Below are 144179 nucleotides of genomic sequence, written 5' to 3'. Positions count from 1 at the left end.
CAACGACGAACCCCATGAAGGAGGTGTGCAGTTTGAATATGATATATAAATCAATAGTTCTCTAATTTGTCTTCTTGTTTTGTATTGGTACCGACCGAGACTAGACATGCACGAAAACTTCGACTTTTTTATTTTTCTCTCTTTTTTCTTTTTGTTTGTTTTCAATTTTGTTTTTCCCACATCCACGGAATCTCAAATGATTTTAAAGCATATCCGTTTTTTATTCTTTATCAAGAAGTTTGTTGGATCTTGTATCTTATTATGTTAAAAAAAGATAAAACATACGTACTAGATATATGACAAAATTGTGATTTTGTGATATTTAAAAACTGTCATAATTAAAATTTATGACATTTTTGGTTATTGTATTGCACGTTTAAGGTATTGATCTCAATGATACTTTCAAAAAAAATGTCATAATACCCTTTTAATCATAAAAACTAATTTTCAACAATAAAATATTACTATCAATTACAAATTGTTGTTGTCATGTTTGCTATGATAAGTTATCATTTTCATTAATTGACTCAAACTCAACTTATTTTCGTAGCATTTATAGGTATTGATAATAGTGAAAAAATGTAAAAAAAAAAGAAAGAATATATAGTGGTTTTTTTCATTGTCATAAAAAAGATAATAATGTCACTTTTATTATCAAGAATATCTAAACAATAACAAAATATTTTATGTTAACAAATGTCATATGACAACACTTTTTTATTGTCACAAAAGTTCATATTATGACACTTTTAATTTATATTGTTAATAAAATTGATCTCATGATAATTTGTTAAATGTCACATAAAGAAAGTTATTTCTTTGAACCCTATCATTATCCATGTAATTTACCTCATCAACTAATCCTTACTTTGAACAGAAAATACACAAACATACAAAACTTTCATATATTATGATAAAGTTGATAATGGTTTTACTAGGAAAAAAAAAAAAAAAACAAGCACAAAGAGACTAATAACCATAATTGATAAACCTTTTACAAAGAATCTAAATAGGATCACTATTGCTAAAAGTAAGAATATTGCAATGAATATTTCATATTGCAATGAATATTTGTGACTAACCCTAAAAAAAATCTCATGTACCAATAAATACGTTTTAAGTGTTTCCAAATTCTAGATCTATTAAAAATAAAAGGTTAAAATATTATTTTTGAATAAATCTTAAATTTAATCTTATGGCTTAATTATTATAATTATATTTAAAAAAAACTTTATATTATATATTAACATTTTCAATATAAAATGAAGAAAGATATTCATATATTTTATTTTTTTTTATCATAATATCAAGAGCTGATGAGGAAAATGATGAGATGTTAAGATTGTGCCAACCTAGTAGAGATAATCTGGTGCATCTATTAACCCACAACCCATATATTTTTCAAAAAAGAAAAAAAAAAGTTGTTATCAAATATAGGAAAATGAATCAAAATATTTACAAATATAACAAAATTGCACTATCTATTTGCAATAGGTCGTGATAGATCGAATAGACTACTATCTCTGTCTATCATGTTTGTGCCATGATAGACACAAGATAGTGTAGTCTATTGTGGTTTATTATGGTTTATCGTAGATAGATTGTGATGAATACTATTATTTGTAAATATTTTTAGTAGTTTTGTCATTTAAAATAATTTTTCTAATAATTATTATTATTTAATCAATTTCAATAAAAATTATCTTTGAGGGGTTAAATCTAAGTGTATTGAGAATACAAAGATTAAAATTTTACACTTAAAATTATAAAACTAAAAATGTAAATTATATAATATTCTACAATAATGATTATAAAAAATATATATGGAATATAAAATATTTACTGAAATAATTTGGATTCAACCAAGGTTCGAAATATCGATATCGATGGAAATATCGAGGTTCCGATTTTATGAAAATATCGATGGAAATTTTCGAAAACTTTATGGAAATTGATGAAAATTGTTATAATTAGTTAATGAAACTTTGATTATGACCTAATTAGATTATATTTGACCATTTTTAATCATCATTTCTATAAAGTAAAACAATAATTAGAGGTATAGTATAAATATATGTGTAAATGCCGATGCAAGACCAGAAATTTAAAAAAGAAATGAAAAATAATTACAAAATAATACCAAATATTGACAAATAATTTCAAAATTAAAGGACATAAAATATTTGCATACAAAATAATTGTAAATTATTTATTATAAAACCTACATTTCTAATACCAAATAGATGACCTTAAAGCATCTAATTCAAAATCTTGATAATTCAGGTAGAAACTATAATATTGGTCCCAGGTCATTCTATATGGAAAATGTTGAAGATGGTCACTTAAATGAAAATGTTAGGACTCGTATGGCCAAACTATAAACTCCATTAGTGGATTGTCACACCCCTTCTCAGATTACCTTCTTAACCTAGGAAGGGATGTGAATACAACGAATGCCAACCCTCTTATGACATCCACTACCTACCTGTAACCTGCTCAACTTGTTCACCTGCTTTGCTTGATAATTAATTGAATATATACCACATACACAATTTCATAACTTAGCCTTTTAAGGCAACAGTAACACCATTCATTACATACTTGTATCCATCATACAGAAATATGTACAACATGTACATACTCAGAAATCTTTCTAAACTTCCATAAGTATGTTTATAAAACATTAGGATAAACAAAACACAAAATCAGGACCTAAAAAAGACTCTGATCTATCTACAATTTGGGATAGTAGCAAACTGACTGCAGAAAGCTAGATGCCAGGAACTCGATTGCTACCTGGAAAGCGAAAACATTTGAAAATCTTGCCCGATTAAAAGAAAGGGTTTGTGTTGCCCGCTCTAAAGGCTCTCCAAGTACTTTCTTGGGTGGGAAATTCTACACTAGAGCTGATGACTCGTGAAGAAATAAATCGCCAGAATCAGGCAAGAAAAAGTCCCTCTATTTGTAAGTAGAGCACTAAAAACACCAGAGCTAGCCTATCTAATAAACGTGCAAGTGGAGAGAATTCCATACTTGAGATAAACTATGTCAGGAAATGAGATTCCTTCTAGGTGGCTGACTTTCATCTAAGCAACTATTGAACTCTGAGCTGGGAAGCCTAGTGAGGGACTAGTTAAATACAAAGATGTTTGGAAGAAATAATTAAAACTAGAGTTAAAATATGCTTTAAATCTTAAATGTATAAAACATTCAGGAGAGCATGTTTATGACATTCAGTCAGAGGTATTAAGGAAGATTGAAATCTGAAAACATGCTTAAATCTCATAAATAGTGAAGAAAATCATACATGAGGATTTCCATGAGCAGCGAAAGGATCGTTCCAAATTCTATTCGAAATTGAACATAAACAATTACAGTCACAAAACGGAAATTAACAAGTCATGCATAAAACGAAATTACAGCATGCTTTCAAGAATGTAAAGGGATAGAATATGCATACCTTTGAAGAAACATTCTTCAAACTTCTTTGATCAATCTCCAATCGTCCACGAACAACAACTCAGCCCTCGAACGCAACGATCGGAACAACAACACGATTAACAACACAGACGCAGTGATCATGAACCCAACGAACAACCAATGGCTCCTCCAAAACTAATTGAGTTGAGTAAAGACACCACCACAATGGTTACCTTGATATTCTCGGTGTAAGAATTCAGGAGTTGTGGGCTCTATATGATCTTGGTTAGAGGAAGAGACTAGAGGACAACAATCGTGTAGACGATCGAGCAAGTGGGAGATAGGAAGCTGTCTATCATATAAACAATATGCTCGATTGTGTAGTAAATAGCAGCCTATCATATAGACAATGTCATGCGATTGTTTAGCTACGATCAGCTGAATGAACTATCGTATAGTCAAACTCCACGATCGTTTAATTTCTCTATGAGCTATCGCTTAGTGAAACACTTTCATTTGATATCCTTTTTCGTGAGTTCTTTCCGAATTGAGTAACTCTCTAAATTTAGGAAAACATTTATCCTTTTATCTCACGGTTACCATAAAACCACCAATAATCTCCCACTCAATTGGTTATTAGAGAAAAAGATTTAATTATCAAATAATTAATATTATTATAAACAAATATGATAACCAACTTACCATATTATATTTATAACCTACATATAAACTATACTTCTTTTTCTATTTTATGGTACTTAATGTAAATCATATTGACATTAATCCTCCACTTGATGTATCGCATACAACATACTAATTATATCATATATAATTGAATTTCCCTTTGTCAATTTGAACACTTCAAACTAACACTAAGAATTGATTCTCAACTTGAATCCATTTAGCTACCAAGGGGACTTTATGGACCTATAGTTTGATACGTGAATAACTAACTAAACTCTTTAGTCACGGGATCCACTATCCATTAACTGTCGGACATTCCACTAAAGATCGACAGCTGCACTCTCCTCACTATAGATATATATTTTTGTGTCCATATCAACAATCAACAGTGCGATAACCCTTCACAGATTACTCGTAAGTACAACTAGACTAATTTACTATTTTGTCCCTGTAGTTACATCTAACTCCTTAAGTACCACTGATTCCTCTAATGAACATAAGTCATAGTCCTATTATGATTGAGTTCTCTCTTCCAAAGAGAGGCTGTGGCCACTATGTTCAAGACCCAAAATAAGCCCTTAAGAGAACAATCTATCTACTTATCCCTGCTTTGGGGAAGGAGTGAATTTCGTCTTGTGTAACTGAGTTCTCAACTCCCCAATCAGAAAAATCCCCAAAAAAGTAGACTTGTTGAGTTGGCAACCTGGTCACTCTCACCCATACTAATCAAAGGACCTCCCTCAAAGACAGGAGTTACCAAAACACTCAGGATTAAGGTCATGTCACCCATGGTCATTTAAGGTGAGATGTAAGTCTCAAGTATCAACGACGTTATATAAATAAAGGAATCATCTCGTGGTCTGGTCTTATACAAACTATTTGTATAAGACACCCCCGCTCGTATGTCTCCACATGAATGGTCAGAATCAGACCATATGTAATAGTTCACAATACTTGTAAACCTCTACAAAGCAGGCCATATCTGTAGTGTTACTAGGATAAGGTATCCCTCCTTAATCCATATACTACAGACCTTTTAGGTATTACTTAAGGCATGATTTACTTGTATATCTCATATACATGCTTAAGTTTACATACAATAACCACGGATCATTGTTTATTGGATATGAGTAAATGCAAAGTAAAATAACTCTTATTTTATTCATAATAATGTTTAAAATGTTTATAAACTACGAGACTCTGGGAGAATTAGGACACCAATCCCAACAAATAGTTCATAAACTTTGTACAAAAAATCTTAGTGGAAGTAGAGCAAGCTCAATACTCTTAACGTCATTAACCTTAGCTAATGTAAAGTAATCCCAATAAAATAAACGTCAATAACTCTTATACGTGCACTAGAAATATCTCGAAAAGGCTAAGCACCCTTGCAGGCGGCCGAAAGTCTATGTGTGTGCCAAGGTCGGCCCCAAAGACCTATAATATATCTATTCTCTAGACTTCCTAAATACCTTCATCTTCTTGAGTATCGAAAGGATTTAAATTAGCATACATTATTCAAGAGTTTATAAAACTATGCTTTAACATCCGAATACTGTAAACACATCAAAAGCATCAAAGCATGAATAACATCTAACTTTCCTTAAAAAAAATGCGTTCAAATCATGAAGTGCTAGTATCATAAACAAGGTTTAGACATGGCCACTGAAAGGTTTAGACATGGCCAATAAACCAAACCATTTTCATCGCAACTTTGAATAAGTACTTCATATCTAGAAACATCATGCTTTGAAACATACATAGAACTCATTTTGGAAAAAAATTTGTCACTCACTATTAATCGTTAGCTCCCAAGGATTTGTAGGCTCTTCCACTTTCTGTTTGGTCTGAAAAATTGAATTAATATCCCTTGGTTAACTTTCAGACTACTTTAAACATTTAACAATTTTTAAACATTCCAACCATTTTGATATACTCTCATAATTCCTAATTAATTCTTAAATTCCTATTTAAGTCCATACTTAGTCATCTTTATAGCTTAAAATCCATAGCACTTCCTAATGGACTAAAAAATTGCTTACCGACTCTAAACTTCCAAATTAGGGCAATGCCAAGCCCATGATAGCTAGGTAGACCCTAAAAAAAGTTATAATTCCTAGCTTAATTTAGGCTTGTTAATGGATTCTTAATGCTAATTATCCTATTTTTTATGTATTGAACACCGAGGAGGAAGAACTGAATAATTGGAGTCAAACGGGGTTAATTTGAAGAAATTTGGAGGTGATTTGAGCATCCAGGCTTTAAATGAAAGGAAATGACTAAAATACCCTTGATCGGAGTGACACAACTATCGCTCAACACTTTAGCACAATGCTATAAGGAAAAACCTGAAGATACAGGGCAGCGTCACAACGTTACCCTTAGCGTTGCAACGTTACGATGATCAACGAAAGCCAGCGCATTTGCGTGCACGCGCTCGCCGCAAGCAAGTGTTGCACGCAGCGTTATGCCTCTACTCCAATGCTCGAGGACTGCTGTCGACAAGAGCGTTGCAGCGCTGCACCTAAGGTATATATATTTTCTTTCCGAAATAGGTAAAGGGAGAGAGGCTGATTTCATGGAGGCCGAGGTGGAGTTTCAATTTCCTTCTTCTCCCTTTAGATTTTAGCATCTTAGTTTAGGATTTACTTTTTTTTTTAGGTTGTTAATGATGGATTGGATCTTTCCTCTTCCTCTTGTCTATGGGATGATGAGGTTACTTCTATTTAATTTTTGGAGCAAGAACCCTATATGTTTTTTTTTTATAATTTTATATATATATATATATATATATATTTATTCTTTGGAATTAATGCATACTGAATTTATGTTTTTTTTAATCTTGCTTGATTTTGATATATATTAGTGTGTTGGATTATTGCCCCTATCATGAATATATGTCTTAGCTAGTTGATTTTAGGCTTGCACGTTTCTCTAATGTTCGTCTATGCTTAAAATCAACCCAGTAGCAAATGGTTGAATGTGTTGTTGGGTTGTATGTCCTAAAACTCACAGTTTGTAAAGTTAAACATTTTCTATTATTAATAAAGATGTTATTCAATATTTCTTCAAAAAATTTCTTATTGAATTTGTAAATTGCACTTGAAAGACTAAGTCCAATAAACTAAGATCCATGACTATTATATGAATACTTGAACTTTATGTGAAGACATAAAGATGGATAAAGATGTTATTCATAAAGTTCGAGTAAAAATATCGGATGCGACTTACTCTGTAGTTGTTACAATCTATTGTAAGGTGCTACAAACGAAGTGATCCTGATTCATTCGTGTATTGACATGAGGAGTGAGGGTGTCTTATGTGATGAATTTTCATAAGATCAGACCAAGAAATAAGTCACTCTTACTTTATAACGTCGTTTACTGTTTAAGATTGACTATTTCACTTAGATGACCTAGGTAACTTGACTTTAATGTTGAGCTAACTATGAACTCCTGTTTATTTGGAATTATCCTTAGATTTGCATGGGTGAGGGTTGGTTCAACAGCGCCGGTTTAATAAGCCTCCCATTTTAGGGGTAAGACCGGGGAAGATAGCTGGAGACATAGGGTGCAAGATGGAATTCATACCTACCCGATTTAAGGATAAAAGGAAGATTGTTCTCTTAAATGTTGAATCCAGGTCTTGAATGAGGAGACCCATGTAACGCAGGCTTTGTACTAAGATGCAAGTCCATGCCATAAACTTGATTACATAGATTTTATGCGATGATATATGTTACTACTTCTAGATATGCGTTATTAACGAATGTTTCTGCAGTATGCTGTGCGTTGTCACAAGTTTCCTTGCGTTGAAGCCAAGTATAATTTCACCGCAAGTTTCTCGGTGTGATCCGAGGTCGAACACAGGGACTGTTTTAGGTTATTGCGTTATGCTTGTGATATATGCGACCAGGGATTTTTCAATTTATAAAAGAGTTTTATGTACAAGTAATTAAACATGCGATAAAGTAAAGTAAGTGGTAAAAATGCGATAATAACATAAATTGCGTTAAAATAAATTGCGATAAATTAAATCAAAGCTAAGATGATACAAGATACAAGTTTCATGATACAAGATACTGAGGTCAAGGCTGGCTGTGAAGATTATGCAAAGATCGTGTAATGCGGTGACAAGTCTTATGTGCGAAGCAGAAACAGAAAAGATAACTATTATAAACAGCGCAAGTTCCTTAATTGCGTTAAAGATATAAGTATTGTTCTGCTTTTCCCTTGGCGTACACCTCTCGATGATCGGCCACGTTCCCACATCTCTATATTGAAACAGGGATGAACGTAATGAATGCAAGGTTGCTTCCATCCCTGAAAGTACTACTCACTTTAGTTAACGCATTCTTCTAACCTTCTCTCGACAGATCAAAATGACATCTTCACTTCTGCTCTCACAGATGAAGATGTCGTCTAGCATGCCTTAGCTAAACGCATTTATCTCTTCAGCACAGATTAAATTACTCGTTTAATCCATATTAATTACCAAGGTATTAAGAAAACTTCATGGAGAAAACGATTAATGGAGGAATGAAAATAGATAGAGAAGTGGGAATGGAAATGACCGAGACATTCAATAAAACTATTTAGCGTCTAATACATGATTTGTGAATGAAGAGATTAAGAAGATGAAATACACTTGATGAAATAGAGTTAGAAACAAATACAAATAAGCGCCAACATCTTAGCGCCGATCTGAATGGAGATTTGCTTGCCGGTGTGGATGAAGTGAACGGATGGATGAGCTTCCCTCTCAGGTTTGCTCAACCGGTAGTAGGATCTAAGCACAGAGCTTCATGGCGGGGATCTGGCAGATTCGCACTGAGACTCACCTCTCGGCCTTGTCTTTTCTCTTTTCGGATTTCTTCTGATCATTACTCAGCTCAACCTTTCTCTCAATAATCTAGCATTAATTAGCCCTCATATCAATTATACCCGTATCAAGTATATCTTCTCTGAATTCTATGAGGATATTTATAGGTGAAAAGCTTTGACTCTTGGCTTGTGGACCCCACTTCTTGTTACGGAAATTTCGAAGATGGAGGAATAAATATTCTTTTTGTTATGCAACCAGACCGTCAAATTTGCACAATGGTTAGTTGTACACGTGTCACAATCCTCCGCGTTTGCGTTGCTCAGCTGCATCTTTCGATCGGTTGCTAGCATGCAGTGTTGTGTTGTTTTTATTACCACATGCGGTTGAAATTCAGCTCTGGATCAACTGTCGCATTGCGCCGTCATTGCGATAATCGTCTCTTCATTGTGGTTTGACGGGCACAATGTGACAGAGATGCATTGTTCAGTTTCTCATTAAGCCTTGATCGCAAGCGGTGACTTGGTTTACTGCAAAAAAGAGTGAAAATATCCTCTTCTACCATCTTGACGATGTTAGTTGGTGTAATTGCGATAATTCATAATTATTGTATTTCTGAGCTACTTTTCAAACAATCGACACATATTCCTTCTCTTTTGGCCGCAATATCTAGATAAGGCAACATAAATAACTTGTATTTTCATAAGTTATCACCCCATCCTCTCATTGGTGCAAGAGGGATTCCATTTAGTGATTGGATCACAAACCAATTGTTCATTAGAAGATCAGTGGAACTTAAGGAGCAAGATGTGATTTCGGGGTAAAACATCATTTGAACCAGCTGTTATTACTAACAATCTGTGAAGGATCGACTTATTGATTATGGTTAAATCAAGTGGACACAAATATATTTACAGTGAGGAGAGTATAGCTATCGAGCTATAGTGGTGTGACTCGATAGTTAACAAATATTGATTAATTTGGTGTAAAGGGTTTTAAACAATTAATCTCAAATCGTTGGAGCTCATGATCTATAGGTCTATAAGGTCCCTCTACTAGCTCGTAAAACATGAACGCCTTGAATTACTAAATTGAGTGAATTTGGAATGATATCAATTTAAAATGTTCAAATTGAATTTAGGGTTTGAATTTGAATAGTTCAAATTCAAATTAGTTTTGTATAATTATATTCGATATAATTAATTAACATTTAATTTATCGAAATTAAACAAAATTGGAGAGTTTATAATATTTAAATGTTGATTTAAATATTAACTACATGAACAAGATTCATGTTTAAAATTAGGTGTATGATTAATTTAATATTTGATATTAAATTGTTATTTAATTAATTAAATATGCTTAATTAATTAAAATCTAATTAATTTTCAATTTGATTCAATTTGAGAAATTGGATTTTGAAATTTTGAATTTAATTAATTTATTTAGATTTTAGTTAATTTTTGAATTAATTAAAAATAGAAATTAAAATTGGAAATTGAGTTGTTAGTGGAAACATCCAAACTTCTCTTAGTAGGAGGTGGATTCTTCCAATTCACACACATTGCCCATTAATTCCATAAATTTGAAGTGACATTAGCTAGTTTCTTGAGTGTCTGCATGAAAGAGAATGATAAAAACTCTTCAATTTTGAGATTGAAAGACAGAGAAGGTTGCTGAAAACTAGTTTATGCAAAAACTGTTTTCCCTCTCTTCAAATCCACACCAAAACCTTGACAAATTCAGCCCAAATGTGAGTTCCATCACTCAAATTCAAGGCTGAGAATAGTAGAAAAGATCTCTTGGTGGTCCACGACTTCAATTGGAGAAGCTTGCAGCTCAAATTCATATTTGAAAAGGATCTTCAAAGGCATGTGTTCAAACCCTCTTAATACCCCATGAACATGCTTATCAAAATTGAGGAATTAGAATGCTTAATGATCATGTTTTCTTCCACTACATGTTTTTATAATCCAACATGTGTATGTTAGGATTTATAATCTAATCTTGGGTCTTAGGATGCATACTTGATCTAGGTTCAAGAATAAATCAGTTGATTGAGTTAGGGCTCTCCCATTAATTAATCAACATAATGGAAACCTAAAGTTTAATGTGCATGTGCTTAGTCTTAATTGATTACTATCAAATCCAGTTAGGATTTAATGCATGTAGTTTAACTAGGAAGATTTCTTGGTTCGGTCCTAGCTAGTTGTCCGCCTTTGTAGAGGATAGCTTGGTTGTGTGAAACGAGCATTGTGTACACATAAATCAATTGCACGTCCAATCAATGGATTTGGATGATTGAAATTACATAAGATCTCTCTTGATCTCAAAACTAGATAATTCCTATCCTTAGTTTACATTTATCCGCTTTTATTTTAATTTCTTGCACGTTTATCTCTTTCACACCGAAACCTCTCATGTACCGCTCTAGTTAGGAAATTGGCTTAACGAAACAAATCGCGCTTTCCTACAGATCAACCTATACTTACCACTGTTGCTACATCTTTGAAACACTAGGCTCACGGCCAAGTCAGATGTGGACATTGTTGGGTTGTATGTCCTAAAACTCGCAGTTTGTAGAGCTAAACATTTTCTATTATCAACAAAGATGTTATTTAACATTTCTTCAATAAAGTTTAATTGCACTTGTAAAGACTAAACCCAATAAATTAAGATATATGGTTATTATATGAATACTTGAACTTTATGTGGAGATATAAAAGTGGACCAGGTTCGAGTAAATAGTCAAAATGATCTATAGTATACGAATAAGGTTGGGTGTCTTATCTTGGTAAAGCTGTCGGATGCAGCCCACTCTGTAGTTATTACAATTTGTTACAAGGTGCTACAAACGAAGTTATCTTGATTCTTTCATGTGTTGACATGACGAATGGGGGCATCCTATGCAATGAGCTTGCATAAGATCGGATAAAGAAATAAGTCACTCTTATTTTATAATGGTGTTTACTGTGTTTAATGCTGACTATTTCGCTTAGATGACCTAGGTAACTTGATCTTAATTCTGAGCTATCTATGAACTCCTATTTATTCGAGATTATCCTTAGATTTGCATAGGTGAGGGTTGGCTCAACATCATTGACTCAATAAACCTCCCATTTCAGGGGTAAGACCGGGTAGATAGCTGGGGACATAGGGTGCAAGACAGAATTCACGCCTACCCCAATTGAGGGATAGGAGAAAGATTGTTCTCTTAAGTGTTGGGGACATAGGGTGCAAGACGGAATTCACGCCTACCCCAATACTCGATGCAGGATGCCATACTCGATGAGCAACTCGATGGTATTTTGTGAAATACTCGATGCACGATGCCATACTCGATGGTACTCGATGATCATACTCGATGCTATTTTGTGAAATACTCGATGCATGATGCCATACTCGATGGTACTCGATGTCATACTCGATGGTATTTAGTGAAATATTCAATGCATTTTGGCATACTCGATGCTTGATGGTACTCGATGGTTTTTGCCCGGTTCATCCCAATTTTGAGCATTGAAGGTCTGGTTTGAGAGGTTCGGGTTTGGTTCAAGGCGGTTCGAGCAATCCATAAGTGTTTTAGAGCCGATTTTTGCTGATTTTTATAATAATTAGGCCTTTGTTTGCTTGAAAATGTCAAAACTAAAACAATATTAGTTTGTGTTTAATTATTTATGCATGTGATGTATGTTATAATTAAATAAATCCTGTATGTGCATAAAACATGCCATGTAAATTTAAAATCCCACTATAGGAAGCATGTTACATGCAGTGAAAGTATGTTATAAAATGTTATAATATATAGTATGCATGTAAGGGTTTCAAATGTTTTAATATAAATGTTATATTAAATGTTGAATGTCTTTGATGTATGTTATGGATGCTTAGCATGTCTAAAATTTTGTAAGTTGTTATAAAATTGGGTTAGACATTTAACATCCATAACAAAGATAAGTTGCATGCTCATGTAGGTTAACCATCTATTTTAATAGTTAAAATTGGTTGACATCTTGTAAAATATGGTTACAAACTCAACCAGTATATAATCATGTCTAAGGCTAGTGGTTCTTAAGTTAACGGCCTATGGAACACCTCCTACCTGGATACTATGGCCGAATAATTTAGCGTTGTTAACTAGTTTTATGAGCAATACATGAGCGATGTGAGGTTTTAAAATTGTTTTATCACTTAGACATCATAGGTTAAATGTTATACTTGGATAAACACCTAGACTTAGGTTGCTTAATTAGCCAGAAGAAACCTGAGCAAAGAATATACCTATACAAATGTTAGGACACTTTAGTGGGAGTTTAATAACATATATGATATGCTATTAGAACACTTCAGTGGGAGTTTATTAGAATGCTTCAGTGAGAGATTAATATCGTATACGATATGTTATTTTTAGCTCTCGTATCCTCAAGAGTTCACATTGAGAATCATGCTTCGCTTCGTGTCGATTATGAACCTCGACTACTCCATTCGAAAAGTGTTTACATGGGATCAAGATCAATGTGAATGAAGGGAAGTCGTTCAATGTAAAATCAAATATATGATATATTGATTTCAATTCTCACATCCGTAGAAAGTTCACATCATGAGATCCGTGTAACGCTTTGTGTCGATTATGAACCTTGACTACTCCATTTGGAAAGTGTTTGCATGGGGTCGAGATCATGGTGAATGGGGGAAGTAGTTCATAGTAAATGGGTGAAGGATATGTGTCAACACATCCTGCAGTATCTTCCATTTGTTTGGACCGTGAGATTCCTATGTTGCGTCTGCTTGTCCTCTTTAAGTCGACCTTGCAAGTTGTTTAACGACGACTATCCCTTCAGAGGGTTGTAACATGGGATTCGAAACAACTCAAATTCCAGAAATCGATAAGATTTCTTAGGTCGTTTTCCAATCTTGACTTTCCAATTCGGTAGCATCGTTGGGCCCGACCTCTGTGTCTGAAAATGGAGGGTTTCACTTATGGAATTACTAAAGTGTTAATAATTTCTGACAGAAAATAGTAGCTAAATGGCTATTGGAATATGAGTTATTCTGGAGATAGTATTTAATCAAGAATGTCTTGCTTTAAAGAATGAGTATTTGACTACCTCTCAGTAGCACTTATTCTAACTTGCTAAGTATCATTGCAGATAAATAATGATTATGGGTACGTTATTACTTTTTGCTAAAGCTTGATTTGGACTTAGTTGTAATTTACTAATAAGAATATGTTTAAATTTTCAGCAAGTCAAATTCTTCTAAAATACTCGCTTCCACTTTAATTAACGGTAATAACATTTCAAAATGCAAATTACTAGCAAATGATAATTCAAATTAAGTTTTAACAGAAGATTGTCCTCTATCTCCCAACGCATCTAAAGTTTTGGACAATATAGATGAGAATGAAAAATTTGAACAACAGAGTAAATGCGATTTACTAGTCATCCAAACAGGCTTAGTGGAAAATGATAAAAAGACCTAGATAATAGATTCAGGTGCCGCTAATAATATTTGTTCATGGAGACAACTTACAAAAGGCGAAGCAACCTTTAAGGTAGGGACTGTGGAGGTTGTTTCAGTTAAAGCAGTGGGAGATATGAAGTTATTTATAGGAGATAGGAACATTTTACTTCAAAATGTTTATTATATTCCTTCTATGAAAAGGAATTTAATATCCGTTTCATGTTTTCTGGAATGAAATTACAAAGTTTCTTTTGAAAACAATGAAGTGTTCATTACTTCGAAAGATATTAATATTTGTTCTGTAAAATTAGAAAATAACGTATACATGTTAAAACCGACTGAAGTAAAAGCCGTTTTGAACTAAAAATGTTTAAAACAACTGAGACTCAGTTCACTACCGCCATGTGAATCTTTTCTTGAGGGTCAAATGACTAAAAGATCTTTTTTTGGAAAAGGTCTTAGAGCCAAAGAACCCTTGGAGCAGGTATATTCAGACCTTTGTGGTCCGATGAATGTTAAAGCTAGAGGAGGGTATGAATATTTCATCTCGATGATTATTCAAGGTATGACTATATTTACCTAATGCATCATAAGTCCAAAACACTTGAAAGGTTCAAAGAATATAAGGCTGAGGTTGAGAACCAATAAGGTAAAAAGCTTAAAACATTTCTATCAGATCAAGGTGGTGAGTATATGGACTTAAAATTTCAGGACTATGAACATGGAATTCAGTCTCAACTCACAGCACCAGGTACACCTCAACAAAATGGTGTGGTAGAAAGGAGAAACAGAACCTTATTAGACATGATTCATTCCATGATGAGTTATGCTTAGTTACCAAATTCCTTGAGGTTATACAGTTCAGACTGTAGTATATATTTTGAACATGGTTCTCTCGAAAAATGTTTCTTAAACATCTTACGAGATCTGAAGAGGATGTAAAGGTAGTTTATATTACTTCAGGATCTGGAGATGCCCAACATATGTGTTGGTGCAAAATCCTAAAAAATTGGAACGCCGTTTAAAAGTATGCCTATTTATAGGCTATCCTAAAAGGACAAAAGGTGGTTATTTTTATGATCCTCAGGAAGATAAAGTATTTGTATCGATATTTGCAACTTTTCTAGAGGAAGACCACATCAAGAATCACCAACCTCGTAGTAGGCTAGTAATAGATGAAATGACCAAAGAAATGAAAAATACATCAACAAGAGTTGTAGAATGCGCAGGTCCATCAACAAGAGTTGTTGATGAAGCCGATACTTCACATCCTTTTCAAGAGTTGAGAGTACCTCGACGTAGTGGGAGGGTTGTGCAATAGCCTGACCGGTACATGGGTTTAAGTGAAACTCAAGTCATCATACCCGATGATGGCTTAGAGGATCCATTAACTTTCAAACAAGCAATAGAAGATGTGGATAAAGAACAATGGGTTAAAGCTATGGATCTTGAAATGGAGTCAATGTACTTCAATTTAGTCTGGGATCTTGTAGATCAACCAGAAGGAGTAAAGCCCATCGGTTGTAAGTGGATCTACAAAAGAAAACGAGACTAAGCTAGAAAGGTACAGACCTTCAAAGCTAGGCTTGTGGCAAAATAGTTTACCCAAAGAGAGGGGGTGGAATATGAAGAAACCTTCTCTCTAGTTGCCATGATAAAGTCTATTAGAATACTCATGTCCATAGTTGCATTTTATGATTACGAAATTTGGCAAATGGATGTCAAGACAACCTCCTTAAATGGCTATCTTGAGAAGACTATCTATATGTCTCAATCAGAGGGATTTATTGAACGGGGTCAAGAGCAAAAGGTTTGTAAGCTTAATCAATCCATTTATGGATTGAAACAAGCGTCTCATTCCTGGAATACAAGATTTGACACTGCAATTAGATCTTATGGCTTTGACCAGAATGTTTATGAACTTTGTGTCTACAAGAAAATCGTTAACAAAACTGTCACTTTTCTGGTTATATATGTTGATGATATTCTACTCATAGGATATGAAGTAGAATTTCTGGCCAACGCCGAGAGATGGCTTGCTACGCAATTCCAATTGAAAGATTTGGGTGAAGTGCAGTATGTTCTTGGAATCCAAATAGTTCAGAATCGAAAAAACAGAACTTTAGCATTATCTCAGACATCTTATATAGACAAGATGTTGTCTAAATATAAAATACAAAATTCCAAGAAAGAAATGTTGCCTTTCAGACATGGAATTTATCTGTCTAAGGAACAAGTCCTGAGACACCTCAAAATGTTGAGGTTATAAAACGAATTCCATATGCATCAGTAGTAGGAAGCTTAATGTATGCCATGTTGTATATCCTGAAACTTAAAGTTTGTAGAGTTAAATGTTTTCTATTATCAATAAAGATGTTATTTAATATTTCTTCAATAGAGTTGTTATTGAATTTATAAATTGCATTTGTAAAGACTAAATCCAATAAACTAAGATCAATGACTATTATATGAATACTTGAATTTTATGTGGAGACATAAAAGCGTATTAGGTTCGAGTAAATAGTAAAAATGATCTATAGTATACGAATAAGGTTGGGTGCCTTATTCTGGTAACACTATCGGATGTGGCCCACTCGGTAGTTGTTACAATTTATTGGAAGGAGCTACAAACAAAGTGATCCTGATTCATTCATATGTTGACATGAGGAGTGCGGCATCCTATGCAATGAGTTTGCGTAAGATCGGACCAAGAAATAAGTCACTCTTACTTTATAACGTTGTTTACTGTTTAAGACTGACTATTTCCCTTAGATGACCTAGGTAACTCGATCTTAGTCTTGAGCTAACTATGAACACCTATTTATTACGGATTATCCTTGGATTTGCATATGTGAGGGTTAGCTCAACAACGCCGACTCAATAAACCTCCTATTTCAGGGGTAAGACCGGGTAGATAGCTGGGGACATAGGGTACAAGACGGAATTCACGCCTACCAAATTGAGGGATAGGAGAAAGGTTGTTCTCTTAAGTGTTGAATCCATGTCTTAAACAAGGGACCCCATTCCTCTTGTCGCCCCGAGAGGAATCCGGTTTAGTGATTGGATCACAAACAAATTATTCATCAGAGGATAAGTAGAAATTAAGAAGAAAGACGTAATTTCGGGGGTAAAACAATATTTTGACCTAGCCATTATTACGAACAATCTGTGAAGGTTCGACTTACTGATTATGGTTAAATGAAGTGGACAACAATATATCTACAGTGAGGAGAGTGTAACTATCGAGCTATAGTAATGTGACTTAGTAGTTAACGAATATTGATTAATTCAGTCTAAAGAGTTTTACTCAATTAATTTGAATCGTTGGAGCTCATGATCTATAGGTCCATAAGGTTCCTCTACTAGCTCGTAAAACATGAACACTTTGAATTAGTAAAATTGAATGAATTTGGTACATTATCAATTTGAAGTGTTCAAATTCAAAAATTAGAGTTTGCATAATTATATTTGATATAATTTATTTAACATTTAATTTTATCAAAATTAAACGAAATTGGAGAGTTTCATAATATTTAAATATTACTTTAAATATTAATTACATGAATATGATTCATGTTTAAAATTAGGTGTGTGATTAATTTAATATTTGATATTAGATTGTTATTTAATTAATTAAATATGTTTAATTAATTAAAATCAAATTAATTTTTCAAATTTAATTCAATTTGAGAAATTAAATTCTAAAATTTTGATTTAAGTTAATTAATTGAAATTAAAATTCAATTTGTATTTGAAATTTGGTATTTCAATGGAAAATTCCACAGTTTCACCAACTAGTAGGTGGAACTTTACAATTCACACATCTATCCCACTCAATCTTCAAGTTTAAGGTGTCTTTGATTGAATTCACCGATGCCTGCATGTATTTGAAGAATAAAAACACTCAAATTTGTGAGAATTTGTAAAGAGGAGGATTGAAGAACTAGAGGAAAAAGTTCTTGTTGAATTCTTCTCCTTCACCTGAAAACTCATCTCTTTCCTTTCACAAATTCAGCTCAATTGTGAGTTTCACCAATCAAATTTAAGGCTGAGAATAGTAGAGAAGATCTCTTACTGGTTCACTGAAGATTTGGAGCTGAGAATTCGTAAGGAGCAGCTTGGACCGGAGAGGAATTCTTCTAAGGTATGTGTTTCTTGAAACCATCTTATTACCCTTTGAACATGCTTATTTTAATGTCAAAATTAAGGAATTAGAATGTTTAATGATCCTAGTTTCTTCTGCTGCTTGTTTTCTTATTCCAACAGACACTGAGACACGTACACAGGTACTTAGGTGCATGCACAGGGCATCAGAATGAATGATGAGGACAACAACACACATGTGCACGTGCTAGGTGTCGAGGGCACATGGACTAGGCTTCGAACGAGCGTGCATTTGGGCGTCGAGTGTGGCAAGTGAGCGCTGCCACTGTTGCATAGTCAGGTGTTGTTACACGCAGAGTTGGTGTGGTGTGCACGATTGGCATGCACGCGAGACACTCCACCAACGAGCCAACTCCTCATCTGGCTTCTTCAACCTTCAGCCAGTAGCCTCTCCTTCAAACATTTAATTTCTAGATTTCATTTTCAGTATTCAAAACATTGTTTCCAGCCAATTTAATTCAAATTTTCTTTCGATAAACCTCTTAAATAAAATTTTAAATTACTTACCTCCAAATTTGAGCTTTTAATTCCTCCCAAATAGCTCAAAATTCATCAAAATTCATGGCTTGCTCGGTTTTTCTCAAAACCCAAACCAACCTCGAGTTTTCTTCAATTTCTAGCAACTTTTCAGTCGAATTTCTCCACAGCAGACCTGAGATTCCTTCCTCACCACTTGGCCTTCTATTTGACTGTAAAAACACGCTCTTTGCACGAGTAAAATGGGCAAATCAGTCTCATTATTTGTCCCTTTATTTATACTTCCGATTGCATGTCTCATTTGCATAATAATTTGACAGCTCACCCCATTAAGCTTTTTCTTAAGCCTAATATTCAGCCACCTGATCCACTAATTAAAATTTAATCATTTTACCAATACTTATCCAAATTAATAGATAGTTTTGATGACTAACACCCTTTCCAGTCAACACAATCTCAACACTCCATCGCCTCATGGTCGACCGCCAGATTCGTCGTCGTTTGTGAACCCGCTTCTACGCAACTAAAGATTTGTATGCACCGAATTAACCCCTCATAATAATTAGTAGTATAAGTAGTAAGTTCGAGGTCGAACCACAGAGAGTCAAATATGGATTCCTCAAAGATTGGAACTTGTAGGAAGTAACCAAAAGGGAGGGGGGATTGTGAGAAATTATGAAATAAATTTGCTAGAGAACAAAAAGTGTGCAACGTAAAGGAATGTGAAAATTTAGTAATCAAACAAATACTTAGCTTGGGTAATTATAGTTAGTTCGTTCCTCATCAATTTTATCACAAATTAATCAAAAGATGCGTGAGAATATTCAAGTTAAAACTTAGCCTACTCAATTAGAATCCTAACCGGTGGTCCACAAAATCAAGTTAATTAACAGAAAGACAAGAGTCTCAACCAATCAATCAATCAACAAGCATTAAGATTCAAGGCAAAGCTAAGTCTATTAATTGATTTCCATTGTTTAACCAACTAATTGAGCGAGATTTATCTAAGTTAGAAAGTAAATACTTGCTAATTGGAATCCCAAATTAACACAACAAACTAACTTAACTCATGTTTCTAGGTGATGACTACCTAGTAATTACAAATTGGAGCCAATCAAAGCAATCAATTAAACATGCACAGCTAATTTGTCAGATTATCCCATACACGAAAATTGGAGAATATGCTCAAGATAAATTCTCATAACTTCATACTAAAAACTAACAGAATTACAATACGAGTCTCAAGAATTGAATTGGAACCAAACTAAACTAACAAACCCAAGTTAAGTTTTTACCCTTTAGCCTCGAATCATGCTCAAATTTAATACAATTGGCAAAGGGGAAGAATTTTTACAAAATTTTAGTGTGAAAAGGAAGCTAAAACTAGGCTGGACAGAGCGACGACATTCAAAAATCGGTGTACTCGAGGATGATGTAATCGGCTAACCCAAATTATTCTTTTATAAAACTGTTGCAGTGTCACAACGCTGCGACGCATAATGGTCAAGCCTTAGGCGAGATTACAGGGCTAGCCTGACGCTGAGTTGCACGCGCACTGGGACTATGCATCCGTCAAACCACGTAACGTTGCAATGCTCGACAGAAGCGCTGCCTATTCTGTCTTAGAGCGTTGGAGGACAGTGTTGACGAGCAGCGTAACTGTGGCGTTGGGCATCTTCAGGGTGTTGCAACGCTTGGGGCAACGTTGCAACGCTGTCCTGAATTCGAGCATTCTGCCTTCTAGCATTCAGCTAAAGTTGAAATTAGGCTTATTGGGAGCATTGCAATGCTCGACAAGGCAGCATTCTTCACTCCTTCATCATTTGATCAATTTAGCTCATAACCTCATCATTTTAGCGCCTTTATGTCCCGAACGCTTAATCCGACTGCTTGTACACTCGTATCCTACAAAATGATAAATTTAACCAAATTAAGTAGCTAAACAACCCTAAGTTAAGCGAAAGAAGATAGCACATTTCCAGTGCTATCAAACAACCCCAACTTAATTCTTGATCGTCCTCGAGCAAGTTAAAACAAGCAATCATGCAAGAATAATCAATTTGTCAAACTAGAATGTTCTTACTCAAGCCTCAATAGTCAATCTAGAATTAATTTCACAATCGATTAGGTAATAAAAAAACATTCCATCATTTCATGAATAGTTTGAAAATTCATCTTAATTTTTTTTAATGCATGTTCAAGCTCAAAGTTATTTATTTTGAACAAGAGCGAGCCCTGAATGGCCTTATAAATCTTCTATTTGTTTTTCCCTTACACTGCCTCGAAGGGTCCTGAATTAGCTTTCCTAAATTTAGAGTGGTCATGACATAAAATGGGATCGGTCAAAATCTAGTCATCCATTGCCTTACTACATGCTTTTCTTTCTCATTTATTGTTATTATCTTTTTTAAAGCTCAAAGGGGAAACTTAATCTAGGAAACCGACTTTCATTTTGGCTTACCCACACGGGTGTCATGCGAGTTATCTAACTACGAGCCAATTTCCCTTCAAAAGTCCATAAGCTTACTCATTCCTTTAGGATACTTTAGCTCAGAGGGAAACCACAGGTGTCATGACCGCCCCAAGTAAATCATACCCTTGAAGAAGAGGGGTAGACCCCTGAACATGCATAAATTAAAATTCTCTCTTTCTTTTTTTTTTTTTCTTGACGATGGTGATATCAATTGACTACATCTTAAACATGCATTATTGAATTAAACTGGGAAAAGACTAATATCTCTTACCAAGGCCTATTGGAGTGACAAGAAACTTATGGTCTCATAATTCAATTCTAAGCAAGCAAACAGGTCAAGATGAATATGTAAAGGGCTTGGAGTTGTAATAAAAAAAATAAGCATAATTTTTCAAAAACATCATGAAAATTATGAACCCTTTCATCCAACCTATTCTAATGCAAAAACAATTCATAGAGTGTGTCATAGACTAGTCATCGTAAGGAACAAAATAGCAAGACAAACTCAATGAAGCAAGCATTGTCCGAACATAGTGCTCTAGGACTCCAAATAATATCATAAAAAAATCAGCCCAAAAACAGCCCCAAAAATCTAAACATCCCACTCCCAACTTTTAAAACACACATTGTCCCCAATGTGATTAAAATAAAGTACGAGGGATCATAATACTTCCCTGAACAATGGAGTGAAAGAAGGATGCAAGACACTCAGGTCAGCTCATTTTCTCCAAAAATCCTAGTAAATAAGAATAATAGAAAAAATTAGGCTAAACAAAATAAATGAAAAATAAAAAGAGAAAATACTAAAATGAAATCTAATCCTAGAAAGCAAGTAAATTTAAATCCTAGCTGCCTCCAGGTAGCGCAAATATTTATGGTCGGTTGCTCGACCGTGATAGCTCAATTTCAAATGTAGACCAGCAAGCCCAACCAGTAGACGATGTCAAGGCAGTCCAACGACCCCCCATCATGAAAGATCTTTAACCTATGTCCATTGACCTTAATAGCCTTCCCTATCTCAAGATTAATAATGTCTACTGCACAAGGATAAACATGAGAAACACCAAATGGTTCAATCTACTTGGACCGAAGTTTACTAGGCATAAATTTCAATCGAGAGTTGTAAAGAAGTACCTTTTGCCCTATCTAAAACTCCTTGGGTGCAATCATTTTGTCATGAAGGTCCTTCTCTCTTTTCTTATAAATCAAAGAATTATCAAAAGCTCTTCTAGATCCTAAAGTTGTAGAAGTTTGGCCTCCCTGTTGGGTTTTTATGTCCTAAAACTCTTGATTTGTAAACAATAAAACTTATTCTGAAAATTCAATAAGTTGTTATTGAAACTATGTATTGGTTATTTCGTTTTAAAAATCAAATAACCTAAAAGACCCATGACTATTATATGAGTACTTGAACTATATGTGGAGACATAAAAGTGGATAGGTTCGAGTAAATAGTCAAAATGATCTATAGTATATGAATGAGGTTGGATGCCTTATTCTAGTAACACTACTGGATGCGGCCCACTTGTAGTTGTTACAAGGAGTTATAAAGTGCAAAAAATGGTGTGATCTTAATTCATACATGTTATGACATGAGAAATGGGAGCATCCTGTACAATGGGTTTGTACAAGATCGAACCACGAAATCAGTCACTCTTACTTTCTAACACTATTTACTATTTAAGACTGACTATTTCAAAGCGATGACCTAGGTAACTTAACCATATTTTTGAGCTAATTATGAACTTCTGTTTGTACGGGATTATCCTTAGGTTTGCATAGGTGAGGGTTTGCTCAACAGTGCCGACTCAATAAATCTCCATTTCAGGAATAAGACCGGGTAAATAATTGGATATAAGGTGCAAGATGGAATTCATTCCTACCCGCTTTCAGGGATAGTAGAGAGGTTGTTCTCTTAAGTGCTGACTTCGGGTCTTGAACAAAGGGGCCCACCCTCTCATTGGCCCGAGAGGGACTCGGTTTGTTGATTTGATCACAAAGTAATTGTTCATTAGAGGATCAGTGGGACTTAACGAACAAGAGGTAATCTCGGGGGTAAAACAGATTTGTGGCCTAGTTGTTATTACGAACAACCTGTGAATGGTTAACTTACTAATCATGGTTATATCGAGTAAACATAATATATCTACAGTGAGGGGAGTGCAATTATGTGCTTTAATGGAGTGACCCAGTAGTTAACGAATGGGGGTTAATTTGGTGTAAAGAGTTTAACCAATTGACCTCGTATCGTTGGAGCCCATGATCCGTAGGTCCACAAGGTCCCCCTACTAGCTCGTAAATGGATTAGCCTTAGAGTAGTGTGATAAGTTTATTTGAAACGTTCGAATTAAAATTAAGGAAATTAGTAATTATATGAGATATAACTACACATTTAATTTTGGAATTAAATGAAATTGGAGAATCGATTAATATTTAAATATGATTTAAATATTAAATTCATGAATAGGGATTCGTGATAGTGGAATAAGTGTTAAATTAATATTAAATTAATTGAATTAATTAAATTGTTTAATTAATTATTAATTATTAATTTTATTAGGAAAATTAATTTTAAATTATTTTTTTGTAAAATTAAATAAAATTTCAGTTTTAATTATTGAATTAAAAACTAAAATTATGTTTTAATTTGAGAAATTACATATTAAAAGAAAAAGGAAGAAAATTGGAAATGGAAAAGTTGGGATTTTCCCACTTCCATTTCCAACTAGCTTACACATTTTCCACTTCCAAATTCAGTCATTAATCCTAGCATGAGATGCAATTCGTGCAACAATGGTTCTTGCATGATTGTCATGCAATATATATTGAAAAATTTGAGTGGAAGCATGCAATATATATTGAAAAATTTGAGTGGAAGCATGCAATTGGGTGGATTAGGCTGAAGATCTTCAAAGGTTGAAGATAAGGTTTCAGCTGGAAAACTAGAAACATTTTCTCTCTTTTCCCTTGATTCCAATTTATTTTGAGTCTCACAACCCAATTCAAGGCACCAAGAGGATAGTAGGGAAGGCATATAGGTGGTTCACAAGTTGAATTCAAGATGATTGCAGCTGAGCTTCGTGATTCAAGGTGTTCTTCAAAGGTATGTCAAGAAACCCACTTTGTATTTTATGAGCATGCTTAAATTTGAGCCAAAATTAATGAATTAGAATGCTTAATGATCCATTTTTCTAACTCTAACAATTGGTATCAGAGCTTCATTTAAGCATTCAATTTGGTTTAATTTTAGTTTGGTGGGTGTTTTTTCATGATATGATATGAAAATGGTGAACTGATATGGTTTTTTAGTTTTGGCATTTAAATTCTCTTTGATTCCTTGATTAAGTTTGTAATTGGCTCTTATTAAATGAGCTTATATGTGTGCTCAAGATTCTGTAATTTATTTTGAGTCATTAGAGTTGAAATTAAGTTGTAATTGAAGAAAGAAGTGAAGAAGTCAAGTTGCTACAACGTGAAATCGAGCTTCTGTACAGGCAGCGTTGAACCACAAAGAGCCAAATATGGATAACTCAAAGATTGGAACTTGTGGGAGGTGGGGAGGGGATGCCTGTGAGAAATTATGAAATAAATTTGCTAGAGAACAAAAAGTGCGCAGCGTAAACGAATGTGAAAATTTATCAATCGAACAAATACTTAGCTTGGGTAATTATAGTTAGTTCGTTCCTCATCAAATCTATCATAGACTAATCAAAAGATGCATGAGAATATTCAAATTAAAACTTAGCCTACTCAATTAGAATCCTAACTGATAGTCCATAAAATCAAGTTAATTAACAGAAAGGCAAAAACCCTCAACCAATCACTCAATCAACAGATATTAAGATTCAAGGCAAAACTAAGCCAATTAATTGATTTTCATTGCCTAACCAATTAATTGAGCGAGATTTATCTAAATTAGAAAGTAAATGATTGCTAATTGGAATCCCAAAGTAACACAAAAAACTAACTGAACTCATGCTTTTAGGTGGCAACTACCTAATGATTACAAATTAGGATCAATCAAAGTAATAAATTAAACATGCATAACTAATTTTTCAGATTATCCCATACATGAAAATTGAAGAATATGCTCAAGATAAATTCTCATAAATTCATAATAAAAACTCACAGAATTACAATACAAGTCTCGAGAATTGAATTGGCACCAAACTAGACTAACAAACCCAAGCTAAGTTCTTACCCTTTAGCCTCGAATCATGCTCAAATTCAATACAATTGGCAAACGGGAGGAATTTTTACAGAATTTTGGTGTAAAAAGGAAGCTAAAACTAGGCTGGATAGAGCGCGGCGTTCAAGAATCGGTGTACTCGGGGAGATGATGTAATCGGCTGAACCAATTTATTTTTTTATCAAACTACCGCAGCGTCGCAATGTTAGGAAGAGCGTTGCAACGCTACGGTGCATAATGGCTGAGCGTTAGGCACGCGTTGCAATGCTAGCCTGACACTGCATTGCGCGCATGCTGGGGCTATGCATATGTTAAACCACGTAGCATTGCAATGCTCAGCAGGAGCGTTGCAATGCTGTCTATTCTGTCTTAGAGTGTTGGAGGGTGTAACGCATTTGGATGGATGATATAAATTGCTCACAATGATGCGATACTACGTCTAATTATGCATCAATTATGGATTTTCATGTAGTATGACATGCGTTGTCACAAGTTTTCTTACAATGGAACCAAGTGTAATTCCACCTCAAGTTTCTCAGTGTGATTCGAGGTCGAACACAGGGACTAGTTTAGGTTATTGCGGTATGTTCATGATACATGCGACCAGGTTTTCAATCTTTAAAAGTGTGTTTGTACAAGTATATAAATTGCAATAAAATAAAGGAAAACAGTAAAGATGCGATAAAAACATAAAAAGACAGTAAACCTAAACTAGATGATACAGGATATAGACTACATGTACAAGATGCTGGGATTAAGGCTGGTTGTGAAAGTTATGCAAAGACATGGGATGCGCCGACAAGTCTTATGAAGAGAATAGAAAGAGAAAGACAAATAATATAAACAACACAAGTTCTTAATTGGATTGAAGGTATAAATACTATTTCGCTCTTCTCTTGGCGTACACCTCTCAGTGATCGGCCGTGCTCCCACATGTCTATGGTGAAACAGAGACTAACATAATGAACGCAAGGTTGCTTTCATGTCTGGAAGTACTACTCGCTTTAGTTAACACATTCTCCTAACCTTCTCTCGATAGATCAGAATGACACCTTACTTCTGCTCTCACAGGTGAAGATGCCGTCTAGCATGCTTTAGCTAAACGTATTTTATATCTTTGATACAGATTAAGTTCTTAGTGATTCATATTGCTCATCAGAGGATTAAGAAGATATCATGGAGAAAGTGATTGGTGGGTGAACGAAAATAGATAGAAAATGGTAAATGGAATTTATCGAAACATTTAATATTTCTACTAAGCGTTTGATAGATGGCGCGTGAATGAAGAGATAAAGAAAACATGAATTACACAATGAAAGAGAGATAGAACAGATACAAATAGTGCCAATGTCTTGACACAGATTCGATGGAGATCTGCTTGCCAGACAGGATGGATTTAATGGTAGGAAGAGATTCCCTCTCAGGCTTGCTCTACCGGTAGCAGGGATCTTTGCATAGAGCTTCCGATCGGGTGTTTGGCAGGTTGGATCTGAGATTCACCTCTCGGCCTTATCTCGTCTTCTTCCCGGATTTATTCTCTTAAGTACTCAGCTCAACCTTCTTTCTACAATCTAGCAGCACTTAGCCCCGTATCAAGTACCATATTTTTCTCTGAAATCAATGGGGTATTTATAGGTGAGATCTTTGACTCCGGCCTTGTGATCCCCACTCATGGTCATGGTAATTCCGAAGATGGAAGGATATTATTCCTTTTGTAATGCAATCAGGCCGTCAATTCTGCATAACCGTTAGTTGTACACATGTCTCAATCCTCCGCTCTTGCGTTGCTCAGCTGCATCTTTCGATCATAGGTTCGCATGCGGTGTTTGTTTTTATTACCGTATGCGGTTCAAACACAGCTCTCAGATCGACTATCGCATTGCGTCGCCATTGCAATATTCGTCTCTTCCTTGTTGATTGACGGGCGCAATGTGACAAAGATGCGTTGATTAGTCTCTCGTGAGCCTTGAGCGCAAGTGGTGGCTTGGTCTCCTGCAAAACAGAGTAAAGTTCGGCTTGTTTTCCATTTTTTTGGTGTTAGTGGGTGTAATCGCAAACACTTATAATTATTGCAATAATAGGCTAATTTTCATACAATTGGCGCATAATTACTAAATTTTGGCGCAATATCTAGATAAGGTGGCATAAATAACTTGTATTTTTACAAGTTATCAGAGGGCAGCGTTGATGAGCGACGCGACGGTGGCATTGGGCATCTTTGGAGCATTGCAACGCTGAACTAGATTCAAGTATTCTGCCTTCTAGCGTTGAATATAGGCTTATTGGGAGCGTTGCAACGTTTAGCAGGGTAGAATTCTTCACTCCTTCGTCATTTGATCAATTTAGCTCATAACCTCGTCATTTTAGCGCATTTTGTCCTGAATGCTTAATCTGACTGCTCGTATACTCGAATCCTACAAAATGATCAATTTAACCAAATCAAGTATCTAAACAACCCTGAGTTAAGTGGAAGAAGACAACACATTTCCAGTGTTATCACCTCATGCCTATCCACTCTTCATCTCCTCTTCCTTCAACCACCTCACCTCATACTAGCCACACGAAAAACTTCCCAACGCCTCTTGTCATGGCCTAACTCACCTACCTCTTTTAAACTTAACCTCCCACCATAAGTTCTTATAGCCAACACCTAGTTTCTATATTTAGGCCACACCTTCCTTCATACTTCACTCACCACTGTATTCTTCACAAGCTCTATGCCAAACCTCCTTTTCCCCAATCATCCTTAAATTTTACTAAGTGCTTATGAATACTTGACTCTTAAAGCAACCATCATATAATTTTACTTAATCCTTTTTCAAGCTTAACACTTCGACAATTTCATTCTCACCTCGAGCCTAAACCAAAAAAATGTTAAACTCATGAAGGGTCATAAGGCATGCATGCATTAAAGTTAACTTCAACCAAAAGAAATTTAGAGAGAGAAAGTATAGGGCTTAAAATTACCTTCCCCTTAAAAGAATTTCATCCTCGAAATTCAGTCAAACATCCTCAAAAGAAAAAATGTGGATAACTGCTCCTCATCAAGTCTTGAGTCTCCCGTGGCCTCTTCCATTCCATGGTTCCTCCACAACACCTTCAGTAATGGAATGGTTTTGTTTCGTAACACATGTTCTTTCCTATCTAAGATCCATACTAGTTTCTCTTTGTAAGATAGATCCTCCTTTAACTATACTGGTTATGCTTCAAGAATAAGATATGGGTATGGAACATACTTCCTCAACATCAAAACGTGAAATACGTAATGTATTTTGGCCAACTCCATTGGAAAAGTCAACCTATAAGCCGCCGATTCGATTCATTCAATAGTCTCGTAGAGTCTAATGTATCTCAGACTTAGCTTCCTTTTTCTATCAAAACGTAACACACCCTTTCACGGGGATAACTTGAGAAAGACTTGGTCTCCAACTTTAAACTCCAGTTCCCTTTGTCCCTCGTCATCATAACTTTTTAATCTGTCTCAAGATGTCGTTAGATTTTCCTTGACCAACTTAACATTCTCTGAAGTTACTTGGACCAGCTCTAGTCCCAGCAACTTCCTTTCTCCCACTTCATTCCAAGACATAGGAGTTCCCACAGTCGGGATGTGAAGAAAAGCTAGGGATAGTAGAGAGGTTGTTCCTTTAAGTGCTGATTCTGGGTCTTGAACAAGGGGTCCCGCCCTCTCATTGGCCCGAGAGAGACTCGATTTTGTTGATTGGATCACAAAACAATTGTTCATTAGGGAATCAGTGGGGAATTAAGGAACAAGAGGTAATTTCAGGAGTAAAACAGAGATTTGACCCAGCCATTATTACGAATAACCTATGAATAGTTGACTTTAAAATCCAAAATTTATTTTGATTTTAAAATCATATTTTATTTCTAAAATAAAAATTTATTAATTTTAGGAATTAATTTCATAAATTAATTTTCTAATAAAATTAATAAATAATTATTTAAATAATTTAAATAATTTTAATTAATTTAATATCCAATATTAAATTAATTTTTACACAAATTCATCTTCATATATTTAAATCATATTTAAATATATATTCTTCAATTTCGTTTGATTCTAATTTCAACGTTTCGAATTAACTTATCACGCTACTCTAGAGCTAATCCATTTTCGAGCTAGTAGGTGGACCTTGTCGACCTACAGATCATGGGCTCCAACGATCCGAGATTAATCGGCTAAACTCATTAGATCAATCTAATCCCTATTCGTTAACTAATGGGTCACTCCACTAAAGCTCATAGTTGAACTCCCCTCACTGTAGATATATTATGTCACTCGATATAACTGATGTGTTGTAAATGTGATGCAATTATGATGTATATTTGCGGTGATGAGTTATGCATTGCACATGCAAGTTTTCCTAGTAAAATCCAAGTATAAATCTCAGTAGGTTTCCTAGTAAGTCCAGGGTCGAACACACGAACTACTGAGTTACTATGCGACAGTAAATTTGATTCCTTTGCGGTGGTAAAAACAAATAAGTTGGATGGTGTTTTGATTAAGTATATTTCCTATGCGACTGATTCGAGTAAAGAATTGATGAAATTGAGAATTACAATGAATATGCGATGAACGAGTTGAGAAGGGATTTAGCTTACACTTCCTAAGATTGTGTTCAAGTTATGCGATCATGCTACACACACACAACAGCAAGTCATCTCCCAATGCAAATGCCATAAGTCTTATTTCTAGGACGCATGTGATGTATACGATAATGTCGATAGGACTTATGTCTAAGCCTCTATTCTTGTCTATGCGATGATGAATGATGCACACATACACAAGATGATCGCATACTATCATATCCTATCTCTAGGGTGCATGCAATGTGTTAATAGAAAACAGAACGTATTCCTAAGTTTCTATCTCTTACTTATGCGGTTCTATTCTGGCTCTCGCAAGCCTGGATTCTATCTTTATACCTCTCTCCCAAGCATCTCTAAAGGATGAATGACACATACATAAGATAAGATGATCGCATAAAGTGAAGATCTCAGGTCATGCTAGCTAAGTACTTCTCAACCCATTCGGAAATTTAGCTACTAATGCGAAGTATGGAGAGATTGAACATAAGTTGAAATGAGATTTCCATTGTCTATAGATTAAATGCAGAATACAGAATAAAAATAGCATGTAGAGATTAGAAGCCCGGTAGCAATGTCTTACTTCCCGGGCCTTTTACACTGTCTTTTTACTCCAACTCTACCCAGAAAAATATCCTTTCTTTCGCAAATGTTGGCCCTTTCTCCTTTTGAAGTGCTTCCCGGCAGTCTTCCGAGCTGTCTAAGAATGATCTCTTGGCGTCTTTTTCTCTTCGCTCGTTTCCGTCTTCTAAGTATAAAAAATGACGATGGGCGCATGCGATCGCAATATTCTCAGTTTAACGATTTTGGACATGATTTTGTATACTTTTACCATCGCATTACCTCATTGTTTTACTTATTTGCACTGTAATAACGTGCATTTCTACCTGTTATCAATAACCATGATTAATAAGTTAACCCTTCATAGGTTTTTCGTAATAACGGTTGGGTCGAATGTCTGTTTTACCCCTGAAATTACCTCTTGTTCCTTAAGTCCCTCCTAATCTCCTAATGAACAATTGCTTTGTGATCCGATCACAAATCCAAGTACCTCTCAGGCTAATGAAAGGACGGGGCCCCTTGTTCAAGACCCAGAATCAGCACTTAAGGGAACAACCTCTCTACAATCCCTAAAGCGGGTAGAAGCGAATTCCATCTTGTACCCTATGTCCCCAGTTATCTATCCAGTCTTACCCCTGAAATGGGAGTCTTATTAAGCCTGCGCTGTTGAACTAACCCTCTCTTATGAAAATCTAAGGGTAATCTCGAATAAATAGGAGTTCATAGTTAGCTCAAGATTAAGGTCAAGTTACCTAGGTCATCGCTTTAAATAGTCAGTTTTAAACAATAAACAACGTTATAAAGTAAGAGTGACTCATTTCGTGGTCCGATCTTGTACAAACCCTTTTGCACAAGGACACCCCCACTCCTCATGTCCAACATGAACGACATAGGATCACTTCGTTTGTAGCACTTTACAAATCCTTGTAACAACTACAGAGCAAGTCGTATCCAATAGCATTACCAGAATAAGGTATCCAACCTTATTCATATACTATAGATCATTTTGATTATTTACTCGAACTTGATCCACCTTTATGTCTCCACATAAAGTTCAAATACTCATCCAATAGTCAAAGGACTTTCAGGTTTATTGGATTTCTATCAAGCAATAGATCTATTCAATAACACCTTTATTTAATTTTCAGAATAAGTTCCATTATTTACATATCACAAGTTTTAGGACATAATACCCAACAACTTCAACATGGCAACAGGTGAGAAAGTCTCCTCATAATCGACTCGTTCAACGTGGATATAACATTTTGCCACAATTCTAGTCTTAAAGGTTTGCATCTTTCCATCAGCACCCCGTTTTCTCTTGTTGATCCACTTGCAACCTGTAGATTTAACACCATCAGATTGATCTACAAGATCCCAAACAAAATTAAACTACATAGACTCCATTTCGAGATCCATAGCTTTGATCCATTCATCTTTGTCAACATCCTCCATTGTCTTCTTGTAAGACAATGTATACTCAACATCTTTGTCAGCTACAATAGCTAGAGTTTTTGTTAAACCCATATAACGAATAGGCGGGTTCGCAACCCTCCCACTACATCGAGGTGGATTTGACCGATAAGATGATCCAACTTTAATAAATTTTGTTGAGGTGTTAGGCTCTTCAACAACTCTTGTTGAAGATTCAGTAGTTTCATTGGAAAGTTCACTCAATACAATCTTAGTGTGAGACTTTTGCTCCTTTATGTGGTCCTCTTCTAAAAAGGTAGCGTTTGTTGACACAAACACCTTATTATCCTTAGGATCATAGAAGTACCACCTCTCGTTCCTTTTGGATAACCTACAAATAGGCACAATTTTCAACGAGGTTCCAATTTCTTAGGATTTGCCTCAAGCACATGTGTTGGACAACCACAGATCCTAAAATGGTGTAACCTACTTTTATAACCATTCCATAATTCCAAAGGTGTTCTAATAACACTTTTGGACGAAACGCAGTTCAAAATGTAAGTTGCAATCTGTCTGTATAACCCTAAAACGAGTCTAGTAGGGGAATATAACTCATCATAGATCGAACTATGTCCAACAGAGTTCGATTTCTCCTTTCTGATACCATTCTACTGAGGTGTACTAGATGCCAAGAGTTGGGATATAATTTCATGTTCTATCAAATAGTCTTGGAATTTTAGATCTGAATACTCTCTACCTCGATCAAATCGAAATGTTTTAATGGTTTTATTTAATGCGTTTTCAACTTCAACTTTATACTCCTTGAACTTTTCAAAGGCTTCAGACTTATGTTGCATTAAATAAATATACTCATACCTAGAATAATCATAAGTAAAAGTGATGAAATATTCAAACTTTCACCTTGCTTTAACATTCATCAGACCACATAGGTCTGAATATACACGTTATAAGGGTTCTTTGGCCCTGTGACCTTTTCCAATAAAAGATCTTTTGGTCATTTTGCCTTCAAGGCATGACTCAAACACAGGTAAAAAAATTTCTTCTAACTCACTTAGAAATCCAATCTTGACCAGTTTCTCAATTCTATTGAGATTTAGTGTTCTAATCTCAGGTACCAAATATGGACATTTTTCTTAGGAGAAATTTTAAGTCTTTTAAAAGATCATCATTCTATACTAAACAAGTCTCTAAATCAAGTAAATTATATTTACCTTGCTTGGCCTTCTTCTTTTCTACCAAGTATTTGCGACAATTCCTCTTCCAGTGTTCCTCATGGTTGCAAAGGAAACAGATTCCGTTTACAGCTTTGCCTTTCTTGCCCTTCTGGGCAGAAACTGTGGGTTAGCTTTCCCCTTTCCACCTTTCTTCTTCTTCCACTTTTTGATGCCGAAAGGAAAAGGCACGAACTTAGTTCCAGAGGATGATCTTCTGTAGAACCTTTTAGAGGATGAGACAACATTTACCTCACCCTTCTATTCCTTGGATTTCATCAAGGATTGGAATGTTGTAGCTCATCGAGCAAGGTGGTCAGGTTGTAGTCAATCCTATTCAAAACAGCATTGCTATGAAACTGCAAGAAACTTTCAAGTAAAGATTCTAGGATGAAGCTAACCTGACTAACTTCATCGATGTTAGCCCCGTTTATCTCTGCCACGTTGACGTGGACCATCATGTTGACAACGTGTTCTCTAATAGATACCCCCTCTTGCATACGGGCATTGAAGATGTTTTTCAGAGTTTCATGCCTGATTTGTGCGGATGGTTGTCCAAACATCCCCCGTAGGGACTCCAAGATCTCACGGCCAGTGATCATGGGCTCATGCTTCTTGGCCAAGACTTCAGAAAGACTTGGCAAGATATATGTTCGGACCTTCTCATTTTCCCGTATCCAATGGTCATATGCATCCTGAATATTTCAAGGAGCATTTTGAGCAGGAACAGGAGGACAATCCTTCATAAGGGAAAATCTCAAGTCATCGACAATTAATATTGTTCATTGTGTTTTTTCATGTTGTGTAATTTTTGCTGGTAAGTTTTGTAAGAGTATATCATCATGCAGCGGAAGTAACAAGGATCAATAACCACTCTAATTCATTAATTTTGGCAGAAACTAAAGCATGCTCATCTAATATAAGAGGGTTTAAAGTCATATCTTTGTAGAACTCTTCAAGATCTTGATTCTCAGCTGAAATCTTCTCCGAAATTTGCTGTGAAACTAAAGCATGCTCATCTAATATAAGAGGGTTTGAAGTCATATCTTTATAGAACTCTTCAAGATCTTGATTCTTAGCTGAAATCTTCTCCGAAATTTGCTGTGAACCACCTCAAGATCTTCCCCACTATACTCTTGGAGCTTTAGAATGAGTTGTGGGACTCAAGAACAACATGAACAACTGGAAACGAGGAGAGTGGCTCACTGCTATAACCCACTTTGAAGAACAATTCTTCAGCTCAAATTTTTCTAGAAAAACTCTTTGTATGCATGCCTCAAATCCACTCCAATCTTTTTTATTTATTGCAGGTTAACATGCAAAGAAGAAGGATGCATAAGATGCAGCTCGTCTTGGAATTAATGAAGCAAAGGTAAATGGGTTTTGTGTGAGCTAGTTTGAAGATGAATGGAAAAATCCATATTTCCATTTGTGTTAAATTTTTCCAATTTTTCAATTTTTCAAAAAACCAAATGATTTCAAAATCGAAAATATTTATTAATTTTGTAAAATTAATTTTTTAATAATAAAATTAAGAAATAATTATTTAAATAATTTAATTAATTTAATATCAAATATTAAATTAATTTTTACACAAATCCACCTTCATATATTTAAATCATATTTAAATATAAATTCTCCTATTTCGTTTAATTCTAATTTGAAAGTTTCAAATTAACTTATCATGCTACTCTAAATCTTATCCATTTACAAACTAGTAGGGGACCTCGCGAACTTACAGATCATGGGCTCCAATGATTCAAGATTAATTGACTAAGCTCATTATACCGAATTAACCCCCATTCGTTAACTAATGGGTCACTCCACTAAAGCCCATAATTGAACTCCTCTCACGGTAGATATATTATATCCACTTGATATAACCATGATCAGTAAGTCGATCCTTCACAGGTTGTTCGTAATCACAACTGGGTCAAGATTACCGTTTTACTCCTGTGAATACATCTTGTTCCTTAGGTTCCTACTGACCCTCTAATGAATAATTTTGATTCATAATACCTAGGAATCAAGTCCTTTCTCTATCATGAGAAGGCAGGGTCTTGATTGTTCAAGACCTGGAATCAACACTTAAGAGAACAACCTATTTGCTGACCCTAAATCGGGTATGAGTGAATTTCATCTTGCAGGGTTATGTCCCCAGCTATTCATCTGGTCTTATCCCCAAAATGGAAGGCTTATTGAGCAGTGTTGTTGGACTATTCTCACCCATGTAGATCAAAGAATAATCCCAACAAAACAGGAGTTCATAACCAACTCAGGATTAAGATCGAGTTAACCTAGGTTACTAAATAATGAAATTGTCAGTTTTAACAGTAAATGGTCATTATAAAGAAAAGTGACTATTTTTATGGTTCATTCTATATGCAAACTCATTGCATAGGATGTCTCCTCTCACATGTTTCTACATGAATGATCTATGGATCATATCATTTGTACTACCTACAAAATGGGCCGCATCCAATAGTGTTACCTGGATGAGATACCCAATTTCATCCATATACTTATTATACTATTTAGGCTATATACTATTAACTTGATCTTATTTATGTCACCACATAAAGTTAAAGTATTCAGACTATAGCCATGGATATGTTTATTAGATTTTCATAATAGAATGTAAAATCAACAACTTTATTGAATAAATTACTCAATAATTGATAAATAGAATGTTAACACGAAGTGGGAGTTCTAGGATATTCCCAACAAGTTTGTCGACAGTGAGTAAATTTAGTATTACAGAAGTCATAATGAAAAATTGCTTAAACATATAATTTATTAGTGTTCAAGCATTACCCATTTGGAAAACCCAATCAAATTTAGAAAAATAATTTAATGCACCCTATGTGACATCTATTTTGCAATGATGTTTCAGTGAGGCAGGGTAAAAGCTACCATAGAGTGATCAGGTACCCCTTCAATGAAATAAGACCATTGCAACCTGTTGGAAATAACAAACATACAGTGGAAGAATTCAAGATCACTAAGCACTCTAATTCATCAATTTTAACATCAAAGTAAGCATGCTCATCAAATGAAAATAGGGTTTCATAATAACTCACATTTGAAGACTTCAATCCACAAAATTTGCTACAATCTCCTCAGTTATAAGGTGTAGATCACCAATAGATCTTTCCTACTATTCTCTAGGACCTTAAATTGAGTTGTGGGACTTAAAATGAATTGAGATTAGGGAAGAATTCGAGAGGAGAAGGGGTTTTCTGCTGAAACTTGAAGAACCTCTTCTTCAATCTCAAAAACCAGAAATTTCAGTTTTTGCATGCCTAATTCTCAACTCAAACTTGTGTGTTGTATTCATCTTCAGCATGTTAAGAAAATCCATTTCTCTCGTTAAAAATAAAATTTATTTAAAAAATAAAATTAATTTTAGTTTTAATTCTTTTAATTAAACTAAAATTTTATTAATTTTACAAAATTAATTCAATAATTAATTTTATAATAAAATTAATAATTTTATTAATNTTAATTCTTTTAATTAAACTAAAATTTTATTAATTTTACAAAATTAATTCAATAATTAATTTTATAATAAAATTAATAATTTTATTAATTTAATATCAAATATTAAATTAACTAAACACTAATTTCACTACCACGAATCCCTATTCATGTAATTTGATATTTAAATCGAATTTAAATATCAACCAATTCTTCAATTTCATTTAATTTAGTAATTAAACGTGTAAATATATCGCATATAATTACTAATTCCCTTAATTTGAATTTTAACGTTTCAAATTCACTCATCACACTATTCTAAAGTTTATTCCATTTGTGAGCTAGTAGGGGGATCTAATAGACCTACAAATCATGGGCTCTAACGATCTGAGATTAACAAGTTAAACTTCTTAACCTAATTAACCAACATTCGTTAACTATCATGTCACTCCACTAAAGCCCAGTAGTTGCATTCCCCTCACTGTAGATATATTGAGTCTACTCGATATAACCATCATTAGTAAGTTAATCCTTCACAGGTTATTCGTAATAACGGTTGAGTCAATCGCAGTTTTATCCTCGAGATTACCTTTTGTTCCTTAAGCCCTACTGATCTTCTAATGAACAGTTGGTTTGAGATCCAATCATCAAACTAAGTCTCTTTCGAGTCAATGAGAGAGTGGGGCCTCTTGTAGAGTCAGCACTTAAGGGAACAACCTCTTTACTATCCCTAAAAGTGGGTAGGAATGAATTTCATCTTACACCTCATGTCCCCGACTATCTACCCAGTCTTACCCCTGAAATGGGAGGCATATTAAGTCGGTGCTATTGAGCCAACCCTCACCCATGCAAATCTAAGGATAATCCCAAATAAATAGGAGTTCATAGTTAGCTCAGGATTAAGGTTAAGTTACCTAGATCATTACTTTGAAATAGTCAGTCTTAAACAGTAAATAAAATTATAAAGTAAGAGTGACTTATTTCTTGGTCCAACCTTATGAAACTTTTTACATGGGATGCCCCCACTCCTCATGTCTCCACATGAACAAATCAAGATCACTTCGTTTATAGCACTTTACAATATTTGTAACACCTACAAAGTGGGTTATATCCAATAGTGTCCCCAGAATAAGGTACCCAGCCTTATCCGTATACTATAGACCATTTTGGCTACCTACTCGAACTTGATCCACTCTTATGTCTCTACATAAAATTCAAGTATTCATGTTTTAGCCATGGATCTTTAGTTTATTGGATTTATTTCTAAAACGAAATGAGCAATTCATATACTCAATAACTACTTTATTAAATCAAAGTTCAATAACATCTTTATTGATTAACTGAATAAGTTTATTGTTTACAAGCCACGAGTTTTAAGACATAAAACCCAACACAACAAACATACAAAACAACTCCTTGTTACTATAAATATCAGTCACCATTGTTCAGTCCAGAAATTGTTAACTTGCTTAACATTTTCTTGTAAATGTGACCTCTTATTTTAGATTCTAGAGTGCCGCACCAATGAGCCAACCGTAGGAAAAAATTGATTGGGGCAAAAACTAAAGCAAGCCTATCCATTTCTGGAGTTGGAGTAAAAAGTCATGCAAATACCATCCATAAGGGGACACAAGCAAAGGTGCCTAGAGGCTGAGTATGAAAATTTACTGCAAACTAATGAGAGAGACTGTTGACACACGTCTCACTTCCACTTACTATAAACACTCTCTTCATTCACCTTGTATTGACCTATACAAACACCACCCGTAAGGGAACACGAAAAAGATGCATCGAGACCGAGTATAGATCTCACGGTGTTAACATATAGGGAGAAACGTGAAAAGGAAAAATGAAGTATTATATACCCAATTTTCCTCTCACTAAGTGTTTTACCTATAATACAGCCACTTATTTTTACTACGTGATTGTTTAAATTTGCTCAAAAATAATACTTACTTTAGATAGTTAAACAACTTTCATTAATGTTCATTAAACACTATAATAAACTTTAATAAAAAAAAAATATGCTTGTAGCAAATCTATATAATTCACCTTTCCAGATCAGTTTCTAGGCAGGGGTGTTCCGTTTCCATCAGCTTAAATGTCCCAGCCTAGACAACCTTAGACAAAAGGTCACTTATAGATATATTTGCTACAAATTTAATATTTTAATTAGAACCAATTTAATCCTATTAAATTGATTAAAAGATTAAACTTATTTCTAATCTCATTAGAAATATGATCTTAGGTCTATGTGAATCATGTTTTAAAACTATTTTAAAAAATGATTTTAACCTAAGATTTGCATACAATTCTGAATTATTAATTTTAATTGCTAATTTCATTTAATTATAACTTTTATAAAAGAAATGAAATAAATTAAAAACAATCATTGCATGTGAAAGTATATTTAGGTAAATTATAAAAATTATAAAATAACCTAAAGTAGTGACATATTTCATGCAATTCCATTTCATTACTTAACATACATAATACTTATATACTAAAGTATGAAATAATTAATAACATACATTCGCCCATATATCCAAACTATATATTATAATACTTATAATATAAATGATACATGGATATGTTATTAATGCATGCAAACCTATATTAAAACATTTATATTATATGATGCATGAGCATGCTATAAAATTAAGTCATGTAACTATATATTATAACATTTATAATAGAAATGATGCATGAATAATGCATAACCTATGGTGGGATTACTATATGGCATACATTATAATATATAATTATATAAATTAAACCATACATCATATGCATAATTTAAACAATTATTGGACCGGGATTGAAATCCTAAGCAATTAGTTAAATTAATATAACACTTATGTTAATTTAATTAATTAAAAACAACTAACTATTAAAAAAATAATAACCAAACTGGTTCTAAACAGGTGAACTAGATCATGAATCGCACGAATCGAACAACCAAGCAACCAAATCGACCATGAATCACTCAAACAAAGTAGACCGAATGCAAACCAACTGGGCCACGAGCCGAACTACGTGCGAACCAGTTGATTCTTTCCGTCTCGAAGTGTTGCAACGCTGTGAACTAGCGTTGCAATGCTACGGAAAGAACATTCTGTTCTCCCTTCACAGCGTTGCAATGCTAAGACACAACGTTGCAATGCTACTGTACAGTAGCCACTATACAGTTGCGAATTTCGTCAAATCTTCTCCAATTTTGGCCTCGTTTTCTCCAAAAAAAAAACACTGGAACGATCATGAACAGCTAAAAAAATTTCAAATTACAGACTCTATTGCAATTTATGCCTAAAACAAAAGGCCCTTACAAACCAATTTGTAAAAAAAAAAACGATAAATCTAAAATCCAATCCGGTAGACATCCAAAAATTGCAAAGCAAAAAACATTTCATACATTCATCACATGAACAAAAAATACAGAATGCAAACCCACCATAAATTTGTAAATTCAATTCTAGAAAATTAAATAAAATTTGGACTAAAAACATTTTCTCTGGTACCAATTGAAGGAACGATGAAGTTCCATTACAGAAGCGGGATCGACCCAATTTTTAATTTTCCATTGCAGAAGCGGGATCGACCCAATTTTTAATTTTTACACATAATGAAAATTATATAACAGAATTATGTAATTAACAAATTAATTTTACAGCATGCTTGAAAAGAGGAAAAAAGGGTTAGAGTTTACTTACCCTTGAAGAACAATTTGTTCTTGTAAATCCTCCTTTCACCGATGATCACGATCAATCACGAACAGAGCAACACCAGTGAGGACACCATCACAAATAGTTACCTCTATATTCTCTTGGGATGGGAATTTCTCACGAGGTGTAGGCTCTAAGATTTTGGAAGCGAGGGAGAGATTTTTTTTAGAGAGAATGACTGAAACCCCTTTGTAACTCCTCAATGAAGAAGAAAATGGTAGGATTCAGTTTTTTCCACTTACCATGTAGGTCAAGAGAGAATTAAGGGGAGTGAAGTTATCTCCTTCCCCTTAATTTTAAAAGTAAAATTAAATTAAAAAATTAATTTTAACTTAAATAAATATTACTTTTATATATGTATGTATGTATGTATGTTATATCATATATAACACATAACCTATAGTTTTAATTCTCTTATTAATGCATGGTATTTAATATAAATCTCATTTATATTAAATTTAATTACATGAATCCAGTTCACATAATTAATATTTAAATCATATCCAAATATTTATTTCCTCTCAAATAAACTTTATTAAATACATTATAGTAATTATATCAAATATAATTAAGTTAATATAATTAATTTTTCTTAATTAATTTGAATAATTCAAATTAATCTAAAATTAATTCCAAATATTCCCTATTGAGCTATAGAGGGGACTTGTGGACTTATAATTAAAGCTCCAATGGTACTTGAATAATTATTTAAACTCCTTTAATTAAATAATCAACATCCATTAATTGTTGGTCGCTCCACTAAAGACCGACAGCTGCACACTTCACACTACAGATATATTTATGTGTCCATTGGATATAACCAGTCAATAGAGTGATAACCCTTCACAAATTGTTCGTAAGTACAGCTGGGCCAAAATTATCGTTTTGCCACAGTAGTTACATCTAACTTCTTAAGTACTACTGATATCTCTAATGAACAATAAGTCATAGTCCAACTATGACTAAGCCCCTCTCAGGCTAGGAGAGGGTGTGACGCCACATTGTTCAAGCCTCGAAATTAGCCCTTAAGGGAGCAATTTATCTACTTACCCAGACATTAGGGAAGGCGTGAATTCTGTCTTGTGTAGTTGTGTTCCCAACTCCCCAATTAGACGAATCCCTAAAATGGTAGGTTTATTGAGTCGGCGATCTGGCCACTCTCACCCATACAAATCAAAGGACCACCTTCATAGGTTGTTCACAACTCACTCAAAATTCAGGTCATGTGACCTATGGTCATCCTAGTGAAATACAAGTCTATTATCAACAGTGTCATATAATGAGACTAGTCATTTCGTGGTCCGGTCTTATACAAATTCCTTTGTATAGAATACCCCCGCTCATATGTCTCCACATGAATGATAAGGAACAAATCATTTGTGGCACTTTACAACAATTGTAACATCTACAAAGCGGGTTGTATTCGTAGTGTCACAAGGATAAGATACCCAACCATATCTATCTACTACAGACCATTTAGGTTATCACTTAAACATGATTCATCAGTATGTCTCTACATACATGTTTAAGCTACAGATGATAACCTTGGATGTTAGTTTATTGGTTTGTAGGTTAATACTATTAAATATCGAATAAAACATCTCATATTTTATTAAATAAATAAATTATTTGTACATTACAATTACAAACTATAGAACCCATGAGATTTAGGGTATCAACCCCAACAAGAAGACTGTTTTTCCAAATTTTCCTACACCGAAGAGAAATGTGAGTGCTTGTTGAGGCTCTGAAAGTGTTAAAAGGATTTATGAGCAAGTTTGAGGAGATCTAAGAAGTTTTCCAGCTGAATAAAAAAGGATTTGATGCTCAAATTCTAAGGAAAGTGAGCTATGAAGTTTTGAGCAAGTTTATCAAAGGAAATTTAGTTAATTCATAGCTGGAAATAGAATTATGAGGTTTAAAAGACTAAATCTGAATTACTGTTAGGGATGAATAAGCAGGCAACTACATACAAAGATTATGCAAGCAACTGGTTTGTTAAGGAGTGTGACAACACACAAAGGCATGAAGTAAGGCACGCGAGGGTTGGTTGTCGCATAGGCACAAAAGGGTGTCCTTGCGACCATAGAGCACCTAATAGAGAGGGAAGCCCGTCTCTGGATAGGAAAAAGGTAAAGTGGCTAAGTATAAAGGATGCGATGAACTCAATTATGATGCGATGATGATATGCAATAATGTTAAATTAAGTATTATGTTAGGCTCAAAAGGGAGCTAATGATACTAACCAAGTAACATCTTCTTATTATAGGGCAAATGCAAGTAGGAGAAGTTTATAGATGATAGAGTAAAGATGCATAAAACGAAAGCTAATAGAATCATTAAGCACTCTAATTACACTTAATTTGAAAACAAAACATCCTGAAAAACAAATTTTAACAAGAAGAAGGTTTCATTGTGTATATCTTTGTAGATTTGCACTTACTCATTGCTTAATCCAAGAAATTGACCTTCAATTTCTTCAGTAGACTACCAAGAGAATCTTCTCTACTATTCTCAGCCTTGGATTGAGTGGTGGAAACTTAGAAATGAGAGAGAACAAGATGGGTTTGAGAGTAAAAAAGAGTTTTGCATAAATTTTTACAAATTTCAGATTTCATAAACTAAATTATGAAAAAATGAAGTATTTATTCAATTAATCTATGCAAGCACTTAGTCTTTTAGCATTTTGACACTTCAAAATGCATTAATTAAGTGGCTTAGGTGTTGAATTGTGGAGAAATCAACTAAGAAATTGAAATGGGGTAAACCCACTTTCAAATATTAAAACTATTTTTAATTTCCATATTCTTATTAAATTTAGTTTTGTAATAAAATCAAATTTAAATAGAATTAAATTTCAATTCTGAAATTGAAATTTATAAATTAAAAAATGATTTGTTCAAATAATTTAATTAACTAAACATATTTAATTAATTAAATAATAATTTAATATCAAATATTAAATTAATAAAACACCTAATTTAAACATGAATCCTATTCATGTAAGTAATATTTAAATATTTTAAACTCTCTAATTACATTTAATTCTGATGAATTTAAATGTTAATTATGTCGAATATAATTATCCAAACCCTAAATTGAAATTGAACATTTCAAATTCAAACCCAAAATTGAAATTTAAACACTTTAATTTCACTCAATTTTCTAATCCAAAGTTTAATCTTTTACGAGTTAGTAAAGGGACCTTATAGACCTACAGATCATGAGCTCCAACCATCTGAGATTAATCCGTTAAACTCTTTAATCCGAATTAATCAATATTCATTAGCCACCAAGACATACCACTATGGTTCAATGGTTGCACTCTCCTCACTGTAGATATATTTCTATCCACTTGATTTAACCATAATCAGTAAATCGATCCTTCACAGGTCATTTGTATTTACAACTAGGTCAAAATTATCATTTTAGCCTTGTAAATAGTTCTTGCTTCTTAAGCTCCCACTGATCCTCTATTGAACAATTGGTTTATAGTCCAACTAATAAACCATGTTCCTCTCGACCATGAGAGGGTGTAGTTCCTTTGTTCAAGACTAGAAATCAGTACTTAAGAGAACAACTATCTGGTAACCCTAAATGAGTAGGAGTGAATTCCATCTTGCAGGACTATGTCCCCAACTATCTATCTGGTCTTATCCTAAAATGGGAGGCTTTTTTAGTAGTGCTGTTGAACTACTCTCACCTATGCAGATCAAAGAATTATCTTGAATAAACAGGAGTTCATAGTTAACTAAAGATTAATATAGAGTTACCCTAGGTCATCAAATTGAAATAGTTAGTTTTAACAGTAAACGGTCGTTATAAAGAAGAATGACTATTTTGTGGTCCGGTAAGCAAACATCTTTTCCATAGGATGTCCCCACTTGCATGTCTCCATATGAATGATTTCAGGATCACATCATTTGTATCAGTATACAAAGTAGGCGGCATCCATAGTGTCCCCAGAACGAGATACTCAATTCCATCCATATACTTATAAACCTTTTTGGCTATATACTATAACTTGATCCTCTTTTATGTCTCTACAAAAGATTAAAGTATTTATGTTATAGTCATGGATTCGTTTATTAGATTTTATAACATAATGCAATTTTAGTAACACTTTTATTGAATAAATTCTTCAACAATACTTTTATTGATAAATAGAATATGTTTCCAAAATTACGAACGGCGAGTTTTAGGACATTCCCAACAACAGACCCCTTGGATAAGTAGCTTAAGATAATGAGTGACAAGTTTTAATAAATGTTTTTCCAAAGATAGTTTTTATGAATGTTTTTATCGCATAGACAGTTTACATGAAGTTTTCATATCATGTTTTAATAGAAGCATACTTTTAATGAATGTTGATCGCATGATCCATGTTTTAAATGATGAAGTTATTTATGAATTGAGCATGCATTTTTCAGTAAGTCTATGTCATGTTTTATAGCATGATAAAGTTTTATCAAGAAATTTTATAAACATGCTTATTATTTTACAAGGCACCATGCGATGATAATGAAGTTCCTCCCTACTTTTTATTGTACTGTTCCAACGTGTTTGGGAGTTGCATGAAAAAAACACTACCAACGTGTAAACGTATATGGTGTATGGGATATACAATGAAATACGAGTTGGCAAAGTTGGGTAGATCGAGATCAAGCGCTTTGTGGCTTGTATTTATATATTTACCGTAGTGCTGTGTAATTTTTGTGTTTGTTTTATCTTGAGAGAGAGAGATGAAATGAGAATTTTTTTAAAAAAAAATAATAAAATTGATTTTTGAATAAACACAGTTGAAAAAATTAGACTCGTCTGGTAACTATTTCATTTTTTATTTTTTTTGTTTTTGAAAGTTAAATATATTTCCTCTTATTTTCTTACATTGGTTTGCATTTTTCTTAAATACAAAAGTTCAATTCTTATCTAAATTCTAAAAACAAAAACAAGTTTTTAAAAACTACACCCCCGTTTAGTAATCATTTGATTTTTGGTTTTTTGTTTTTGAAAATTAAGTCTATAGACACTATTTCACCTCTAAGTTTCTTTCTTTGTTATATACTTTTTACCAATGGTTTAAAAAAGTCAAACCAAAATTTGAAAACTAATAAAAGTAGTTTTTAAGAACTTATTTTTGTTTTTAGAATTTGATTAAAAATTCACCATTGTACTTAAGAAAGATGCAAGTCATCGTAAGAAATTGAAAGGAAATAGGTTTAATTTTCAAAAATAAAAAACAAAAAATGGAATGGTTACGAAACAGGACCTTCATTTTTGTTTTTGATTTTAGAAAATTAAACCTATTTCCTTTCAATTTCTTACGATGATTTGCATCTTTTGAATTATTAGCCAAATTCCAAAAACAAAAACAAGTTTTTAAAAGTTGTTTTTTTTATAATTTTAAAAATTTGCTTAGTTTTTTAACCATTGATAAAAAGTAGAGGTGAAAGCAGTATTTATAGGCTTAATTTCTAAAAAATCAAAAACTAAAAACGAGATGGTTACCGAATGGGGCCTACTTTTTTAAATTTTCAAAATTTGGCTTGGTTTTTGAAAAATATGGGTAAAAAATTAATAACATAACAAGAAATTTAGAGGGTAAAGAGATATTTTTAGGCTTAATTTTCAACAACCAGAAATGAACAATCAAATGATTATCAAACTGGTCTTAAGAATTTAAAGTGTGTTTGTTATATAGTTTAGATAATTTTAGATGATAAAAAATAGACACAAAGTATTAACAGAAAAGATTATATCAACAATATATTCTATCCTCGATTGCCACTAAGATAGTCTCGGATAGATTTGACTATATTTATAATATTTTAAAAAATTTTGTTACACACTATAATCATTAGCTCCATTACCCTAAAAGAATCTTAAACTTTGGAAGAAAGGACAATTAGAAAAAAAATTAAAAAAAAAAAAGAAAAAAAAACGACTTTGCTATACTCGATTAAGAAAAATAAAATAGAAGAGGGGGAAATGATAATCTCTCAAAACTCACTCATTCAAACCTGGAACAAAATTACATAAAATTAACTATATTGAAGATAACACCAAAATTACAAACTTGAACAAATGGTTGGAAACGACAAGACCCTCAGACGACGAACAGGACAGTAGCAAACAGTTAGATCAATGGCGGTCGAGCAAAAGAACAAAACCCGTACAGGAGAGCTTTCGATTGGAGAATGGAAGGAAGTGAAAAAATGAATGTCCACCAAACTCACATTTGTTAATCTCCTCATTCCCTCCAAAATATGGGCACCGTTGGGGTCCAAACCTCAAGCTCAAGGTTGGAGTACAAAAGGAGGCTTCCAAATCAAAATTTTTCAATATGGGATTCTCCAACCAAATGTTGGTTCCCTCTTATTTTTGAAAATTAAATTTTCACCCACCATAAATTTAACCATATAGTAAATTTTGTAACACTTATCTAAATTTAAGATAAATTAAATATTGTAACGTGTAGTTCAAATTGAAAGTTGGGTAAATTTTGATACGCATTGCGAAGATTATGGATACAAATGGATTTGTTTTTGAAATATAATACAAACCAACCAATAAAAGTAGACACAGCTACGAAACTAAAGCGATTGGCTCTTCAAATTTCGAGGAGCCAAGTTTCTCATTTCACTTGTTATGAATGATTGATGATTGGCTTTAATTGTCTTTAGGATTAAAATTTGAGTATTTGATTGAATATGACGTTAAACTCAGATTGCAGAATGGTTGTTTGTATTTGTATAATTCGTTTGTCCCACATCGGTGGAATTGTAAAGAAGAGAAGAGCACAGCAATTATAAAAGGAAATCAATGGGCTTCTTTGCAGCATACTTACCTGGGCGGGGCTTATGGGTGATCATAAAGGCCCATAGCCTAGGTTGGTGACCTTCATTGCACTTTGGAGGGGTGCCCGCCTAAGGTCTGCCCAAAGTGGCAGAGCCTACGTCATAATTTGTGGCAGTGGGGGCCTGCGTTCGCGCGGCCTCTTCCATCACTACTTTAATTTTTAAACAATTTTTGTACTTCCAATTAACGTGGCCCTTTCCATCACAGTTTAGTCTTTAAACTAATTATATGCTTTTTATTATAATGTTGTAGTTGTAGAGTTAATTGGTAGTTAATCCTAGTTAATTTTATCTTCGTTTCTTGTCATGAATTTTTTGGGAGAATAAATCTCTATTGTTCTTGTTCTAAGATTTTTTTTTTCGTTTTATGGTTTTTTTTTATAGGTTATATATATATATATATTTGGTGTATTGGAGTTTATTATCAGAGGTAGTTTTCGAATCCTCGAATTGGTCGAGCGAATGTGGTCGTCGAAGTTATCATCAAAGATGATTTTCACTAGAGATTATAGTCGAAGGTGACTGTCGAAACCCGAAGTTAGTCGCATGAAAGGTGGTATGAGAGTTGGTTGTCGGAGTTTTTTGTCGAAAGTGGTTCTTGAAGTTGGTCGTTGGAGTTGTTCACTCAAAAGGTGATCATCGAAGGTGATTTTCATTGAAATTTGTAGTCGAAGGTGATCGTCAGAGCCTAAGAAGGTGGTTGTCGGAGTTTGTTGTCAGAGCCAATTAGTCGTTGGAGTTGTTAGCGTGAAGGTGGTCATCAAAGTTGGTGCTGTCTCTTATACACATCTAGATGTGTATAAGAGACAGGTGTAATAGTGATCGATGGGTAGAACTATTGAAAACATCGGAATAAGGGAGAGTTAGGATGAGTTGGTAAAATATACCAACTCAAATCCATCACCATCTAAAGTTGGTGTGCCAAACAATGAGTTGGTATAATATACCAACTCAACTCAACGGATGTCGGTGAGCCAAACATCCCCTTAATGATTATAGTTGTTTCTGTTCAAATATTTATTTTAACTTTTTGGGAAAAATATCTATGGTGAAAATAATAGATTTAAAAGGTCATTCATAATAGTAATTAAAGAAAACAAATTTCTTTGTTGAAGCATTTTCCTTTGATTATTAACTCCCTAAATTTAGTGGGATCGGGCGAGGAATCTCCGGTTTGACCAAGTACGAGGATCAAATCGAAGATTTAAATCGGGTTCCCGATCGGGGACGGGGAGGGACGTCCCAATCCCGATTCTCGTCTCTAATTTTTTTAATTAAGTTTTTTTTTCTAATTTTAATTATTATATATAAACTACTAAAACAATACCTGAGAGATATTATTTCAGTTTTTTTTAAAATAATTTTCTAATATAATAAATTTAATTTCTATTAATTCATAATAAAAAATATAAAAATATTTTTTTAATTGTTAATCTAAACAAATATATTAACAATAATACTAATTTCTTATTAACAATAATACTAATTTCTTACATAAAAAGTACATTTTTAGTATAAATACTAAATTTAGTTAATTTTAAATAATAAAATAAAAAGTGTGGATTTTTGCCTACGAGGACTTGAATCCCCATACGGGGATTCTCCAACCTCGACCCCCAAAATGAAGATCGAGGAGGCTGGGTTAGGGAGAGGGTGGGGTTTCTTTAATTTAATTGCATTTTAATTATGTTATTTTATTTAAACTAATAAAAAAATATCTAACAAATAAAAGAAGAGGCATTTTAAATTTATTATTTAAAACTAGGAGATTATAATGGCCAAATAAACGTAAGAACCAAATGCACCTATTCCTTGAAATTCAATGTTAGAAATGTACTTTTCCCTAATTTTTTTTCTCGTCCTTGTTACTGTTTTCATTGTTTTTATACGAAGAAGTCACTTATGGCTTTATACTCTGAATTCAAAATATTGTTGTTCTATTTTAGATGCTCTACAAATTAATATAATTCAAAGCTCCCATCTCCTTCAATTTATTCTCTCATTATCATCAATAGCAACAACTCAAACGAGACTAAATTAGATGACTAACTTCTAATACTCCCCCTCAAGATGGAGTAAACATGTTTTTAACTCCCATCTTGCTAATTAAGGGAACTAGAGAAGCAACTGATAAGGGCTTAGTAAAAGCATCTGCCAACTGATTGGAAGAATGAACGAGCATAAGCTTGATTGTTTCATCTATGACATGATCAGTGACCCAGGGGGCGCTCGAGCCCCCCTTTACTTTATGCTATATATATATATTCGGTGGATAAGATTACAAACAAAATGGCAGTTAAGTTTGATGTGTTTTGTTCTTTCGTGGAAAAATAGATTACTTGCAAGGTGTACAGCTACTAGGTTGTCACAAAACAATAAGGTAGGAGTGGTTGATTGAATATGAAAATTAGTCAATAAGCTTCAAAGTCAACCGATCTCACAAGCTACAATTGAAGGTACTCGATATTATGCCTCTGCAGATAACCAAGAGACAGTATGTTGCTTCTTTGACTTTCACGAGACTAAAGAACTGCGGAGAGAGACACAAAATTCAGTGGTTGAATGATGAGTATCTATATAGGATCCCCAGTATGCATCAGCGAAAGTACTGATAGAAAATTTTATGTCTTTGGCAAGAGTGTGCCTTTACCAGGGGAAGACTTAATATACCAGAGTAAATGATGTGCAACAGCTACATGTGCTTTAGTAAACTTGGACATGTACTGACTTAACTTGTGAACAAAATCAGTAATATCTGGTTGATAAATAGTTAAGTATATCAGTCGTCCAATCAAACACCTATAGACGGAAGTATCTTGAAGAAGATTAACATATAAAGAAGGCAATTTCAATAAAGGATCAATAGGAACATTGGCTAGTTTAGTACCAAGCAGACCAGATTCTTCAAGCAATTGCAAGGAATAATGTCTTTAAGATAAAAATATGCCAGAGAAGAATCGTGCCAATTCTAGACCAAGGAAAAACTTTAAGGAACCAAGGTCTTTCAAATTAAGAAGTTTCTTGAGATGTTGAATATAAACATCACTTGCACCAGTGATGAGTATGTCATCTACATACACAAGTAAGGCAAGAAAAGTCTCATCTTTTCCTTGTTTTCTTGATGAAGAATTTGTTAAAGACTGATTATGTATGATTATTAGGAAATGGTACGTATTAGAGAAGAAGCTATCAAAGGATTACCTGAGGGGAGCAAAATCTTTGAGGACAAGATCCAAAAGTTCAGGACCCTCATGTTCTGGAGGTTCCCCTGTCGCCTAGAGATCCATCTGGGTCAGGGTGGCAGAGAACTCATACATGAAGTCGAGCATAAAACACGGTTGTGCCTTCATAGACACCGATACCCCCAGTCGTCCTGACGAAGTTTACTGATTTGGCAGCAACTGTAGGGGAAGCGGTCATGACAACGGTGTTGAATATGGTGAAGGACATGTTGGATAAGCGAATGACCCAGTTTACACTTGCGTGATTTCAAGAAATACGACCCTCGCACCTTCAACAGATCACTGAAGGACCCTACCAATGCAGAGTTATGACTATCAACTATCGAGACAATTTCCCATTACATGAAATGTCCGGAGGATCAGAAAGTATAGTGTATCGTCTTCATACTTACTGATAAAGCACAAATATGATGGCACTTGACAGAGAGGATGATAGGTGTAGGTGGTGATCTGATGACGTGGGAGCAGTTCAAGGAGCACTTCTACTCAAAGTACTTTTTTTCTAAAATAAATTTATAAAACTGAATATATACATAGGTGGTGTATCCTTCCTTAAAAAAGATGTACATACAAACTAAATGCTTAAAATATGTCTTTTGATTGTTATATGGATGTAATATCACCAAAAATCAGAAAATATAGAATCTAGTATACTAGAGAGAATCTGAACCCGAAAAATTCACCGTTGTCTCCTTAACACAATTTTACTTACTCTAGTGCCTAATTTTTATGAGTAATTGTCCCTCAGGATAGAACAGATTATCTTTTCTATGGAAGCAACACCTCATCCACAAGATCCAACGAACTATGTTTTGTAGAAATAAACCAAATTTTAAAAACTTGATAAAACGGGAGAAAATTTTATGGGAGAAAAGTGATTATGAAAAAGTTCTTAAATGCAATTTGAAGAAAAGACATATTTATTAGACTATTCGTGGACATTCAAATAGTCATATCTCTTTTTCAAGTTGGTTAATTCTCTCATTATCTATTCAGTTTGAATCTTATTCAAATTAAATAATTTATTTATTTATATGAATTTCATCCAAATAAATAAATTTTTTGAATCATATTCAAATAAATTAATTCTTCATATTATAAAAGTTATAATTTGAATCTCATTCAAATAAACTTTATAATAAATCTTGTATCCAATACAATTAATATTTTCCTCATAAATTTGAACATTTTAAATTTTCTTTCGACTTAGTTGATCCTTGTTGGGTCGTGGTGAGCTAACAAGAGGACCTTATGGACCTACAAATTATAAGCTCCAATTATCCAAGATTAATTAATTTAACGCTTTAATTAAATTAACTTCATTCATTAACTATAGGGCAAACCACTGCAAACCCATAGTTGAACTTTTATGTATTGTAAGATAAGTTGTGTCCATGGATATAATCCATATAAGCAAGTTGATCTTTCACGAGTTGTTCATAATTACAACTAGGTCAAATGTTCGTTTTATCCCTGTAATTACATCTTTTTCTTAAGTACCACCGATTACTCTAATGAACAATTTGTTTATGATTCAACCATAAATTAAATCCTTCTTAGACCAGTGAGAGGGTGGGGCCCTTTGCTCATCTACTTATCCTATGTGGAGATGAACAAATTTCATCTTGTGAAGTTATGTTTCCAATTCCTCATTCAGTCAAGTCCCCAAAATGGTAGGCTTATTGAGTCAACAACTTGGACCACTCTCACCCGTGAAAATCAAAGGATTGACCTCACAGACAAGAGTTCATAAATCACTTACGATTAAGATTAAGTTGCACATGATCATCCTATGAAATATTAATCTCATCAATTAACGGATTTACAAAAAGAGATTAATATTTCACAATTTGGTCTTATATAATCTCTTTGTATAACATACTCACACATCTCCACATAAATAGTTTGGATCAAACTATTTGTAACTATTACAAAGAGGGTCATATCCATAGCGTCACCAGGATAAGACACCCAACTTTATCCATATACCATAGACCTTTAGGTTATTTCTTGAGCATGATCTACCCATATGTCAGCTACATACATGTTCAAGACTTCAGCAGTAATCTTGAATTTTTCCCGTTAATAGATAAATTAGTATTAGTTAATTAACAATTAATAAACTAATTAATTACGAGATTTTAGAGCACAAATCCTAACACCTACCTATGAAAAACCCTATGGTACTATCATGAAAAATCTGGAAGTTTCAGAATCCCATGCAATAGTGTCAGTTTGGATGTCCTTTAAATGGATAAACGAGGCTTAGAGAAGAGTATATATGAGAAGGTGAAAGTTTCACCCATGATTTACTATCACTTACCATGCAACAATGGAAGGGATTTTCCAATCTATTCGTCAGTGTTGCCACAATGGAACAAATTCTCCTCACGGTGGGTAAAGAAATTTTGTGGTGTGGCACCTGAGCAGAGAGGTTTTATAGTTGGTCGCTCGAACAGAAAGTGATTTTGTTCTTCACGCTTTCGGTGTGTCTTGATTTCGGCTAAAAAAAGTCAAAAATCCCTAATTTCTTTTGTTGGTGGGATAAGAGTTCTTTGTGTTTTTTAGATTTTTTTTGTATTTTGAATGCACGCCTTGGTTTCTGTAAAAATCATATCAGGTAGGTGTAGATTTGAAGTTTGGTAGGCTACATCGTTTACCGTGGGAATTGTTTTAGTTATAGTATATTGTTGTTTTTTGAATGGTTTAGAAACTTTCAAACTCAATATATGAACGTTGGGTCTTTTTTTAAGTAAGGGTAGTTTTGACAATTTTGCATTTATTTTTTATTATTTAGTTCAATTTTTTCATTTTCACAATTTTAAAAATATTATTATTTTTCCAAATGAAACTTTAAATTTTACCATTTGTCTAGTCAACCCATTTATTTTTACTATTACAAGCTCAGTCCCAAATGATGAGTAAGCTTAAGTCTATTTTGGTTTATATAATTGAATTACACAAATTTAGTTTCAAAATAAATATTTACTAAGTGCTATTAATATTTTTTTTTAATTTATAATTAACCTAACACTATAACTAGTTTTTTTGTCCATTGCTTTTTAATGATAATTAATTGAAATCATACATTAACGACACTAAAAAACAATTATAAGAAACTACAAATCCAAAATTCTCATGTTTTTCACCAAAACAATTCTATTTTCTTTTAATTTAATGATTTTAAAGAACTATCAGTCTTTGTTAATGGTTAAATCTGGTTTTAAATTGGTGACACAAATAAAACTGTCATAATAGTCAAAAGATCCAAAAAAATTTGTCTCTTCCCATCACAATCGTGCGTTTTTGTTTTCCTACATTTAATGATTATTACTTTCATTCATAAATTAATGATATGAAAAAACTATCATAAAAATCCGAAAAACTCCATTCTTTCCCACAAAAAAACGTATGATTTTGACTTTAATGACTGTTTTATCTCTCTCCTACCTATTTTTGTTATTGTTTATATGTCATTAAAAGTTCATTTTGTTGTAGTATTGGAAGGAAAGCAAGGAAGGAATTAACCAAAAAGTAGATTCCTCTTTCTTGTAAACATCTTTTGGGACTCGATTCAAGCGCCATTCACAAGAATATATTTAGGAATATATAAATATTTAGGTGTTGCCTGAGTTATGATAGAAGGTGTTCTTGTGTACAAGTGATATTAATGTGGAGTTCACTAGTATTTATGAAGATAAATTTATGGTGTTAACAAATGGGTGTTTAGTACAAGGGGCGTAGTTGTGAAATCTGGAGAGTTGTGAATTCACAAAATACATAGTGTAATGAGTTAATTATATAAAATACCACTAACTACTTGAATTAAACGAGTAGAATTCAAAAACTCTTACTTCCAACTCCTTGATAATTTTCCATTCGTGCACGACTATGAAAAGAGAAACTACACCTGTTTGCAAGTTAAGACGGCTAAAGAAAAGGTCTGTTATTTCCCTTTCTTGATTGCATTTTATCTCTCACAAACTAAATTAGCAACAAACATAACCATTCATTTATATGACTCGTGGAGTTGAACAACCAAAAAATGGAACAAATTCTTCATTCTAGAAACTTAGAATTTAATGAATGAACTGTTCATTTTGCTAATAACTTTGACGTTGTTACATACATGATGCATCTGGAAACTCTGTTGAAGTCAATTTTTAAGTTTGTAGAATTTGGTTCTAATTTTTTAATGATGTTTTCCAGTTCAAAAACACTCAAACAATTTTATTATTGTTGCGTAAACAACTGTAGGAAATTAATAGAAAGTACTAATTAATATTTTAGATTGTTTAATTTATTGCAAATATTTTGAAACAAATAGTCAAAATCAAACATTTGACCTGGAGACCTTGATTCTCTTCCATTTTAACGGTTAGTTTTATTTATTTACTTTTTTTACTATTTTTCATTATAAATACATGTCTCTGTCACATGTTGGTTTGCACTATATTGGTCTAAAACACAAAGTAGGCCATGTTCAGTAGAAAATTTAATTACTTTTATAATAAATAACACATTCATTTTTTAAAAAAATTAAAGGTATCATTATTTTAGCTTATATAGGAAGTAAATTGTATTATTAGAAAAAAGAATCATGTAACGATATTAAATTAAAATATTGATGACATTTGAAGGCTCTAATTTTGTAATTAATGAATTTGTTTGACCCAAAAGTAATGACCTTATCTAACTATGACTCTCTTCTAGTCTATATTCATATGTTTTGTTTAAAGAATTTAATTTTATATACAAATTGTATCAAATAAATGTGTTTTATTTTAATTTTATTTCATATTAATTAATCTAAATAGTTGAAAATTTTAGTGATTGGCCATCAATATTCTTAAGAGATATTTGACTCAGTTTTAATAACAAGTCTATTGCAGAAAAGCTTGTGTTTGTGTAGTCCATTCGTATGCATAAGAATAAGTTTTTTTTCAAAAAAAGAAAAAAAGAAAAAAAAAAAACCTAAATGGATTTGTTATTTATTGAAGTAATTAAAATTTCTGCTGAACATGGTTGCTTTGACCTAATATTCGAACTTTCTTTTCGTTTTTCATTTTTTTTTCTTGAGAGACCTAATATTCTAACTTAGTAATATTATAGGCGTTTAATCCATATTTTCTAGAAATAAAAATATTAAAAGTTTTTAACGAGTCTAATGGCTGTTTTAAATAAAAATTAAAAAATATGATGGGTCTGATTTATCTCTGTTCTATATAATGGTCACTTAAACTTTCTGCCAACTCCCACTCAATCCCAGTCTCAACTCAAATTTCCCGATACTAAATTTCCTCAGCTTATCCGTTTGTATCTAAATTCCATTTCCCACAAAACAAAAATTTCAGCAATTCAACTTGTTCCTGTTCTTCAATTGGGTTATTTCGATACTCGAATCTCCCATTACAATGGCCGGCCAGTGTTTCAGATACGGATCGATCATGGATTCGTGGTACCGTTCCTGTTTTTCCAGAGTGGGTCTTAAATCTGCCACCACAGATCTCGGCAACGGCACCGTCATGCACTGCTGGATTCCCAAAAACCCCAAACAAACGAAGCCCAATTTGGTTCTAATCCATGGCATGGGAGCAAACGCAATGTGGCAATGGAATCAATTCGCCCGCCCACTCATCGCCCATTTCAACATCTATGTCCCCGATTTGGTCTTCTTTGGTGAATCCTACACCACTCTCTCCGATCGTTCCGAGGCGTTTCAGGCTCGCTCCGTCATGGCGGTTTTGGATGCCCACGGTGTACGGACTACAAACGCCGTAGGGATAAGCTATGGTGGATTTGTGGCTTATAGCATGGCCGCACAGTTTCCTGATAGAATGGAGAAATTGGTGCTTTGTTGTACTGGGGTTTGCTTGGAAGATCAAGATATGGAAGATGGGATGTTCCAAGTGAAGTCTGTGGATGAAGCAGTGAGCGTTTTGCTTCCTCAATCGCCTGAGAAATTGAAGGAAATGATACAAATTGCGTTTTTTAAGCCTATTAGAATTGGACCCTCTTGCTTGGTTAATGACCTTATCGATGTAAGTAATGATTCACTTCATTTTCTTCCGTTTATTCGTCGTTTTTTTTTTTTTTTTTTTTTTTTGCCTTGACATGTTGAACGATGGAACGATGGAACGATGGGGACTATCATTTGTATCTTGTAAATGGGTTTCTATTAAATTTATGTCTTTCTTTGTTATCTGTTTGTGAGTTGTTGTGACAAGCAGTGATCTGAAACGAGTTTACACAACAGTGAGTAAACAGCTTAGTTTAAAATGTCATTTGATTTTACTGCAGGAATTGTGTACTGAGTACCGTGAACAAAAGAAGGAGCTGATTCAAGCATTACACAAGGAAAGGAAATTGTCTAATCTTCCCAAGATTACTCAGGTAATTTCTCTCATTATAGAAGGTTTCAGAGTTTTGATTTCCTTTTAAATTTTGTTCCCCTGTTCTGATGAGATGATTAACATTTGACACAGCCTACACTTATAATATGGGGAGAGAAAGACTTGGTATTCCCTATGGAATTGGCACACAGATTAAAAAGGTGAATCTAATGAACATAATTTGTTTACTTATATAAGATTCCTCATAGTTCTGTTATCATTATCTCTCTCTATACTGGAAATTTAGTTGGTCTTCCTTTCCACTTCTGTGGGTTTTGTGGATAATCTCTTGAATTTTGGTATTGATTTGTACAGGCACATAGGTGATAGTGCAGAACTAGTGGTTATAAAGAAAGCAGGGCATGCTTTAAATATAGAGAAGCCAAAGGAGATGAACAAGCTTATTCAGTGTTTCCTTGTTGATTCTATCCCTTCAACCAAGGCCAAAATTCACCACCAAAGTGACCTTAAATCTGAGTGAGAGTTAATACAGAAATTGAAAATGGATCTTCCCCGGAGTTTTCAATTTCTCTGCTGCTGCTGCTGCTGCTTTTATGTTTATAAAATTAGTGTGTATTTATTATCAACTTATAATTAATTTAATGTAATGAAGTTTTATCGTAGTGAAAATTTGAGTTGTGTCAAGATTCCTGGGAAACAACGACAGTACAACTGTTCACGTGTGTTGTTGACGGAAATATTAATACTTTTCAGGCGTTAAGTGGTCTTAAAGAAATGAAGAAATATTAGAAAGTATTTTGGATATGACGCTTTATTTGATTATCATTATCTTGTTTCTTAGAATTTTAAATAGAAATATTAAATGAAGAGGACTTTAGACTATTGCAAGCGTTGCCCCGACGCTAACTCGTAATCGTTCATAATTTATTTAACAGTGAGAGACTCCTGCATCGAGTCAATGAAAAAGAAAACACTATCATCAACAAAGGAGATGAGAAAAAATAAGATAATTTTTATTTAATTGAATACCAAAGATGATAGAGTTAATAACTTCTCTATCTAGACGTACTGAGAACCCCTTGGCACACAAAAGAAATAGGTACGGTGAGAGAGGATCTCCTTGCCGCAGCCCTCTGAAATCCAAAATCTCCCTCTAGGGATTCCATTGACACATCTCATGACAAGAGAAATCCAACCATGATTGAAACCAAAGACTTCATAACCTCCCTAAGATATCTCCATTCAAATTTGTCATACGCTTTTGCTAATGCCAGCTTTCAAGACAATCCAACCTTGTTTCTCTCTTCTCCTGGCTCTAATGGCATGAAAATACTCAAAGTCAAGTAGCATGGAACAAATCATCTTTCATTGCCAACAGAAATGTCAGTCATAATAGACTTCAGGAAATTAGCAATTGTTTGGTAATTAATCATGTAGAATCTAGAGGGTGGACTCTGTTCGGACTTGGTATGAGACAGACGAAGGAGGAAACACCGATCGTGTACACCATTGGGCAAGTGGGAGATGGTGGAGACCTATCGTATAGGTCGATGCCCAATCGTTTAGATAAATCTAAGTGACCGTCTAGCAAAAGCTATGGGATCGTTTAGCTCATTGTTTAGCTCGGTCTGTCGCCTACAGACACTACTTGATCATTTATTTTGGGCAAGCGATCGTCTAGTAAAACTATGCGATCGTTTAGTAAATATTGTGCGATCGTTTAGCTCCCCACTGCATGATCGTTTAGCTCGCCCTAGCCGTCATTTAGTAAATCCGTATTTACTTAACGACTACATGAGTTTCTTTTGCCCGAGAGAGAAAACTCAAAAAACTTTTTACGAAAACTTTTCAACAGTTTGTAAATCATTCTAAAATTAGGAAAACCATTTTTCTTTTAAACTCACAGTTACCATGAATCCAATAACCACCCATTCATTTGGTTATTAAAGAAAAATAATTAATTATCCAATAATTAATATTATTATAAATATAAATGATAACCAACTTATCATACTATATTTATAACCTATAGTTTTAATATTTCATNTTGGGGTTCATGGTACGAATTGATGGGTGGAATTAGGCCTTAGTGTGAATTAAATCTTAGGTTTATGTTGTAGGTTTAATTTGTGTTTCATTATCGAGTAGTTGCTTGGAAGTAAATATTTAGACTTACGATTTGTGGTAAGTAATCTTACTACTGGAACTGCCCACGGGCCAGACACTAGATATATGCTAGCATGATAGATGAATATTATGACAAAACGATAGCATGATAGACGAATAGTATAGTATGACCAATATATGTTCTTGTATGAAAATCCGAAAGATTTATTTATACACGTAGATACTTGCATGCTAATATGAGATGATACTTGATTCACTGATGTTGTATTTGATATGGGCTATTGAGGCATATATGCATGTTGTAGAGCCATGATGTTGAGGTATATATGTATGTTGTAGAACCATGTTGTGATACTTGTGATGTTGAGACTGTGATAGTGTCTTTACTGATTAGTTAAATGTCCATTAGATGTTGTATTTCCTTCGAGATTCACCAGAGATTGTGTTTCCTTCGGGATTCACCCAGAGGGGTTGTGTTTCCTTTAGGATTCACCAAGGGTTGTGTTTCCTTCAAGATTCACTAGGGGTTGTGTTTCCTTTGAGACTCACCAGGGGTTGTGTTTCCTTCGGGACTCACCAAGGTTTGTGTTTCCTTCGAGACTCACTAGGGGTTGTGTTTCCTTCGGGACTCACCAGGGGTTGTGTTTCCTTTGGGATTCACCAGAGGTTGTAGGTCCTACGAGACTTACTAGAGGTAGTGGGCATACTTAACTACAGTAGGATAGAAATAAGCTTTTCATGTATGTATGTGTCCCATGAGGACTAGAGCAGTTTATATGTTCCACCAAAGGTAGGTATCTAGAGGACATAGATGCGTAGCTTGATCCTAGCAGTGAGGTTACTTACTAAGTATTTTATACTCATCCCTTCTTATGTTGTTGTTTCAGGTAAAGGTAGAGATGCACCGGTGATTGACAAGCGGAGTTCTTGATCGAGCCACTCGGACCAGTTTTATGCTTCCGCTCATGAGAAATCTAACTTTCAGTTTTGATGTTTGAAACTTACTATTAAGAATTTTTTTTAGACTTATTTATTATCATTTATGATTTATGGGTACCCTATTGTTTGTTTTTAATATTTGAATTTAATGAAGGACTTTTGAACTTATCTTATTTATTTAGCATTTATTTCACCATAAAAGGGTGTCGTTTTAAGTTTCATGCATGCATGTATTTAGTAATGGCCTAACTTGAGTCCTAGAGGGTCAGGTCGTTACAAGGACACCTCAAAAAGCAATAGTCAAGTGGGATAGATGTTTAATTTAGGATTAACACACACAAATTTAAAATTGGAAAATTCCACTATCTTGGAATTTTCCAATTTCTAAATTTAAAAAAAAAAAAAAAAAAACTTTTTCATTTTCAATTTTCGTTAAATTTTCACCAAAATCAAATTTAGTTAAAAATTCAAATCTAAATTTTAATTTTACAAAATTGAAAATGTTTTATTTAAATAATAATTTAATATCAAATATTAAATTAATTAAACACCTATTTGATACATGGATCCTATTCATGTTAATATTTTAATCTCTCTGAATATGTTTAATTTTGATAAATATAAACGTTTAATTATATCAAATAAAATTAACCAAACCCTAAATTGAATTTGAACACTTCAAATTCAAAACCCTAATTTTGATTTTGAACGTTTCAAAACACTCAATTCACTAATCCAAGGAGTAATTTTACGAGCTAGTAAAGGGACCTTATGGACCTACAATCATGAACTCCAACGATTTGAGATTAATTGACTAAACTCTTTAAACCGAATTAATCAATATTCGTTAACTACCAAGACACACCACTATAGCTCGACAGTTGCATTCTCCTCACTATAGATATATTTTTGTCCACTTTAACCATAATCAGTAAGTCGACCTTTCACAGATTGTTCGTATTTACAGCTAGGTCAAAATTACATTTTACCCCTGTAAATACATTTTGCTCCTTAAGCTTCCACTAATCCTCTATTGAACAATTGGTTTATAGTCCAACTAATAAACCATATCTCTCTCGACCATGAGAGGGTGGGACCTATTTATTCAAAACCAGGAGTCAGTACTTAAGGGAATAACATATCTACTAACCCTAAATTGGATAGGAGTAGATTCCATCTTGTAGGACTATATCTCTAGTTATCTATCCGGTCTTATCCCCAAAATGGGAGGCTTATTGAGCAGTATTGTTGAACTACTCTTACCTATGCAGATCAAAGGATAATCTTGAATAAACAAGAGTTCATAGTTAGCTCAAAATTAAGATCGAGTTACCCCAGGTCATTGAATTTGAAATAGTTAGTTTTAATAGTAAACGATCATTATAAAGAAAAGTGACTATTTTGTGGTCCGGTCTAATGCAAACATCCTTTGCATAGGATGCCTCCGCTCACATGTCTCCACATGAATGATTTTGGGATCACATCATTTGTATCAGTATACAGAGTGGATCACACCAATAGTGTCACCAGGATGGCTATATACCAAATCTCGTCCATATACTTATAGACCATTTTGGCTATATACTAAAACTTGATCCACTTTTTGAAGAAAATCAGATTCTAAGATTTCCTTGAGCAGCGGAACAAGACTATTCCAAATTACAATCATAAATGAACAATACATTTACAGTCGACTTCAAACAAATGTTTATACAATTCATACAGAAATTACAGCATGAAAAATGCAAAGGAACAGAGAGTAAAACTCTACGCACATAGGCAGAAGCATCTCCACACTCCGTTGTGCGACCACTCGAACAATAGTGACCACGAACACTCGATCTACATGATCGCAACACTGCACGAACACAACACGAAAACTTCGTGCTCGTCCTCAACGATCTCCTCGGTCACGAACTCTTCTCACTCGTCCTCAACGATCGCCTCGGCCACGAACTTCTCAACAAGACGAACGACCTCCACAACACCACGAACGGCCTCCAGAAAACCTCGACGGTGTCGAGTTGAGTCTGACACCACCAACAAGGAGACTTTGGTATTCTCAGTGTGAGAATCCAGAGGGTGGGCTCTGTTCAGACTTGGTATGAGGCAGACGAAGGAGGAAACAACGATCGTGTACATGACCAAGCAAGTGGGAGATGGCAGAGACCTATCGTATAGGTCAATGCCCAATCGTTTAGATAAAGCTAAGCGATCGTTTAGCAAAAGCTATGCAATCTTTTAGTCTATTGTTTAGCTCGGTTTATCGTCTACAGACACTACACGATCGTTTACCTTGGGCCAACGATCGTCTAACAAAACTATGCGATCATTTAGTAAATACTGCACGATCGTTTAGCTCGTCACTGCACGATCGTTTAGCTCGCCCAGCCGTCGTTTAGTAAATCCAAATTTACTTGATGACTTCGTGAGTTTCTTTTGCGCGAAGAGAAAACACAAAAACCATTTCAATCGTTTTGTAAAAACCTCTTTTCAAAATAGGAAAACCATTTTCCTTTTAAATTCATGGTTACCATGATTCAATAACCACCTACTACTTTGGTATTTAAAAGAAAAAGAATTAATTATCCAATAATTAATATTATTATAAACATAAATAATAACCAACTTATCATACTATATTTATAACCTATAGTTTTAATATTTCATCTCATGAAACATATAAATCATAGTTCTTTTTCTATTCCATGGTACTTAATGTAAATCTCATTTACATCAATCCTCCACTAGATGTATACATCATACCGATTATATCATATATAATCAAAATAACTCTTGTCAATTTGAATATTTCAAATCAACACCAAGAACTGATCCTTAATTGAATCCATTGAGCTACCAAGGGGACCTTATGAACCTGTAGCTCCAAGCTCCAACGGTACGTGAATAACTGATTAAACTCTTTAGTCACGGGATCCACCATCCATTAACTGCCAGGCACTCCACTAAAGACTGACAGCTGCACTCTCTTTACTACAGATATATTATGTGTCCATTTTAACCAATCAGTAGTGCGACAACCCTTCATAGATCGCTCGTAAGTACAGTTAGGCCAATAACTATTATGCCCCTATAGTTATATTTGTCTCCTTAAGTACCACTGATTCCTCTAATGAATATAAGTCATAGTCCTACTATGACTGAGTCTTCTCTTCTAAAGAGAAGTTGTGGCCACTATGTTCAAGCCCCAGAATCAGTCTTTAAGGGAGCAATCTCTCTACTTATTCCTGCTTCGGAAAATGAGTAAATTCCATCTTGTAGATTGAGTTTCCAGCTCCCAGATCAGACAAGTCCCCAAAAAGGTAGGCATGTTGAGTTGGCAATCTGGCCACTCTCACCCATACTAATCAGAATTGAGGTCGTGTCACCTATGGTCGTTTAGGTGAGATGCAAGTCTCTAGTATCAACGGCGTTATATACAGAATCTAGTCATCTTGTGGTCCAAATCTTATACAAACTCTTTGTATAGGACACCCCCGCTCGTACGTCTCCACATGAATGGTCAAGATCTACCAACACTTGTAAACCTCTACAAAGAGGGCCGTATCCGTAGTGTCACCAGGATCAGGTATCCCACCTTAATCTTTGTACTACAGACCTATTTAGGTTATCACTTAAGGCATGATTTACTTGTATATCACATATACATGCTTAAGTTCACATAAGATAACCAAGGAGCTTTGTTTATTGGATATAAGTAAATGCCAAAATTAAATAACAATTATTTTATTCATTAAACAATGTGTATCTTTACAAAACAACGAGACTCCGGGAGAATTAGGACACCAATCCCAACACACTGGCCCCAACAATTGTAAAGACACCTCACTTAGGCATGTGGAATGACTTAAGGGACACACGTACTCCACATAAAGGGAGCATTCTCACAAGACAACAACTCATTCTTGCAAGTTGCTTCCCAAGCACTTGGCTCTGCCAGCCATGATGTTCGTCCATACAGATTCTTGATACACAAATGCACTTGATCGATGCATTTCTCTCTAACCCTCAGTTCTTCTTCTTGTAACCAATAGCACTATCCCTCTGGTGGTAATGGTTTTTTCAAAGGCATCCTACCTAGTACACCTTTTGTGCTTCTTCTTACGGAATACCCAAACTCTTGGCAAATGAGCTTGGTTCTTACTTCCTGACGAGACAGGTTTCCCTCAATGGCGAAATCTTCCTTCAACCCACACATTGTCTTTGATACTGACTCACATCTGTCTTGCCAAACTAGCACTCTTGATGCAATTGTGAAGTCTTCAATTCACCCTTGGGTTTCTTTCTCTCTGTCTTATCCAACTCCACTAAAAAAGAGTGGCTCTGATACTAAATTTCATGGTCGTACTTCTCCTATCGTGCGGCACCATGATTCACCCATGATTATGATCAGCTTTAAGGAATGCTCAAGTTTCAATTCCACTTAGGCCATAAGGCCCAAGGGTAGTGAAGAGTTGACACCATGGCTCCCCCTATAGTACATTTTGAACATTTTCCTCTTTGCCACCTATACATATGAAATGTGACAAACGGTCACTCACCAACATAGACACCCATCTGAATTCCAATTGACATGAAATTCGACGTGTTTGCATATCTTATCAATTTCCTTTTTGCTTGAAGGGGAGTGATTGGTTTGGGTTTGTCTTTTGTTGTTTGTCTAATGTGTGTGTGTATATATATGTGCAAATTACATCTTAATTTTTTTTATAATATCGTAACTTTACAAATTATCATCTTTAAACTTTGAAATTTGATACAAAAAATACATCTTAAGAGTTTTTCCCATTGAAATATGACATTTACACGTCAATTATTGTGTACAAATTAGAAGGGTGTCCATATTTACAATTCCACATGTAAATTGACAAGATAATTGATGTATATATAACATACAGTACATCTTCTAAGGGATAAGAGGTTTTTTTTAGCACATTCACTCTTGAGGGTTTTTTAAAACAAAACTTAAAAGCTCAAAAATATAGTTAAAACGTACACAAAGTTAAAAATAAAAATATATGAAATGAATGAAGTGGAAGGGGAAAGACTCCACGATTAAAATAATGGTCCTAAAATTTCATGAAGTTTTATTTTAGTTTCTAAAGTTTTTGAGTTGGTTCTATTCTTATTCTTAATTTTTAAAATTATAGGTTAAAAAATATTTTTGGACACTAAACTTTCATAAAAATAACAATTTATTTTTTGAACTTTAGTTGATATTATTTAATCTCTGCACTTTCAAATTTTGTAATAATTTAACCTCTTAATAATTGATTTTAAGGATTAAATTATTATAAATTTAAAATTTCAAGAATTAAAACATTCTCGATTAAAGTTCAAAAACTAAATTTTTACTCCAATAAAAGTCTAAGGACAAAAATATTTTTTTAACTAAAAGATTAGCCCTGAGTTTAAGATTAATCATTTTGATCATCCTCTTAATTATGTTTTTTTAAAGCAAGTTTAAAACTTAATGGACTTAAAAATGAAATTGTAAATCAGGCATAATTTTGAGGAAAGAAAGAAAAAAGAAAGGAGGGGAAAAAAAAATCCGACCTGCCGGATTCGAACCAGCGACCTAAGGATTTCTGGCTAATGTGACCAACTACAGTCCTCCGCTCTACCAACTGAGCTAAGGTCGGATCGTTGTTATTCAAATAGCATTAATAATAAATTTCAAAATTTTGCAATGAAAAGATGCAAGAAAGTACGATTAAAATAACTAAATAAATAGAAACAGAGATGATTGTAGTTTTTAATTGAGTAAAGGTCAGCAACACTTCCATCACAAACGACGGTCACGTCCTGCTTAAAAAATAAAAGAGAGACAAAAAAAGGGCCGGCACAACACAACCACCACCACCACCAAAATAAATTAATAAATAATTGATTTTTTTTTTTTTTAATCTTCTTATTTTTTATCAATTTTATAGTGTTCAATTTTCTATCTTTGAAATATAGATGCTTAGAACTTCAATCTGAGATTGTTACTATAATTACACGCTAGAACTTTTAATATAATTAAGAACTCCTTACTTACATAATTCTTGCAATTAAAATCTTAAATATTGTAAATTTCACAAAACACCCAACTATTTGTACACAGACCATTTTTCTTACTTCTTGTTTTCTTAAATTATGATGGTAGTTCATGCTCAACATCAACATGAAAATAAATTTTTTTTTAGTACAATTATAGATAGGGAGATTCGAACCATAGACTTTATGTTACTAACACACTCGTATGTGAATTAAGTTATACTCACTTTGACATATATATATATATATATATATATATATATATAAAATGATCAATACTATAATTTCCAAATTTTATAGAGATAAATAAAGATTGAATTAAATCACAACAATTCAACTAATTAGACTTATAATTGAGGGATGATTTATTCATTTTGCAACATTTAAGATAAAGAGTATATACAAGACCACAAATGTTAAAAGAATTAATTTTAGACAACATATACGGAAATTAAGAGAATGGTTAGAAGATTCAATTGTTATAAAATTTCAAAATTATATTTAAGGGGAAAATATTTTTTTTAGTCCAAATTTTTTAGAATAGGTGTGTTTGGTCTCTGAAGTTTCAAATTAATCATTATTTGTCCAAGTAGATTATTTATATATTGATGTGGTTTACTGACTAAGTTGACGATTTGGATTTAAATTTTTTGAAAAGTAAAAAAAAAAAAAAAAAAAACCAATTTGAGCCCTAAAACAACTAACAACGTGAACACAAAATCCAAAAAATCTTATTTTCTGTTTGCTTATCGCTCGTTCACTGGCACGAGTATCAGAGATGCATACGATCCACAATACGCTTGTTCTTTGTTCATTGCTTGTTCACTGACCACAAATGGTCTAAAATCAAATTCTCCATAGCCTATAAATTTCAATTTGTGAGTTTGAACTATCTAAATACATTTTAGAGACTAAAATTTTGGATTAATGGGTAGATTCTCGGTGGATTAAATCTAATTCTAACCACTGAAACTCTTATATGGATTCGGATTGAGCGTGGTTTGTCTCGTGGGAAAGTTATTGCTGGTGTTCTGTGATTTGTTTCGTGAAGTTCGTCTCGTGAAATAATTTCACGAGATGAACTTCACAAGACAAAAGACAGAAATGACATGAAGTTGAGTTCATTTCTCGTGAAGTTCGTCTTATGAAGTAACTTCACAGACGAACTTCGCGAGACAAAAGAGTGAAGTTGAATTCGTTGAATTCATTGCTCGTGAAGTTTATCTTGTGAAGTAACTTCACAGACGAACTTCGCGAGACAAAAGAGTGAAGTTGAGTTCGTTGAGTTCATTTCTCGTGAACTTCACAAGACAAACTTCATGGGACAAAATACAGAAATGACGTGAAGTTGAGTTCATTTTTCGTGAGGTTCGTCTCGTGAAGTAACTTCAAGAGACAAAAGACAGAAATGACATGAAGTTGAGTTTATTTTTCGTGAAGCTCGAGTTAGACGAAGAAGATTCATTGGATTGTTATCGTAGTTTTAACGATATTTGAATGGTATACTTTGGATGTTAACAAAATGTACTGAAATTGAAATATATGTACAAGTCAAAATGTATTGAGCTGTCTTTGAAATTTTCTTCTTTTGCAATAAAAGAACAAACTTTAATTCAGACCATAACAAAATGGTCTTACTGCTATACAAAATCAAAGTTATTGTGCATATCAATTAAGTAAATTCTATCTTCTGCATTAGAGTGTTCAATATCAAAGGCTTTCTCATTTGGATCGTGTTCAACATACACATGCATCATCCTTTTGTCACTAACTAAAGAAACCATCTCCAAAATATCATCGTCCGTGAATATGGGTATCATTCCAGTTTGAAGAGTAAGTCCCGGTTTTACATATTAAAAAAATTTTGAGTTGTGTATCTCATTTTTATTCATTATTGACTTCAACTCAACAACATATCAGTTTCTAAATTCTTCATAATTATCTCTTTCCCCCTCATAATTATCTCTTTTCCCCCCCCCACTGTACACTATTATAGGATGAAAAATAATTTTCATTGAAGTGAAATCTGATATCGAATAAATCATAGATCTGCAATAAAAAATTCCGAACATCAACATATGACTTTTCTTATTGGTTAGAAAAGTATTAGGAATCATTGTAGTTTTATCCTAAAATTTCAAGCACCGAATTTTAAACCAAACTGAAAACAAAAGTCACAACAAGGCCTTAAAATAATTGTGTATGTTATTTTCACTTATCTCTAATAGTAGGTTATTGAACACTGAACAAATGGAAGGGTAGTCGAAGCATCGGAAAAAAAAATGTAGATTGTGGTGATCAACATGCTTCGCCTAGACAATGAACAACGATAAATATTGATCTGCTTTTACTCGAAATTGGTCAAAATCAGCAGGCGTTCATCAGTCGTTGAAGTTTCAGCGTTGGATGAAGCTTCATTGATCCAATGAAGAATAGTTTTTTTCGCAAGGGTTGGTTTGAACAAGACGTTTCATTGTGTCTTAGAATCTCAATTAGGTCATAAAGTATGAGATTTTTTTTAGAAAGTACTTTTTAAATAAAAATTAAAAATAAATAATCCAATCATCAACTTAGTCAACAAGTCACGTCAACATTTAAATAATCTATTTTGACAGATTTGTTAATTTTAATGAAGAGAACTTTTTAAACCTATTATTGAAAACTTATGACTAAAATGAATAATTAGATCAAACACACTTATTTTAGAAAATTCGGGAACTAATAAGGTTTTTTTTTTTTTTTTTTTTTTTTGTCCTTTCGCAATTATTGTCCCTAAACTATTGCCCACTTTCTACTTTGATTTCTTAATTCTGAATTTTTATGCTAGGGCACGGAACATATGATGTTACGCCATTTGTTTTCTGACAACTAACATTATCGAATCTTTAATTTCTTTCTTAAGGAAATGAGTAATATTTATTTATGACCTAAGGGCTAAGAAGACGGAGAGCAGCTAATGAAGAAACTTTCTTTCTGCATCATGTTGTGCAACTGAAGACAGAACAACTCCTCGTAATGACAGTTCCAAGAAGATAACCCTAGGAGAGAGAACAAGGAATTATTGGGTGAAGTCACTACAACATGACTTACCATTTTGAAACATTTTTAGTATAAAAGAAAAATTGTGAAAGTATCTCGAATTTACACAAGTGGTTATGAAAGAAGAGGAAGATTTCCAAACCTACATTCAATTGTTACGAAAATGAGACCAATGTAATGGCCTCGTGACAACACATTCGCTGTTGTTTACATTTTTCAATGCACTGTACTGAGCGTAAGGGCAATGAAATGAACATTCCCCATTTGCAAAAACAATTGGTTGCGTGCAAAGCGTGAAAAATCTGGATCGTAATCCAACGGCAAATATAAACTAACCTCTGCAGTGTTTTTCTCTTCATGACTAATTAGCATAAGCTAACTACCTAGCATGAAAGAGTTCCTTAATCAACCTATTGAAATTACTATAGGATGAACCACCGATAGCAGTTGCTTTATCTGCTCTCTTTTTCCACTCAACAGCATTTTGCCGCAACTCCGTGCCTTTGCCTCCTTCCATAATTTCCTTCAGAATTGCTATAATGTCTATGCGTCTTACGTCGTTGTTCAATTCCATGCCAATCCCCCAATTGACGCAAGCATATCGAGTATTTGGTTGTTGATCTGCAAAGAATGGCCAGCAAATCAATGGCACACCCCCACATAAGGCTTCCAAAGTAGAATTCCAACCACAGTGAGTCAAAAAAGCCCCAACCGATGGGTGTGCCAGAACTTGCTCTTGCGGACACCAACTTGTTAGAAATCCCCGGTTCTTCGTCTCTTCTAAGAAATCTTCAGGTAAAATAGCGGAATCACCCAATACCATGTCAGGCCTCAGTACCCACAAAAATGACTGCTTACTCTCTGCCAGTCCCCATGCAAATTCTCGTAACTTTTGGTCTGTTATCGTGGTTATGCAGCCAAAACTTACATATACAACAGATTTGGGGGCCTGTGTATCGAGCCACTCCAGGCATTGCTGGTCTTCCTTCCACACACTCAACCTTAATGGCTTCAAATGGCTTTCAGTAGCTTCTCTGCTTAGCAAGGATAAGGGACCAATTGTGTATATTTGGGGAAACTTTGCTGAAATTGCTTCTAACACATCATGTTCAAGCTCGTCGAATGTGTTGAAGATGATAGCAGAAGATCTCATGCAGTTTCGGGCTTCCGACCCCATGAAATCAAACATTGTGTCATCTATGTTTGTAGTTCTGATGAAGCTTGGGAGGTCTCTCAGGCGGATGTTTTTCATTCCCGGGATCCAATCGACGGAAGTGTCAAGTGAACCATCACTCAAAAATGTTTCATCTGGTAAAAAATATGGTCATTATCAGGGATAAATAAGTTTAAAGCAGGATTTACAGATAAGATAATAGTTTTTTGTCCTGGTCAAATTCAAACGCAATACGTCCTTGGTTATATTATATCTAACATTTACCAAACAATAATCATCAACAAATTTTTAACTAGTTTAGTACCACTATATCAAATTATGGGAATGACAATACATGATAAAACTGTAAAAGCTCCAGGAAAGTTCATATACCTTTGAACGGCAAAATTCCTCTTCGAACAAGCTCATCAAAATGCAGATACCCCATGAAGCCACAAGCAGAAGCAGTCCAAAACTGAATCTCTGGAATCCCCAGCTCCTCAGCAGCTTTTATAGCAAAGCTCAAGACCCCATCAGCAATTATACAAGTCACTGAAGGCACCTCCACCGAAGAATTCAACCCAGCCACCAACTGTTTGAATGGGTTCAAAAGATTTCTCCTAGTTGAATCACAGAGCGTCGGAACATCTGGGGAGGCTTTACGTTCAGATGGAGGCAACCCGTCTGGTATGGTCCGGAATTGAAAATCGGACAAGCCTTTCACGAAATTAGGTCCATGGGACTGTTTTATGTGGTCGTGATAGAACTCGGGGATGACAAAGGTTATGTGGAAACCAGTTGAATGGAGAAGCTTGGCTAATTGCAGAAGAGGCAACGTGTGCCCTTGCTCTGGATATGGGATGCACACTGCATGAGGTTTATCGGCCACTGACTTGCTCATCTCGATCAACGAAGATGAAAAAATTCAAGAGCTCAATTTCGAAGAACTATGCTTCGTGTTATCATAGTATAATAATTCATCAGGCCATGTGTCAATTTGACGACAAGGATTGAATGGATTATACGAATAAGCAAAGTCTTCTTCCACCATTGTTTTCCCTAGAACATCGAATTAAATAATCCCATCTAGTCCATTCTTGTCTCTTCCACATACTCGAGACAATACGTGTGCCGCAAAAGGCATAGATAAACCAAAGTTAGGGTCCAGATACTTTTGTCCTTGTAGTGATGAATTATTTACCAACGTACCATAAGTCCTGATGATAATCATCTTGAGTTCAACTGAATTTTATCAATGCAACTATGATATATCGACTCAAGGCTGCATAAATCATATCAGCCAGATGGCATGCGGTTTTATCCTGCACCAAGACCCATGCGGTGGATACTTAAACGCCACGCTGGGAATGGACGGTATTTGGGCCATACGAGTCTAATTCTTCGGTTATGAGTCAATAAAATTTGCTGTTACGCTGGCCGAGGATTCCGGGAGAAACGTAGAGTATTATATCTAGTTTCCAGCCCTCTTCCATTAAATTCGCGGCTTCATCATTTGTTAATTCAGTTGAACAGCTTTCTGTTATTGATATACCACCAGGTCCACCACCAATCAAGCCCCATTCTCAGTCCTCTTTCTCACCAAAAAAAAAGAAAAGAAAATGATGGGAGAAAACAGGAACAGAAGGAAAGTGAAACCATGACAATCTGATATGGACTTGCTACTACTCCAGAACTTGATATGGCTTGTACAGTTAGCCACTAAAAACACCATGCATTCACTTGAGATCTTAAAGCAATAAAATTGGAAAAGTCAAATGCCTGATAAGTATATGCAAGAAGGAGAATTAGTTGGGCACCTGAGAAGGTTGACAAATCCAGCTCCTCTTGCATCAACCAAACTTGACCGTCGACCAACAGACAATGCCTAAACAACGGCATCTTATGATGCCTCTTCTGGCAGTGCATTCAAAATGTATACTTTCCTATTACGGAAGATGATTGGAAAAAATATATTTATTATTAAATCTTGCCATTCAAATATACATGTACACCTGTACGATGTGGAAATGCCAAAACAATATCAGCAGCAAAAAATTTCATGGAAGCTCTTGGTTTTCTAATCAATTCAGTGTTGTGACCAACTTTCTATCTTGTCGTGGCAACGTTTTGTAGTAGAGAGTCTAAGTCCTTCAATCTGCATTTATGGTGCCAAGGTAGAAATTAGAATTATGGCAAGTGATTAAATGGAGAAGAAAACGTGATAGAGAAACTTAGCTTACGTACCTTACGTCACTCAAGTCTGGATAGGTTGCTATCGCTTCTTTAAAATCCTAATTTCAATAAATTGAGATAGTGTCAGCCCATCAGGGATATACTTGGCTAAGATTTCAGACAAGGGAAAACAGAATGCATTCGATTCTATTAGGCGTCTGGGAACATAACACATAACCTTCGCAGCACATTCTTACCTGGTTAGCTGTGGAAGTTGTGTAGGTTATGACACACTGCATTCCAGCCTTTGTAGCAGCCTAAAAATGCAAACAAAGTTTTGAGATGATTTTTATATAGAAATTTTGGTTTTCATTCTTGAAGTTCTCAATTGATAACATAATAGCTAAAGGACAATTGATATACCTGCAAGCCAATGACACTGTCCTCAACCACTAGACAATCTTTTTCTGACACGCCCAGCTTCTGCAAGGATTAGGAATACGTTACAGTTAAAATAACAATGCATTCCCGCTACATGTGAAGAGAAGTTTTGGAAGTCATTAACTACGTATTAGTTACTTTTGAAGCTGTTATATAAATGGATGGATCAGGCTTCTTTTCCTTCACATCATCACCTACAAATAAACAAAACAATCTAAAAATCAATTGACTAGCAGGACCAACTGAACAGAAACAAATGGATATCATCGTTGATTTTTAAGGCAAACCTATCGGCTATAAAACAGGACAAAGGAAACCGTTTGTAATTCACTCACTGCATGGATGGACATTCAATTATCCTACAGCAAAGGCTCTAATATATTCTTTCAAGCTTATCACCCTCACCCACATGCTTTCAGTTTTGTCCTTGCTTTTTATTAGGCATACTTCATGTAATGGACAAGAATAGTGCACGGTAGTCATACATACCATGAGAAAGTATTACACGAGAAAAGCAGTAAGCTTACCAGCAAGGAAGCAATCAAGATTTTGAAACCGATCCTAAAATCAGAGAAGCACATTAAATAATTACCTCGATAAGGACAATTTGATTCTGAATATATTAAACAAAGTCTGAAGGCTTACAATTCCAATAAAATTTTCAAGGCAAAGAATAACTGAACTTTTGGTAGCTGCAGAGCATACAGCAAGTTTCCTGCCCTACAAAACATTATAATATTTTACCTTAAATATTCATATGCAGAAGAAAATTAAGTAATGAGTCAATGACACACGTACAGATTAAATGAGATGACGCAAAGAAATATTATAAAATAGGTTAATGATGAAATGAACAGAGAAATGCGCCAACTCATTGGCACATGTTTTAGGGATTGAACCACCATAGATGATATTAAGCAAAAAAACAGTAGTAGGTAATTGTAAGATGATATCTTCCCAAATGAGATAAGATAATTCAAATTTTGGAACTTCATACAAAGAAAAAGCATGAGATTGCTAACTTCAATTACTTACGGCAGACTTTGCCTCATCCATCAATCTTAGTACTCCAGGCCTGGGATTCACCTGGTAGAGTGAAAGCAATCTGTGTTACAAGCCATTCAAGAACCGCAATTTGTAAAAGTTGCATAAATGATATCAATGAAGCCTAATTATTTGCTTACAGTTCCAGATTTGATTATTTCTTTGTATCTTTCCGTTTTCCAATCCTACAAGATCAAAGAAAGGGCATCATAAAATCTCAGAGAATCAAAGCACAAAGTGTGTCACGAACTTGCTTAAGGATCACAGCCTTCGAAGCAATATATCAGTTTAAACAGATAAGCCTATGCCAATACTAATATTTTCCTTGGAATGCACAAGTACGCTTGAACATTACATATGTACCATACTAATCTAGCATAAAAAGAATCAGATACTAAGATAGCCCATTATATTAAACTAACACAAAATAAGGATGCGCGCATAGCCTAGTGGCCAAAGGATAATTACATCAGCATCACTTCAAGATAACAACAGTATCAATGTAAGTAAGGAAATAATGAATATGCCTGAAGAATATCAATCAACTTTGCTCTGTCCTCATCATCTTCCGGAGCCTTCTCGAAGATCGTTGAAGATGGCCATCCATTCTCCTTGAAGTACCTAACGGATGCCAAAACACAAACCACCAATAAGCCGCCGTGAACAAACACAAAACATATTACTAACAATAACAGTAGAAATGATAAAACGAGAACAATACCATCGCATTTTAGGTTTACCGCCACCAATGCGGTTCTGGAGCTCGTCGTAGAACTCGATGCTCCAATTAAGAGGCTCTGACGTCGAATTCGGACAACGAACGTCAAAATGTGCAAACGCATCGTTATATGCTTGGCGGTGCAAGTGCTCGGACTCAAGGATCACCCCATCGCAGTCGAATATTAGAGCTTGTAAAGCAGCTGAGACTGAAAGGGGGAAACGTTTATGAGTGGTGGATTTTCTGGAGGTCCGGAAGCGGATAGCTGCGGGAGGAAGAGATCGACGGAGAGGAGGGGAAACCAGATCGGAAGAAGAGGGCATTAGATTGGGACGAACGAGCATTGTAGTGATGCTCGCCATTGCTCTGAGACAGACTCTGAGTTTCTGTGGCGCGGAATGCTCCCGGCAACTTAACGGATTTTGCAACCGTTATAGACCTCAACAATGAATCTGTTCCTCTTCTACTCTTATCACTTGGTCACAAGTTCACTATGAAGGGATTATTGGTGAGCGATGAGCCCTCTCTCTCACAATGCTCTGAGCTTTTAGGTGGATATGATAATAATTTTAGTTATGGGTTTCATTATTTTTTTTCTTAATTTACGTCGTTATTTTGATCGATATTTCACATTTGTATAAATTTGACATCGATGTTAGAGGTGAATTGATATTTTCAAAAAATCGTACAAAACACACAAAATAATCATCAAAATACTACTAGCATAAATAATAGACGTATTACCTTGTTTGAAAATCATAAGTTGTTTATTTATTAATTTTAATTGAATATTTAATTTTTATAATTTTTTTAGAAATATCAATCGAAATCGATATTTCCATCGAAATTTTTGTAAAATTAAGACCTTGATATTTCTGTTGACATCAACATTTTAAACTTTGCTCACAATATAAAGTGGGTGATTTTTTCTATCTTTAATATATGAAAAATCGAGATTTAGATTACGAGATTGGTATTACAAGCTTACATCTATGTTGATGTTAGCAAGTGGAAGATGTTTAACTTTGGATTTGGTAGAAGATGATAAATGGTGTTATAGTTATAGTAACACTCTCATGTGGGTATCATGTCAAAGGCATACCCTATACACCTGTGATTGGGCACGCATATCAAACATTTGAGAAGATAGCAATCTAACCTCATTTTTTCATTGCACTCTAATCCATTTGACAAATTGTTCTAAGCATGTTAAATTATCCTTTAAATTACAATTTTAATTAAGATTTTTTTACAAAAATACTTAGACTTATATTGTACCTATTTTTGTACAACTCATCTAGTTTACTCATTAAGATTTGACATGTGACAAACAATTTTGCTTGTAAAAAAAGAATAATTATCTTTCTACTATATAATATAATAAATGAGGGTCGGATGGGAGGTTGTACGTAATCATTGTCTTTTTCATTTAACAGTGATAGTTGAGGATTGAACTATCGAATTTTTTTTTTCCGTAGTTGGTGTAATGTGCTCAAGTTCCCATATTTATTTACTATTTAAATCCTTAAAATTTTCATATATGTTTCTTCAATGATTTTATTTATTTATAGTCTTTAACATCATCAATAAAATGTTAATTTGAGTCAAAATAATTTAACTCAACGATAATTAACATGTTCTTCATATCTAGAAGTTGTAGGTTTGATCCTCACTTCCTCCATTGTTATACTAAAAAGACAAATAAATAAATAAATAACATATTGATATGACTTAGACCTAACTCATCAAAGCATATATTCTTCATCAAAAGTTCGTTGATAAATTTTGAATGGTTTTTTAATATATATAAAATTTGAATGATTGAAATTGACTACTTTTATTCCCAATATTTTCTTAGTCACTTTTATTGTATTAGGGTACGGTATTCTTTTTCTTTTTCTTTTTCTTTTTCTTTTTTTCAGTACAAAGGGTACAACATTTGAAAATAAATTTTCATATATAGAAAAATATTGAATTATTACGGAAATAGTAGAAAAAAGAAATATCGATAAACACTGATAGACTTTTATCAGCGTCTATTAGTAATATACTTGTATTAGTTTCTATCACTATAGTATCAATGATAGGCTTCTATCAGTTTCTATCATTAATAGTATCAATGATAGACTTTTATCAGTTTCTATCATTCATAGACACTGATAGATTTCTATCAGTGATGAACTTTTATTAGTTTCTATAACTAATAGTATCAATGATAAACTTCTATCAGTTTCTATCTCTGATAGATACGATAGACTTCAATCAGCGTCTATCTATGATAGACATTGATAACAATGTCTATAACAACTATCTAAAAGCAACAAAACTTAAATCTAGCATCCATCTTCATGGGTAAATTAATTTTAATACTAAAAACTTAATGGGTGTTCAAGAACCAAACAAAATTAATCCAAAATGCCCAAAATCTTGTGTAAACCTCTAAACTCAGGTTATTATCGATGTTATTAGGGATCTCTAAGCAAAAGGGCTCTCTCTCAACTCAGGTTATTAGGGATCGAGCAAAATGACTCTCTCTTAACTCAAGTTATTAGGGATTGAGCAAAAAGGCTCTCTCATATGTTCAAGCAGAGGGGTAAAGGTGCTTTATAGGATAATAGTGAGCTCACTTCAGGGTTTTCATATATGATATGATTTCATGTTTTCAATTTTATCTCCCATCCCTGAAAATGATTATGTAAATATTTTATGAAGAACCACGTCTATATTATTTATGTTGAAGCATGTTTTGTTTTAGATAGTCACTCACTAGACATTTTAATCTCATTCTTTTAAATGTTTTCTCTTCCCAAGTAGCGGTCAATGTGCTAAAGTTGAGTAGATCTGTCAATCAGTCACTATAAAAAATCTCCAGTAATTTGAAGTTTAGGTGGTCCACTTGTCATGTTTTAAACCCTAATTATATTTGTTCATGTCTTGAGATTTTTTGGTAGAATTTTGGATTCAAAGGTTTTGTGTGTAAATGTTTGTTAACTGAATGACTGTAATATAATGGATGTGAATTTTATGTACGGTAGCACCTGTTTAGTTAAGTGAAAGATGAGATGATATATGTAATTATTATAAGCTTCTTAACTGTTATCAGGTCAACAGGTGCTAAGGATAGAGGTTCATTAGTACAAGTTAGACAGTAATTGTCATAAGAGGGTTGTCAACTATTGTCTTCACATCCCTTCTCAGGTTAAGAGGGTAATTTGGGAAGAGTTGTGACATCTTACCCCTAACGACAAAAAATTCGACGAACTCTAGTGTTGGCAGCGATAAGACAGCGACAACGAGGATTTGGTTACACGAATCTAAGAGTTAAAGGAAGAGAGAGAGTGAATCGGGTAGAGAGAGAAAAATCAACTCACCGACAACAACGTACAACCAGATCGACGATGTAGACCCAAATGGTAGTGAATTGACGGTTGGGCATGAGTGTGGTAGCTGCTGGACGTTAGAGTGCGTGGGATAAAGAGAGAGTTTGCGGACTGAAAAAGAAGAATAAAGTGTATGGATTAGAGAGAGATACTGAAATCGAACCAAAGACAGAAAAGGAGAAGAAGGAAGACGATAAGGGAGAAGACAGAGAAGGGAAAGATGATTAAATTTTGCTATTTTGGGTAAATAGACTCCCTTATTTTTATTTTTATTTTTATTTATTTTTTGAAAATCCCCTATATTTGAATGTCTAGTAAATGAGATTTATATATAATTAATAATATTTTTTAGGAATAAATAATTTGATTGCTTTAAAATATAAACCACCCATGAAAACAAGGTTGAGGAAAGTACATTTCTTTTCGGGCAAAATACAATAATTCTTTAAAAAATCCATTAGTGAAATTAATATTTTGAATCAATGAATCTCTCCTCAAAATGAGGGAAGAGACTTTATTTATAGAGAAAGATTACATGTTCGTTCAAAACTAACAAACTAACTATAGTTAAAGTCAAAACTAACAAACTAATTATAGCTAATTAAAGAAGTAAGCTTTCTAGTTACATCAAATCCACCCCCCTCAAGATTGGACTCGTCCACGAGTCAATTAGGATGCTAAATAGAAGCTATCCGGAGCAAAATAAAACTTCAAGTCAGCCACGTTGAATACTGGATTAATGTGCAAATTTGTTGGTAATTCAATGCGATATGCATTAGTGCCATATTTCTCTAATACTTGAAATGGTCTAAGTTGTCTGTCTTTCAATTTATTGTACATACCAGTAGGAAATCGAGTTGTGCATAGGTGGATCATTACTAGGTCTCCTACCTCAAAATTAACTTCTCTTTTAGACTTGTCTCTAGCTTCTTTGTAAGACAAGGTAGTTTTCTCCAAATGATCATGCACTTCTTGATGAAGCTTTTGAATTCTTTCAGCCATACTTTCAGCCTCAATGCTAACATCCACACAGAAGGCAAGTTAGCAAGGTCAAAAGTTAGTTTTGGAGTTCTGATGTATACAACTTCAAAAGGGCATCTTCCTGTTGATCTATTCTTCATATTATTAAAGGAAAACTCTACTTGGGCAAGGGAGAAATCCCATTGTTTCGGTTTTGAGTTACTTAGACAACGTATAAGATTTCCCAATTTTCTATTGGTAACTTCTGTCTGCCCATCAGTTTGAGGGTGTGAGGTAGTGCTAAATTTCAATGTTGTATCAAACTTCTTCCATAGTGTAGGCCAAAAATGGCTAAGGAATTTGACATCCCTATCAGATACAATGGACTTGGACACTCTATGAAGTTGAACAATCTCTTTAAAGGCTATATAAACTACATCATTTATCTTTTTGCAAGCAAGAAAATGAGTCATTTTACTGAAACAATCCACTATCACCATTACTGCATCATACCTCCGTTGGGTTTTTAGAAGACCAAGTACAAAGTCAGTTGATAAGTCTTCCCAAATGGTTGTGGGAATAGGTAATGGTGAATATAGACCCGCATTAGTGCTTGTGCTTTTTCTTTTTGACAAATAGAACATCTCTTAACAAAGTTATATGTGTCCTTCCAAATTTGTGGCCAAACCGAGCAGTCACTAGTTCAAAAGTTTTATTTTGACCAAAATGTCCAATCAATTCTCCCGAGTGTGCTTCTTTTAGAAGAGCTTCTCGAAGGGAAATATGTGGAAAACACAATTGCTCTCCCTTGAATAAGAAACCATCCACTATTTGAAAATCATTAGTCTTTATAAAGTGTGTGCAATTATACCATATCTCAGCAAAATCAACATATTCTTTATATAAGCATGGGAGATGAGAGAAAACAGTTACTTCAGTGGCTAAGATAGTAAGGAGATAATTCTTTCGACTTAGAGCATCAACTACTTTATTCTCCTTACTTGTTTGGTGTTTGATCACAAAGTTAAACCTTTGAATGAAGGAAATCCACCGTGCGTGCATACGACTGATATTCTTTTGAGATTGTAGGTACTTCAACGAAAAGTGATCCGTCAACAAGTGAAAATATTGAGAAAGAAGATAGTGCTCCCATAGTTTCAAAGCTCTAACAAGGGCATACACTTCTTGTTCATAAGTACTCCAGTTCTGCCTTGAATTACTGAGTTTTTTACTAAAGAACTCAATAGGGTGCCCTTGCTGTGATAATACACCTCCAATGCCCACTCCACAGGCATCCACATCTACTTCAAATGGTAAAGAGAAGTCTGGTAGCTTAAGAACCAGGCTGGAACTCAACTTTCCTTTGATACATTCAAAGCTATTGGTTAACATCCCGAATTTAAGAAAAATTTAAGTTAATTATCTAAAATTATTGAGTTTAAATTTCCCTTTCATTTGGAAAATTGGGATTAAATTGAAATAATTGAAAAACTTTTATTGATTAAATTGAATTTAATTGATTAGATATTCGAAATATTGAATCTTGTTTCCCTTTGATTTTGGATTTTAGGGCCAACTTAAAAAAAAAAAAAAAAAAAAGAGATAATTAATTTCATGTGGTTTAATTGATTTAAATATTTGGAAGGATTTAATTTGAATCAAATTGATGGATCTTATGCCCTTTAATTTTGGTTTTTGAAGCCTAAATTAAGATAAATTGAAAAATTAATTGATTTCTAAATTTAATAGAATCTTTGAAGATTTTGGAGATATTTTGATAAAATATTTTATTTATTTTTTCAAATTTTGAAAAAAATAAAAGAATTGAGATTTTTTTTTAAATCAAATGAGAGTGAAAAGAGGTCAAAAATTGGGGAGAAAGCAATTCATTTTTTCAGCAACCTCCACAAAATTATCGATTTCCAGAGTTTGAACCGTTGGATCCGCTCAAATTTGGTCTGTTCGAGACATATAGAATTTCATTTTGAACGGTTGGATCGTTGTTTGAAGCTCTTGTTTGTTCGTAATCGCTGCTGAATAAAATCTGTAAAACTAAAAATTCTCTTTCTCTCTCACTATCGCAAACCCTCCTCATACAAGACCCTCACTACTAGTCGTGAGCCTAAACAATTTATGCCATCCGACAGTAACACCCGCTGCCTATCTATGGTAGCCACGAGCTGACGTGCCACCAGCCGCCACTGCCCGATCTTTGTCGGAATCTTGAGAAAAATCTTGGATTCAAGATTTGGAAGTTTTGAGGAATTAACCATCAAGCTAGAGACCATTTTTCGTTTTGCAAAAAATTGGTAAAGATCGGTAAGTTTTGGGTAAGTTGTTGGTTGGTTATTCTTTTGGATTGAGAGTAATAGTGAAAAAATTAAGTTATTGATTTTGGATTTAATTCTTGATCAGATTGGCTAATTGAATCAAGTTTTGGAATTTGTCTTGGACCAAGCCACAACTTTGGGTTGATTCAAATTTTCCAAAGGTTTTAAGGAATTATTTGTGTGGACTTTTGTGACCAAGTTAAGGTAAGTGGTACTATTACCAGTGCCTTTGTGCCAGGCGACCTAGTCTAGAATTATAAAGTTAACTGATGGACTCTTGAAACATGATTTTGTCATTATGTTTTACTTATTGCATGACTGTTATAAGTATTATGAGCATGTTTGAATTTATAATCAGTACTGATATTATGTATGTAATGCATGAATAGACCAGTAGAGCGGTTTATTGTCTCGCCTTGACGCATGTTTTATTTTAGAAGACCTACGGGTCTAGTTTCATGTTTGACGGTGTACCTATGGGCCGCTAGACATGCGTGAACTGACAGGTTTACGTTCATGTTATTATCATGTTTGACGGTATGCCTACGGGCCGCTAGACATGCATGGGCCGACAGGTTTACGTTCATGTTATTATCATGTTTGACGGTGTGCCTACGGGTCGCTAGACATATGTGAGCCGACAGTTTACGTTCATGTTACTTTTATTTTCATGTTTCATGTTTTGACGGCGAGCCTACGGGCCGCTAGACATGCATGAACCGACAGGTTTACGTTCATGTTATTATCATGTTTGATGGTGTGCCTACGGGCTGCTAGAAATGCATGAGTCGATGGGTTAATGTTCATGTTATTATCGTGTTTGACAGTGTGCCTACGGGCCGCTAGACATGCATATCAAGGCAAGACAGTACGTCTTTTGGTTTTCCTTTCATCATCAAAAACCAATGTAGCTGTATGAGCCACGGGCTATCTTTCTTTGCTCGTGGATGCATAGCCTGATCCCGGTAATGGGATCACTTACTGAGTATTTTATACTCAACCTTTCTTAATTTATGTTTTTCAGGTAATGATAGGAACGGACCGGCTGGTGACAAAAGGGACCTGTGATTGTGTCATATAGAACATGTAAATCGCTTCCGCTCAGTTTACGTTTTCAAGCTACTTAAAAGTTTTGATTTGAAACTCAATGTTGGTCAAAATTTTATTTGTTTAAGTTATTTTTTTTCTTTATTATTTTAGGGGCCCCAAATAAAGGTTTTATTTATTTGTTATTTATTTTAGAAAACTGTATTTATTATTTTAATGAAATTTATTTTCCTCAATGGTCGAAATATTTTGAATGTAAATGTGTAGTTATGAGTAACGACCCTTATTAGAGTACTCAAAAAAGTCGAGTCATTACATATTGTGTTGTTTCTCTCCCCAATGGAAATTACCTTTCTTTAGACAATTAGTAATAGATGCTACGATAGAGCTGAAATCTTTGATAAATTTTATGTAAAATGAAGCCAAACCAAGGAAGGCTTGAATGTCTTTTACCGAGTATGGAGTTGGCCATTGGGTAATATCTTCAATCTTCTTTGGATCAACTTTAATTTGATGGTGACCAATTAAGAAGCCAAGAAATGTAATTTCCTTTACTAGAAAAAGACATTTCTTATGCTTGATATAGAGCTTGTCGGTTGTTAATGCTTGAAAAAGGCTTCGAAGGTGCTGTAAATGCTCCTCAATGTTCCTGCCATACACCAAAATATCATCAAAATACATTACGATAAATTTGTTAAGGCAAGAATGGAGTACTTGATTCATGAGTCTCATAAAAGTGCTTGGAGCATTGATAGCCCAAAGGGCATGACTAGCCATTCGAACAATCCTTTATTGGTCTTAAAAGCCATCTTCCATTCATCACCCGGTCGTATTCTTATTTGGTGATATCCACTCTTCAAATCTACCCTAGAAAAGATCAATGCTCCTCCAAGTTGGTGAAGTAGATCACTTATACGAGGGATTGGAAAACGGTATTTCACGGTGATTCGATTAATGGCTCTACTGTCTATACACATTCTCTAGCTTCCATCTTTCTTTGGAGTTAGTAGGGCCGGGACCGCACACGGGCTTAAACTTGGTTGAATGTGCCCTTTGTTGAGTAACTCCTCGTTGTGTTGGTGAAGGATTCCGTATTCCTTAGGACTCATTCTATAGTGAGGCAAGTTTGGTAGTGTAGCTCCTGGGATTAGGTCAACGTGGTGTTGAATATTTCTCAATGGGGGCAGCCCCTCGAGTTCTCCTTTAAGGAGGGGGAATTCATCGAACAATTCTTGTATCACCGTAGGGTTCCCATTCTCTTGTATTTCCTCGAACTTATCAACAACAACAAGTCCTAATATATCTTCTTCTCTTTCTTTAATCAAAGTTTTCCACTAATTGTTATAAACAAGTGGTTGCTGTCTTCCTTTTTCACCTTTACGCCTTTATCATTCTTCTTGTTTAGTGAAAGTAAGACCACTTTCTTGCCCATCTAATTAAACTTGTATGTATTCTCTCTCCCCTTGTGTAAGGTTCGAGTATCATATTGTCATGGTCTCCCTAATAATATGTGACATACATCCATTTCCAATACATCGCATACTATTTGGTCCTTGTAGCTATTACCAATTGAAAGAGGAATAGTGCAAATTTCACTTACTTGTGCCTCGCCACCTTTCTTTACCCATGTTATCTTGTATGGGTTTGGATGAGTCTCCACCTTGAGATTTAGAGCCGTCACTAGCTTTTTGGAGACAAAATTCTCGCTACTTCCACTGTCTATGATGACATTGCATACCTTATTGTTGATTGTACACCTTGTTTTGAAAAGACAATGCCTTTGGGGTTGAAATCCTTTTTAGGAGTGCTTAACATTCTTTGAAGAACACAAGAAAGTCTATCACCATCATCTGGTTCAATGAACTCGCCTTCCTCATTTTCTTCTTCACTGTTTTCAGCCATCATTTCTTTTTCCTCTTCTATGTAAGCTACTATTTTTCGTTAGGGGCTTGCATTAGATAGATGACCAACTTGGCCACATAGAAAACATTTGCCCAAAGAAGGCCTATTGTAGGGATTTTGAGCTCTCTTCTTGAATGTGGTCCCAGTCTTCTTCTCTTCACTTCCTTCTTGATTTTCTTTATCTTTGTCTTTGGTCAATACTGGTGAATTTGGAGGATTTGGTGCTTTACTTGTAGCACTAACCCTTTTGCTTGTGGAGGCTTCCCAATCGGACATTCTTGATGAATTCTTGATTCGGATTTCGTTCATCTCCTCCACAGTTTCAACAAAAGAGATAGCTTTAGTAAAAGAGTGGAAAGGTTATAGTTTTACCTTTTCTTTGATATCCATGCATAGACCTCCAATAAACCTTACAATCAAATGTTGCACACCCTCCATAAGGCTTGTTCTTGCTCCTAGTTGATGGAATTCTTCAATGTAATCAGCCACTGATCGTCCTCTTTGTCTACAATTTTGATATGACTATACAAGGTTTGTTCGTAATTAGGAGGTAGGAAGTGTTCCTTCATTAACCTTTTCATCTTCTCCCACAAATGAATCGGTCTTCTGCCAATTCTTCTCCGATTGATCTCAAGTTGGTCCCACCAAGCCGAGGCGCCAGCTTTTAACTTTAGTACCACGAGATGCACTTTTTTGTGCTCGGGAGTGTTCATGTATGTGAAAAAAGTTTCTGTGTTCTTGATCCAATCAAGAAATGCTTCAATGTCTCGCTTCCCATTGTAACTTGGCAAACCAATTTTCATCTTGAAATCATTGTCCTCACGTCTCTCGCCCCTTCCTTTTCTTGGCACAAAGAATTCTTGATCATATTCACTAGATGAATCCCAATCTTGGTTTTCTTGATACATTTCTTGGCCAATTGGTTGTCTTCTTAGATTTTCATGGTGCTGCCTTTGAATTGTTGAATGTCTTTCTTGAAATATTTCTTGCCCATCCGCCGCCTCTTCTTCCTCTTCCTCCCCATTCTTGATCAACTGGTTGAATATTCTCTCGATTTTGATGTGCGATTGCAAGCATTTCAACTATTATAGGAAGGGTTTTCATGTTTTCTTGAAGGTTTGTTAAGGTGCCATGAATTCCCTTCAATGAGTTCTCAACGGACAACAAGCGTCGGGTTGAGGTTCTTAGAGAGAGGGTGGGAGTATCTTCCACCTCTTGTTCTTGCCCGTGTACATCTCCTTTGATTGGTTGATGGGCTCTCCTTCCCGCAATCGTTTCCCAAATCTTGGAGTGCTTTAATACCAATTTTGATGTGAAACAAAAAATCTAATATTTTGAATCAATGAATCTCTTCTCAAAATGAGGAAAGAGACTTTATTTAAAGAGAAAGATTACAAGTTTGCTCAAAACTAACAAACTAACTATAGCTAATTAAAGAAGTAAGCCTTCTAGTTACATCAAATTTGGCCGAACTGAAAATTTTCTTGTTCGAAAAAGGAACATGGTTTTGAAAAAAGCTTACAAACCATTTCAAGTTCTCCGAAAATGAGAACTTGATGAATTTCAAGTTCTCATTTTTTTTTTTTCTCTTTACTTATTAATTATGTTCCTTAATTTTATAAAAAGATAAAATTCCTTAAATTGGCACCATTCTTTTAAACATATTGGTTAAATCATAGAAAATGACTTTAAACTTTCAAATGTTTAAATAATACCTTTAGAAGTCGTTTGTTTGGTAGGAATTTAAGATTTTCATGAAGTGATCATATGAGTTAACGTGTTTTTTTTCTGGTAATGGAATATGCTCGAATATATGAAGATCCCCAAGCATCTAGGAAGTTCTTACAAAGCATATCTCGAAAATTTTGGATGTTATCCTTAAAAATAGGTTTTTTGGAATTTCATGTTGAGGACTAAGGGTATTAAAAAAACCTGATGACCCGAAAAATCGATCAACCCAACCTAACCCGTGCGGATTGGATTGGGTTCAAATAAATGAAAATTTTATAGATTAGGTTAGTTCATGGGTACATCTAATATAACTCAAACCAACCCAATTTTATTATTAACTTTAAAATATATTTTTTTATGGAAATTCTTATAAATAAAAAAATCCCAAAATATTTACATTTTATAGCAAAAAGTTCCAAAACTACGTACTTTTGAAACTTTTTGCTATAAAATGTAAATATTTTTAAATATTTTTTATATTTAAAAAAATCTCATTTTTTTTATTACTTGCAACACAATTATTTATACATATATTGATTTTAGTTATTTAATTTCAATATTTTTGTATAATTCATTATTCAATAACTCTTAAATTATTATTTTTTTTTTTGCACTTTAAAAAGAAAATTTTCACTATATAAATTGAAATTGAATTGTTAATTTTAATTCAATATATGAAAATAATTAAATAAGTTTTTTACATATTTACGTTTTGCTCTTTTTAAAACAAAATTTTAAATAAATGACTTTATCAAACCTACCCAATTCAAATATTTCATGTTTGTATGTGGTTCATTTTTTAATAAAGGTTATTTGGATTGAAAAAATTTACAACTCGAACAATTGGATTAGGCTAAAAAATATTTCAATCCAATTCAACCCAACACAACCCATGAACATCCGTTGAGGACATCAATTTTTTAAATTTTTAACCCCTTTCTTCAAACATATATATTATATTACTTTCTTTTGTTTTCATTTTATAATTAAAATAAATATTATATACTATATATTTCACTCCTTTTAGTTATATGTAGTTGTTTTTATTTTTTTAGAAAGATATTCAAATTCAAATGTAAATTAATATTATAAAAAAATCTTAAATTAATATAATACTATTTTGTTTAGAAAAATAACAAATAAAATAATTAAAATACATTAATTTTATAAAAAAAAAAAATTTGATGTATTATATAAGTTTAAATTATATTAAATTAATTAATATTCTGTAAGGACATTCCTAAAATATTACATACATTTAAGACATTATCTAATAAAAATCGTAGAAAACAAAAATTATTGTTAAGTATTCAGAAATGTCTTAAAAATTCTCATATGAAACTAACATAACCATCTATAAATATGGGAGATCTATAATTCCAAACGTTTAAATATTCAAGTTATCTAACTTTCCTTAAATCAAACTGCCCTTGAAAACAACAAAAGAATTGAAGACAAAATCTTGTGGTTTAGTTGCATATTATAATGCAAGGCATTTGGATGGAGTCCAATCAGATGGGATGGTTGCAGGAAGCAGAGAGAGGCAAAAAGATCTTAACTCACTCATCAAAAGAGTCCGAAAATGTATCAGATGATTTGATCTGTGGCTGAGACTTGTTGTGTCAGAACTTTATGTAAATCCCAAGAAGATAAGAAAAAGCCAAGCGATGTCCCATACTCAAAAATAATTTACAAAGAAAAACACCAAACAAAGGAGTTTCTATATCATCTAGTTTAGATGTTTTTCCTCAAAAAGAAAAATCAATAAAAAAAAATGTAACCATGTAGGTAGAACTAGAAGTAAAAGTAGGGAAAATGTTGATCTCACTAGGTCATAGATAGTATAGGGTTGGAGTATATGTACAATAAATGCAAAAACCGAACAAACTACTTATCTCTGAACAAAGAATTCCAACTTTATAATAAAAGAAACAATAAAATGTCATTTACAAAACCAGAAGAATGGAAGGAAGACCAACCCTCTAGACTGGACATGCAAATTTGGTCTAAGGATTGAAGAAGTGGTTTCCACAGCGGCATTTCCAACCCAATGGCTTGTAAAATGAGTATCTGTTCCCTTGAGAAGACGAGTCAAAAAATCTCATAGGCAAGGCCGAGTGAGAATCCAACCGGCTGGCGCGGCCGGGCATTGCTAGGCACTTGAACGGCCATGCATGGGTGGCACTCGTTGCATTTGTTATGGCAGCTTGGTGGGGTGGATCCAAGCCTGGTTTTGTCTTCAAAAAATATACCCTGATGAAACCAGGAGAAGAAAAAACTCAGAAACAGTCACTAAAAAGAAATAGCAAACATGGAAAGATTGAGAAAGCCATGGAAGAGAGAGAGAAGGCATACTCTGGGAGGAGAAGAGGCGGAGAGAAGAAGAAGAAGATGCAGAAGCAGAATAAGTAATGAGGTGGCCCAAACAGTAGGCAAATTCATGGTAGTCATCAAGTCATTGATGCCCGGAACTAATGGATCCAACGAAGCAAAGGAGTAAAAATCATACGCAATAAAGACCCATTTGCCAGATTTTTCTGTTACTTTGTTCCACTTCCACCCACTGCACCACAACCACAAAGTGGCTAGGGGAGAGGAAGAGAGAGAGAGAGAGAGAAGAGATGAGCATTTAATAGAGGCAAGTGCAAGGGGAAACAGAAAGAGAGAGACGAGAGAGAGATAGCATAAATTGGTGTAGGAAAGGGTGGGTGAGTCATAAGTTATCCGACAGGAACGAGAGAGGAGAGAGCAGAGAAGTTCTGAGTAAGAGGGCAGATTGCAGCAGAACAGTGAAAGGAACAATACAATGGGGGAAAACAAATTTGGAGTATCCACATCACATACAAAGGACGACCTATTCTTCCATTCTACAGCCTTAGACTGTCCATCACTAGCCTGGCTGCTGTAAAGGGACCGCATTTACTCACCCACTCTCCCCTTTGCATTTGTTTCACTCTTCTCCAATCTTCACTGCCATTGATTTTACATTTCAACGCTGCGCTGATGGGCATGCAGCGACTACATCATCTCATCTCATCTCATCTCCCAAGCAACCAATAGTGGCTGATGGAATGGATTGGACCCATTGAGATTTCTTTTCTTTTCTATTGCCTTGCCTCTCTCTCTCCGTATTCCTTTTGACTGTGGACCAAATTTTTTGGTTATTCTTGTTAATAAAACCATTATCTTCATTTACCAAGGTACGCCAATGTCTAAGAATAATGAGCACAAGATAAATCAATAAAATCCAAACTAGCATATTTTCAATTGCTCTTTCCTTAAATGTTTCATTGCGCCAAAGTTGCTCATAAACGAGATTTATTTATCTCTGGCCTATAACTTCAAGTATTTACAAAGCTAGCTTTTCTTCCAATTTATAATTCAAATCTCTCGTGATCCTATGTATATAACAATTACTTATGACTGGGAAAGTAGGACACTATTTTTTGGGGGAGGGGTTGTTCAAAATAATAAGTAAGGACGAGGATTTAATCTTCTAACTTTATGATCGATAACTTGATCATATATGACTAAACTAATTTAAATATACTCAAGTTGGCAAATCTAAATTAAGAATGCAAGTGGATTAGCTAGGTTTGATTCAAAACTTTGAACCAACTACCAAATGAAGAGGGGGGAAGCCTCTATTGAAATCTACCAACATTCAACTGGAAAAAATAATCAAATATTGAAAATTCTACAGAACTCAAGCGACCATGGTTGATCCAAATGAATAAAAAAGTGTCAAGTTAGAAGATCAAGTCGCCCTAAATACAAAGAATATGTAGTGTTTGCTCGTTAAAGGCGAAAAAAATGTTGCAAATACTCTGCCACACTCCTCGACTGTCTCTCCAGATCTGTTGATTTATTTTTAAAAGGCAATTAGTCAACTAAATTATCAACCATGCATCAGATCATTCCGAAACATTACCAACTCCAAGAAAAAGAGCCTGAGACGGCAGTGAGCAAACTCAACCTCAAGAACCCCTAGTCTGATCTGATGGCCAACTTCAGAAGACTCTTTCACGAAAGTTGAAAGCCTTATTCACACGGAGAAGGAATAAAGATTTATTTATTTATTCACACGGGGGGGGGAAGGGAATTGTATTTTCTACATATGTACAATTAAATTTTCTTTGTTTGTTCTCCTTTTTTGTTTTGCGAATTTTATTTTCAATTTTTTCCTTACATTTATTGTTACCTTTCAGCTTGAACGTATGAACCTCTCATCAACATAAATATGATAACTGTTTTCTGAGTTCATTTGGAATTCAACAGTGAATCAGTCAGCACTGAGCAGAAAAAAGGAAACTTTCTCTGCATCTGAACTCTCTTAGCCTAACCAGTCTCTTTTTCCCATAAATCAACGAAAATACAAAAACATGTATGAGAAAAGTGTACCTGAGACTGCTTGGTTCCAGTGCCATGGAGTTGTTAAGTCTCGGTAAAAATCACAATGTACTTTACAGACTATTGATCAGACCATTATAAAGACTGCATCCTTGTGAACAAATCAAAACCCTCCAAAGTCCAAACCCTACTCTATTTCTCGCAATATTACGACTTCAATGATCTTCTTTTTCTTTGATCGTGTTTCACTGCTTTTAAATTCTTTAGACGCAAAGAGAGAGCAATAAACTGCACCTGACGAACTTGGCTGTTTCATTCCTCTGTCTGAACACCAGCTTGCTTACCTTCCGTAGCCACCAAATTGTATGGTTTTGATAGGGCAAGTGTTACATGTAGCTTCCATGACATGAAAAAAGTAAGTTGCAGGTTCCCAGCTTGACGTCTCTCTATTTGAATTAATGTCCTCGTTGCCCGTGTAAAAGCTCCCGAAACTACTCCACAGAAGCTCAGCTACGACTGAACCTGTTGACTAGTTCTTATTCAGAAAAAAATAGAGAGGATAAAGTTGAATGAAAAACTGCATACAAAGCAAACCGATCGAAGTTAAAGACCCCCAGTTATCCAGGATGAATAGTGCACGCTCAGGCTGCAACTCTGCATTTACTGTAGGCCTGCAGACGACATGGACGAGAATGAGAAGTTAAAATTATGGTAGTTGAGCAGAATGGATGCTAAGTGCGCGGGGGAAGGGAGGTGTTTCCGAAGCAAATAGCTTAAGAAGATGGAAGTGGATGTGAACCACCGTAATACAATGAAAAATCAAAATTACAATGGCTAAACAGAATGTTTATTACATTAACACAATGACCATAACAAATACATTTCTCTGATTACACTTCCCCTGCCGCTTTACACTCTCTCTCGGTGCAACTTTAGTTTCCCATTAAATTGCACATTATGGAAACCAAAAATCTTTTATGACTAGAAGTATCAAGTGTGATAAATGTCAACATCTTAACTGCCATAAAAATTACATCCCATGCTTCTATTCTGTCATTGTGCAACAACTACCAGCCTAATTTGTATCAAAAGAATCCTAAGCTATCTCCACTTTCTTCTCCAAAGAGCTCAAACATCCTGGACTTCCTTTTGATTTAAGCGTTCGTCAATCAGATCATGCCTCCCAATAGAACTTTGTCCTCCTCCACTATGCTCCTGTCTGCTTTCCCACATCTTTCCTGACTTCCCTATTGCTAGAATCAACTCAAGTTGCTTTTGTTGTTGTTCCTACAATCCTCACTCGAACAAAAAATTAAAATCAGATTCGATGTAGAGCACTCCTATATGAAGAAAAACCTTGTAGAATATGTGATATCTGTCCATAGTAACGTAGTAATTGACATTGTTCTATCTTGCATTCTATTGTATCCTCTTGAGTTTCAAATTATAACTTCTAAAACACTAATACATGATGCTTTATCTGTAATCACTTAGTTCACTCCTAAAAAGACTTAAAACCATTGAATTTACATTGAATGGAAGATTTAATGCACCTGCATAGCCAATAAGACCTTCTGGATTTCAGCAAGCTCCTTCTCCAAAATATCTCCCCGAACTGCTAATGCTCGAGTGGCCTCAGAAGTTTTTTGAGCTAAAGCTGCAGTCTTCAGAAAGTGATCAATACTTAGGGGCTATGGGAAATGGCATCTCATCTTACCAAAATGAAAGCAATGAAGTTATTAAGCCTCATTATAAAGGATAAAAGTTTGCTTTCATCACATTCTGATGTCCACTCTCACCTTCTCAACATGTTATTTCACATTGTAACCAAACCCCTGCAGCACATAAATTTTCTTCACCACCACACATCCATGTATTCCAATACAATTCACTCATTAGAGTCACAATTTCGTATGTGTTGTGGAGTATGTTTGCCACGCAAGAAAACGCAGCCTACTTATGTATTTCAGGATGTTATTGCTTCTTATGACTAACATTGCTCTTTGGGTTTTGTTCGAGTTCATTGCCAAAAGTTTCAGTACTAGATCCTCTCCTTGTCTTTTTCCATATTTAGAGCATTCACTTTTCAAAGGCCGTCCAAATCTCTATGAAATCAGAGTTCACTACAACCGGAATTACTATTCAGATATCATCTTTCTTTGAGGCACTTTTTCTCGTTAACTATCTTTAAATTCTATGTTATTTAACCTATTTAGAGAAACACATTCACTTTTTTTTTTTTTTTTTTTTCTGTTTTGCAAAATTATAGTAATCCTTCACTTGTTATAACAAATTTCTAAGGTTGCAGAATATTTTGATCATCCATCGTTACTCAATTTCTTTTTCAGTATCATGTTAGTGTCTGCAGGGACCATCATTTACTTTGTTAAATATCATTTCGAGATTAAGTAATAAAGAAACAGCCTCCAAATTTCTGAGAACTACAATTACCTCCTCGACGGGCTTCTTCAGAGCCTTTCGAGTAACTCTAAACCTAATCCCTAGCTTCTCCAGCTGCCTCGACAAGACTCGGATAAGCGTTGCCGAGCTCCTCAAATCCTCCTCCAGCCTGTTAGTCTTTTCCATCAAATTCACCCCTAACACACCCTTCGCTGTCTCTCGAAAAATTCGATTCCACTGCCGCCTACGAATCCAAGCACCAATTGCAACCCCAGCTACCAGAAACAAAATTGCGCCAACGAAAATCCCGTCACCGAACACCGCCAAGAACACGCTCTTAGACCTGGCTTTCGCCCAATTCAGAGCAAAACCAACAGAACCAATCAATGACGTAACGAGGCAAAACAACTCGGCAGCTGAAAGTAAGGAATCGATATCGAAATCACCATCACCACCGTGTTTCCGGCCTACTCCTCCAGATGTAGAAACTCGAGGACAGAACTGATGAGCATTGATGGAACCAAAATTAAAGGGGCTTCGAAACTTGTGTTCGAGAATTTGGAAATGCAGGGTGTTTGGGAAACGGCTAGGAGCGAATCGAAGAGACAAGCAGGGATTCCTGGAAAAGAATGTGGAAAAGCACAAGGTTGAAGGGGGAGGGGAAGGAGAAGGTGAAGTGAGTGAAAGGGATTGGAAAGCAAGCGACATCGTCTTGGAGTGCAAACACTTCAGAGCGTCTAATTCAAGAATCTAGGGTTTTTTTTTTACAGACATGGGAAGCGGGACATAGGTCCCTTCTTCAGATTTCAGAATAGAAAATGGAAGTGGAGAAAGATTTGACTTCACACGGAAAGGGGAAAGAGACGGACTTCGAACTGGAAGGGAAAACCGCGATTAATTCAATGAATTACGCGCGAGTTTTATCCGATCTATTAGTTTATAACTGTAACCGTTAAACTGGATAACCAACAGGGTCCATGTCTAGGGCCTTCTTGGTCTCCTACTTTGGGCCTCGGCCTTCTCTTACGTGGATAAATGTGTGTTTCTCATTCTTCATTTTCTTGAAATAATTCTCCTAACAATAAGTTTTTCTTCTTATTATTATTTAAATTGACACAATTTTTTTTTTTTTTTTTTTATAGTATATCCATTTACAACCTTCTTTAAACTTGTATAGTCAATATTATGTGAAAATTATAATTTCAGTCAATTAAAATTCTAAATTTTTATAAGACAATCAATTTAAACCATTCGTTGGATTACCTTTAAAAACTATCCATGTATTCAATTTCAAACATGTGTACACTTTTTCATATGCCGATTTTACAAGATAGACGATTAAAGTTAATGTGTTAATGACTATTAATGAAAATTATGACTAGCCAAATCGAGCATAGTTCAATTGGCATACGAGTGTGTTAATAACCATGATGTTCGTGTTCAAATCCCTTTACCCCCAATTGTATTTTTTTTTTAGTTCATGATTTTAATTGATATAATTGTTAATTCAATGTTTTAATTGATACAATCTTTAAAAAATTAAAATTTATGGGTATAAATTGATATTTTTTAAAAAAAAATTAAAATTATTTAAATAATGTATTCTTTAAAGAGATGTTTTCAAATATAGTAAAATGAATCAAAATATTTACATATTATATCGTAAATCTTCCATATCAATAACAGATAATAATATTTTATTATATTTAAAAATATTTACAATATTTTTTAAGTGGTTTCCCTCTTTGAAAATTGTGCAAAAAAAAAAAAAAAAAAAAAAAAAAAAAAAAAAAAAAAAAAAAACCGCTTTTCAGGGGGAAAAAATGCAATAGTTGATTGTTTTCTTAAACAACTGGCTTCTGTTTTCTTCAATTGACGTGTGTGATGTGATACCATTACAATTTTAAAGAAACACTTATTTCTAATTATTTCCAAGGTTCGCCTGTGATTCTTTTCTTTTTTAAAAAAACAAATTTCAAGTGATGTATAAAATATAATTCAACTAGCTTTATATATATATATATATCATCCCACATTATTGAACTAATCAAATCAAAGTTAAGGATGTAGGAAGTAATGTTAAATCTTACAAAATATCCTTAAACTTTCGGATAATTTTCAGTTACAATATTTATAATCTCCATTCTTAAAATTCTTTCCAGATAACTATCTTGACAACTTTTTTCATCAAAATAAAAATAAAACACATGGTCAAATGGTAAGTTGTATTAAAAAAAATATATAATATCACTTTGAGAAACATATTTGTGATTATGTTAACTAACACACATAGATACAAAAATACACACATATAATTGAATCATCATCCTCGTATTATTGAACTAACTAAACCAAAATTAAGTTAAATGACGTAGAAAGTAAGATTAAATCTTATAAAATACCTTTAAATTTTAGGATAATTTTCAATTACACTCTCATCACTTCAAAAGTTTCATTTCCACTTTCAATCCTTAAAATTTTTTCAAATCGTCAACTTTTTTCATTAAATAGAAACAAAAAATATGATCAAATGGTAAGTTGTATAAAAAAAAAGTAATATCACTTTGAGAAAGATATTTGTGATTATGTTAAAATAAAAAATTTGGGTGGAGACAATTTTAAAAGGGGTAATGAAAACACAAGCAACAAATGGACTTTGTGGTCTCCTTCAAACAACTAAATGATTGAATAATAAGGCAAAGACTCGCTCCAAGGTTGGAAGAGACAAATAAAGAAAAACAGGACAATATAATCTACTAACCGTTATCTACTTTTTATCAATAATTTTAAAAATTTTAAAAAATAAATTTTAAAATTTTATTTTTATTTTTAGAGTTTGACTAAAAATTCAATCAAAACACACAAATCATGGTAAGAAATTAAAGAGAAATATACTTAATTTCAAACAACAAAATGGTTACCAAACGAACTCTATATTATTCGATAAATTTCTTACCTTTAATCATGGAAATTGACTGTCGCACAAAGAAAAAAAATAAATAAATAATGTTTTTTTTACTATCCATCAACGTTTTACCCCCAAACTTTTACAAACACATTGTTTCCATGTATCATATGTTTCCACAATTTTTATCTTATAAACATATTCCTTGCCTTTCTCTCTTAATTTCACTGTTCTGTTTTAACTAATCTTTCGAATTTTACCATGACCTTTTTTATATATACAGTTGATGGTTTTTTCCATTAAAGAACGCAATTTCAACTAAAACTCTAAACCTTAACAAAACAAACAAACAAACCAACCTACCAACAAAAATATTCCAATTTTCTTCCCTCCCCAACTACTACTATTTCATATGTGAGTAAAATCTTCCAACACGGTATTTATACTGACAAGAAATTTTCATTCTTTAATTTCATCGCTCGTCATATTTAATTTGGACATTCATTTTATTGAAAATTCAATAGATATATTTTCTTAAACAATTTTAAGGTTAAGACTTAAAATAAAACTTAAAAAGAAACTTATCCTAAATTTTAGAGACATAATTGAAACCTTAATTCTCGGACTATCACATTTTTTTTCTTCATTTTAACATAAAATTTGACAAAATAATTATTTTAAAACAATCATAAAAACTGAATAAAAATAAAACATACGATGTGATCGAGACATAATGAAATCTATCACAAAAAATTTAAGAAATTTTTATATATAAAAAAGATGTGAAACTATTTATAAAAATAACAAAAAAAAAAAAAATACTAATATATCAATGATAGACCTCTATCAATTTTTATCTGATAGACACAGATAGACTTCTATCAACATCTATCAAATAAGATTAAATTTTACTATTTTGTATAAATAGTTTTTCTTATTTTTCTATTTTTTAAAATTCCCAAAGTTTAATTTACATAATCCATAAATCTGGAAAATGTTACTTTGGTAATTATCAAGTGATGAATGGGTCAATTAGTTGGTATCAATCAATTTATTAATCAAGACTATAACATCAGCCCCTCCTTACCGGAGTTAGGTAAGATGGAATCAGTAATTGTTTAAGAACTAAATTAATTAATCAAACTCTTTGTTAAAATAATAATAACAATATATAATAATTAAACAACTCTATCGGGCTGACTTCTACGTTCATACAAGTAGGTAAAAGACCATTTTGGCCTAGAATGGGAATGCGGGGCACTCATTTAAATACCTTATAGTCTTATACCTACCACACCTAACTGAAGTTTAGTGTCATATAAAAATAGTTCAATTAATTAATAAAAAAACAATTGGTCAATAATAACCTTCTCAGTTTTAATTGTTTTGTTAAGGAAAAATTCCTTTATTTAGTCTCCGAATTGAAAGGTGTCTTTTTGGTCTAGAGTTTTTAAAAGGAAGATTTTCAAAAATAGGAATATAAGAAAAACTATTTACATATAATAGTAAAGTTTAATCTTACAAGAACAAAAGTCTATCATTTTTTTTTTTTTTGGCTATTTCTGTAAATAGTTTGACATTTTTCTATCTATGAAAATTTTCATTTCTAAAGATGTATCTTTTTAGTATTCGATTTTTTAAAAAATTTATGTGTTTGTTCTCTAAATTTTCTAAGATATACTCTTTTAACTTTGGAAAGTTTAAGAGTAGATTTAAAATGTCTCTAAATTAATTTTTATTATTTTAAATAATTATATGAAATTTTAAATTAAAAATTATAATTTTAAATAAAATAAATAATTTTTTTTACATTGATTTTATCTCAAAATCAATTGACATTTAGAAGAATAACTCATATATATTATAAAAAGTGTGAAGTCTCTATTTTTTCAACGTGAAATTCTCAATATTCACGTAATCTTCATTGGCAAAAAGAGATCTTTAGTTTAATTCAACTTGTTTAGACTATTTTTTTTATTTTAAAAAATGGTGTAACGCCATCTGTTTATTAGTAACTTACGGAAGAATTGATAGAGAACAAAAAAAAACTACTAAAATACAATTTTTAAGGATAAATTGTTTAGTTTGTAAATTCAATTACCTAAATGCAATTTATACAAAACCTCATAAAAGAACAAAAGAAAAATGTAATTTTTTTTCTTTTTTAATTTGTTTTCTCCATCCTTCAAGGATGCAGCACAAGGAAAATTAGTCGGCAAAAAGTTTGAGACTAATGTTTTGATGTTTTTTAAATTTGATTTTTAAAGTTTAAAAGGTTTTAATTTAGTCCATACTGAAGTAGGAGAAAACGGCAAAATTCGGGGTCCTTTGGATTTATATAAAAAATCGAAAATAATAATAATTTTGACAAAATATGTGTCGTTCATGTGACGTCCACTTTTATAATAACGAATTTGTCCTTAGTATGATCAGCTAACAACATTATTGAATACATTATAATTGTTATGGTGTGTATCAATTATAAATAGAAATACAATGTAGATAGGAAGAGTTGGTTATGAGATTCCAACTACACAGATTCAAGAAAAAAAGGTGGAACATTTTTTTGGCCAATTTGAATTTTGAATGGCTATAACTATTTTTCTAATTTGTTCAAAACGAATCAATATCTGATTTGTATATCTCCATTGGTTTTAATTTATATGTCTTCAAATTTACAATCTTATTATTTTTTTATTATTGTATATTCGTATTAATATATTTCTTCCATTAAGATTTTACTCATTATTGTATACATATTATCATCAAATAAACTATATATTTCATTCAAATTTTCCTACTTTTCATTTTTTATCATGTTTTATCACTTATCATCTTATTATATTATTATATCATGTTAAATTTTTTATATACACTTCTTTTTATCAGTATCTAAAAAAATTAGGTCTTTTTTACAAACAAGTAAGTAGATACTATTTCAATCTTTATGTTTTTACTATGGATCTACATCGAGTAAAGACTTTTTTTTATGGTAAATGGGATGAAATTCACACTATCATGATTGTGTTGTTAAGGCTTACATTCCATCAAATTCGTCCTTTCAACAATTTGTTGATTATATTCAAGGTAAGTTTTTTTCGTCTTCCAATCTCTCTATGACATTGTACTGGGTGAATGATCCCAAATTGAAGAGAACCTTCAACAGAAGCGGATCATTCCAAACACCATTCTTTAAAGAAATTAATTATTACAAAAAAAAAAAAAAACAAGATATCCATTTACATAAATTACAGCATGCTAAGTTAAAGGGTTTCAGAAACCCTTACCTTTGAAGACTTTCTTTAAGTATCCCTTGATTAAGATCCGAACAATACCACGATGACTTCCTCGGTATTCTCAGACAAAGAACCTAGGAGTTGTGGGCTCGGACTATTTTGGAATGAGCAAATATAGATTTGAAGAGAGACGAGGAAGAATTAAGATTATTCACTAACAACCCAATACTCACATAACAACTTTTGTCTTTCTCACCATATATCTATTTAAGAAGGAGACTCTCTCCTCTCTTTTGAAAAGCCAAAAAACAGCAAGCACTCACTTACGTGGGTGGAGAGAAAAGAGGAGTAAGTTGTAACTCTCTCCTTCATTTAAAACAACAAATAATATATAATATATATATATATATATATATATAATATATATATATATATATATATATATATATATATGATAACTAACTTATCAAATAATATATTGTTTTATATGTTATATCAAATATAACATATAATCTATAGTTTTAATATTGTATCATATACAATATATCCTATAGATTCTTTTCTCTCTCATATGACATTTAATATAAATCATATTTATACTAAATTTAACAATTATGAATCCAATTCATATAATTAATATTTGAATCATATTAAAAAAAAATTCCTCTCACTGAAGCTATAATGTATCAAAACATTATAATAATTATATCCATATAGTTAAAATAACTTAATTATATCATATATAATTAAATCACTCAATTAATTTGAACAATTCAAATTAATCCAAAAATTGATTCTCATTTAATTCTATTGAGCTACCAAGGGGACCTCATGGACCTGTAGCTTGAAGCTCCAACGGTATATGAATAATTAATCAAATTCCTTAATTAAATTATTCATCATCCATTAACTGTCGGGCACTCCACTAAAGATCGACAACTGCACTCTTCGTACTACATAAATTTTTTCGTATCCATTGGATATAACCAATCAATAGTATAATGACCCTTCACAAATTGCTCATAAGTACAACTGAGCCAAAAATACCGTTTTGTCTTTGTAGTTACATACAACTTCTTAAGTACCACCGATCACTCTAATGAATAATAGATCATAGTTCAACTATGACTAAACCCCTCTCGGGCCAGGAGAGGATAGAGGGTGTGGCGCCACATTGTTCAAGCCCCGGAATTAGCCCTTAAGGGAATAATTTATCTACTTACCCAAACCTCGGGGAATGAATGAATTTCTTCTTGTGTAGTTGTGTTCCTAGCTCCCCAATTAGACGAATTCCCAAAATGGTAAGCTTGTTAAGTCAGCGATCTGACCACTCTCACCCATACAAATCAAAGGACCACTCTCATAGGAAGGAGTTCACAACTCACTCAAGATTCAGGTCATGTTACTTATGGTCATCCTAATGAAATGTAAGTCTCTATTATGAATGACGTTATATAATGAGACTAAACATTTTGTTGTCCTGTCTTATACAAACTATTTTGTATAGAATACCCCGTTCACATGTCTATACATGAATGATCAGGATCAGATCATTTGTAACACTTTACAACAATTGTAACACCCACAAAGTGGGTCATACTCGTAGTATCACTAGGATAAAGTATCCAGCCTTATCCATCTACTACAGACCATTTAGGTTATCACTTAAACATGATCCACTCGTATGTCTCTACAGGCATGTTTAAGCTACAAAATAATCTTGGATGTCAGTTTATTGGTTTGTGATTAATGCAACTAAAATATGGAATAAAATATCATATATTTTATTAAATAGACAATGAGTTTGTTCAATAACATTTACAAACTATAGGACCCTGCGAGATTTAGGGTATCAACCCCAACAATCTCCCACTTAACCTAAAGCTAATAGGGTGTATAATATAGTCAAAATAGAAAGTATACAATTAATAAACTAGGGTATAACATGCGCCCAGTACAAATCTTCCACTTGCCTAGTCTAGATGTGGCCTGTCCCATAGACTCATACTCTTCAGGTGACTCTCAAACACCTTAGCCGTGAGGGCCTTTGTAAACGGATCAACAATGTTGTGTTCTGAAGCTATCTGCTTGACAATCACTTCCCCTCAAACACCTTAGCCATGAGAGCATATGTGCATGTAGAAATGCCTCCAAAAGGCTAAACACCCTAACACACGTCCCAAAGCCTATATGTGTGCAAAGTGGGTCCCAAAGACCATCATATACATGTAGATAATGAATTCCTTAGATACCTTCATCCCTTCAGTATCAAGGTCCCAGATACCTTCACCTCCTTGAATATCAGGAATTAGAGTACTTAAAACATTCCTACTGTGAACATAAAATCATTGGGAATTCCATAAATACTTAGCATTGAAAATGATAAACATAACATGAACTTTGAATAATACATTAGGAATGCCTACTAAAACCATACTTTGAATATTAAATTTTGCCCATTGTATGTGTATATTCCAAAACCCACCAAATGCCACTATTTATAGGCAATATGATAAGTAGAAGGTAGATTATATGAAATGTTGAGACATATGGACAACACTTTGGAAAATGAAGGCATAACGCGGTTGGAATGTGGAAGCATGCAACGAAAGCAATCAGAATCAATAAGCACTCTAATTACACTTAATTTGAGTTTTAAAAGCATGCAAACATCAGTTTTTATAGAATATGGTTTCAAGAAGTTATACCTTTGGTGAAACTTCCAAATCCGAGTTGCTCTCCACGTAAATGAGCTTCAAATCAACAGTAACTCACAAAGAGATCTTTTTTACTATTCTCCAACTTGGATTTGAGTGGTGGAACTTTAGATTGAAGTCAATTGAGTGAGGGAATGTAGATGGTTTTTGAGAAAGAGAGAGTTTCAGCAGAATTTTCCAAATTCTAGAAATTTATTCCCTTTAATATGAGAAATTTGAGCTTTTTATGTAACAATTACATGCAAACACTAAAGAATAATGCTTATTGACACTTCAAAATGAATAATCTTAGTGGCTACGTGCTGGCATTTGGGATTAATCCACTGTCAAACCCAAAATGTGGATTTTTCCACTAACTTCAATCAATTTCCTATTTTCAATTTTATTAAAATATATTTAATTTAAAATTCAACTAAATACAATGTAAAATTTAATTTCTTAAAATGAATTTCTCAAAAAATGAAATTATTTAAATTAAATAAATTTAATTAATAATTTAATATCAAATATTAAATTAATAAAACACATATTTCATACACGAATCCTATTCATGTAATTTAATATTTAAATCAACATTTAAACATTTTAAACTCTCTAATTATGTTTAATTTTGATAAATTAAATGTTAATTATATCAAATATAATTGTCCACACCCTGATTTGAAATTGAACAATTCAAATTCAAATCTTAATTTAGAATTTGAACATTTCAAATTTAATTCCTAAATTGAATTTGAACGCTTCAAATTCACTCAATATACTAATCCAAGATTTACGAGCTAGTAGAGAGACCTTATAGACCTACAGATCATGAGCTTCAACGATTTAAGATTAATTGGCTAAAACCCTTTAGACCGAATTAATCAATATTAGTTAACTATCGAGTCACACCACTATAGCTCGATAGTTACACTTTCCTCACTGTAAATATATTTGTGTCGACTTGATTTAACCATAATTAATAAGTCGGCCTTTCACCGGTTGCTCTAATAACGGTTGGATCAAATGCTATTTTACCTCCGAAATTACATCTTGCTTCTTAAGTTCCACTGATCCTCTAATGAACAACTGGTTTTTTATCCAATCACTAAACCGAGTCCCTCTCGGGCTTATGAGAAGGTGTGGCTCATTGTTCAAGACCTGGATTCAACATTTAAGAGAACAATCTTCCTCCTATCCCTAAATCGGGTAGGCGTGAATTCCATCTTGTACCTTATGTCCTCAACTATTTACCCGATCTTACCCCTGAAATAGGAGACTTATTGAGCTGACGTTGTTGAGCCAACTCTCACCTATGCAAATCTAAGGATAATCCCGAATAAACAAGAGTTCATAGTTAGCTCAGTATTAAGATCAAGTTACCTAAGTCATCTAAGCAAAATAGTCAATCTTAAACAGTAAACAACGTTATAAAATAAGAGTGCATGGCTTATTTCTTGATCTGATCTTATGCAAACTCATTGCATAGGACGCTTCCACTTCTCATGTCAACACATGAACGAATTAGGATCACTACGTTTATAACACCTTATAACAAATTGTAACAACTACAGAGTGGGCCGCATCCGATAGTGTTACCAGAATAAGGCACTCAACCTTATTCGTATATTGTAGACCGTTTTGGCTATTTACTCAAACTTGATCTATTTTTATGTCTCCACATAAAGTTCAAGTATTCATATAATAGCCATGGATCTTAGTTTATTGGATTTAGCCTTTACAAGTACAACTCAATAACAACTTTACTGAATATGTCAAATAACATATTTATTGATAATATAAAATGTTTAACTTTATAAACTACGAGTTTTAGGACGTACAATCCAACAGATGCATGGTCAATAGACATTAAACATGAGTATCTAATGAACATTAGTTATCATAATATTTATACTAGTTTTCTTTCTTTGTATTTTTTAATAAAAAAGTTGTCTTCTTTGGTTCATTATTTTGAAAAAGATTTAATATGATTTTTAAACTTCCAAATTTTCTGTTCAATTGCCTCTAAGATTTTAAAAGTAGCTATTAAGCCTTCAAACTTAAGTTATGAACTTTCAAATTTTTTTCTCTAATTGATCTTTCATCTATATGATATTTTTTAAAAACTCACATCATTAAATATAAAATTGAAAGTTTTGTGATCTATTAAATAGAAAATTATAATTTATATATCTAATTGATTAAGTAATTTTTAAACCTTTTGAATATAGTGACCTATTAGACACGAATTTTATAAGTAATTGATCTTTCATCTATATGATATTTTTTAAAAACTCACATCACTAAATATAAAATTGAAAGTTTTGTGATCTATTAAATAGAAAATTCTAATTTATATATCTAATTGATTAAGTAATTTTTAAACCTTTTGAATATAGTGACCTATTAGATACGAACTTTATAGTTTATGGATTTATTAGACATTTTCAAAATTTAATGATTAAATAAGTATAAATTTGAAAATTCAATGACTAAGGTGTAATAAGCAATTTTTTTTTAGAAAAAAAAAAATTAAATGACACCTGTTTCAAACCATCTAAAATGGTACATACTGTTTAGACACTTGCAACTTTCACGATTTTTGCCTTTTAAAATAAAAGGGAATGACACAATATATCCTTTGAAGTTTTAATTTGAGTAATTGTTTTCTACGGTTATGATTTTTTTTTTTTTTTTTTTAAAAAAAAACCATGCATTATCTTTTTTTTAGAAGAAAATCAATTTTAAAAAATTACAACATGACATATTTTTATTGAGGGATGTCTGGACTTTGCACAATCAAACTCAAGTTTTTTTTTTTCAAATATAAAATATAAGATTTAGAGGTGTTTTAGTGTCTAGGCTTTACCAGAGAACTCTAATACTTTAAGGACAATTTAGGGGCTCTAACATAATTAGTATTATTGGGAATCAGATCACGAGACAGTTTACTGGAATGTAATCAGGATTACTGTGAATCAGATCAGAATGTAAGGTTGAATTTGCTGTGTTATTGATTACTTGGATTGCAGAGTTGGAATTGGGTTGGATTTGACTATTTTTTTTCCTTTAATTAATTTTTACTAATTTTTAAATCTATTTTATATGTCGTACTAAAAAGAATTATATCATATAAATCATAATTTCCTAAATTTTAAAGTACTTTCTAAATAAAAAAATATCACATATAAATTATAATTTTTTAAATTCTAAAGTACTTTCTAAATAAAAAAAAATACCATATATAAATCATAATTTCCTAAATTCTACGGTACTTTCTAAATAAAAAAATTATCACATACGAATCATAATTTCTAATTTCCCACATTCTTGCATTGATAGGTTAAGAGAGGAGAAAACAGAAGAAGGAGAAAGCGTGTGAGAGGAGAAGACCAAATGAAAAGAGAGAAAGATGAGTCTATGAAATGGTGGGAAAAGCAAAATGAGATTAACGCTGGTGGATAGAAATTGGGGGAAGTGAAATGGTGGAATGTGAAGCCGGGGAAGTGAAACGCATGCGCCGAAAATCGGAGAATTGAAACATAGGATTTGAAATGGTGGGAATCCGAAATCGGGGATAGTGAGAAGGATTACAAACAAACCTTTAAATCCAAACAAACACCAAACGTGGGCTTTCAAGCTTAACCCATTCCAAACCCATTTACCAAATGGCCCCTAAGAATTTATATTTTTAGTATGATAATAGTAGTAGTACTTTTGGGTGATTTAGGTACATTTTTGGAATCACTACAAGAAACTATACTTTAAAAAAGAATCTTCGGAAAAAGTAAAAAAAGTGTCGAAAAAGGCTTTTTTGATGTTTTTTGACCGTCGACAAGGTCTTCGGGAAAAGCCTCGTCGAGAAAACCCTATCCCGATGCAAAACTGTTCCTTCGTCGGGAAAAAAATGATTTCGCGATGGTTGGAATTGGGAGGAGATATGTTGATCCTAAAATGGTGGTGTAGGCAAAAGTCACCTTTCACGACGCCAAAAATTGGTTTATTGGTGTCGGGATAAATACCTTATGCCGACACCACTTCTTTGGCATCGACAAAGGATTGGATAGGTGGGGAAAAAAATATTTTCCAACACCCATCTAATTTAGCATCGGGAAAGAGGACACCAATCTAATTTAGAGTTAGGAGTGGTTACCTTTTCTGACGTCAATCTAGTTGACATCGAGAAATGTTTCAAAATTTTTACAATCTTTAAGTTGTTTTTCCTGATGCCTTAAAATTTGGCGTCGGGAATGATTTTTTTATATATAAATTTTATAAATTTACTAAAAAACAAACCTATTAATTTTTTTAAAGCAACAATTGAAACCTACTTTAATCTTACAAATTTAAGTAAATGAACTAAAACAACTTTTACGTTTAATTAGTTTTCTTACATAACATACAATTTAGTTTTACAAAGTTAATTACGATTACATAATATCCACAAAATATAAACCCTGCAAAATCTACAAAATACAAATCTACATTATATAATATCCACAAAACATATCTTGATTCTTCTTTACTTTTTTGCTTGAACATAAACCTTGAGATGCCTACAAAATACAAATAGCAACATTGATAACAAAACTTATACATAGATATGTATTTATCTGTATACCAATCTCAAGCTCATTATAAAACTTAAACATAATAATATTAATAACTTCAAATAAAATCTCAAACTTCTGGAAAAAAAAATCTAACTCAATCTGATTTCAAATTCAAACTTAAATTTAGAAACTATATTTTAGACACACCCCACACACACATAATTTAATCTCAAGCTTAAATTTAGAAACTAAACAATAAAGGTATTATAATTCAACTCAAACTTAAACATAACTATGCATTTACCCTTATACCAATTTCAAACTCATTATAAAACTTTAAATTCAACCTAAAAACGTTATATAATATTTTTCAATAATATAAGTACGCTTAAGAACACTATAATGAAAATCTTGCCTTCCTCCTTGGCTTCTTAATAACAACATTGTATACAAGCCATTTTTCTTTCATTGCCACCTCAGCCCCAAACTGAAGAATGCACGTATAGCTACACATTAAGTTTGTTATATACATTCAAGGCCAAAAATAAAAGACCATAAAATTGTAAATCAATAAAATTAGTAAACAAATTACTTCAACTTCACAATAGTAATATTCAACCTCATTTAAATCAGATTAAATTTCTAAAATAAACAAAATTAAGGTAAAATGGTAAAATTCTTATACCATTAAAGAAAAAAATGTAACACAACCATAGTCATGAATGATAAACCTAAGCATATGATTCAATAAAAGAGCTGAAGTTAGTTCATTAATGATTTAATAAAAGTGAGAAAAAGAATGACAAATGAAAAGTGAATGTGATAGCCAAGAAGACCAGATGAAGAAAGAAGATTTGAAAAAAGGACTTTGTATGGACCGAATTCATGCAGTTTGAAGCTAAAAATAGCCAATTAAAGGCTATGGTCCAGATACCTTAAATCTCACATTATTACACAAATTCAATCCCCCTCCTCCCCTTTAAAGAAAAACAAATAAGAATATTAATATTTATGTTGTTCCATTTAATTTAACAAAAAATAAAATGATGGAAAATATATTGTAAAACCTTCCAATTGACCACATTACCAAACAAACGAAAAATGTGACCTGATAGAGATTTTCTTTTGTCAAGGTTTGCAGCGTAATCTGCATCTGTGAAGCATTCCAACAGTGTTGATTTATCACAGTCCTTGCTAAAACACAATGATACACTGTCATTACCTTTCAAATATCGAAGTACCCATTTAACTGCATTCCAATGCTCCTTCCCAGGATTTGACATAAACCTACTTATCATACTCATAATATATCCCAAGTCAGGCCTAATACAAATCATCAAATACATAATACTTCCAACAGCATTACAATAGGAAATATTAGCCATCTCTAACCTTTCTTGTTCAGTAACAGGACATTGAGACAAAGAAAGCCTAAAATGAGATGCTAAGGGTGTCGAAACTGCCTTACAACCAGACATATTATACTTCTCAAGCAGTTTATGTACATAACTCTCATGCGAAATGGTTAACAAACCTTTCTCCCTATCTCTTTTCACATCCATGCTTAGGATCTTTTCAGTTCACCTAAATCTTTCGTCTCAAATTCACTACTCAATCGTTTCTTAAGATCACAGATTTCAGAATAATCCTTAGACACCAGAATCATATCATCTACATGCAGAAGTAGATAAGTATATGTATCTTTCTGAGATAGTTTCTAGTACACGCAGACATCATATGAGCTCCTGTGAAACCCCTGCTTTAGAATAAAGGTGTTAAACCTGATATACCATTGTCTTGGCAATTGCTTCAGTCCATAGATGGACTTGTGAAGACGAAAAACTATGTCTTCCTTTCCTTTCACCTCATAGCCCTTAGGTTGAGCCATTAGATCACTTCCTCCAATTCACTATGAAGGAAAGTTGTGGTGACGTCCATCTGTTCAACAAACATATCAAAGTGAACAACAATAGATAAAATTAATCGAATGGACAAATGCCTCACAACCGGAGAGAAAATTTCATGAAAGTCAACTCCCTCCTTTTGAGTGTAGCCCTTGGCTACCAGTCTAGCCTTATACCTAGGCTTGCTGTCACCTCCTATACTTAGCTTGATTTTATAAATCCACTTTGACCGAATGAGTTTCTTATTAGAAGGCTTTGGAACCAATGACCATGTCTGATTTTTCAGCAACGAGAACAACTTTGCTTCCATAGCATCCTTCCATTGTTCCTTCGAATCAGATACAATAGCCTCCTCAAAAGTAAAAGGCTCTGCTTCAATACTATCAGCTGCACAAGTAAGAGCATAAGCAACTAAATCAGTATAACTATACCTTGTAGAAGCCTGCCTCACCCGCTGAGGCCTGTCATGTGTAAGCTGATAGTTCTGTAGGTCACTGCTACTTGAGCTTTCTTCACCAAAAGTTCCCTCATCAATCAAAGTCCTCTGCAGTTGAGGCTATCTACCATCAAAACTGGATGACTGATCACTGGAATCACTTAAACTAACTAATGGTCGTGCTTTAGAATCAATTCTAAACTTTGCCTCAACCTAATCAACTATCTCCTATTTCTGTTACTCTTTGACAGGAAATAACATCTCTGTTTCATTAAAGGTCACATCTCTGTTAATAATGCATTTATTTCTACCCTCTTCCAAGCACAAAAGTTTATATCCTTTAACACCCTGAGGATAGCCAATAAACATACATTTCAGTGCCCTCTTATTCAGCTTCCCTTCCTTAACATGAGTATAAGCTGAACACCCAAACACTCTGAGATGATCCAAGCTTGGTGCTTTTTCTGTCCATATCTCCTGAGGAGTCTTTAGGCTTAAAGCGGAAGACGGACTCCTGTTAATAAGATAACAGGCTGTTTGGGCAGCTTCCCCCCAAAACTTCAAGGGTAATAAAGCATTTGTCAAGAGACATCTTGTACGCTCCATAATTGTTCTGTTGAATCTCTCAGCTAAACCATTCTGCTGTCGAGTGTATGTAACAGTGAAATGCCTCGTAGTTCCCTCAGATTTGCAAAATTTATCAAATTTGTGATTCACAAATTCTAAACCATTATCTGTCCTCAGATACTTTACCTTTCTGCTTGTCTGGTTTTCAACCTGCTTTTTCCATTTAAGAAATTTCCTAAAAGTTTCATCCTTCTGTTTCAGTGGATACATCCATACCTTTCTTGAAAAATCATCAATGATCGACATAAAGTATCTCGAACCTCTCATAGAAGGTACCTTTGTAGGACCCCACAAATCTGAATGAACATAATCCAAAATTCTTTTGGCAGAATGCTTCCCTTTCCCAAACTGTAAACTTTCCCATTATGCAAGGTTTTCAAAATGGGAGTTCAATGTCTTTAACTTCTCCAAGCAAACCTTATTCTGGAAGAGTTTGAAGACCTCTTTAATTGACATGAGCTAGTATGTTATGCCATAACATAGATTTATCTGTTTCTTTCCCAGATGCAACAGCAGCACTACCTGAAACTGCAGTATCCTCCAACATATAAAGACCATTCCTCAAGGTCCCCTTCAGCTTAACCAAAGAACCCTTGATAACCTTCAAAACTCCATTCTTAGATTTATAGGAATAACTCGTTTTATCTAATTCGCCCAGAGAAATTAGATTTCGTTTGAGTTCTGGAACATATCTTACATTCGTAAGAATTCTGATCATACCATCGATGTTGCAATTCGAACTGACTCAATTTCTTTTACATCACAAGCACCATTATCACCAAGTAAAATTGACCCCCCATCATTTTCCTGAAAGTAATCAAGAAATCCCGATTAGGAGTCATCTGAAATGTGCACCTTGAATCCATGATCCAAGCATTCTGAATGTTCCTGCTGGACACCATCAAAACCTTTGCTGAATCATACCCATCAGTAAAATTTGCTGCACTAGAATCCTCTATATTCTTGCTACTTGATGCTTCCTTGCTCTTATTCAAAGGGCAATTTTTTTCTAAAGTATTAGGAAACACTTTTTGGTTTTTCCCTTTATTTTCGACCTGGATTTCGACTCTTTTCCTTTTTCGTTCTTTTTCTCACTTCTGCCTCGGGCCATGAGTAACTCTCCATCCTTGCGTTCCTTTTTAATCTCGAGATTTCTCGTTTTCAATGTATCCAACACTATATCCATGGACAATGAATCCTGTCCATATTTAATAGCTGCCTTAACTTCTCGATAAGATTCTGGCAAAGAATTCAGAATAATAACTATTTGATTTTTATCCGACATCTTCTCACCGATGTTATTAAGATCAACTATAATCTTCTGGAATTCATCTACGTTCTCTTCTAAGCCTTTACTTGAGTCCATCTTATATCCAAAGAATGTCTCCTTTAGATATAATTTATTTGGAAAGGACTTAGTCAAATAAAGACTTTCTAATTTCTTCCACAACTCTGCTATAGTAGTGGCCTCATTTACTAGCCTAAGCACCCCATCTGACAGATACAGAATTATCGTTGAATAAGCCATCTCATCCATATCTCTTTTTTCAGCTTCTGTAATTGTTGGTGGAAGGTTATTTTCGTCTAAGATTTTGGCTACCTTTTTTGTACCAGAATAGCCCTAATCTTTTTCATCCATAAACCGAAATCACCTTTCCCATCAAATTTAACAACTTCAAACCGTATAGACATCGAAACCATCTGTCAAATTAATTCCAACAAAAAATATCCTGAACAAAGAATATGTCAGCACTACCACACACCCTCCTTGGATCAACTGGAGCTCTGATACCACTTGTGAGAGTTTCTGAACCTAACTTAGTTGGCCAAACAGAACGCAAACAATCAGTAGAAATAAATTGAAAGCAGTAAAGAACACCAAGATATATAGTAGTTCGACCAATTTGGTCTACATCCACTTTGAGAACCAGCTTGAATTAATTTTATTAATGAGTAATAAAGGACTTTACAAATTATAGATAATCAACGAATCACCAATCTGTAATTTCAATATCCATTGATATCGAGAGATCCGCACACAAAAAACTGAAAACAACCCCTTCTGACCGACGAACCACGCACAGACCCGTGCGTCTCTCTCACTGACAAGGGTCCTGAACCAACCGCTGTCGGACGCAACCACCATGTCGAAACTGAACTGGCAAACCATGCTCGAACCCGACAGACGAACCGCCGCCCACGCCGCAAACTAATTTGCAAGTACCACACAGCTGCTACGATCGGCGACCTTGCGCGGACACCCACGCTGAACCCGAGGACAAACGCCCATCGATCGATCGTGATCGACTTCCATCGGCGACCGCTTTCCTTTCAGTCTCGGCTACTGCCTGAAAGTTTCCCTAGGCGGCTTTTTTTCTCTCTCTCTCTCTCTTCAGCGGCTACAACCTGCTCTTGCAAAAGGTCACGCGAAATTCTGCCCTAAGTGGAGAAGAAAGGGATAATTACAAAATTGCCACTGCTCATAATTACAAGAATGCTATTGGGCTTTTAAATTCACCAAAAATCCAATAAAACCCACTTAAATTCCTTGTTATTTTCTACAAAATCGATGATCCAAAGATCATCACTATTAATCCAATTTCCCTCCTCCAACTTTACACAACGTGTATTGGGATTGGTGTCCTAAATCTCTTGTGTTCTCGTAGTTTGTAAACATTGTATAAACAAATTGTTATTAATAAAATAAATTTTATTTTATGAGCATACACTTAATCCAATAAATTAAGATTCTAAGTTATCTTATGTAATTTAAACAAGTATGTAGAGACATATAATTGTATCTTACTTAAATAATAACTTAAACGGTCTGTAATAGATGAATAAGGTTGGGTACCTTATCTTGGTGACACTACGGATACGACCTATTTTGTAGATGTTACAAATGTTGTAAAGTGCTACAAATGATCTAATCCTTATCATGTGGAGATATGTGAGCGGGAGTATCTTATACAAAGAGTTTGTATAAAATCAGACCATGAAATGGTTAATCTCATTATATAACGCCGCTAATAATGGAGACTTACATTTCACTAGGATGACCATAGGTGACATTATCTGAATCCAGGGTGAGTTATGAACTCTTGCTCATGAAGGTGGTTCTTTGATTTGTATGGGTGAGAGTGGTCAGATTGCCAACTCAATAAGCCTACCATTTTGGGAATTTGTTTGATTGGGGAGCTGGAAACACAACTATACAAAATGGAATTCATTCCTTCCCTAATGTCGGGGTAAGTAGATAAATTGCTCCCTGAAAGACTAATTCCGAGCTTGAATAATGTGGCCACGTTCTCTCCTGGCCTAAGAGGGGCTTGATCATAGTTGGACTATGACTTATTGTTTATTAGAGGAATCAGTGGTACTAAAGGAGTTAGATGTAACTATAGGGGCAAAACAGTAATTTTGGCCCAACTATACTTACGAGCAATTTGTGAAGGGTCATCGCATTGTTAATTCGTTATATACAATGGACACAGAAATATATCTATAGAGCAAAGAGTGCAACTGTCGGTTTTTAGTAGAGTGATCGATTGTTAATGGAAATTAGGTAATTTAACTAAAAAGTTTAATTAATTATCCAAGTACCAATGGAGCTTTAATCTATAGATCCACGAGATCCCCTCTATAGCTAAATAGGGATTTAATTGAGTATTAATTTTTAGATTAATTTGAATTGTTTAAATTAATTGAGAGAATTAATTATATATGAAATAATTAATTAAATAAATTATATGTGATATAATTAATATAATATGTTTGATACATTATAATATAATATATTTTGAGAGGAATTTAAATACGATTCAAGTACTAATTACATGGATGAGATTCATATAATTGAATTTAATATAAATATAATTTATATTAAATACTATAAATAGTTGAGAGGAACTAAATATCTGGATATGATTCAAATATTAATTATATGGATGAGATTCATATAATTGAATTTAGTATTAATATGATTTATACTAAATGTCACACATTGTTGAAAGAAAATAAAACTATAGGTTATATGTTGTAGTTTGATATAATATATATAATTATTTTATTTTAATTATTTTTATTTATAATTTAATTAAAGGCAGAGAGTTACAACTCCTTCCCCTAATTTCTCTCAAGAAACGTACAGGGAATGAAAATTCATTCGTCTTCTTCCATTTTGTGTGGATCTAAAAGAAAAACTCTCTCCGTTTACTCCCAAAAATTCACAGAGAAGAAAGGTTCCTCTCCTCCCTCTCAATCTCTCCCCCCTTCCAAATCTAGAGGAGAGCCCACCACTCCTGTATTTTATCAATCACAAGGAGTATATAGAAGGTTCGTTTTGTGGTGGTGTCCTGATCGGAGAAGAGATTGTGATCTAGATCGGGGGAAATCGTGAAGAAGTGTTCTTCAAGGATATGTATGTTTCTTCCTCCTTTTCCCATAAAAAGCATGCTATAAATTTAGGTTCATTAATACATAATCTTCTTCTTGTTATTCTATAATTGTGAAATTATGTGAAAACGAAAATATAGGATCGATGTCACTGGTTTTCCTTCAATTGGTATCAGAGCGGTGGTTTCATTCCCAATTTTTTTATTCCAGAATTTAATTGCAGAATTTATTTCATATGATGAATGTTTTGTGGAATATGGTTTGCAATTTGGATGGTTTCAGGATTGGATTCTTAATTTTACAGATTTCCATTTACAAATTTTGATTTGTAAGAGCCCTTTGTTTTTTGGCATAAATGCTCTCTAGTCTATAAATTTGATGGAGTCAATCGTTTTGTTCCCGACTATTTTCTGGTGAAAACGGGGCTCAAATCGGACAGAATTCGAAGAAGATCGAATTTGTATAGGAGGCGACTGTATAGTAGTATCGCGACGCTGTGCCGTGACGCTACGATGCCACGAACGGAGATCTTCTCTGTAGTGTCGCGACGCTCTGAGACAAAGAAGAAACGCAGTTCAGCACTGGTTCGTGCGCAATTCGATTTGATTTGGAGCTCATTCGGGTTCGATTCGTTTGGTTCGAGCGGTTTAAGGGCAGTTCGATTGTTGAATGGTCTGGTTCGAGCTGTTTCAAGACCCGATTCACTTGTTTCAAACCAGTTAAGCTATTTATTAATGTAATAGGTAGTTTTTGATTAATTAAATTAATATAAACATTATATTAATATAATTAATAGTTTTAAGAGTCAAATCCCGATCCATAATTGTTGTTTAAATTATGCATATGATGTATAGTTTAATTGTTTTATATATGTCATATAGTAAAATCGCACCATAGGTTATGCATCATTTATATTATAAATGTTATAATATATGTCTGCATGATTTAATTTTATAGCATGCGCATGCATCATATAATATAAGTGTTATGCTTGCATGCATAAATAATATAGTCATGTATCATCTATATTATAATAGTTATAATATATAGTTTGGATGTATGGATGCACTGTATGTTATTTATTTTATTACTTTAGTATATAAGTGTTATATATATATAGTAATGAAATGGGAATTGCATGATGCATGACATTACTTTATATATTTTTATAAACGTTATAATTTTATAAAGTATGTCCTTCGATACAATATATGATTTTAATCTGTTTTAATTTTTTGTTTAAAATCGTTATAACAAATTGAAATTAGAAATTTAAATCAATAATTCAGAATTGCATGCAAACTTAGATAAAATCATTTTTTAAAATAGTTTTAAAATTTGATTCACATAGACCTAAGATCACAAATTTCTAATGAGATTAGAAAGTTTAATCTTTTAATCAGTTTAATATGATTAAATTAGTTTTAATAAAAGATTAAATTTGTAGCAAATGTAACTAAGGGACCTTTTGTCTAAGACTAGTTCTGTCTAGGCTAGGGTATTTAAGTTGATGAAAACGTAACACCCCTACCTAGAAGCTGATATGGAAAGGTGAATTATATAAATTTGCTACATGCAATTGTTGATTGACGTTTGTTAAAGTGTTTAATGAACATTAATAAAAAAAAAATTGTTTAACTATCCAAAGTAAGTGTTACTTTTGGGCAAACTTAAACAATCACTTAGTAAAAATAATTAGTCGTATTTTTCCTAAGTAAAATAAACCCTAGGTTATTAAAATACTCAGTGGGAGGAAAAGATGTATATGATACATCATTTTTTCTACTCACGTTTCTCTTTTAATGTTCACACCGTGAGACTCATGCTTGGCCTTGAGACGCCCTAGGAGCATCTCCCTTCAGATGGTGTTTGCATGGGTCAATATCAATGTGAATGGAGAGAGTATTTATAGTAAGCGGGAGAGGAATGTATGTCAACATGTCTTGCGGTCTCCTTCATTGGTTTGCACCATGAGATCTTCTTGCACGACCTCGAGGCACCATGAGAGCGTCCTTCTTCGGATGGTTTGTGCAGTAGATCAATATCAAGGTGAACTCCAGAAATGGGGAGGGTCGCTTTAGTTTTTATCCTAGTCAATTTTTCCCTTCGGTTGGCTCATTGGAGCGGAACTCTAGGGTCTAAAATGAAGGGTCATACTTACGAGAATTTGTTAAGCTAGGTAATGATTTCTTGACCAAATAAATGATGACTGATTGTTATAGAAATAAGAGTTATTCTAGTGTAATGATTGGTTGAGAGTGTCTTAATTCAATGAAGGGACAACTGACTGGTGGCTTTTGTCGTAAATCACTGAAGCATTATTGCAAAATTAGATGTTAAGTGAGGTTTATTTAGATTTTTCTAAACTTGATTGGATGTTTTAAAGTTATGCTAATCTAATATAGATCAATTTGTTTATTTTTTAGGAAAAATGTCAAACATTACTTTTCTATGAGTTATCTTTTCTAGTTTGACCGACTTTAATTATACGACGTGGAAAAAATCACTTAAAACCTATTTTTTGGTTAACGACCTAAACATTGTCATGACTGAGGATTATCCTCAAGTTCAAATATCTTGAAATGAAGGTCCAAAGTGCTATTTATAGAGTTTAAATGCCGACAGCAATCATGATTGCGTTATGTCTCACTGCTGCATTTGTCGCGGTATGGGCAATGTCCCATCATCTTATCTTGTTGATACTCCCAAAGTATGCGTTCGAGCTTGATTTAACTGAAGTATCAACGCATTCTACCCATCTTGCAATCATCCTTCTATTATGATTATAACTTTATAGTCGCAACATCCATGCGATGATCGCATTCGCTCGATGACCGCAACTTCTCGTTGATGACCGCATTCGCTTGATTACCGCAACTTCTATGCGATGGACTCATGCGATCACTGCATGCGTGCGTCTATGCGATAGCTCAGCTTTCACCGAATGCATTTGTCTTTGCGATCGCCTGGTTTCAGCGCATATGTTTGATTGCAATTACTTATTTCCAGCGCATGCGTTTGATGCTTGCGATAGCTGAAAAAAATACACTTTGGCACCGAGTAACGCATAATATTGGGATCAGTGAGAATTTAGGTGCTAATCAACGCAAAACTCAAATTTTCACAAATTCTAAGTATTATCACCGTATTTTCTACTTGTTATCCCTCATAATTCTAAATAAAAGGCTTATAATAACTGACATTTCTGCCAGTTATCAGTTCCTTCAAAGAGTGTTTCTGAAACACATTTTGAGTTATGGAGAGGTTGTAAAGGTAGTTTACGCCACTTCAGAATTTGGGGATGTCCAACCCATGTGCTAATCACAGACCCCAAAAAGTTGGAACCTCATTCAAAAGTATGCTTATTTGTAGGCTACCCCAAGGAAACGAGAGGTGGGTACTTCTTTGATCCAAGTGAGAATAAAATGTTTGTATCGACAAACGCTACTTTATTGGAAGAAGACCACATAAGGGATCACAAGCCATGAAATACAATTGTTTTAACTGAAATTTCTAATGAATCTACTTAGACTTCAACAATGGTTGTTAAAGAGGTTGATACATCAATAAGAGTTGTTGATGTGGGTTCATCTAGTCATCCATCTCAAGAGTTGAGATTGCCTCAACGTAGTGGAAAGGTTATGAACCCACCTGTACAGTACATAGGTTTAACAATAGCCCAAGACATCATAGTTGATGATGGAGTTGATGATCCTTTGTCTTATAAATAAGCAATGGAAGATGTTGACAGGGATGAATAGATTAAAGCCATGAATCAAAAAATGGAGTCCATGTACTTCAGTTCTGTTTGGGAGCTTGTAGATTAACCTGGTGGGGTAAAACTTGGTTGTAAATGGATCTACAAGAGGAAAAGAGGTGTAGATGGAAAGGTACAGACCTTTAACGCTAAACTTGTGGCAAATGGTTATACCCAGGTTGAGGGAGTGGACTATGAAGAAACTTTCTCACCTATTGTCATGCTAAAGTTTATCAGAATTCTTGTCTATAGCCACATATTATAACTATGAAATATGGCAAATGAACATCAAGACTGCCTTTTTTAATGGTAATCTTGAAGAGACCATCTACATGAATCAACCAGAAGAATTCATTGAACAAGATCAAGAGAAAAGGGTTTGAAAGCTTAATCGGTCCATTTATGGACCGAAACAAGCATTTCGATCTTAGAATATAAGATTTGAATAAACATTTTGTGATGTAATAATATGAGATATTTTATTCACTACAGTCTTTGAAATATGAGATTTTTTAGTTGCATTAACCACAAACCAATATACTAAGATTCCTGGTTATTGTTGTAACTTAAGCATGTATATGGAGACATACAAGTGGATCGTGCTTTAAGTGATAACCTTGTTGGGATTCGTGTCCTAATTCTCCTGGAGTCTCGTAGTTTGTAATCTATAAACATTGTTATGAATAAAAATAAGTTATTTTATTCGACATTTACTCATATCCAATAAACAAAGCTCCATGGTTATTGTATATAAACTTAAGCATGTATATGAGATATACAAGTGGATCATGTCTTAAGTGATAATCTAAATAGGTCTTTAGTATAAGAATTAAGGAGGGATACCTGATCATAGTGATAATACTGATACGATCTGCTTTGTAGAGGTTTACAAGTGTTGTGAACTACTACAGGTGGTAGATCCTGACCATTCATGTGGAGACATGTGAGCGGGAGTGTCCTATACAAAGAGTTTGTATAAGACCGGACCATGAGATGACTAGTCTCTGTACATAACGCCGTTGATACTTGAGACTTACATCTTACCTAAACGACCATAGGTGACATGACCTAGGCTCGGGCTTTTTCGTTCACCCTTACCCACATATTATAAACATCCCGAACATTTCGGGTCGTCGTTGAACTGGGAACTGGAGGACGCTCCTTCGTTAACACAAACCTCAAGTCATCCGCTACTAATATTGTATTGATATTTGATTTCCAATTCGAGTAACCGTCTCCGTTAAATTTGTCAGAAGCAAGCAGTTATATAATCAAGTTTGACATTGTTGAAACATTTTAAACACATTCTATTAAATATGCATCTAAATCCATTTTAGCAAAGCTAATAAAGTACCTAATAAATCTTTATTTATTTGCAACGATATTTAAGTGATTTAGAACAAGTGCTATCATGGAGCAGTCAAGAATTTCTTCACAGAAGAAAAACAGTTCTTAACCAAATACTATTATATAGAATAACTCATATCCCAATAGTTCTTTTGGTTATCATTTCCGGTCAAGATTTGTACTAACACTTAATAATTCTTGTAAGTGTGACCCGCCATTTTCAGATCTTATAGGACGGTATAATATGCCTCCGAGATAGAAGACAATATCCAAGACGGAACTATAAGACCCTATTCATTTTATTGAAGCTTAGGTTGTTCCAAATCCTATGTTATAACCCTCCATAGGGATTGCCGCAGTTAACAACTAGCTAGTGCCGCATAAAAACGACAGCAAGCGCAACATAGGAATCTTAAGGTTCAAACTAATGGAGGAGACCGTAGGACAATATTGACATATTTCCTTTACCCACTTACTGTGAACCACTTCCCTCATTCACCTTGTTATTGACCCATACAAACACTTTCCGTATGGAGCAGTCGAGGTAAAATCGATAAGAAGTCGAGCATGGATCTCACGGTGTGAACTCTTGAGGATGTGAGAGCTAATAACTATATATCAAATATATTGTTAATCTCTCACTGAAGTGTTCTAAATATTTGGGTTGATTACTTAGGCATGATGACTAATTTTATACAACCTAAGTCTAAATGGTTTATCCAAATATAACTTTTATAATTGGATTTAACCTACAGTGTCTAGGTGATAGACCATTTTATTACCTCACATCGCTCACACAAGCTCATAAAATTAGTTAACAACTCTCAATTATTCGGTCATAATCCCCAGGTAGGAGGTGTTTCGTAAGCCGTCAACTTAAGTAACCCTAACCTTATACAAATTTATGAACAGATGAGTTTGTAACCGTATTTTATAAGACAACAATCTATTTTAACGTTTAAAATTAGTTGTTAACCTAAGTAAGCATGCAACTGTTCTTTGTTATAGATTTTAAATGTCTAACCAATTTTATAAGAACTTACAAAAGTTAGACATGCTTAACATCCACAACATTCAACAAAGATATCTAATATAACTATTATATTAAACATAACCCTAACATGCATATTATATATTATAATAATTATAACATACTGTCAATGCATGTAACATGCTTCCTACGGTGGGGTTTTAAATCTACATGGCATACTGTATGCATATACATGAATTTATATAATTATCACATACATCTCATGCATAAACAATTAAATACTAACTGTTATGGTTTTCGTTTTGGCATAAACAAGTAAATAGATAGCTAACTATTACAAATAGCTTCATAACCGAACCCAAAACAACTTGAATTGTGCCGGACGAGTCTGAACCAGACCAACAAATTCTAAATTGGACCAACCACAACCATTTGAGGCTAAACCAGATTGAACCTTGAGTAAACCGTCGAACCGGTTGCTCTCGGTCCAACCTCAATATGATGCTAAGACCGATTGTGTAACGCCTGGATGTAATTGTCTAGTGTCATTGCCTGGGGTTGAGAGGAAGTACACGATCGTATAGTATTTGCTGAAAGCTAGACGATCGTTTAGCTCTATCACATAGGACTAGGCGATCGTTTAGTTCCATCGCAGTACAATCGCTTAGCTCCATCGCATAGTACTAAACGATCGCATAACACCATCGTCCGACGCATTGAAGTCATCGTTTAGTATCTGCCGTAGCTAAACAATCGCATAGCTCCATCGTATAGAACATCATCGCGTCGCATAGAACTTATCTACACGATCGCTTAGCTCCGCAACCAAACGAACGCTCAGTGGAATCGCGTAACACTTCATCGCATCGTTTAGCGCGCATCTTTCCTAAACGATCGTATAGAGCCATCGTTTAGCAAAATCAACGTATCGTCTAGTTCCCATGACAAAACTAAACGATCGCATAATGCTATCGTATAGCAAATGAATGCATCGCTTAGCTCTCGCACGTACACGATCGTTTAACGTTCAATATCACAACAACCAGTGCATATTACTAAACGATCGTCTAGCTTTTCTTCTCATCGTGTAATGTCTGGAGCTAAACGATCGTTTAGCAACTGGACCTCAGCAACAAATTTAAGCAGAAGCTGAAAAATCTGAAACAACAGCTCAACCTCCTTCGCTTGTTTCTTTAATTACATCTTAATTTCAACTCTAATGACTCCAAATAAATTACAGACTCTTGCTAACACATAAAGCTCATCAAACAAGAGCCAATTACAAATTTAATTTAGAGATTAAAGAGAATTAAAATGCCAAAACAGATAAAACCATAGCAGTGCATCAGTTTCATATATCTCATGAAAAAAACACCCACCTTGCCAAAATTAGACCGAATTAAAAGCTTAAAATATACTCTAATACCAATTGAAAGATTTAAACAACATGCAGCAGAAGTATCAAAGATCCATAAGCATTCTAATTCACTAATTTTGGCAAAAACTAAAGCATGTTCTTCTTAAAAAGTGGGTTTTCAGAACATACCTTTGATGAATTCTTCAAGAAAATGTCTGTTCAGCTGCTATCTTCACTTGATATCAACGTGAACCACCTCAAAGCCTTCCCTACTATGCTCTTGGAGCTTTAGGCAGAGTTGTGGGACTCAAGAACAGCTTGAAGAAGTGATCACAGCTAGGTCAAAAAATACCGTTTTACAGCTAAATCGATCTTTCACAGGTTGTTCGTAATCACAACTAGGTCAAAAATACCGTTTTACCCCTGTGACTACATCTTGTTCTTTAAGTTTCTACTGATTCTCTAATGAATAATTCTGATTCATAATCTCTATGAATCAAATCCTTTCTTTATCATGAGAAGGCGAGGCCCCGATTGTTCAAGACCTGGAATCAGTACTTAAGAGAACAACCTATCTGCTAATCCTAAATAGAGTAGGAGTGAATTTCATCTTGCAAGGCCATGTCTCCAACTATTCATCCGGTCTTATCCCAAAATGGTAAGCTTATTGAGCAGTGCTGTTGAACTACTCTCACGTTTGCAGATCAAAGGATAATCCTGAAAAACAGGAGTTCATAGCTAGCTCAGGATTAAGATCGAGTTAAACTAGGTTATATAATAAATGAAATAGTCAGTTTTAACAGTGAACGGTCGTTATAAAGAAAAGTGACTAATTTTGTGGTCCAGTCTATATGCAAGCTCATTGCATAGGATGCCACCACTCTCATGTCTTAACATGAACGATTTGTGGATCACATCGTTTGTAGCACCTTACAACTTCTTGTAACAATTACAGAGTGGGCCACATCTAATAGTGTTACCAGGATAAGATACCCAATTTCATCCATATACTCATTAGACCATTTAGGCTATATACTGTCAACTTGATCCTGTTTATGTCACTACATAAAGTTACAGCATTCAGACTATAACCAAGGATGCGTTTATTAGATTTTCATAATAAGATGCAAAATCAACAAGTCATTGTTATTGATAAAATAGAATGTTTAACAGAACTATGAGTTCTAGGACATTCCTAACACACACTTTATTGTGATAATATTGGTGCTGTAGCAGATTCTAAGGAACCTATGAGTCATCGAAAAGGCAAATACATTGAACAAAAATATCAATTGATTCGGGAGATTGTGCCTCGAGGTGACGTGACTGTCATGAAGGTTGTTTGGGAGCACACTGTTGCGTATCTGTTTACAAAGGCTCTCACGGCTAAACTGTTTGAGGATTATCTAGAAAGTCTGGGTCTACGGGATATGCGGCATATTGTCTAGGGCAAATGGGAGATGCTACTGGGGTATAGTACATACTTTAGTTTATTGTATTTTGTACTTTATTTGTATTGTACATCAGGCTCCCTAAGCTTTAGGACAAGTGGAGATTGTTAGGATTGGTATCCTAAATCTCTTGTATTCTCATAGTTTGTAAACATTGTATAACAAATGGTTATTAATAAAATAATTGTTATTTATGAGCATACATTCAATCCAATAAACTAAGATCCTAGGTTATTTTATGTAATTTAAACAAGTATGTAGAGACATATATGTGGATCTTATTTAAATAATAACCTAAACGGTCTGTAGTAGATGGATAAGGTTGGGTACTTTATCCTGGTGACACTACGATACAACCTGCTTTTTAGATGTTATAAGTGTTGTAAAGTGCTACAAATGATTTGATCCTAATCATTCATGTGGAGACATGTGAACGGAGGTATCCTATACAAAGAGTTTGTATAAGACCGGACTACGAAATGGTTAGTCTCATTATATAACACTGTTAATAATGGAGACTTACATTTCATTAGGATGACCATAGGTGATAAATTGGCCACACCTTCTCCTGGCCCAAGAGGGGCTTGATCATAGTTGAACTATGACTTATTGTTTATTAGAGAAATCAGTGGTACTTAAGGAGTTAGATGTAACTACAAGGAAAAAACAGTAATTTTGGCTCAGCTGTACTTACGAGCAATTTGTGAAGGGTCATCGCACTATTGATTGGTTATATCCAATGAACACAGAAATATATCTATAGTGCGAAGAGTGCAACTATCAGTCTTTAGTGGGGTGACCGATAGTTAATGGATGTTAGGTAATTTAATTAAAAAGTTTAATTAATTATCCAAGTTCCACTAGAGCTTCAATCGTCCATGAGGTCCCATCTGTAGCTCAATAGAGATTTAGTTGAGAATTAATTTTTGGATTAATTTGAATTGTTCAAATTAATTGAGGGAATTAATTAAATTAATTATATGTGATATAATTAATATAATGTATTTGATACATTATAACATAAAATATTTTGACAGGAATTTGAATATGATTCAAGAACTGATTATATGAGTGAGATTCATATAATTACATTCAATATAAATATGATTTATATTAAATACTATAAATAGTTTAGAGGAATTAAATATTTGGATATGATTCAAATATTAATTGTATGGATGAGATTCATATAATTGAATTTAGTATAAATATGATTTATATTAAATGTCATGCATTGTTAAGAGAAAATAAAACTATATGTTATATTGTATTTGATACAATATAAAACTATAGGTTATATGTTGTATTTGATATAACATATAGTATATACTGTGTGTATTATTATATATTATATCATTTTAATTAAATTAAATTAATTTTATTTTTAATTTAGTTAAAGGGAGGGAGTTAACTCCCTCTAATTTCTCTCGAGAAACATGTAGGGAGTGAAAATTCATTCGTCTTCTTCCATTTTCTGTGGATCTAAAAAAATTTCTCTCAATTTACTCCAAAAAAATTCACAGAGAAGAAAGGTTATTCTTCTCCCTCTTAAGCTCTTCCCCCTCTTCCAAATCTAGGGCAGTGCCCATCAATCCTGTTTTTTCTCAATCCCAAGAAGTATACAAAAGGTTCGTTTTGTGGTGGTGTCGTGATCGTAGAAGAGATCGTGATCTTGATCGAGGAAAATTGTGAAGAAGTGTTCTTCGAGGGTATGTATGTTTCTTCATCTTTTCCCCCCAAAAAAAAGCATGTTGTAAATTTAGGTTTATTGATGCATAATCGTCTTCTTGTTATTCTGTAATTATGAAATTCTATGAAAACGAAAAAATGGGATTGATCCCTGCTTCCACTGTGAAACTATCACTGGCTTTCCTTCAACTTGTTCCTAAGAAAATAAACAAAATGATATGATAGATTTAGCCAAACAAAAATGAAAACTCCCTAATAGAATTGGAAATCAGATCGAGAAAAATTCATAAAATCGAGAAAAACAAGAAAAAAAAATACCCATCAGAACCACTAGGATTAACAATCTTGATTGAAAATTGTTGAGAATCAAAGAAAAGAAGCTTACAAGAAGGTTAAAAACTTATGATAAGATGCGTACTTTGAGGAGAATTCCTTGTACAATGAATTGAGGATCAATAGAAATAGAAGAACTCGGAAGATGGAGGAAAGGAAATAGTGGAATTGGAGTATTGAGGGAAGGGGGTTAGGCGATTGGGAGAAGGGGAAAAGAAAGGGGGTTGGGGTTCCCGCAAAAAGAGGGAAAGCAAGGGGAGCTGGGGTTCTGGTGGCTAGGGGAAAGGAAGGGTTAGGGTAAAAGGGAAAAGAAGGTGAAAAGGGAAAAACCCATTATCGAGCTTAAAATGAGATTTTTAACAAATCTCTCTGGATGCTATAGATGGTGTCGGGGAAACGCAACTCTTCCGACAGTTTTTTAAAACCACCGAGATATGTGTGGAAGATAATTAAATTTTTTAGTTAACATATCCTGATGTCGTATTGCGTCGAGAAAAGGGATCTATCCTGACGTCCATTATATAGCGTACCCACAGTTTTTGCCCACCCAACACCAACAAAATTCGAATGGAATTTGGAACGATCATTTCGTTGCTCATGGAAATCTTCATGTCTGATTTCCTTCATGTTATCCATTTTCTACCTATGTTTTCAAAAAATAATTCAATTTTTAAAATATGATGTCGTTACAAACTTATTTCAGTTTTTAGATTTTGACTAAGAAATCATTAAAGAAATGTGAAAACCATGGTAAAGAAATTGGAAAAAAATAATATAAAATTTTAAAACATGAAACTATAAATGAAATTTGGTTATCAAATAATTGATAAGTTTATAGAGAAGGCAGATATAAATGGAGGTGGATACATTAAGGTTTCAACCACAATTACTAAGGGATTGAAAATGATCTTAAATACTAAGCCTACGCTCAATAGACTTTTACATAAGGAAATAAACTAACACTAATTAATATAATACAAAATGTATTTACATCAATATAAATACTCTAATATTCATTAACTTTGAAGTTAATTGCTTAAAGGTTAAATTATAAATTTAGATGTTTTATTTTTAAAATTGAATGATTGTGTCTATTTAATCTTTATATTTTAAAGAGTTATCAATATGTCTCATACTTTTAAGGTGTAATAAATCGTTGTCATTAACTTTGTCAATTTACACTTATGCCATGAAGTGTCTAATTTTTTTTTTTTTTTTTGAAAGATATTGTAATTAAAGTGTGGGATAGGGGAATCGAACCTCAAGTCTTGAGGTCGATAATATGAACACTATGCCACTGCTATACTCTTGTTAGCACTAAGTGTCTAAATTTGTCCAAAACTAATCCCATCCTTAAATAGTAAAATGAGTATATTAATATAGATATATTAGATACAAAATTGAAAAGTCTCTTATCTATTAGATTCATTTTAAAATGGTGTTTTGAGATGAGAACATTACAAGTCTAAAAGTCTAGTTTAAACGAGAATTTAGATAGCTTAAATTTATATAAAATGAGGGAATGGAGAGTCGAATCTAAAATCCATCAATTAATTATATGTATTTTAATTAGTTGGACTAAATTCAGATTAACAAAGTGTGTTATTTCATCTATAAAAATGAAAATACAACCATAAAACCCTGAATTTTCAATTATTCTCCTACTATCATAAATTGTAAAAGCAATCACTATGGCCTTTTATCCAACTTGCCTACCCCATCCCTACCCCCCAATATCCCTTGCACAACTATGTTTCCTACGATCATCTTTCTCCTTTTTTATTTTTCCCCACTAAATCTCTTCCTTCATCATGAGCCCCAATTCTATCGTCACGTTTTTTTTTTCATTTTTTTTTTTTAACATTGATGAAAAGCTGTGAAACTTGAACTTGAAACTATGGAGATAAATAATACATGGAGTGTTGTTTCTTTATGCCCCATCACAAACATTCATTAAGTGGAAGAAGATATACAAAAGTCAAGTATAAGACCGATGGATCTATAGAAAGATACAAAGTTTGTTTTGTTGTTAAAGGGTATTCCCAACGAGGGGGTTTAGATTTTATTGAGATTTTTTGTCGAAAAGCTAGTGTTGTGCGTGTTCTTCTATGGTTGTTTCTTTGAATTGGTCCCTTATTCATCTTGATGTGAACAACGATTTTCTTCGTGGTGATTTGTTTGAAGAAGTCTACATGAATCTACCCTTGGGTTACTCACCAAAAGGACATGTTTTAAGTCAAGGAGAGCATCATGTGTTTAAATTACATAAGTCCATATATGGTTTCAAGTAAGTTTCTTGTCAATAGTTTGGTTTCTCATCAATAGTTTACTAAGTTCTCTTCTACCATTTTATCTCTTGGTTTTCAAAAATTTAAGTACGATTATTCTCTGTTTTTAAAGGGTTTTGATTCTAACTTTATGATTCTTTGGGTGTATGTTGATGATATAATCATCGTTAGAATAAATTCTTCTGTTATTGCTCAACTAAAGTTCATTCTCAACAAAAGTTTTAAGCTTAAGGATTTGGGAGATCTTAAATACTTTTTTGGTCTTGAATTTTCTTGTTCTTCTAAGGGAATATACTTGTCACAAAAGCGTTATCCTTTACAAATTCTTGAAGATGTTGGAGTACTTGGATCTCCCCATAGATCCATCTCAATTTGCGACAAACTCGTGACGATTTGTTAGATGATCATTCATCTTATAGGAGACTAATTGGTAGATTATTATATTTGGCCATCTTTCGACCTAATATTAGTATTTCTGTCAAAAGACTTGATCAGTTTGTATCTAAGTCACAAGTCTCATCTCTCAGCTACTCATCATTTGTTGAAATATTTGAAGACAACACCTCGGCAATATGTTTTACTTCACCCCACAACTAGTGTTTTGAAGACAATACTTGGGCAAGGTAGGATACCTTGATACATAACATTCGACAATTGGATTTTGTGTGTTCATTGGTGTCATGGAAATCTAAGAAACAAACTAATGTTTCTTGATCATCAACGGAAGCTTAGTATAGGACTTTGACGTTGAGTGCTTGTGAACTTGTTTGGTTATCTCCTTTGCAATATGATTTACAAGTTTTGTCATCCTCACCATATATATATATTTTTTTTGTGATAATTAGGTTGGAGTTCATATTGCCTCTAATCCAACATTACATGAAATGGACAAAACATACTGTTGGGAATGACTAGTGGCCCAGGGCCTATAACAAAAGTAAAAGGATTTGGAAGCTCTTGTCGCACATTGGAAGTTTTGATAATGAGGAGTGGGTATAAATATAAAGGAGTCTAAAGGAGCTTCCAAATTGTGATGTGATGGAAGTTAGAGCCTTTCTCCATACGCGCACACCATCAATTTATCCTAACCATTGTATTAATTAATCCAAACGTTTAGCTTGAGTCTATTTATTTTTCAGAACATTTTTCAAGGCCATTTAACCTCCAGAAAATTGTTGTGTTTTTCACCTATATATACATAGGCATTTTTGAGTCGGAGATAGAACAATCATCTTCTTCTCTTCTTCTCTGTTTCCTCTCTTCCTAAAACACTGTTATGAGCATTCTTTTCTGGTCGATTCTATTCCTAGTTTCGGTGAGTGCACGCTTGAATTAGGGAGTTGTATTAATCTTGAGGAGCAATCGGCATACACGATTTAGTACCAAGACTGCACCGAAATTTACTTTCAAGATAGTGATTTCTACGACACAAACAATACATATCCAACTTATCAACGACTAACAATAAATTTGTTCCACACTCTAGTTTTACGATTCGAAAGCAAGTCATTTGAAATCTCGGTCGAGATTGGAGTCGAAATCTGAACTAAATTTGTTTTTGGTAAACAATATTCGTCTTTATTTGGTCTGTTGGAAGAGTTGTCTTTGTCTCGATCTTCGTTCTCTCTGCTGGCAAGAGTAAGCAATTTTATTTCTTCTTTAATTTGTTGCCCCTTGGACTAATATGAGGTTTCTTTACTAGAAATTTTAATTTGTTAGCATTTGGAGTATGTGATTGTCTTTTGACTTATCTGAGACTTTTATTTTAATTTGTGTTGTTATCTCTTGAATGTCGATTTGAATTCTAATAACATATGTTAGGGAACTTTCTATTTTGCTTAATAGAAATCAATGAGTTTATTCTTGATAAATTGAATAGGAAAATTTAAATCTCTTTGGAATTTTGAAGCTTGTCTTTGGAGATATTGAATGTTTCTGCAGGGGATGATAAACCTCTTTTGGATCTTTATTTCATTTTTCATTTTGTTGTTGGGAAGAAATTTTGAAAGATTTATTATGATTCTCTAATTTTGAGCTAAGGGATGATATGAAATTAGGAAAGACTTTTCATTCAAAATTGAGAAGAAAAGTAGATATTGGGCATAATAAATTAAGGAAAAAATGATGACTCAAATAAATAAATAAATAATATATGTATGTATATTTTAGCGGTCGGTTCACCTAGGCACTGCAAGTCCCATTGTTAGATCCTAGCTCAATCAACGTTGAGTAAAACAGTATATGAATGGTTGAAAATTTTGCTGAAGAAAATGTAATTTGCAGGCTTCCTAATGTATTGATTAATAGAAGACTTTTAAGTCTATAATGGATGTTTTTCTTAATAAAAAAAAAAAAAAAAAAATCACGAATGGATTTTATTCTAAGCTTATTTTCGAAACGATTTGTTGGTTGAATCATCCAACTGAAAGTATGATTTGAGATAGTTGGAGAGACAACTCAATATATGAAATTTCACTTTGTAAAGAATAAATTAATGGATTGAGTTATGCTCCTTAAATTAGTGGATTGATTTATGCTCATTAAATTAGTGGATTGATTTATGCTTATTGACATATGTGCTTGTGATAGATAGTTTAAGTACTGTTGATTTGGATGATGATGACATTGAGATTTTTTTAAAAAAAATTCAAAGCCATATGTTGAAGATATTATTATTTTCTTAGTTTGTTGAGCATGTTTGCTAGGTTTTTAAAGGATGTATATTTTCTATGTTAATTTTTCCAAAATTGTGTTGATTATTTACTTTAAATGCTAATTTTGTAGGTAAAACGGTTCCCGAGGCATTTAAGAGTTATTAAGAGAAAATTGTGCCAAAAGGATAAAAAATGATAAAAAAAAATCAACAAATTGAAGAGAATCAAGTAATTACTGAAATGCCATCGAGTATCATTGAGTAAGACCATCGAGTAATGCATCAAGTAAATGCCAGTGAATGCTATCGAGTAATCAAGTAATCAAGTAATCAATTAATCGAATAATCGAGTAAATTGTCATCGAGTAATTACTGAAATGTCATCGACTATAATCGAGTAAGGTTGTCGAGTCATCGAGTAATTATTAAAAAGGTAATCGAGTAAATGCTATCGAGTAATCGAGCATCGTGTATCGAGTAAAGGACCATCGAGCATTGAGTATCGAGTTAAAGACAGAACGCTCACTCTTTGCTGCAAAAACTCGATGCATTGCAACGCTCCTCACAGTGTTGCAACACTCCAAATTTTGATGCGATTCATCCCTGTGCCTTGTTCAACCAAGGGTCAGCACAATGTTGCAACGTTAGCCCAGCGCTTCTTGGCTTTTTTACGATTTAACATTGCAATGTTGGCTTTAGACGTTGCATCGCTATCCTTACAACTATAAATATTTTTCTTTCATTTTTGCCGAAGGGAGGAAGCACAATTTCGATGGAGGTTGGAATTTCTCTCTGTATCAATTAATCTCTATGGTAATTTTGTTTCCTATCTAGGTTAGATTTTGATTTCTTTTTTATTTGTAATCAATAACTTGTAGTTCTTCATGAATTTGTCTATCGATTTATGAAGTACTTGAATCTTGTTTCTATTTCAAGAGTTCTTGCAAATTCTTTTGAGTTTTCTAGTTTTCTTTATTATTAGCAATCTGAATTTGAGCATTCTTGAATATGATTTTAATTCTTAAAGCATGTTTAGCCTAGATGCTTGGTTTTGTCACATTCACTCATGATTGAATATGTTGCTTTTAATGTGTTCGATAGAATGTCTAGCCAAGATCTTCAAGAGGCAATAGTAATTGTTTGTTGAATGGTTGTAACCTAGAACGCACTAATGACTAGATTTGGAGAAAAATCAGTTAATTGAGTAAGCTATCTTAACAATTAATTGACGCAATTGAATCCTAAAACTTAATGCGCATGTTTTCTCTTCTATATGACTGCTAAGGAACCCAATAGAGGTAGAAGCATGTAGATAGATTAGGGTTTGGGCTATCCTATCTTAATCGTTGATTAGGACGCTTTCTTGACTAGGTTATGCTAGTTGTCTGCCTTTATAGTGACTAGTTTAATCTAGATTAAGTAAGTAGTTGCATGCTTAATTCCATTGTGAATTAAATTTGTAGAATTCAATGATAAGAATTGCAATGAACGTCTAATTTGGATTAGAAGTAAGATTGTTCTAAACTTGGTTACAACTACCCTTTATCTTTTGATTTTTAGCATGTTTCTTGTCTTAATCAACCCTTCCCCCTCGGTTTTATAGCTTTCATAGTTAAGCTTGGTTAAAGAAATGATTAAATAACATTTTTCGATGGATCAACCTCTTACTTCCACTTTAACTACGAGTTAGTTAGGTTGTTGTTCGAGCTTTATAAATATTGTTTGTTTTGGGTTAGGTAGAACTAACGACACCTACTTAACGTTCGGACAATGTTATTCATCATATATTAGATAAGTATATACTATAATATTTCATGAGTAGTAAATGACATATGCAATAAGAAAATAATAATAATATTATTATTGTATTGCTTTTCATAACTCAAATGAAATGCCATATTGATCAATTTTGAGCAAATTTAATTATCATGTTAGCGTGGATTGGAAATAAACCTGTATGTATTACATTTGACAAAGTTTATTTATGATTCACGCATAAATGGTCATGTTCAAAAATATTATATTTGATCATTAATTCCATGAAGTTGACAAGTGTTGTTGGTACTTTTAATTTAATTTAGCTGCATAACATTACCAAAATACCCAACAAGCATTAGCTCTCCTTGAAAAGGTGTTATTACCTAGCTTGTTGATAGAATGAAAATCTGCAAAATCCATTATTTCTATGTGAACGCATGTAGATTTTGATGGTAGTTAAAATATTGTCTAGCTATAAAATATGTGATATTTAGAGATATCTTTGTAGAGATATTTAGAGGGTCGTTGTCTCTATCAAGTGGTATCTAAGCCATGACCTTGACTTAGCCAAGTGAATAGAATCTTTAGGTGCCAAACAAAGATGTAGTGGAGCCTCAAAGTAGGCCATGGTGTGATTTGTGGTTGAGCTATATAAGATAGGTGGTGTATTACAGTGAAGAGGAGTTAGCCTAAATAAGAGTTAGACAGATGAATGACTATTTGAGGGGAGGCTCTCGATGATTTTGTTCGAGAGGATAATTGGTTAGATAAAAAGATGATCATGGGCACATAGGCGTACTTATATATATATTTTTTCATTTGATTGAAAACATAAAGTTATTCGTCTCTGTTTTATTATGCATGTCTATGATCTCGAAAATAAAAAATGTTGATTGATGATTTATGGTTGTTATGTGATTTTAATAACTGATGAATATGTTTAGAAGGTTTTGAAATATGATCATTATAGGTTATTATGAATCAAATGTGGAATTTAGTAGAACTTTCTATTGGAAATAAACCAAATAAATGTAAGTGGATCTTCAAGAAATAAATTAGACCAAATGGTTCAATTGACAAATTTAAGGCTGGATTAGTGGTTGTGAGATATATGTAAAATAAGATATCGAATATTTTGATGCATATTCTCATATGACTAAAATAGTTGCTTTAGAGCCTTGATAGCATTTGTAGTAATACACGATCTCTAATACATCAGGTGGATGTAAAGGCGACATTCCTCAATTGTAACTTGAAAGAGGAAATGTATATGACACAACCTGAAGTCTATTATTGCTAGTCAAGAAAACAAGGTATATAAGCACACAAAATCTCTTTACAGTCTTAAACAAGCTCTTGAACAATGATATGAAAAATTTAACAAAACTTTAGTAAACAATATTTTAAGAGTGAATGGTTCAAATACATGTGTGTACTCAAAGTTAATTGGAGTTGATGTGATTATTTATTTGTATGTTGATGATACGCTTATTTTTAGAACAAACATAAAAGTGATCAGTAATACCAAGGTGCTACTATCTTCTCATTTTAAAATGAAAGATTTAGGTGAAAATGATATAATACTTGGTGTTAAGATAAGAGAAAACTGAAAATGATTACTCTTTATGTCAATTACACAATATTAAAAAATTGCTAAAGAGATTTGATAGTTTTGATTTTACACCTATAAGAACACTCTATGATTCTAGGATGAGTCTTAAGAAGAATAAGGGTGAAAGTGTTTCTCAATCTGAATATGTAAAAATCATTGGTTGTGTTATGTTTTTAATGAACTATACTAGACCCAATATTGCATATATTGTGAGTAGATTGAGTACATATACCAATAATCCTGATAAAGATCATTGGACAACACTTTGTCATCTGCTAAGGTATCTTAGAGGTACAACGGATTTTTGTTTACATTTCAACAATTTTCCTACAGTGTTAGAAGGATATTATGATGCAAACAAGGTAACAGACAACAACGAAGTAAGTTCAACTAGTGGATACATGTTTTTACTAGGGGGAGGAGCTATTTCATGGAAATCAGCTAAACAAACATGTATAGAACAATCCACCATGGAGTCGGAGTTTATAGAATTGGAGCTAGCTGGACAAGAAGCAGAGTGTCTAAAAAGTCTGCGAGGAGACATGCCATTGTGGGGGGATTCTCGTTTCTATACCAGTATCATTGCATTGTGATTCACAAATTACCATAAGTATTGCCAAGAACAGTGTGTATAATGGTAAAAGGAAGCATATTCGCCTGAGACATGGAGCTGTAAAATAGCTGTTGAAAAAAGGAATTATCTCCTTGTAGTATGTGAGGTCTAAGAGAAATTTAGTAGATCCCCTCACCAAAAGCCTAATAAGGAGAGTAATCCTAAAATCTTCAACTGGTATAGGACTCAAAACCCTCAGTGTGATCCATACCCCTTTATTTAGGGTGGTCTATTGCGATAGACTTGATGGGTAATATGAAATCTTCATAGTTCAGCTTTTTTAGCGTTTTGTTTATGACAGACTTGATGAAGTTGGTCCTAGTAAGGACTAGATAATAGAATCTTCATAGGTCAGATTTGAGTGGTTTGTCTCTGATAGACTTGATGAAACAATAATGTGATTGTGAATGTGTAGGCACCTTCTATGGAAAAATTTCAAAGTCTTTTCCTAGAGCTCTCACGTCGACCCGAGGTTCATGTGCAGGGCCTAAGTAGCACACTTGATATTGCGAAATCAAGGAAATTTAAGGAGTGGAATGTGTTGCGGCGGTTTCAACAATAGTTATTGAAAGTTGAAGAGGTAATTCACTCTCTCTAACAAAGTTATTGCCCTACTTCACTATGCATTAATTCAAATCGTAAGATATTGATGTTTAAGTTCATCCTTCTATCTTGCTCAAAATAGTGTTTATGTTTCTTTTATTTTCAAACTAATTTACTAACCAGTCATTCGTGGGGATTGTTGAAAATGACTAGTGGTCTAAAGCCCATAGCGAAAGTAAAAAGATTTGGGAGCTCTTGTCCCACATTGGAAGTTTTGATAATGGGGAATGGGTATAAACATAAAGGAGTTTCCAAATTGTGGATGTGATGGATTAGAGCCTTTCTCCACACGTGTGCACTGTCGCTCCCGTTTGGTTGGATGATGCTTCACTCACATGAAAAAGTATCTAATTTTGTTTTATTAATTAATTAAAACGTTTAGTCTAATTTTTTTTTCAAAACACTATTAATGAGCATTCTAATTTGCTTTCAATGAAGTAGTTTCTACGGCACAACAATATATATCCGGTTTTGATGACGACTAACAATCAATTTGTTTGACACTCTATTTTTACATACACATCGAGTTCGATTGTCATTTTATTTGGGACAAACTTTCTTCAGATTTTTTAAAGCTTCTTCTCATTTGAACTCATCAACAATTTGCCAATGTGTTTACAAAGACCTTTACATCTAGTGTCTTGTTTCCGCTTTTGTCCAAAATAGGTATATTTAGAATAACATGGTTCTATAAAATAAATTAATATATCATCGTGTCAAACTATGTAGGAGAATAATAGGTATTATAGTAGTAAAAGAAATTTTCCCTCCCTAAGGGAGTATTAAGAAATTTTGTATAGCCGTTGAGTTTTCATTTGTACACGTGTATTTCTCTTGGTTGGTTATAACCATTAATATAGACAAATACATTTTATTATGGAAATGAATAAAAAATCTCCATTTGCCAACTTTACTCGTATTAAAAAAATGACAAACTAAAAATATAAAACGTTTAAAATCTTAAAGATCATGTCTTTGGCAGAGAGATGAGATCAAGTGCTCCACGTTACAAAATAGAAGAAAGGGAGCGAGACAGATGCCTCCATTCCGAAAATATTCAATTACATTCGTTATAAATATCGGGGGAAAACCCACAAACAATCCAATTTTCAGTTTGACCCATCAACCCCTAAATTATTTACATTCTTGCCCCTCAAATTGCACAAACTACCCGAATCTTTGTCATTTTTTTCTTTTCTTTTTTTTGAAAAGCAAAATAAAAAAAAACCACCAACAACATGATGGGTATGTTAAAAATCCTACAATGTCAATGGTTAACTTATTTAGCGACTATATGTTAAAAAGGTAACAGAATTCTAACAACAAGATCAAATTAAGCACTTTTTAAAAATTGAGAGATTAAAATAGAAGTTTTTGAAACCTTAAGAATCAAGATAGAATAAGATTCAAAATTTAGAGACCAAAATAGTATTTAAAAAATATATATATATACAATAAGGTATGGATATAGGTATGACTTTTAAGTCCAAATTATCCATTTCTATATACATAAAAGAAAAAGAAAAACTTCGTGGGTAGATAATGAATGATGAAGTGGATGAAGAGAGCAAGGCAATGGAAGGAGACGAGCGTGAGGAGAGCAGCTTTGCCGCCATTTTCTCAAAGAATTCTTTATTTGTTAATAAAAAATAAAAAATCTATTGCTTCACCTACTCCCCGCATTTTCTAATATTCATGATCGGGACGTTAAATCAGACTTTTCAAAGCAAAGTCCCCGGAAATGGGGTGGAAGGGAAGAGGGAGTTGTTGGATTCGAACCCTTCTCATTTCATTGGTCAAATTTGATGACCCTATTTTTATTTTGTTGTCACTTACTCCCTATTTTTACTTTTTATTTTTTTATTTTATTTTACTTTATTTCCCATTAATTAATGCCGCCTTGCTTTTGGTTTGGTAGCCCAGCCCCTTTGAAAATTGCCTCTCATCTCCACTTCCTCCTTTCATTCTACCTACCATCTTCAACATTTCGGCCTTACCAGACCCTTCCTCCTCCTTCTTCCTTTATAAACAAACCTTCCCTCAGTTCTCTTCCCATCTCACAGTCTCTCCACCATTTTTGAAATACCCTGGTTTCAGATTGGTCAATTGACTCCACAAGAGATCTATCTAAAAAAAACCCTTATTTGTAAACATTACAATGGCCTTTTCCAATGCCGCCCCTCTCTCTTCATCCAAATTGATCTTCAATCCTCTTCTTGAGCCTAAATCTCACCAACCCACTTCGTTTTTTGTTCCATCCAAGACCCATCTCAGGCTTCGCCAACGGATCTCTGCCGTTCACGCTGCAGAGCCGGCCAATGACAAGGTTGTTGTTGAGACCCCACGTAAGAAGACGGTGACGGCGCCGTCTACCAACGAGAAATGGAGTTTGGAGAGCTGGAAATCTAAGAAGGCTTTGCAGCTTCCTGAGTACCCGAATGAAGCTGCTCTTGAGTCTGTTCTTAAAACCATTGAGTCGTTTCCTCCCATTGTGTTTGCTGGTGAGGCTAGGAGCTTGGAGGAGAGGCTCGGTGAGGCTGCCTTGGGCAATGCTTTCCTCTTGCAAGGTGGGGATTGTGCTGAGAGTTTCAAGGAGTTCAGTGCTAATAATATTAGGGATACATTCAGGATTCTTCTCCAGATGGGTGTTGTTCTTATGTTTGGTGGACAAATGCCTGTCATTAAGGTTCAATCCACCTCCACTCTTTCTTTCAGATTCTTTTGTTTTCTGTAGATTTCTGGTTGTCTAATCCTAGTGTTTGCTGTGTAACTTCAATATTGATTTAGGTGGGAAGAATGGCTGGTCAGTTTGCAAAGCCAAGATCAGATCCTTTTGAGGTGAAGGATGGAGTAAGTCTGCCAAGTTACAAGGGAGACAACATTAACGGCGATGATTTTACTGAGAAGTCAAGGATCCCAGACCCTGAGAGGATGATTAGAGCTTACACTCAATCTGCTGCAACTCTCAACCTTCTCAGGTCCTTCGCTACTGGAGGATATGCTGCAATGCAGAGGGTCACCCAATGGAATCTTGATTTTGCTGAAAACAGTGAACAGGGTGATAGGTAAGCCAAGTTCTTCTGTACAGCTTTTAATTGTGTCTTGAGTTTAGAAGCGGCATGAAGCTGTAAGAAGCTTTTAATTATGAATCTTGATCTTGCAAGTTTAATTCAAGTTTTGAGATGAAAAAGAAAAACTGTGTCAAACTTGCCTAGTTTTCAGTTTTGAAGATTATATCACCAACGGTTGAAGTGTATTCTTACATTTCTTAACAGGTATCACGAACTTGCTCGTCGTGTCGATGAGACCCTTGGATTCATGGCTGCTGCAGGACTTACTGTCGACCATCCTATTATGACAACAACTGAGTTCTGGACCTCTCACGAGTGTTTACTTTTGCCTTATGAACAATCACTTACCAGACTGGACTCAACATCTGGCCTTTACTATGACTGCTCAGCTCACATGCTTTGGGTTGGGGAACGAACCCGACAACTCGATGGTGCCCACGTAGAGTTCCTTAGAGGGGTTGCTAACCCTCTTGGAATTAAGGTAGCTTCTTACAGCTTATTACTTTGGCATGATTATCTAATGTTTTATGCATAACAAACAATGATTAATATGGTTTTTTCAATGCAGGTGAGCAACAAAATGGATCCAAATGAGTTGGTTAAACTTATTGAAATCCTCAATCCTGATAACAAGCCAGGAAGGATAACTGTCATCGTAAGAATGGGTGCTGAGAACCAAAGAGTAAAGCTTCCCCATTTGATTAGAGCCGTACGAAAGGCAGGGCAAATTGTGACATGGGTCTGTGATCCAATGCATGGAAACACCATTAAGGCACCATGTGGCCTTAAAACACGTCCATTTGATGCTATTCTGGTAAATCTCTCTTCTATTCCTATTGGCTATATTTGGCTCCTTCATTTTTAGAAACTTTCCTGATTGCTAAAAGTGAGATGCTTGATCATAAAGAGATTGTGATAGTTACTTCTCAAGCCTAGTCTTTACTATGAATCATTAAAACGAAGGGGGAAAATAGTGGTCTTTATGGGAAATCATAGGGGACCAGAAATTTGTTAATTTAAGTAATAGAGCGATGAAGTAGATATAAGATTGTTAAGCCATCATTCTTCAAATACTAGGGGGTGTTTGGGGTAAAAACTATCATAAGACTATAGTAATCACCTCTTGCCACAATAAATACTATTTCAAAACCCCCAATTAACTGCAGTAAACACTATTTCAAAACTCTCATTTGATATAGTTTTTACTATATTACATTTATTATTTTTTTTATTCTTTGCTACAGTATTTACTATTTTTTTCTTAAACTAAAATAGTTTACGTTTCAAACATATACCATTATGACTCAATTATAATAATTTAGGAGTATAATAACCAACTCTTTGTCCTAAATCCCCTTTAAGTGGTTAATCCTTGAACAGATAGCTTCATTACAGAGAGGTAGAATCTTAATATGTACACAGTACATCATCCTACCTAACTTGCGATATCCCTTTTGCATCACAAATCCCCTGATGACTGCTGTCTTCTAAACCCAAGTGTCCAATCGTTTTTCTTATAGGCTGAGGTCCGAGCATTCTTCGACGTGCACGAACAAGAAGGGAGCCACGCCGGAGGAATTCATTTGGAAATGACTGGACAGAATGTGACAGAATGCATTGGAGGATCCCGAACTGTAACATTCGATGACTTATCTTCAAGATACCACACACACTGCGACCCAAGGCTGAACGCTTCCCAGTCGCTTGAGCTTGCTTTCATCATCGCGGAGAGGCTTAGGAAGAAGAGGATTGGAAAGCAAACCCCTCTTTCCCCAGGCTTCTTTTAAATTTCTCAATACCATTTTGTTTTCACTTGTGAATGAGTCTGGAAGAGTTGGTACTTGCCAGAAACTCAATATCCAGTAACCTCATTCTACCAAAATATATAAATGGTAGGAGGTAATGTTGAGGATAATATTTAGTTTTGAAGGATTGGAGTATTTTGCTGTGGAGAATAAGTGAACTCCAACCAAGGGAGCTGGAGGGATCACAAGTTTTAGAATATGTTTTTGACTAGTTTGTCTTTTGAGTTTCATTCATTTATGTACTCTTGAAATTTAATTTCTCCAATTGTGGGGCCGGAATTTAGATTTTTAAGAGTTCCATTGTAAACAAAACCTAATTAATAATTAAAATGAAACTTGGATATTTATCAATTACATAACTTTCTATATATGCTGTCAAGTCCACAGATGAATTCACTTCCAATTTGCAACAGAGCATGGCAGCTATCAAACATTGTTACCCATAGTATATCTTTGATTCAATTCAATTTAATTTACAAAGTTGGAAAAATAGCATAGTAGTAGAATATTGGATAAAAGGGATGGTTTAAAATTTAAATGAGCTTTCACCACATTTTTCAAAATGGTTAAGCATAAAATGGGGGGAAAAAAAATTGCCCCTAAATCCTTGAATGTCATGTAGTCCTTTTTTTTCCCTTAAAATTTCACCTAGTTATGATCGATAGTCTAAAAATTTTAATATCAATTTTTACTCTTGTTTTAATTTGAATTGTGGTTAAAATTAAAGTTTAATTATCAAACTTTCAAGTAGGTATCTAATAGATTCTTAAATTTAAAATTGATTTTTTTTTTTTTTTTTGTAGAACTCTAGATTTTAAAATTTATCTAAAAGATTTGAATCTTAAGAAATATATCAAATAATGTAAGGATTTATTAATCTGAAAATAATAAAAAAAAATTATAGCTAAACATGAATACGACTCAATTAACAAGAACTTGTACTATCAATATAGAATAAGAAAAAACCGATAAAAACAAACGTGAAAGTCGTGGGACTAAATTTGTTACTTAATTTAATCAAACATTTTGTATACTATTTTAAATTTGAATCTAAGAGGGAACAGTCCGAATATTGCGGTGGTAGGTGGTTATAATTTATTTTTAAACTTTAACAACTGTACTCCATTCAATTTTTCGATGGCTCCTTATTTTTGTTAGGCAGGTGATTCTCGTAGATTTGGCAGGATTTGTGTAAACTTTCTTTAGTTTTTTAAATATATTTAAATATACATGCTGAGATAGTTGTACTAGATAGTAAAATAAGAGAGAGGAAAAAAAAAAAAAACAAAAAAGCACTTGCAAGAACGTTAGAATAGTTTATAAAAATTAGGCCCAAACCTCAACCATATAAGTTTTTGCAAAAGTGGTAAAATTAGTCTTCCGCCTGAAATTTGATTGTTATCTGATTACTATCTGATTTGTATTTGATATTGATTGTTATATAATTATTGTCTGATTACTGTATGATATACTAATTGTCAATGATATTAATTGTTACTTGATTTTTGTTAGCTATTTGATACTAGTTGTTATCTAATTGCTATATTATATTGATTTGCTATCTGATTTTTGTTTGATTGCTATTTGATATTGATTTTTATTTGATTATCAATGATACCAATTGTTATTTGATTGATGTCTACTTAATATCTGATATTAATTATCAATTATATTGATTGCTATCTAATTGTTGTTTGATTACTATCGGATACTATTTGCCAATGATGTTAATTGTTGCCTTATTACTATTTGATACTAGTTGTTGCTATTTTATTGTTGTCTAATTACTATTTTATGATGATTATTAAAGATAATGATTGTTATTCGATTGTTGTCTAATTACTAATATTTAGTACTAATTCTTAGTGATATTGATTTCTAGTTGTTAATGATTGCTGATATATTGATTTACTATTTAATTATTATTTGATACTTATTATAATATGATTGATAATGATATAGATTTATATCTGATTGTTATCTAATTACTATCTATACTAATTGTCAATGATATCTATTACTATCTATTTTAACATCGCATAATAGTTAGTTACATGCTTCTTACTTTCTAAATGACTTGCAACTACACATTGCTTGAAGTAATAACAACTGAATGACTTGCAGCTAACTACTTATTTAATTGTTATTTGATGCTTCTTACTTTCTAAATGACATGCAACTAACTCTCAGAATAACATTGCATAGTAGTTAGTTGCATGCGATGAATTACAACTATCTGATACTAATTGTCAAACAAATTAGCTAATTCATCGCATAGTAGTTAGTTGCATGCTTCTTATTTTCTTTCTTTTTTCGTGATTTAGATTCCGCTTCAAACACATTACTTTACAACCGTCTTTAGCTGTAAGTCCTCGTGTTCAACCTCGGATCATTTCAAGAAACTTGTGATCTTGTTATACTTAGCAAGAGAACAAGAAAACTTGTGACAGGAGTACATAATCAACTACATTATCGCACATTCAGATTAGCACATAACCATATTTAACACATATAATCATCACGAACAATGGTCTAATTAGTATTTGATAGTAATTGTCAGTGATATCAATTGTTATATGATTGTTGCTTGATTACTACTTGAATATGATTGCTATTTGATTGTTGTGGATTATTAGATGATGATTATTAACAATACCAGCTTCCTATCTAATTATTATATGATTACTATTCAATACAGACACTTAATGATACTTGTAGCTATTTGATAATGATTACTCTTTGATAATAATTGTTATTTAATTATTATGTTATCTTGTATTGATTACTAATGGTTCGTTGATTTACTATCTAATTGTTACCTAATGATTATTTGATATTGATTATAATATGATTGTTAATGTTGTTGATTGCTATATGGTACTAATTGAGCAATCAAATGACAATCACATTGATATATAATTATATAATACCAAAGATGGTAAATAGATTGAAATCAGATAGCAATCCCATAAAAATCAGATAACAATCACATGATATACCTTATATTGTGTATACTACTTAGCATTCAATGTTACACATAATATAGGATATATCATCTAATTGGGCATCACTCAGCAATCTATCAAAATTATTATACTATTAGCAGTCACTTAACAAATAACAATTACATGACAGTTAAATTGAAATTATTTAGGGGAAATTTGTATGGATGACCCAATTTTTGGGTCCAAAATGTCAAATAACCCATTTTTAAAGAATAATGTCAATTAACCCTCTGCTGACATCATCGCCATACCAAATTACGTAAATTGCCCTTACTTCTTCGTTTTCTTACCTTTTTACTGAGAACGCACTAAAACTAAAAACTCTTCATTCAAATTTTCCAAGGCTAACGGCTTCGCATCACTCATAAACTAAAAAACTATTTTCGACTTGCAAACGATTCTATTGCCGCCAAAAAATCGAATCCGATCGGTAAATCTTTCAATATGTGCCTGAAAATGTCTTGCACTAATCGGTAGTGGGGGCTTTGTGGGTCGTTCTGGGTTTAGAAATACACTGATATGGTTTTTTTTTTTTTTTTTTTTTTTTTTTTTTTGTTTTCTATGTGTTCTGTGGTTGAAGATGAGTAGAAAGAGTTTGTGAGCGAGATAAGTGAGAGTGAAATCGGTAGAGCGACACCGAAGAGAGCAAATGTGAGCGAGATAAGTGAACCTATGATTTTTTTGTTTGTTTTTCTGGTTTTCGATGTGTTATGTGGTTGAAGACAAGTAAAAAGAGAATGTGAGCGAGATAAGTGAGAGCGACACCAGAGAGAGCGATACTGGAGAGAGCGATACTGGAGAGATCGATATCGGAGAGAGTGACACCGAGAGAGCGATACTGGAGAGAGCGACACTAGCGAGAGCGAATCCAACGAGATTTAAACAGAATGTTGTTTTACATTTTTTTTTCTGAAGGAGTTTACTGATTGAATTTTTATTTCATGCAGGAGTGATTTAAGATGGCTACACGTTTCAGAATACCTAAAGCCAACCGATTTCCCGATCAAGTAACTAGCTTAGCCCACATTGCTAATGCAAACAAGATTGTGAAAGAGAAGCTTACGCCAAGGCAGCTAGACATGTTTAAGAGAACAGTCTTTGGGCGATTTGTAGACGTTGAAATGGTGTTTAACAGCCCAATTATCCATCACATGTTGCTTAGAGAAGTGAAGAGGACAAGATCAAACTTAATGTCATTCTCTGTTTGTGGGAAGGTTGTCACTTTTTTGAAGGATGACTTTTTGTTGATGACTAGTTTGTGGCAATTCCCAACACGAGTTGATCAGAACCAGCAGTCCTCGTATGAACTTGCTATCAAGTATTTTGGTAATCAAGTGACGAAGGACACTTTACACCTCTGTCAACTTGAAGAAAAATACAAGGACTTGGAGTTTGAAAATGATGATGATGCTGTGAAGATCAGCCTAGTTTTCTATACTAAGGTCGCAATGATGGGAAAAACAAATAGAAAAATGCAGTGGACCTCAAATGTTTTAAGGACGTTCAAAACTTGGAGTACTACAATAGTCTTGATTGGGGTACTATTATTTGGGAGAGGACATTGGATGCCCTAAAGACTGCGTTGAATGATAAGAGCAATCTATACAAGATGAGAGTCAAAGGAAATAAAAACTACGTTGTGAAGTACTCCTTATGTAGATTTCCACAAGCGTTCCAAGTAAATTTGCTTAACATAATAATTGTGTTGTTTGATCCAACATTACTATTGTTCTTAATATATTTTAAATTTTATTTAGGTATGGACGTACGAGATCCTAGCTTCATCGATAGTTGGGAACATTGCGAAGCAAAGGAGTAAGGTGGCTTTGCCCCGCATATTATGATGGTCATGCTCCCACTCAGTGTCCTTCAAAGTACTCGAGAGAGAGATATTCGAGTCTAACAATGTACGTTTACTCTATGCATAATATGTTTATCTGGTTGTTAAATTGAAACTAACCAGTTTACTGGGTTGTTAATGCAGATAAAGGTTAAAGAGGGCACTATCATGTCAGATGCTGAAAGAGAGTTTCGGGATACTCCAATGGATAGACGACCTATATTTGAGCTAGGTGCGGATGATGATAGTTCTGAAAGTGGAAGTAGGTCGACTAGTGATGGGGGTAGTCCTGAAAGTGAAAGTGTGAT

General features: G+C 33.7%; 5 protein-coding genes, 1 long non-coding RNA gene and 2 other non-coding genes across 12 annotated transcripts; 4 read left to right on the top strand and 4 right to left on the bottom strand.

Annotated features, from left to right (window-relative positions):
• Window positions 1–47540: 47540 nt before the first annotated feature.
• Window positions 47541–47702, top strand: LOC120074796. Its single transcript, XR_005481078.1, has one exon. It is a non-coding gene; the product is annotated as a U1 spliceosomal RNA (small nuclear RNA).
• An 8315-nt stretch (window positions 47703–56017) lies between these two features.
• On the top strand, window positions 56018–57822 carry LOC120073849 (2-hydroxy-6-oxo-6-phenylhexa-2,4-dienoate hydrolase-like). The gene is made up of 4 exons (XM_039026730.1): window positions 56018–56841; window positions 57101–57193; window positions 57286–57353; window positions 57508–57822. Exons 1-4 carry the CDS (start codon window positions 56215–56217, stop codon window positions 57671–57673), a joined length of 954 nt encoding a protein of 317 aa, XP_038882658.1. The 5' UTR covers window positions 56018–56214; the 3' UTR covers window positions 57674–57822.
• A 7968-nt stretch (window positions 57823–65790) lies between these two features.
• TRNAY-GUA lies at window positions 65791–65882 on the bottom strand. The gene is given in 2 exon segments: window positions 65791–65826; window positions 65846–65882. It is a non-coding gene; the product is annotated as a tRNA-Tyr (tRNA).
• Window positions 65883–69370: 3488 nt separating this feature from the next.
• Window positions 69371–72428, bottom strand: LOC120073198 (linamarin synthase 2-like). 2 transcript variants are annotated; one of them, XM_039025881.1, is made up of 3 exons: window positions 72289–72428; window positions 70865–72008; window positions 69371–70626 (listed from the first exon to the last, which is right to left on the bottom strand). In XM_039025881.1, the coding sequence occupies exons 2-3, from the start codon at window positions 71370–71372 to the stop codon at window positions 69698–69700; spliced, it is 1437 nt and encodes a 478-aa protein (XP_038881809.1). In that variant the 5' UTR covers window positions 71373–72008; window positions 72289–72428; the 3' UTR covers window positions 69371–69697. The 2 variants fall into 2 exon arrangements, with proteins under 2 accessions (XP_038881809.1, XP_038881808.1); XM_039025880.1 differs by having other exon boundaries at window positions 70865–72062; window positions 72289–72426.
• Window positions 72428–75375, bottom strand: LOC120073199 (haloacid dehalogenase-like hydrolase domain-containing protein At4g39970). Its single transcript, XM_039025882.1, has 11 exons — window positions 74850–75375; window positions 74656–74749; window positions 74269–74313; window positions 74120–74170; window positions 73730–73804; window positions 73612–73645; window positions 73223–73278; window positions 73067–73126; window positions 72901–72960; window positions 72716–72762; window positions 72428–72626 (listed from the first exon to the last, which is right to left on the bottom strand). The coding sequence occupies exons 1-11, from the start codon at window positions 75206–75208 to the stop codon at window positions 72578–72580; spliced, it is 930 nt and encodes a 309-aa protein (XP_038881810.1). The 5' UTR covers window positions 75209–75375; the 3' UTR covers window positions 72428–72577.
• A 12656-nt stretch (window positions 75376–88031) lies between these two features.
• Window positions 88032–93839, bottom strand: LOC120073309. 3 transcript variants are annotated; one of them, XR_005480733.1, is made up of 5 exons: window positions 92998–93839; window positions 92100–92210; window positions 91158–91217; window positions 88552–91068; window positions 88032–88449 (listed from the first exon to the last, which is right to left on the bottom strand). XR_005480733.1 is itself a non-coding variant. In XM_039026064.1 (3 exons), the coding sequence occupies exons 1-3, from the start codon at window positions 93652–93654 to the stop codon at window positions 91675–91677; spliced, it is 927 nt and encodes a 308-aa protein (XP_038881992.1). In that variant the 5' UTR covers window positions 93655–93836; the 3' UTR covers window positions 91327–91674. The 3 variants fall into 3 exon arrangements, 1 of the variants encoding a protein (XP_038881992.1); XR_005480732.1 differs by having other exon boundaries at window positions 88552–91217; XM_039026064.1 differs by lacking the exons at window positions 88032–88449; window positions 88552–91068; window positions 91158–91217 and adding an exon at window positions 91327–91833 and having other exon boundaries at window positions 92998–93836.
• A 30162-nt stretch (window positions 93840–124001) lies between these two features.
• On the top strand, window positions 124002–129273 carry LOC120073065. 2 transcript variants are annotated; one of them, XR_005480671.1, is made up of 2 exons: window positions 124002–124310; window positions 127757–129273. It is a non-coding gene; the product is annotated as an uncharacterized LOC120073065 (long non-coding RNA). The 2 variants fall into 2 exon arrangements; XR_005480672.1 differs by having other exon boundaries at window positions 124002–127534.
• A 6796-nt stretch (window positions 129274–136069) lies between these two features.
• Window positions 136070–139321, top strand: LOC120073064 (phospho-2-dehydro-3-deoxyheptonate aldolase 2, chloroplastic). The gene is made up of 5 exons (XM_039025668.1): window positions 136070–136836; window positions 136938–137215; window positions 137426–137702; window positions 137790–138035; window positions 138742–139321. The coding sequence occupies exons 1-5, from the start codon at window positions 136309–136311 to the stop codon at window positions 139006–139008; spliced, it is 1596 nt and encodes a 531-aa protein (XP_038881596.1). The 5' UTR covers window positions 136070–136308; the 3' UTR covers window positions 139009–139321.
• The last annotated feature ends 4858 nt before the right edge of the window (window positions 139322–144179 follow it).

This window comes from Benincasa hispida, chromosome 3 (assembly GCF_009727055.1).
Source record: "Benincasa hispida cultivar B227 chromosome 3, ASM972705v1, whole genome shotgun sequence".
NCBI classification, from domain to species: domain Eukaryota; kingdom Viridiplantae; phylum Streptophyta; class Magnoliopsida; order Cucurbitales; family Cucurbitaceae; genus Benincasa; species Benincasa hispida.
The sequence above is the reverse complement of the archived record's forward strand: the minus strand, read 5'-3'. Positions and strand labels throughout refer to the sequence as shown.

Coding starts and splice junctions, on each gene's coding strand:
- LOC120073849 (XM_039026730.1), top strand. CDS start 56,215: ATGGCCGGCCAGTGTTTCAGATACGGATCGATCATGGATTCGTGGTAC. Junction 57,194..57,285: donor ATCTTCCCAAGATTACTCAG/GTAATTTCTCTC, acceptor CATTTGACACAG/CCTACACTTATAATATGGGG. Junction 57,354..57,507: donor TTGGCACACAGATTAAAAAG/GTGAATCTAATG, acceptor TGATTTGTACAG/GCACATAGGTGATAGTGCAG.
- LOC120073198 (XM_039025881.1), bottom strand. CDS start 71,372: ATGAGCAAGTCAGTGGCCGATAAACCTCATGCAGTGTGCATCCCATAT. Junction 70,627..70,864: donor AGGAATTTTGCCGTTCAAAG/GTATATGAACTT, acceptor ATTTTTTACCAG/ATGAAACATTTTTGAGTGAT.
- LOC120073199 (XM_039025882.1), bottom strand. CDS start 75,208: ATGGCGAGCATCACTACAATGCTCGTTCGTCCCAATCTAATGCCCTCT. Junction 73,279..73,611: donor TCTTGATTGCTTCCTTGCTG/GTAAGCTTACTG, acceptor GTTTATTTGTAG/GTGATGATGTGAAGGAAAAG. Junction 72,961..73,066: donor ACAGTGTCATTGGCTTGCAG/GTATATCAATTG, acceptor TTGCATTTTTAG/GCTGCTACAAAGGCTGGAAT.
- LOC120073309 (XM_039026064.1), bottom strand. CDS start 93,654: ATGTCGCTTGCTTTCCAATCCCTTTCACTCACTTCACCTTCTCCTTCC. Junction 92,211..92,997: donor TGAAGAAGCCCGTCGAGGAG/GTAATTGTAGTT, acceptor CACTTTCTGAAG/ACTGCAGCTTTAGCTCAAAA. Junction 91,834..92,099: donor AGGTCTTATTGGCTATGCAG/GTGCATTAAATC, acceptor TGAGGATTGTAG/GAACAACAACAAAAGCAACT.
- LOC120073064 (XM_039025668.1), top strand. CDS start 136,309: ATGGCCTTTTCCAATGCCGCCCCTCTCTCTTCATCCAAATTGATCTTC. Junction 137,216..137,425: donor AACAGTGAACAGGGTGATAG/GTAAGCCAAGTT, acceptor ATTTCTTAACAG/GTATCACGAACTTGCTCGTC. Junction 138,036..138,741: donor GTCCATTTGATGCTATTCTG/GTAAATCTCTCT, acceptor TTTTTCTTATAG/GCTGAGGTCCGAGCATTCTT.